We start from the raw sequence: 144179 nt of genomic DNA, 5'->3' as shown, positions 1-144179 counted from the left end.
CACTGGTTGAACAGCGCTGCCAGGCGCCAGCGCAATTTCTCGGTCCCACACTTTAACAATTCTACTGCAATGTTACCAGGACCTGGTGACCGTCCATTTTTCATTTTTTGAGACTTAGATGTACTTCTCTTTCGCTGATTGTTAAAAGTGCCCGCAAGGTTGTCTTCCTCTTCTGCAGATTGGAATTCTGGTCGGTTTTCTGTTAGTAATTCTGCATAGTAGTTGCGCCATTTTCCTATATCAATTTTATTCAAGAGCTTGTCCGTTTGATTGGTTTTCATTTGTCGGATTGTTCGCCAGACCTCAATACTCCGTGCGCCCCCTAGTAGACTTTCCACTTGCTGACATCTTCTTTCCCACATATCCGTTTTTCCTACCTTAATAGCGGCTCGTACCTCTCTGTTTTTTTGCTTGTAATGACCCCAGTTAGTCTCTGTTCTGTGTGAGAGCCATTTTTGATAGAATTTTTGTTTTTCATTTATTAAGGTCTTTATGTTGTCAGTTATCCAGGCTGGTTCATCCCTTTTCAAAAAAAAAGAAAAGAAAAGGGATTTTTTTATCTGAAAAAATAAAAAGTTATAGGGGTGAGTCACTTTAGAGATGCACCCGGTATATATTCTTCTACTATTTCTAGTGTTGTGTTATTTATTAGAATGTATTTTGTCAAATTCATTTTGAGACCTACTTTATTGCTGGCTGTATTTAGTTCGTTAATTTCTGCTTGTGGTTCTTCAGGACTATTGGTAATAAGACTATGTCATCAGCGAAGCTTAGATGGTAATATCCAGTCCATGTATTTTTAATCCTTTGTTGGTCCATGCCAGTGGACGGAAGCTTTGATTTTTTTTTAAATTTATTTTCTGTAAGTTCCCCAGTTATTTTTTTATTAATACCAAAAGTTCAAATTCAAACGCAAATTAATTTCTTTATGTCCTTTATTCTTTTTCATATTTTTTTCTTAATTTAAATAAATATAAACTTATTATTTGTCTTTGTTTAAAATTAACATATCTTAAGTTACATTAAAAAAGATGTCTTAATACTAAAACAGGTGATATAAAATATGTTGTCAGTCTAGACCAGCGTGGTGCATTTGCATATGTTGAACAAATTACCACGACTTACAACAAAATTAGACGATATATAAGCAAAAAGAAACTATACCCAATGCGTGCATTAAAATTACATACGGAGATACCGCTCGACACAAAGAGTATCCTTGAGGGAACACGGTGTGATATTTGTTATTTCAAATTCAAATGCAAGTATCATTAGGCTTTGCATACATCCACCTGATAAACCCAACAGATAAAATGAAAATTGGCGCGTTTTTCCTGTACCCGTCTGTGTTCGTTATATTTTTATTCGTTTTTTTTTCTGTAGATTTAACCCCGCAGATATTTTTTCCTGTTGTTTGAGAACAAAAAAAAATCAAAGGAAATGCTTTATGTATTTTTTTCTGTTAAATTACCAGGCTAATTAGGCTTGAATATCGTTGAAGGCAATTTTAACTATCTCAGTGTGATTATAGTTGTCGTATAATTTAATTTATTTAATTGGTTTAAAGTAAAAAAGTATTGTTTCTTTTTTTTTTCATTTTGCGTGTCTGTGTACACTACTGGGAATAAGTTTGAGACCTCAGAGATATAAATAAATTTAAATAATTAATAATTATAAAACAGTTTTTGTTAAATGTATTCATCCAAGTCAAAAATATTTAAGACGTTGTTTCCTTTGAAATATTGGTGCGAAATATTAAAAACATCTTCTGTTTGGTGTCGTAAATAAATTTTCTTTTGTGCTCCTTAACAGAGCCACGTAAATCACCGAACCCGAATGCGTGGAAGTGGCGAAAAAATCAGCTTTTAAATATTCCCCTTTTTGAGGAACGAATAAAATATAGACTTAACGCATGAGGGATAAAGGCAGGACCTTTTTTCGGGATTTATAGTGTTCCAGGATGCAAAATACAGATGCACTAAATAAAATCAGTTTAGAATTGATATATTATAATTTATTTCTGAAATACATTTTTTTTTCAATTTTTAGCCAACCATACCAATAGGTATGGTAGGCTATTAAGATCGGCAAAAAAAAGTTTTTTTTTAATTTCACTCAAAATTAGTTATTTGGGTCGTAGATGATCTAAATACAAAATATTTTCATGGTGTCTGTCTGTCTGTCCGTCTGTAACACGATAACTTAAAAGCCGCTAAACCGATTTTAATCAAATTTGGCACAAAAATACTGAGAATCTGGCCATTAGTTTTTGGTGGGTGTGGGGGGTTGGTAAGGGGGTATGGGAGGGGGTTAAAAATTTTAAAATATCGTAACTTCAAAATTAGAGTAGTAGCGAAACACGGTTTTCAATTTAAGATTAGGAATAATATCTGCAACAAAATTTGTAATGACATCAAAATCAGTAAAAGTCGCAGTTTTTGAGATAAAATAATTTGGAAAAATTCCTTTACTTTGAAACTAAAAGAACTGCCTACCAACTTTTTATTAACATATTTTAGTATGGGCGGCTATACGTGCCTCCCGGCGCCAATTTTTTAGTTCTAATAAAAGTAAATTGTTCATCTGACAATCTGACCAACGAATCAGGGAAGAACATCGTCAGATGACAGCCAATCAATGACAGACTATACAATTTATCTGTGAATTGAAATGACAGACAATTCCCACTGTCAGATATCCGTGTACACTCTCGTTTCGTTAGGCAATTTTTACATACCTAAATAAATGCATAATAAATAATAATTATTCATTTATTTAGAAAATATTTGTTTTCGGCAAAGTCCGTAATTTTTCCGGATTTTAGAGCTCGCTTGTCTGGAATGTCCAAAAACTTGCATGATGGTTCAAATTGATTTTTTGATCATGTGTATCTTATTGATTTAATGAAAATAACGGAGCCGTCCAGGTTTGGGAAAAAAAGGATAAAAAATATCGACAAGCGGAATGAATAACTGTTGGACAAAATATTTCAAACGTGGCCAGGCAGAACGCATAAATTTTTCAGGGCGATTTATTTGTCGACACCTTCGACGACAAGCGTAAATCCAGAAAGGGTTGCAGCTGAAATAATTTGCATAATATTCGAATCTAGTAGTAATTCATTTACAGCATTTTTGCGTATGTGTTTGTGTAACAATTAAAACGCGCAGTCAGACCGTTAGTTTGTTCCGCTACTTATTTCAGCTTTTATACGAAATCAAAAATTACAACTCTGGACAAATCCAGAAACAAAAGTAGTTAGGGTTAATTTAAATAACAATTGCTTCCTTAATGTCTTTTAGTAGTCTTTTAAAAATAGGTTGATGTATAGCAAGCTTTATTAACAAAAAACTAACTTAAAATAATTAATTGGTTTATTTTTTAAACTAGGAGTTAATTTCTGAAACACTCAATTACAATTATAACACTACATTTAAGAAAACGGTCCTGCCTGTATTTACAGTAGTTTTGCTATTTTGGCAATATAAAAACCTATACTGTCGATACGTAACTTTATGTTATTTAGTTTTTTGCGGGTAGAACCGTATATTTTTCAGGAATTTTATCAGTCAGAAAAATACTGCGTCTTTGGTATTATTCTCATGTTCTTCTACACATCCCTAGTGGGGTTTAAACGTATTTTATAGTGGTCGAGTTAATTAAACAATTAGTGTTTAGTGTTTTAGAAGTACATGCATTGGAATGAACTTTCTGATATACCATGTTCCGTTACGTAACATCCAAGAATATGGACTAAAAAGGTCAGTTTTTGAACATATTGCAGTGTTTTCATGTAGGACATTTTTGTAAACTGGATACTTAATGCTAGATAAAATTAGTGAGACAATATCATTTAATTAAAAAAAAGTTCCATATTTTTATCTCTGTACAGGGTGATACCATCCATAGAGCAAAGTTAATTTTCTTATTTAATTTAGTAATTATAAAAAAAATAAATAAGATATTTTAAGCGATTTTATTTTTATCATACACAATTCAAAATTATCTTTGAGTTTATGTACCAGGGCTATAAATAATTGTGATGTTGTAGCATTTTAGTTAATTTAACTTCCTAAAATTCTATAACATTGTAATTATAATCATAAGGCTCATCGCAAAACTGAGCTCAAAAAATATCTACCGATGCTCAATATTGGGCTCAAGATACTTTATGGATAGCAGGTAGACATTCACTTTTGGCATAGGTATTTAATTTGCTTGATTGTTGGAAGTACCGAGCGTATCAAGTAGTAATAGTAATGAGTAATGAGTGTATAAAACAATTTATTTGTCTAAGCTTTACGTAATGAAAATTGCGGTACTACGCAAGATATTAAAAACAACCAGTGAAGAAGTCTGACCTAGTTTGCACATGCAGCGATGCAGATGTGCAATCAATAATCCCAGTTTGTTTATAGTAAGGGAGCATGGCTCCCAGTGGCGTATGATCTTGAGCGCCACAAGGACATTTTTTTTTCGTGTATTTGCAATTTATTAAATATAACTCTGTTCCATAAACAGTATTGATTTTTGATTACAATATTACCATGCTTTATTTTTCTTATTATTTCAAGAAGCCACTAGTATCACTAGATTTTTTATTATAGGAAATTATCGCCTAAATAATAACGCCACTGCTTACTTTGCATCTGTTTGAATCTTTAACACTTTCCTTTTGTTTAGGTTACTTGTACACGTACAGGTTTTTTTAAACACACGTGTCCCCGAATTAGGCAAAACTTATTCTGTAAACTTTGATTAAACTTTATTTATTATTCTTTTCCAATGGCTTTATTTTCTCTTCGTAAGAAAACGAGATTAAGTTTAGCATTTTTTTTATATCAATGCCAATTCTACATACATGCTTATGATAATACCGTGTGATCGAAAAAAAAACGGCGTCAAAATGGCTTGGGAATGGCAATCGATGATAATTTTGGCGAGGTCAATTTACATTAAATTTAACACTAATTATAAAAAGATATATATAAATAAATAAAATATGATCGAAAAAAAAACGGCGTTAGCGATAGCTATGAAATGAAGATGGCTGTCATCGAGAAAAAAATATGGGGAATGTCATCGATCATCATTTCCACGGTAACTGGACGACTTTTTTTTCGATCATACGGTATTTTTTCTTGAATTTTGTTAAACTATGCCATTTAAAAATCATTTTTACTTCATATAAAAATAAATTACAGCCTCCTAGGCCACCTGGCAGTAAGCGCCATTAAAAAATAAAGAGTACGAGCTCAGTAAATAACGTCTACGGCTTGACCTCGCCAAAATTGTCATTAACGAGGAAACAATTTCATTAATCATCATATAATGTGATCAATAAAAACTTTTTTTATAATTTTATGAGTTTTTTTTTATTTTACATAGTTTTCTTGTGTCTATAAACCATCATCTCGCTTTTGATATATAGCACTTTGTAGCCATAAATAAACAATTTGACACCTTGAAATGCAAGTGACACGCAAAAATAACATATTGATATGTATCTCTTGTATATAACAGATAGTATGAAGTTTATGAGCTTAAAGACATTAGACATTGTATTCTGTCATCTTACGAGAAAGAAAACAACAATGTTGTACAATAATTATTCAGTGTGCATACATAATTTTAACAACTATACATGATATGTGATCAGTAAGGTTGTAAGTAAATTTATTTGCAATCCACAAATCTTTTCATAAGCAATAGATTCTTTTATAACTGGTGCATCTTTATGCGATTGTAAAATTTATTAAGTATATTTCCTGGAAACCGACTTCCGAAAGGGTTTCATTTGATTTTCTGAAATTTATGTTTTAAACTTAGAAAAGTCATAAACTTGTGTGTCTAAATGTTTTAGCTATTAGCATTTTTTTATTATTATTTTTGGCGCAGCGAATGTAAATGGCGTAAGGTAAATCGTCTTCGGCTGTTTAGCATAATCATAAAAGTTTTCCAGAATGAAATGAGTAGAAGGGGCCGTGGTTTTTATAGTTCTTTTTTATTTTCGCGAATTAATATTCAGGAAAACGTTAAGGCTCAACGATCAAATGTCATTACAGATAATGCTTAAGAGACTCTTGCGGGAGCAGAATTAGCATTTTTCGGAGTTAGGTTTTATAGATGACAGGGAGTCTTATTCAGGGGTGTAAATAAATTGAAAACATACAAAAGGCTTTACCTAGATGTTAAAAAGTTTGTTTCTATAGAGAACTAGTGCGTGAAATGGCGTGATGAATGTCTTGCTTACAAATATTTAAACGTTTAGGGTACCTCCAAGTATAAATTAAACCGTTACTAGAAGTCCCATCGTTTTGAATGATGTGTTCTATTGTGGCAGTGCACAAAGTAGGCACTACCTACCGCAAGTTAGAGTTACCGAAAAGGCACATGGATATTAGTTGGTCGTAAAACGTCACAAACACATTAGGCACGCATTTCTTTCGGCACTTTGCCCAAAAATAATATATCTTTCTTCAAAAAAGGCAAACTTAGAACGCTATAAAAGGCTATACAATAAGATAAGTCTCATTTTTTGTTATTTTAGCAAAATTATACTTTACATGACGTCAAACCGATAATGAGTCTGAATACACATACGATCGTGAAAAAAACCGTGTTAAAGACGGCTGGGGAGTGACAATCGTTGATAATTTTGGCGAGGTCAAACCCTAGACGTCATTTACAGCGCTTTCAGATGGAGCTGACCGTCCGCGACGGAGCGTCCGCCACTTTGAACAAGTACTATGAGTTTATATGGAACAAATTCACATGGGCGCGTATGCTCCGTCCGACGGAGTTTGTTCGACGGCTATCTTGAAAAAACATGACGGACGGTCCTCCGTCGCATGTGAAAACGCTGTTACTTGTCCCGTACTCTTCTTTATTTTTATTATGGAGCTTATAGCCAGTTGGACTTAAGAAGGTTCTAATTATTTTTATATTGAGAAAAATGCTTCTCAAATGGTGTAGTTTAAAATTCCAGAAAAAAATATTTTTTTGGAAATATATTTGTATGTCTGGAAACGTTCTATCCTTTTTTAATCTTCCTTAATTAGTGTTAATTTAGACTAGATCTAATCTAGACCTCTCTAAAATTATCATCGATTCCCAGTATAGTTAAATTTTAATGCAGTCTCAGCCATGCAGTCACATACCCTGTATATACCTTCTAATCTATCTGGAGGAAAAGATCCAAGGGAACAGAAAAAGAGTGTTTTTGGCAGATTAATAAAGCAAATGTAGCAAACAACAGATAAATGTATCCCCAAAGTTTGAATAAAAAAAAGGAAAAAGGAAGTCAAGTAATCGGAAAAAGCTCAGGCAAGGGCGTTTTTCAAACTGACCACTTGGGTGCAGATACGCTTAAACTAAAAGGGCATAAATTTTAAAAACATGACCGAACATAAAGTATTGCAAATGACATGAGGGAAAATAAATTGCCTATATTTATTTCCATGTTTTCAACAAAAAATATAATATATTTATTTTTTCTTATTTTAAATTATATTAAAAATGTAAGTTTTTGGATGCGTTTTGTAATATGTTTACTGATTTTTTAGGGGGCGTCCATTAATGGTGTGATCTTGGAGAGGGGGGAGGAGGGTCAAGCCGAAACTCTCTAAATTATACATGGGAATGAGGGGGCTTCGGTAAATAACACGTAATTTTTTTCGGGCCAAAAATAGTGTAAAAATGTCAGATTATATTCTGATTAATTTAAAGCAAAGCAGTTTAAATCTGGCGAAATCTGACATAATATTTCTATATATTACAGTCTTTGAATAGACGATTACGATCGAAACAATCTCAAATACTAGTCTTTACTAGTCGTAATAAAAATAATAAAGAGCAAATTCTGTTTTTTAAAATAAATTCAACGTATTTGTATTCAACATTCAATTTTTGAAAGATCTCACATGATATTAGGGGGGTAGGGACGAAGAAGGTTGGACAAATCACACACCAGGAGGGGAAGTAATAATAAAAAAATCCTCGAAATCGTCATTTTACATTTCAAGAGACGCCCCTTTAAAATATTTTGATTTTTTTAACCAAAAAATATAATTTAAAAAAGAAAAATTTAAAGAAAAATATTTCGGCTTGTCATGTTTTAAAGAATTTATATGTATCATAAACAACCAATAATGAATACAAATTCTTTGTCATCTAGAAATTCGAAACTCTTTTTTACAAATGACAACATAAAGGGGCTCTCTGAATAGAGTTAATGATACCTTATTATAACAATTTGGTATAGACGGTATGTGATTTAAGTGTTTAAAGTACGGTGGGCTCCTTTCATTACAAAATTTAATCCTTATAAAAAATGCTCTATTCAATCTTTTGAAAGCGTCTAAACAGATAAGCATCTTGAGGCTACATTTTTTGATTGATAATACAATTTACTCCTTAAATATTATAAGTTTATTCAGCGGAGAATTAACATTATAGAGTGGCCGTATATCGAGTTTCACAGTGATTAAGATGAATCTATCTTTTTTTCTTCTCTTTCTAAAGGTTTGTTAGGCTTGACAGGTACCCCAAGGATTAGTACCACTTTGGAAAATGTTTGATCACTTCACATAGACAGATATGATAGAATTCTTTCTAAAATAGAACAATTTGTGGCGTATTTCAAATAAATAATAAATGCATTTTTAATAAAATGTAAAAAATCTAAGATGCTAGCCAGAATGAGCAGTATTTACATTGTATATTGTAAAAAAAAACTTTTGCATAAGTAGCGTAACAATTAAAAATAACTAATTATAATCGTTATGTTGGCCTGAAGAAAAACGTGTTCATAAAACCTTGTATTGCATCAAGTATGACAACAAATAATACGCAACATTTATATTATTCTATGTGGTTTGCACCGTTGCAATCAGATAAGATAAAACGCCACCGAGAAATCATATTTCTTGAAGTTTATTGCACAGATTTACCGTCTGGCTTTTTAAAAATAAGAATAAAAAACTATTATAAAAACAACTAGTTCTCAAGAAATAACTACGCATTTTTTCTAAACAAAACTTCATAAATAAACATTACCTTATCAAATGACGAGTCGCAATTTGTCAAAGATAAATACTGTGCGTTACAACTAGTCTCATCTCGTTTAATTATAATATCGTTATCGCACAAGGTCAATACATATTGATACGCCTTATTTCAATTGAATAGGAAGATTGCAAGTTTAAAAATAAACACGTTGAAACTAATCAACACCACGCCTTCGAAAGAAAAATCGGGTAGGTACCTGGGGTAAATAAACCATCAGGGTGGTCCAAAAATGCTAGAGAAAATCTATATTTATGCTACCTTCAAAGTGCAGTCGGTAAACACAAATAAGTTTCTTTTTTCAAGTCAGAAACATGTATCATTATTTCCTAAAGTGCAGACAGAAATGCATGACTAATGTGTTTATGGCATTTTATGACCAATATACAAAGATTTTGGCTTTTGGTAACCTTCAATTGTGGTAGGTAGGACCTACCTTTATAATTCCCTTAATTTCTCTATGCACCAAGCAAAAAAAGACACATTGAAATCAGGATACTTATTAGTAACGGTCCGATTTTTAGTCATGGCACTACTTTTTCCTTTTTTCTAGTACTGCCAATGTAAAAACCATTTTTTATGTTATCGTTTTTAGAAAAAATGTGTAGTAGTTTTTTATCAAGTGACACAGAAATGTTACTTTAACATTTAAGGATGCACAATTTTTAGTGGTGTCTGAGCAAAAATACATACCTTTATAATTCTCTTAATTTTTTAAAGCAAACAAAAAACTCATTCAAATCGGGATACTTACTAGCCACGGTTCGATTTTTGTCATAACGCTACTTTTTTCTATTTTCTGGTACTGTCTTTTTCAAAAACTATTTTTCCATTTTCCCAAAATATGTAGTTGTTTTTATCAAGTGACATAAAAAGGTTTCTTTAAAATTTTAGTGATGCACAATTTTTAGTGCATTCTTTGGAACAAACATTTCTGATAAAAATAGTGATTACGAAGCTTTTTGTTTACCCCTTGTATTTATATAAAACCTGTACTTCTTGATGATATTTTAAATGATATTTCGTTAATTAACTGAACGTTAAACGACCTATTAATTGACCAATGGGGCAAGTGGAGTTGCAAAATTGAAACAATAAATATACAGGTCTATTGGTTTTATTAGTAATATATTAGCAGATGATCTGTTGATCATGATAAATGCTCTGGTGGCAAAGCAATAAACTTAAACTGCGATTAAAGTTATGTATGACTACCTTTAATAATCGTGCAGTTAATCACCACTCGATTACATTGCCAGAACTAAAAAGCCCGCAGATAGAGTGGAAATGCAGGGGCGAGACAGCATTCAACGGGGATGCAATATATTTGCAATTTTATGCAAATATTGCAATAAACGCTCGCATATTCGTGTTAAATCACGGTATAATATAAGCATGTATGGCATAATTCGCAATTTAACATTTTGATTAAATACCGCCATTTATTCGAATTTCTATTGATATTTTACATCAATTATTCAAATTTTATAATCAATTTTTCACTCTTTGTTCTCCGCTATTTTCCATAATTAATTTTACCTGCACACAATATACGCTAAAACGATATTATAGTACACCACATAAACCGATTAAACCTTAGACCAATCAAACAAACTAGATACATATACTTTTCATCAGGGCAAAACACACACGTTATATAAAGGAAAAAATAGCACAAATAATGCCGGGATCCCATTAGGCCACACGCCACGCGACGCCACGCTATCCCATGTGGGTCCACGTCAGCCCACGCAAACCCACATGTTGCGACGTGGGAAAGGGTGTACGCATGAGATCTGGGACAGACGACACACGTGTGATAGCGTGGGATGGCGTGGAATGGCGTGACGTGGGGTGGCGTGTTGCCTAGTATGTACGCAATACATGTAATTAAATGGAAAAGGAAAAACATACGCACAGATCTTCATGCCGTGGGGTGGCATGGCGTCCCGTAACGTGGCGTGGCGTGTGGCGTAATGGGGTCTCGGCTTAATTATAGTATTAGATGTTTTTCTTCTGTTATAGCGTTAATCTCCATCTACACATTATTTACTGGACCTCTTACCTGTTCAGTCAAATAAAACTACACTTATAGACCCTCATTTTGTCCACACTGAGAAAATATAAGTAAATTTACATCTTCAACAAAAAGTCGCGTACTTTTAAAAATCTAATATTTTGCATAAATTCACAAATATGATATAATCTTACAAAATTGTTTACATGTATTTAATGATTAATATTTAATTTAATTTTATTTTTTTAATTAATTGCCTAACCGATAGTACTACTTTCACAATTAGCTTTACGTGTTTATGAATGAAATTTAAAGCCCAAATACAAATTTGTAGTAAAATTCCAAATGTTTTCTTTTCAATGTTATAATTCATAAACGTAATGCATCCTCCATGATCTTTACTAAAAACTAAACTTTCAGTGTGTTAGTTAATATTTAATCTGTCTTACTTGACCTGGTGAAACGTTATGTCTAGATGGAACTGCAGTCAGTTCTCTAGATGGTCGTCCGTTTTAACTGACAGGCAAAACATACGGTAAAACGTTATGTGTAGACGAGGCTTTAAACACAATTTTGTTTAAATTATAAAGTACGTTTACTAAAACACTGATCTTTTTGGACTAATTTTTTGTCAGACAGAACTATTTTTGTTTATTTTTTAGGATGCTCAATTTTTTTTAAATCATCTGGAAATATATTTTTTGCCTGTGTTGGTTGTCGTACTAATGATACGTATAGGATTTCATGCAAGAAAAACAAGTGTACGCAAGAACCTTCCACTATTTAATTTTAGTTAACCTGAGGGCCTTCATTATGCCGCATATATAACAGGTATCAAAACAGGAGTATCTCGTAATTTATAACCATAGGAGTCCTCCCCTAAGACTAATATGAATTTTACCTTCTGCAGGGCACAAAAATGTTTGTTCAACATATAAATATAAGTCCATAACTTTACATAATTGGGTATATTTTTGATTTATATGTATCCTTGCGTTGTATGCTAGCCCTTGCATTATTATACTTTCATTTTTGTTTTTGAAGGCCGCTTATGTTAATTTGTTTTTATTTCTTTTTGTTTCAATAGAGTATTTTAAATGTAAAAAGTTCCTGGTTTAGAAATTTATAGAGACAAAATTTTCAGCTGTTTTTTACTTGTAAATAGTCTAGTTCTGCTTAAGCCAGTCCTACACGATGCGTTCAACGTTCGTTACAAGGTTGCAACCAACATATGGCACAGGTTTCGACAAAATTTCAATTGACAAGCGTATCTCCTACACGATGTGGCAAATGTTCTTGTGTCCAGGTTGGAAGGTGTTGACAAACATAACCAAACCAAGTAGAATTATAATAATCATCTTACTAGATTTTTTTATGAGATTATATCTCCATTTATCTCTTTGGATATTTAACTCAATGTTTCCATAGTTCACTGACATACAATTTAAAGTAAACTAACTTTAGTGTTTAATTACTATATTAAATTTTGACGTTTTATTTTTAACGATACGCCACTGCCCAAGGTCATTAAAAATTTGCGGGAGTTCACTCTGCGCCCAGCGTTCCACTTTTCCTAATTGTTTACTACAAAACTTAAATATTTATATAACAATTTTCTAAAAAATTAATAAATACAGCCAGATGTCTGTAAAAGGAAACTGTGTTAACTTCAATAAATTATTACATTTTCAGATTTAAATTAATTTATATTGTTTGCAATGTTTCATATTTAGTTTTAATTTTTGATTTATAATTTAATCTGCAAGGAGAACATTAATATTTAATAGTCTAAAATAAACGATAGTTTGTATTGAAAAGAACTCAATCAGAATCAATTATTGTTAATAAAGAGATTATATTTGATGATATCATGAAGAAAATGAAACAAAGGAGCTGAAAGGAAGTTGAAAAAGTCATATAAATCTTTCATGACGTTGCAATTTAATCAGGCAATATTAAAATTACTTAAATAGTCTTATTGTTTGATTTTAATGTATATAGAGGGTGTCTTAAATAAGTGTAAATATGTTCAGGGCTGGTAGATTTCGATAAAAAAATATTTTCTCTTTGTTAATTATTTCATTAATTATTAAAATTCTTAAATAAATCACCAGAAATATTATATTACTATTAATAAAATAGTTGTTTGGGCGTATGCAAGTAAGGTATACATACGTTTTAATACAATATTCCCTAAGTCTGGTTTCAATTGTATACAATATTATTATTATTGAGGTACTCAATACGATATTGAAAACTTATTTTCCGAACAAAAAGATCATTATTTTAGAGACAATATCTTTATATTTTATTTTCACGCTTAAGTAGAATATAAAATGATTCACGATCATTGTCAAAAACTTTAGCAATCAACTTATTCTGAATACAATAGATATATTCCAGTACAAAATGCGTACCAATATATTAAATGGTTTTATTATAAATATTTAATTATTCCATATATACAATTTCATTTGCTGCAAGACAATTTAATAATAAATTATTGTTTGTTATTGAACCGTCCTTTTAAAGGACTGTAGTTAACTTCTTGTTTTTTGAGTTATTTAGGTTCTGGTTTTAATTAAAACTAATTCATTTTTCTTGCCGTTTCGCCTATATATTTCTGCCAACTTCAGAAGTCTGTACGTATATAATTAAGACAGTAAATATAACATATACAATGGCACAAGATAATAAGAGATATCAGATAATAGATAAAGTTAATAAAAAATAAAAAAGATATTTGCATAGTAACCACATCTAAAACACATCAAAATAAAAATACATACAAAAATACTCACAGCTGGTTGTCAAAACAATATAAAAGTTTAAATTCAGATACACAACACATTATCGTTTATTACCTTTTGCCATCCTATTTGTTATATTTGCTGTTTTAATTATACTTAAAGGCTTCTGATGTCAGAAATATATTGGCGAAACGTCAAAAAACATTAATTAGTTTTAATTAAACCTAGAACCTCAATAACCCAAGAAACAAAAAGTTAACTAAAATATTTTAATACTAAAAGCTACGAAAAACTGGCTTCCGTATTACCGTCGCTCGTACCGCATCTCCCTCCCATGCTACGCTACTGGATGCGCTGCACGGAGCATTTACTAATATACAATAAGAAAACAAGTACTATATGCAGGAGCTCGTAAAACTGTCCTTGATCTGTGGGTTGCGTAGTACAGCCTGGACCGAATCTAACGAACACGTGGCCGCGTACAGTACCCCGCCGCCTCCTCCCGCCCCCCGTACCATGACCTGGCGCAGTGACGTCACTGACATCACGCCACACACCCGCCCCCGCGCCCAGATGCAGTACCTCAGGTCCGATTAAATGCGCAGATATACAGGCTGCAACGCGGCTTGAAATCTGGCAACCGAGTGCTGGTCCGGCACGACCTTACGGAAAGCGACTGCTGGTTTGACCGAGCGCTTTTTAGTATTTTCGTTCTGAAGCTAACTGGCCAATTGAAGTCCAAAAAGAGTATTTTTTGGTCGTCTTTCATTTCAGTTTTTGGATTCCTAAATTGTCTTGTAAATCCAGAGATATAGAGGCGAGCATGAACGTGCGCAGAAGGAATGATTATAACTTTCTTGAAGACAATCTTTAGTTCATTTTAAAAATATCGCTAATAATAATTAGACCTCTATAGTATAGAACATAGTAAATATTACAAAATTAAACAGTAATTGAAGTCTATTTTTTTCTTACTTCAGCGCACTGGGCAGGTGTAAATGTATATTTTTTACTTTCAGTTTTTTAATTAATTATTTGTTATTTTTTTATTTTAACTCGCCATTATTATTTAAATTTTAGAGTAGTAGTAGTTTTACTTTATGTTTTATATATATTTTTACTTTTTACTTATCATACTTTAAAGGCTTCGGTCATTTCGTCATTTTCAGAATCCAGGATTCCATTTCATATAGCCTAGTTGACACGGTCAAATATACGTGGATGAAATCAGGGGCGGATACAGAAATTTATTTTAGGGGGGGCCCAAATAAAAAATAATGCCAAATATGCCTTTTAGGGCGCCATTTTTAACCCAAAAGCCTAATATTTAACCCAATTGACAGATTTTAGGGGGGGCCCCGGCCCCATGGGCACCCCCCCTGTATCCGCCACTGGATGAAATACACGTGGACAATGCGTGCGTCTTACTTGGACATCACTTGGATCGAATCAACCGATTTTAAATCAATTGGTACGATCCAAAAAACGTCCAAGTTAGGTGCCCCCAGCCTCCAAGTGTATTTGATCCAAGTACACTTTGGTCGTGTCATTAAATCAGTCGGTTTTAAATATGACATCTTCCGATGCCCAATCGCCATTGCTCCCTATCTAGCCGAAGGTCGTCATGGAGCTCTCGTTCATTTAGCTTCTTGTCTGTTCCTTTTCTCCAGCTCTTGCGTGGTTTACCCCCTTTTCGTCGTCCCGCTGGTGTCCAGTTGAGGATCAGTTTTGGAAGCCTGGATCTTTGTGGCCATGCTATATTAGTGGTTTCGTTATTATGTCATTAGCTATTGTATGATTGACCCCGAAAAAATTACGCGCACGCGGTATTTGATGTTTGTTTTATTTAGAGATGATACTATCTCACAATACGCCGTTTAACGAGATTGACTTTCTTCCCTGAGCGTTTCTGTCTCTAATGGCTTTATCCAGAGTGCCATCATTTGAAATTTTGTCCTTGTCAATTAACCTTGGCAATTTAAAACTGGTCTTGTTTGATATTTTTCAAAGTTTGGTCCAGCTTTCTTTAGTTTATCCCTATTTGGTAAAAAAGTTAATAAGAAAAGATCGCAATGGTCGCAGTGCGTTTTCGTAAGCGTCCGGTGTGTATATCTTGGTCTTGTCCTAGGGATTTGTGACGATCGGAGGTGCGGAGGAGTGAGGGACGTGGCGCGACTCGCGAGTACACGCTCCGTGGCCCCCTCGAGTCCCCGCACCGCCCCCACAGAAGGATACGCTGCAGGTGTCAGCTGAGGCAAACACGATTTGAGGCGGCTCGGCGCGCCGTTGCCACGTCTTGCGAGGTTATGGACCGCGTACCGCCGAGGCCCGGTACTGATTACAATTGCCACGCTCTGGCCCGTGAACCAGGGATGGGTCCCGTAGGAAATGCACCATTGATTACCGTAGGAAATTTATGTTTCTTACCCTTAAGTCTTACTCTTAAGCCCACTTCGTTATGCATAGATCTTTTATGAAAAACGAAGGACTCTTATCTGGAATTGTCCAGTGATCTTAAGCTTCTTATGAAGTTTATGATCGATCATTTGGAGTCTAACTCACTTCACCTCACTAGGCTTGAAATTTACTTTAATTGGGTTTAAGAAGACTCTTCGAACATTCTGCAACAGTTACACACAAAAGTACCCTTCTTGCTGATTTTGCTGCAATTTGACTGGGGAATGACGATAATTGATAATAATTTTTGGTTAGGTTAGGTTAGGTACCTAGTAGTCTTAGTAGACTTAGTACCTAGTTCGGAGGTCTTTAAGATGCCCTGGGTCTTATCTCTTTAAGTTGATATAAGCTTTTTAGTTTTTTCGAAAAAAGTCTTATTAAATTTTTATTTTGTTTTTGGCCTGCGATGCTTCTCAGTAGGTTTCTTTTTCTAATTGGCATTCGTCATTCCAAAAGCCACGAAAAGTTTGTGTACCTACATGGATTCAAAAAATATCTAGGGCTTTGCTATCTAACCACAGATATACTGGGTATATTGGTATGACGATATTTTTTGGTGTTTCCCAAAAATTTATTTGATTTAGAGGGAACCAAGATTACAATATTATCGACCTTTTTAAAAATAGTTTAGGTTGGGTTAACTCTATCGTTTAAAAAATAATATTTGGTCTATGAATGTCACTGATCAAAATGATTCTTTAGGTAGAATCCTTATTAGAGTATGTCATATACAGGGTGTCCAAATACCTACTCGATTTTTCGAATCAATTAGTATTAGCTTTCTAATAAAACTACAATTTACTTAGTAATTGATATATGACATTATAATATCTATAATCTTTGCTTGGTGAATGTGTTTGTGTAAGATTTATGTATATTGTGATTTTGGTTCGCCGTATATAAGTCGAAAAATTTTTGTACAAAAGATAGCCTTTAATTTTATTTATTTATACAGTGCAATAAATGGATTGATTGTGTAGTAAACATACTAGAGTGGAGAGGTGTGACGTTTACCCATCCCTGGCGTGAACCTACTGCCCGTCCACCTCATTTACCATTATTATTGCGGCTACTGTTTATTAAATCCTTTTAAATGTCGACGCCGTCCAGGTAGAGAGTAGACGTGGCAACGGTCGGCCAGAGGTGGTTGACCACGACAATACAGATATAAACACGTACCCCCTTCTAACGAAATCTCCGCATACAACAGGAGTAGCAGTACACATCGTACGACCCGAGCCTATCTGATCGACTTTGAACATTCGACCATCACCGTATCGTAATTTATTAAAGTCGATAAACAGGTTGTTGCCCAAGGCGATTTGACAAGCGTACGGTTTTCCTCCTTCGGGTACCAGTACCACCATTAAATCTACTACGTTTTATAATTAGCGTTTTATTTACGAACCTGTTTCGATATTTTTAGAAGGTTTCAGACACAAAAAAATCATTTTTATCTCGAAAGGCACACGTTGACTCTCTCAGAACAGCTTATTATTCGCTCTATTCGTATAAACTTAATAAATTCTCTATCAATGATCATTTTTGTTGTAACTAAAAAAAATATTTTTTTTGTAACCTGTTATACTGGTAAAGGGCGTTCAAAAATTATGTGATTACGTGTCCTCCCTTAGTGATATGTCGTGGTATTTGTCTCAACCTTTTCCCTCCACCCTTGATCCCTCGTGAGATTTTTTAAAATTTTTATTTTGATTATAAATGCATTGGGTTTATTTAAAAAACACAATTTGCTTTATTATTGTTATTATTAAGACTATTAAAGGTTAGTATTTGAAATTGTTTAGATCGGTATTAAAAGTTTAAAAATAAAAAGTAATAACAACTTAGTAAGAATTTAATTATAAAAAAATAAAGAATAACATTCCCAACAAGTGGTGATACGAGTCAAATAGAGAACTACAACATTTGGTGGCAGCGACTACAAGATTGGTGACGACGATGGTCCAATCCAGGATCACGACACCACATTTTCGATAATAATACTAAATAATATAATAATACTAAATAAATAATAATAATACTAATAATACTAATAATTCAAATAATACTAAATATAATAATAATACTAATAATTCGAATAATACTAAATAACTTTACGTTTATTCATGGATTTTAATATACAGAAGTGGGTGTCAGATTCCGATATATTTTAGTCTAAAAACATGTTTGACTGTAGATAATCAGATTTTTTCACAGTTTTATACTATTTTTTGGCCGAAAAAAATTACGTGACTCAGCTTGACTCGTCCCCCTCGATTCCCTCATGCAATTAATGGACACCTCTTATACAAAAACACTTATCTTTTTTAGGGGTATTTCTATATTTTTATCCCTATATTTTTTTTTTGAAAAATTAATTTTTTTTATACAGACTGGTGCTAGCAAGGTGACTTCAAGTTTTTAGAATAAAGTGTCTGAAAAATCCCAATATGTTGGAGCGAAACGTCGCATAAAAAAATTTCCATCTTTCAATTTATTAAAAATCCTGATACCCAAGAAAAGGAAAAAAATATATGGATATAATCTAAATCTAAAGGTTTAAGAAAAAAGAAACAATTAAACTCTTTATTTTTAGTGATATTGCATATTCAAATATCCTTATATAAACGCTATTATAAATCTCAGGCTTCTATTAAGTGAGAGTTCTTTTATGGTAGATTGCAAGTTGGTACCCTGCAGGCTGTAGGTAAATTGTGATTTCGTATTTTTTCGAAAATGCGTACTACGTACTGTCGTTTTTTTCATTTTACCATATCGGATGTTATCAATAGAAGTTTCTCTATTACCTTTTTGATTGTGAAAGGCGCAACCTTACGCAATAACTGGCATCATCTAACCTATTATATACAAATGTACGTTGTGGAAGCTTCACACCTATGTATTATTTAAACATACAAAGGCACAAGATGATTACGAATACAATAAGCCTTACCAAAAGGACACCGAAAAATCAAACGCAGTTAGCATTTTCCCCGTCTCTTTTGAATAGATCAAAATTTGCATAATTTTTATAGGTCACTCAAAATCCTCTCTCGGAGATAGACTTTCTTGTAGTTTCGATTTTTTTGGAGGATTTACCATCGATTGACCTGAATTTTAAAATTATTATATTAGATACTAGATAGAAATAAAAACTGTGTGATATACAGGGTGTAACAAAATAGTGTACCAGTGGGTGTTACTACAGATTAAGATAAATCAGACAGCTCTTATGAACATATGCCCTAAAATGCTTTCTCAGTAAATTACAGCTTTTGAGAAAGATCAAAATAATATACCTGTTTTAGTATATTTTTAAGAACATTGGTAAACAATTTTTCCTTCAAATGTGGTATTCTTACAAATAGTTTAATGCCAAAGCGAATGTCGATGGTGTAAAAATCCGTACTTGCCATTAGGGTTAGGTTGTTAAAATAGTTGCGAAATATATGAGAACTTAAAAAAGTAGAAGACGAAGAGTAAAATTAACCCGACGCGGCTAATAAAATTTTGAATAAGTTTTTATTAAAAAGTTTTGTGAGAAATTACAGTAATTTGTAATGTAAAAAGCTAGGATTGTTTTACGTAAAAAGGTGCTTGTTTTTCATTTAGTTCGAAAAGTAATCTGTTTTTAAGATATTTGTGTATGAGAGTTAAGGTGCGTTCACACCAGCTGTGCCGCTCCGCGCAAGTCATTTTTTAACATATATTTTTGTGCGCGTTAAAAAAATACACTTCAAAAGTACATGTTAAAAAAATGTTTTGCGAGGAGCGGCGCAACCGTGGTAAACGCACCTTTACAATACGTCGATTTTAGTATTAGCCAAATTATGGGATGTAAGGAAATTTTTCAAAAGTAATTAGTAGGAATTTGAATCTAGTGTATCAATACAATTATCAATGTAGTGACATACAAGATAATATGGCAATATATATTACTAGAGAGGTCTGTAAAGGCTTTTAAGGGCTGTGGCTCTCCCAGGAAGCATTTTAGGGTATATTCATGTCATTAGGAACTTTTTCGTTTATTTTAATCAGTACTGTCACCCACTGAAGTTTGGTAGGTACACTATATTTTTATTTCCTGGATACAGGGTGAATCATAACTACGTGTTGTCTATCTCTCTCGTGTATCAAAAATGGTTATATATTATACAGGGTGTCCCAGAAATAAGTATTTTAAGGGGTGGTAGATCTCGATAAAAGAAATATATTTTCTCTTTATCGTTGTCCCTTAAACTACTACATATAATAAACACTACTTTTAGCAAAAAAAAATGATTTTTTGCTAAAATTTTGAGAACCATTGGATCTTTTCTGGATTTTCTTTCTTGTAAATTTAATCTATTACCTATGTTGCCATATTATCAAGAAATTATGTTTTTTAACTAAAAACTAAAAAAATTTCGAATTTTCAATATTTTTTTTTCGCGAAAAAAACCTTATAGGCTTGTTTCTGGGGTTGAACTATACTACCAGTTAAAATACTTGCATTTATTTCTGGGACACTTTGTATGGACAAAAAAACCGTTACAGCGGCGCATTACTGGACTGAAATAAGAACGCTGAGTAATTATGAAAAAAAAACGAGTTTTTATAGGACGCTATACATAAATTTCGCAGATGATGGTACAAGTGTAAAAGCCGAGGGTGCTAGAGACGCTGAAGATGTCGAAACGTGAATTAATCTATCCCGACCCTTTTGAAATCCCTCCGGTTGCAGAGGCAGGTAGGGCTGCTTGCACCTGTTGTTCCCCCTCATATTCCATTTTCTATTTCCTAACGAATTTACGCTCTCTAAAAAATAAACGCTGCACATGTTCTCAGTACTTTGTGCCGAGCAAGACAAGTGTACCAGGTCACAAACCGATTTACGAACCTGAGAGATATTTATGGAAATAATAGTATTAGGCTCTGTTCATAGGGCGGCTTTTCATTTTTAAGCTGATATTGTCCAGACAAAATCACATTTCGGCATTGGTGCGGTTTATTTAAATCAAGGGGATTTTCAGAACTTATATTTTTATATTTTTTTTTAAACAAGGCAACTAAAATACAACTTTTTTGTCACAACATATGCCTATCTAAAACTGTTTTCCAAAAAAAAAATAAAAACAAATAAAACCAATTCATGGCAGGTCTGTGGACCCATTAAAATATTTTTAATAAGAGTAAAGCCGTTCTCTCCAAAAAATAACTATTTTTTTAACTATGGTGCTTTTTCCATTTATAAATTTTATCTTAGACGCCACTGAGATGAATATTTATTTTTAAATTATTGTTTATTTTCCTTATTATTGGCTACTTAAATAAAAACACTTAATTAACCGTTGTGCAGTCAACTTACGTAATACATATTTGTATTCTGTATTTCTAATTACCTGTTTGTTCAAGCGAACATCTGTGCTACACTACACACAAGCTTAGAAAAACAATGCTCCTTTTATTTATCTGCCTCATTCACTTTTTTTGAACAAATATTTTTTTACTACTATATTTACTATTTTTTATACAGTATGTAAATAAATGTATGCCATACAATCCTAGGGATATAATTTGCTGAAAATTGGGGTTAAAATACAACATTTTTGTTTATTTGTTCGTGTTAAAAGCGTTGCTTATTATAAAATGTATATAAAAAGGCATTAATACAAAATTAAAGAGGCTATAGTAAATTTTATTTTAATAAAATATAGATATATAATTTCTCAAGTTATTTGAATTATTTACCATATTTTTTTGTTCTGGAAAAAGGAAAAGTTTTTTAAAACAAGCTTTGAAACTCGGTGCAGTATATTTTTAGCATGTTTACAACTTGTAGAAAGGCAGAAAAAAAGGTCGTTTAAATAGGAAAACCACGTTGCAATACAGTGGCTCTGGGAGCGTAAAATGTCATACAAAGCAATTAATCTATTTTAAGGCAACCTGCTAGCTCTCTTAACACGTGTGTTCCAGCTATATTTATACTTCTTACTTACGTGATTTAACGGATATTAAAACGTTGGAAAATTACATGAGCAATACTATAAGCGAGCCCAATGATAAATATAGACTAGCTATTTATTTGGTCTTGGCCTGATGTATTAGAGCGTTGCAATAATTTCTTAACACCTATTTTAATGTTTGCTCGCCGACACTAGGTTCGCTCTGGGGCACTCCTTCCGAAATATTTGCTTTTCGAATTTATGTTGTCTCTAAGATTGTCTATGGACGTATTTGGTTATACAGGCATTCGCCGAATGATGTCCCACCTTTATTTGTACAGCTTTTATCCAGAAACATTCGAAAATCTTATTAATTTTTCAGAAAAATTAAACAAAAGATTTTTCAATTTTATGTTATAGTAGCTGATAAATTATTATACAGCACCCTGCAGAGCTGCAACAAGTCAGTTTCGAAGACCTTTAAGTCAAGTTATTTTCGTAAAGGCGTAAATCAATATAATGTAATTTAAGTCATTTTTTGAATGTTATTTTTCAAAACCTTCACTGACTCGTTGGCAAGACTTTAGCTCATGTTATTCAACGGGTAAAATGGTTTGGAAGTTGATATTTGAAGACCCCTGTTAATGATAATCATCATAATATACAATTAATCAGTCTTTAAGTACTGTTCATATTAATTAATATAAAATGTATTTCTTTTTGAACACATATTTATTATAGTTAAATTGGCGGGTAGTGAGGATGGCTGATAAACAATAGAGTTAAAAAGATAAACAATATAGTTTATCTATTTTTACAATTAGTAAAGAACGACATAACTTTAACTGGCACTGAACATATTTATGCATGTCGGTTCGTACATGTGTAGATGCTATCTTATTTAGTTAAAGCACAGCACTAAAACTTTATTATTGTATTAAATAAATTCGCATCGTAGATATTTATTAAGCTGTGCGGAAATGGCTCAAAACAGTTACATAAATGAACCAAACTGACAAGTTTAATGGGTTTTATTGGTTAGAATAATTGATATTTTGTTACAATTTTATCTTCAAGTCGTTACGAAAATGGAGGTTGATAGACAGTTATTTCTTTTCATGAATTCTTTTTTAAATCTTTAGTTTTTAGAACTTTTAATATAAAATTTAATCTCCTTTAGAGATCGATATTATCACTAGACCTGATATGATACATATATGAGATGAAAATTCAATGAGATAGAAAGAGAAGGAATTAAAATTGTTGAGTTTTAATTTTTCGCAATTATTTTTATCTTAAAGATTAACCTGCTCAGACTTTTTACCATTCTATTTAATAATATTTCTTGTGCTAATTAGCACTGATTGACTACTATAAATATAAATTAATTGGTAATTATCGTTTAGTACTCAAAATGTGGCATTAAAAGGCTCTGCTAAACTCTATACTAAAATAAGTATAATTATCTTTTATACACCCGTACGATAATCATTTAATCCATATAACCGTAATAAAAACAAGGCCAAAGTTCTGTGCAATTTATTAGTCTATCTAGTTCTAAAACTTTAAATTGGTGTTAATTATTAATTAATGCTTCGCATCATTTAAAGGGGGATAAAAAATAAAGACACAACTAATTTAAGTGGATTTGAGCAAATCATATAGTTTAATTTGTGCGCTCGAAGAGTTAACAGCTTGTTTTTGTTTAGTTCTTATGCTGTGAGGCCTTTTATATTTGCAATAATAATGGTTGCAGTTTATATTATCTCTCTTGCTAAAAGAAAATCAAGTCCAAGGTTATTATATTCACAGTAAATTACGTAACATTGATGTGCAGCATCTTTAGAGTTTTAATTGTATAGGGTTGGCTTTTATCAGTCAGTTGATTAGTCTACCAACTAGTTAGATCTGTCTACCAAAAATTATATTTAATTTTGCCTTAAAGTTACATTTTCTTTTTGTTTTTAATAAAAATAATGAGCATAAAAATTAGAGGAATTAATTAATTATAATTAACTTAACCCCCTAAGTTAAATTCAAATTGTTTTTGTATATCAGAAAACTATATAGGTAAGAAAGATCGTCATTTCCAAGCCAACTCTGATGTTGGTTTTTGATATATACGGTATATATGATAAATATGAACAATATACGGTATATATGATAAATATGAACAAACGAATTTGTAGTCACCTAGTCACCAAGATGATAAAATCATTTTTAAATTCCTTCCTATTCCTTTATATACTCCCTAGGATGTTTCAAACTTTCACCAAAATATCAACATTTTGTTTTCCCTCGTATAGTTGAGAGAGGGAAACATTTATTTTTAACTTAGAAAGAGGTCAAATAAAAATCAGGAATAAGGAATAAGTCAAATAAAAATCAAAATTAGTCCACTAGAACACAATATATACAATTTTAAAATACATAAAAATTTTAAGGTGCTCATTTTTCGTGCCGGTTTGTGGATAACATGGGATATTGTGTGTTATATTAGGACAAACAAAAATGTTTATTATATATGACTGAAAGCTTTCCTAGTGTGTATATAGCTTTTCCAATTACCTATAGACCGATACTGTCAATAATAGAGGCCCTCAAGGCAAACGATTCTTAATGCATAATTTATATGTTAAAATTTATTTATACAACACAATAGTATTGCAACACTTCGAATTTCAAGGCGAAGCCTGTCCCCTATATCTGCCTCCCCGTCAGGTTAAAGAATAATTAATTGGTAATGTCAGTGACTGTTGTAATCACGTTAAAAAACGATAAAATGGTAGCCTTCGTTGCTCGGACGCGTTATATAACAATAATTTTGCAAAAACAAACGCTAAATCAGCCTTCAAATGCGTTTTTAATTTATTTTACGGCATCGTAAGCCGTAATAAGCGTTAGACATCTTTCGGATTGTTTTAAACAAGATTATATTCAACAGATCAAACAAGTTACGTATATCTCTCATCAAGTGGAAGATATAGTTAATTTCAAAGAATTTAAAAAATCACTTGAACTTTTATTACTACTCCAAATTTTTTTTATCCGGTATTAGAACATTCTTATTTGAGAGTTACATACATTCTTTCCAGAAAAAAAATCTGGTGGATTGGACAACGCTAACTGAAAATTTCGTGTATAAATAAAATTAAGTACCTGTATTTTTGTTGTCGAAAAAAAAAATGTTCAGGAATGAACATGCACTGTGAAATTTGTACACGGCGATTCCAAACCCAGTTGCGTATTGCAAAAATAAATATTTTTATATTCTGTTTTAGTGGACAAATCCATAGTCGTTTATGCAGGGTGAATCTTAAATAAGTGCAAATATTTTTAAGGGTCGTATATTTCGACCCCAGAAACACGATTATGAGATTTTTTCGCGAAAAAAAAATTGAAAATTTGAGATGTTTTGAATTTTTTTTTAGTTTTTAGTTAAAAAACATAATTTGTTGATAATATGGCAACATAAGTAGTAGATTAAATTTACATGAAAGAAAATAAAAAAAATTAGCGGTTCTCAAAATTTTAGCAAAAAATCATTTTTTTTTGTAAATTTTCAAAGTAAAATTACTGGGTTATTTTGGATTTATTTGAAAAACGGTAAAGAGAAAATATGTCTCTTTCATTGAAATCTACCAACCCTGAAAATATTTCACTTATTTAAGACTCGCCCTGTATAGTTATATTTCGGGCCTTTTCTATTTCTGAATAAGTTTCAATTATGATTTAAAAAGTTCTCAACTGTATAGAGTGTTTTTATTTATTTTTTTATACAGAGGGAGAGTCTTAAAAATAAGTGCACATATATTTTCAGGCCTGGGAGATCTCTATAGCTGAATTATTTTATTTTGAAAATTAAAAAAAATTATGTAACACTGGATTTTTTCTCTGTTTTCGTTCATTATAAATATATCTAATCTACTCCCTATATTGCCAAATTATCGAGATATCATGTTATCAAAAAAAAAATAATAAAAATATATTATTTTTTCCTGAAAATACCTCATTGACGTGTTCTTGGAATCGAAATATACCACCCCTAAAAATATTGACTCACCCTGTATAGACTATTAATTACATGAGGTATTTTTGAAGATTTTTTTACTCACGCCCCCTTGGTGAGACGACGAGAGATTTGTCTTGACGCCCCCTTAGTAAAAAAATACAACTTTTTTTATTGGCTAAATATATATTTATTGATAATATATTTATTTAGAAATAATGATTACAAATTTAATGTTTGTTTACGATCGTTTTCCAGAATATTTTTATAATAAACGGAGGAATAATGAGCCTCATAATTATCTGCACTGAGACTGTTACGGAACTTAATATATGTATAAGTATATAAAAAAAATGAGGGGGAAGAGCAAATCAGAAAACAGTACTAGCTTACGCCGTACGGTACTTTTCTGAAAGCCACCGTATAGCATCTACGCCGTACCACTGAGTATAATCCAACTTCATCTTTGTTCGGTTTTTTATTTTTCTTTATTTGTGCCAGCTCCCGGTGTTGGACTGCCTGTGTTTGCCCGAGGCGATTTTGAAACAGCCATCATTTATAAGTGTAGCGATACGAAGAACTTGATTCTGAGGCTCGCCTTGCCTTAAGATGTTGATGACCTTATACGTACGAATCCTCAGATTTAAGTCGGAGAGACTAATTTTTAAATCTATTTCGTTTTGACCGATATTATTGCACTTTTTTTTTATTAATCTCAGTTTTAGTTAAAATAACTTTAATTAACTATTTCTATAATTTTTACCATAATTACTTAAACTACATAATCACAATATAAACAATAAATATTAGTGTCATTTCTTAGTTCTTGTAATTTCAAAAATGTTTCGTACACTATATTAATTTATTTTAGTTAATTAAAATAATTTCCTTAACAATTACGATCTATTACTGAGCTTCATTAAAAGGAAAATTATCAAAAAAATGAAATTTCTCATTTGCGATTTTATTAATCATATCTGATAATGTATATTAAAATACGCATTAATTAGCATTATCTAATATCAGTAATTATGCTTACATTAATATATTTCATGTAAGAAGAAGTAACTTATATGTCTTCTGGAAAAAAAAATAATTCCATTTAAACACTTTGAATCAGTAACGAAAAATGATATTGTTTTCCTTACGTACTAAATCAATTTTACGTCTTTGAAATGACGTATAACCTTTGAAATAACACAACTTGATACTTTTGATTAACTTGTTCGATACTAATATAGAACGATAAGAAACAGAATACCATAACCTGCGCGCTTTACTTTTTTCGGACTTTTTTATTTCTGTATTCTTAAACAAATTTATGTATTCAAGCTTCTTTTTTTTGTTACAGAAAAGATTAATATGTCTTCAATGCAAAAGGGTAAGTGTTATACAGTGTGTCAATTTTAAAACTTCCCACCCTTAATATCTTTCTTCCAGTTAAAAATATAAAAAATCGGAAAGACGTCAATTTTATTTGTAAGGGGGACACTTTAAATTAATATTTTTAGCCTTTTTCTTTTAACCCCCTAGGAAGGGGAGATGTCACCCTTACAATCTTAAATGGGAATGGGGGTCAAGTGGCACATCGTTTTAAAGGGCGTTTAATTATCTTTTCAGTGGTATCCTACTTTGTTGCTTTTTGTCTAGTGGTTTCCGAATAATCACGTTTCAAAATTGCAGACAATATTAAACATGCCTGCATTGAGATTTTGGTTTTCAGTCTAGTGTTTACACAAAAATTATTGCAATGGATCTCCTTATAGTACAAATGATTAGAAGATCACATTACACCACTTACGCCCTATCTTATAAGTTGTTCAGAATGTTGTCCATTTTCCTGTTAACATTAATAAAGTGTGTTTTCAAACTCCTCCCTAACATTTCGGAAAACTTCACTGGGAATTGACCGGCATTCTGCTGTAATTCGTCTTTTAAGATCATCAATATCAGTAGGTTGTGTTCTATAAACAATGGATTTAAGATGTCCCCAAAGAAAGAAATCTAAGGGTGATAAATCCGGTGATCTTGGAAGCCATTCAATTGGTCCCCCTCTGCCAATCCATGTACCACAATCCAAATCCATGTACATGTAAGTCTCTCGTTTAACCACTGTCGGATCGGAAGAAAATAATGAGGTGGAGCCACCGTTCTGCTGGAATGTTAACAAATCCTCCTGTATAACTGATTAGAGGTTGCCACTCTTTCGAATTTATGAAAAGAAACGTTAATGTTTATGATGTTTTCTGTTTATTAGTATTTCGACCCCCCTATAGAAAAATATAATCGCTACGTCCATGTTTCCACCTAATCTTGTCATTATTTGTATTACAAAAAAGATCCATTGCAATATTTTTTATAAACACTAGCCTGAAAACCATAATCTCAATGCAGGCATGTTTAATTGTTTCTGCAAGTTTGAAACGCGATTATTCGGAAACCTCTGGACAAAAAGCAACAAAGTAGGATACCACTGAAAAGAGAATTAAACGTCTTTTAAAACGATGTGCCACTTGACACCCATTCCCATTTAAAATTGTAAGGGTGACATCTACCCCTCCTAGGGGGTTAAAAGAAAAAGACTAAAAATATTTATTTAAAGTGTCCCCCTTACAACTAAAATTGACTTGCCTTTCCGATTTTTCATATTTTTAACTGCAAGAAAGATATGGGTGGGAAGTTTTTAAATTGACACACTGTATGTATCGGTTAAAAATAATTTATTTTTATTTCTCAGAAATGACAATAAAAAATATCTACAAATAGAAATCTTAATAAAATTTCTATAATACAGTATGTAACAATCCGAAAATATAAAAAATATATTGGGGGCTCTTGCAAGAAAAAGTGAGGGATTTCTAAAAAATTTATTTTTGTTCAGCTAAAATAAAATAATAAATAATAAATAACGAAATCCCACATAATGGATGCAGGCTATCAGTCTACTCGATTTAGTATATATTGAATTAGTTTTTCGTCATTTAATATAATTTGAAACTAATTAAAATTTAAACAGTGCGCGTTTAAAATAATTAGTTATTTTATACAATTGAGCGTAGAGAAATAAATGCTTGTTGGTCGATACAATAGCAAAAACAATTCATTTTGTTTGCGCAGAGACAAGAATTAATGAAAATGAGGTAAATAGAAAACATTAGTTATTGTCGTTGGCAGAGATATATTTACCATCCAGATTAATGTGATTATTATCTGTTTTATGCGAGTTTGAAGTTAATAAAAATTGTTTAGCGTTCATTAATTCACATTCAAAATTTGAAAAAATATTTTTTATAATTTTTTTTTCTGGACTATACATGACCATTTTCAGCTTATTCAGCCATTTCCAATTATGGTGTAGCCTCCCTCTGTTTCTAATAATACTCTGTTTGTTGTTGGGCCCATTGCAGTCTATTGTTGGCTATGGGGGCTCAAGATATCTCTGCTAATTTCCTAATATCTTGGTCCCATCTCAGCTTCGGCCTTCCTCTAGGTCTCTTAATACCTTGTGGGTACCATGCTGTAATTTTTGTGGTCCATCTATTGTCCGTTCTTCTTGCCAGGTGTCCTGCCCATTGCTATTTGAGGGATTTGACTCTGTGGATGACATCTATTTTCTGGGTCTTTTGGGTCACTCTATTCTTTTACGGTCTCTTTTGGTTATTCCCAGCATATATCGTTCCATTGAGCGTTGTGCGACCTGCAGTTTCCTTATGATGTCCAGGTTTCGCATGCATAGGTCATGACTGGTAGTACACATTGGTCGAATGTGTTGTTCTTTAAACAGAGTCGCTTTCTAGATTTGAATATGATTGAATTTCTTCCATAAGTACTCCACGCTAACTTAATTCTTCAGTTGATTCTGGTAGTAGAGATCCCGAGATGTGTATTAGTTGTCCTAAATATAAATATTCTTCTACTACCGTATGAATAAAAACGGCGTCCAGTTGGCTGGGAAATGACGATCGATGACATTTCCCATATAAATTTACATACAAAATGACAGCGATCTTCATTTCATAGCCATCGCTGACGCCGTTTTTTCTCGATCATACGGTATTTCCAGTGTTATGTTATGTATTCGAATGCCTTCTTTCTACTAGTTATTACTTTAATTTGAGTTAAATTCGTTTTGAGACCTACTTTACTGCTGGCTGTATTTAGTTCGTTAATTTGTATTTGTAGTTCTTAAGGACTATTGGCTATTAAGACTATGTCATCAGCGAATCTTAGATGGGTAAGATATTCTTCAGTTCTCGTGGTTGCAGTCTCTAGCGTGTTTTGTATATTGTTGTTTATTATTTTTGTGAATATCTTGGTATGTTACATGTAGTAGGCTTATTGGTTTATAGTTTCTGATGTCTTCTTTGATGTCTTTCTTATGAATTAGAATTATATTGGCGCTAGTCCAGTCTTGCGGTATATATTTTTTTTCTTAAATAGCTGGTGTATATATTTGCTAGGATTTTCCAAGTTCTCCTACCAGCGTACTTAAGTATTTCAGCTGTTATTCCGTCGTTCCCTGCTGCTTTTCCATTTTACATATCTGGAAGCGCCTTTCGTCTTGTGGTAGGTGCAGTCTTGTGTTGTGGGGCTTTATATAGGTCGCTGTAGAACCTTGTTAACAGGCTTATTATTTCGTTTTTGTCTGTTATTTTGATGATGTTGTGAGCTAATGCGATTAGCTGCTTTTTTCGATCGTAAGGGATTTCTGAGCGTTCTTTTGGCTTTTTCTGTTTTCGATTGCAGTTTGTACAAGTTTTTCATTGTAGTTTTTGATGTCTTTTAATGAAACTAAGCAGTCATTAAAATACAGTTGTGGCCAACCAAACAAGTTCAATGTCAATGTCGAAGTCAATGCCAATCAATGCCAATGACATGGTCAAAGTTAACGTCAATGCCACACTCACAGTTGGGGTCATAGTTAAAGACAATGCCACACTCCAATCACGGGCCGAACCTACCTAAATCACATCAATGTCCTATCAAGGCCAAAGCCAGTCATGCCAACCTCCAGGCAATGTTAAGTCAGTCAATGTCTCAGTCAAAATCAACTTAGGATTTTTAGAAAGGGTGTCATCGTGTTAGCTGTAAACTTGCCGTTCGAATATTTGACAAGGTGTCGTGTCGTTAGATCGCGTCAAAAATTTCGAATTTAAGCAATGTTTTGTTTTAAACTTGCCGGGATGACACTTATCGAAGAAATAATTAACGCACTGATCGATATTATGATTACAATGGATATAGCGGAATTTTTGACAAGGTGTCGTCTCGTTACGATCGCGTAGAAAATTCCGAATTTAAGCAATGTTTCGTTGTAAACTTGCCCGGATGACACTTATCGAAGAACTAATTAACGCACTGATCGATATTCTGATTACAATGGCTTTAGAGGAATTTTAGAAAAGGTGTTATCTTGTTAGGATTGCGTCGAAGATTTAGAATTTACGCAATTTTCTGCCATTAACTTGCCGGGATGACACTTATTGAAGAAATAATTAACGCACTGATCAATATTATGATTACAATGGTTATAGGAATTTTAGAAAAGTTTTCATCTTGTTATAATTTCGAATTTAGGCAATGTTTTGCTATAAACTTGCTGGGATGACATTTATCGAAGAAATAATTAACAAACCAATCGATATTATGATTACAATGGTATTAGGAATATCAGAAAAGTTGTTAACTTGTTAGGATCGCGTCGAAACTTCGGAATTTAAGCAATGAAGGCTGTGAACTTGCCGGGATGACACTTATCGAAGAAATAACTAACGCACCTATCAATGTTACGATTACAATGTTTATAGGAATTTTAGAATAGATATCATCTTGTTAGGGCTGCGTTGAAGATTCGGAATTTAGGCTTTCGGATTTCGGAAATGGTAGTGAACTTGCCGGGATGGCACTTATTGAATAAATAACTAACGCACTGGTAGATATTGTGATTACAATGGTTATAGGAATTTTAGAAAAGGTGTCGTCTTGTTAGGATGGCGTCTAAAATTCGATATTTAAGCAACGTTTTGTTGTAAACTTGCCGGGATGACACTTATCGAAGAAATACTTAACCCACTGATCGATATTATGATTACAATGGTTATAGGAATTTCATAAAAGGTGTCATCCTGTTAGGATTTCGTTAAAGATCCGGAATTTAGAAAATTTTTGTCATTTATCGAAGAAATAATTAAGGCGCCCATCGATATTATGATTAAATAATGTTTATAGGATTTTAGTAAAGGCATCGTCTTTTTCAGTTGGCGACGAAGATTCGACATTTAGGCAATGTATTACTGTAAACTTGCCGGGATGATATATATGATATGATTATAATGGTTATAGGAAAATTTGTCGCCTTGTTAGGATCGCGCCTCGAAGCGAATGTTTTGCTGTAAACTTGCCGGAATGACACTTATCGAACAAATAATTATCGCACCGACCGATATTATGAATACAATTGTTATATAAATTTTAGAAAAGATTAGGTTAGGTTAGGATCTTGTTAGAATCCCGTCGAAAATTCGGAATTTAAGCAATGTTTTGCTGTAAACTTGCCAGGATGACATTATAGAAGATATAATATTAACACGCCGATTGATATTACTATTATACATATAGACATATAATGTTATAAATAATGGTTATAGGATTTTAGAAAAGGCGTAGAATCTTTTTTTGTTGGCGATGAAGATTCGAAATTTAGGCAATGTATTGCTGTAAAGTTGCTGGGATAACATGATATGATTATAATGGTTAGTTGTCGTCTTATTAGGATCCCACGTCGAAGGGAATGTTTTGCTGTAAACTTGCCCGGATGACACCGAACTTATAAATAATGTACCGCCACGTTTATTCGCCACTTTGACTGTGGAGTACTAACTGCGACTTGTTATGGAACAGCGGCGCGACTGTGTCTGCGGCGTGAGCTGCGACAGTGACTAATGGAAAATGGCAACCCGCGATACCCACTGGTTTCGGGTCTGGTGTTGCTGCGACTTAGACAGATTCGTACTGCTGCGAGTATGACTGAGACTGAGACTAAGACTCATACTGCAGTTTGACTGCTCATAGAGTAATGTAGTCGCCGCCGCTGGCTAATCGTCTTCTCTGGAAATAATCCAAAATCTACTGACAACTACAGCCAATTAATTTCTTGCAGTTACAATCTATTATCAGAATGAGACGAAGAAGATGTTTGAAAATATATTTTTCTATGATGAGGAGTGAGTAGTTGAGGAGATTCGAAGGAAACATTTGGTGGCGTATACAGATTTAGTCATGTTTACTACTTTGTCAGAAGAACTTGGAGTTGTTACAATATTAGTTTTTAGTGGTGTAATTTTCTCGGAAGTACCTTTGCTATAATTTGAAAGCCTTTTTTTTGTTTCATATATTACTTTTCTCCTCGTTCTTATGTTCTTCGTTACCGTTGTCGTTGTTGTTTTCGTTGTCGGTATTTCGAAATGCAGCAAATAACCATTCTTTCACAAAAAAATGTATACCTCCTAATTTGGAGCCACACATTACGAAGCTGATCAAGTAAAATATGCATATTTTTTATTCAGTGCTTTATTTCAGAGGTCTTTTATGTTCTTGATTAATTTTTTTTTTATTTTGATCAAGAACATAAAAGTGCGATGAATTTATACATATTAGATTTTGATCAAGAACATAAAAGTGCGATGAGTTTATACATATTAGAAATTACATGAATTGATAGATGATGGGATTAAAAAAAACAAAAAAAAATTGACCAATAAATTGTAGCTTAGCTAAAAATATTTAAAATTAAATAATCCTTATTGTTATAATTAATAATATACCTGAGGAACAAGTGAATAATATAGCTGAATTAACTCACGGGTTTGTTTGTCTAGCACAATTAAATAAAATTACAATTTTATTTAATTGTACGATTTTAAGTGATTACGTAAATTGTAAACTAAAACTTCTTTAACTGTTGCTTCTTGTAAAAATTAATCTATATATTTTCATGAGAGCGATTTTATTTGCTTTTTGGTGTTGATTTTGACGTTATTTTTTGTGATATTATTGATTGTGACCTAGTGTATTTCTTGGGTATTTTTTTCAGAATAGGGGAACTCGGCGGTGGCAAATGACCTCGTATGAGTTCTTCACGTCGAAAGAATGAGGAGCTCTGCGGTGGCAAACGACCTCGCATGAGCTCCTCACGTCGGAAGAACGAGGAACTCTGCGGTGGCAAACGACCTCGTATGAGTTCCTCACGACGAAAGATTGAGGAGCTTTGCGGTGGCAAACGACCTCGTATGAGCTCCTCACGCCGAATGAATGAGGAACTCTGCGGTGGCAAACGACCTCGTATGGGTTCCTCACGCCGAAAGATTGAGGAGCTTTGCGGTGGCAAACGACCTCGCATGAGCTTCTCACGCCGAAAGAATGAGGAACTCTGCGGTGGCAAACGACCTCGTATGAGTTTCTCACGCCGCAAGATTGAGGAGCTTTACGGTGGCAAACGACCTCGCATGAGCTCCTCACACCGAAAGAATGAGGAACTCTGCGGTGGTAAACGACCTCGTATGGGTTCCTCACGCCGAAAGATCATCGCCACCATCAGCGTCAATGACACAACTATCCTTTAATAATCTAGAATATACGTAACTATTCCCATCCTTATTCCTTTCCTGGCAGAGATTGTCCCGCCTCCACGTGGCCTCTGCTGGACTGCAACATTTTTCTATATGACACAGTTTCCATTAAATTAAGAGATTCTTAACAGATAAGAGATTCTTAACAGATATGGATAATGTGAAAACTAATTAAATTTTTAATAAAACTTACTTATAAACATCTTAGAAAAATGTTGTTGACCAAGTTGGACAAAATTTATGTTGAATATTGAATTAAACTAATAATATTGTTATTAGATATACAGTTAATTTCTACAATTTATTGGTCAAAATTATCACTTTTTGTATAATAATTAAATGAGAATCCAACCATGAGAGTCAATTTACACAGTATACATGTCTTTAAAATGTGTTTTTTGGCGTTTTCAATATATTGAATGCTATTATACTTGTTGAATGTGTATCTGTCACTATCCTACTAGTAATCAGGGATTATTTATGTTTACCTTATATAAAATTATAATTTTTAGATAGCATGTTATGTAACTGAGGGAGATTCGAAAGACAGATTACCCAATAGGTATTATAATATATAATACCCAATGCATCTGTCTGTAGATATGGTAAGCATAATCTATAGATTTAGTTATGTTTACTATTTTGTCAGAAGCACTTGGTTTAATATTAAAAGGCAAATAATTATGAGCACAATGGTTGTTCTAGTAACATAACATGAATTAACAATTTTAGTTTTCTGTTGCCGTTATTTTCTCAAAAATATTCTATTCATAATAATTCATTTCTACGTACCTAGTCAAATGAACAAAATTTATTGGTCAAGCACTGCTTTGAAAAAACACCCTTTTATTATTTTCAGTTTTTATTTCTAGACTTTTATTCAAAATTTTAATTAATCATTCTAAATTAATCTAATCTAGTTTTTTAAAACTAAATAAGACAATAAAATATATTTTATCTTGATCGTAAATATTTTTAACGGGGCACTTAAAAAAAATATTTACTTTCTTATTTATATTAAATATTAGCAGAAGGTGTAAGGAACCTACATATAAAGCGTACTATTTTATTTACTACAATTGGCTCTATTAAGTTAAAAAAAGTCTATAATAAAAGGTAATTAAAGTTACAATCTTCTTTTAAATACAGTATAATTAGATTAAATCGTACGTTACATACAAATATGTTAATATATATTTGTATATACCGTGCTTTTATTTTAACTGTGAACATAAGGCTTAACACATTGTATGCAATGCTATTTTGCTAAATATGTTCATTTTTAAAGCGTAACAGTCAATGCACTGGATTTGAGTGTACAGTATGCAACCATAGACTTAAAATAAAATTTGATTTTAAGTCCATGTATGCAACCAATACTCACACAACAAATATTTTTTGTTTTAAAATATTTTTTTTCTTTAGCAAAAAATAGCTCAAAAAATTGCAAAAAATCCAAAATTTCGATGAAAAAAAATATTTTAAATTCTATTTCATGTCTATTAATTTTTCGGCGAAAAAACAGTATTGCCTGTCGGTATTTCATCAATGTTAATTATAATAAAAGGTTGGTTATGGAATGACAACAGGGGAGTGATTTACAAATTACAGTGATTCACGCCTATGTTCACAGTTAAAATAAAAGTACTGTATGTAATATTGTATTAATATGAGAATCCAAACACCGGACCTATATTTCTGGTTATTTAAAATCACTCGTACATACACGGAATGGATATATCGGTATATATTCCTATATAAAACGTAAAGATATAAGTCCTGAAATAAAAAGCACATCAGCTGGAAATTTAAAACCGGTTCTGATGTATAGTGCTCTTCTTTTCTTTTTCTAGTAGTACTACAACTACTGCTACTACGTAGTAGATTTGATGAGTCTTCAAGTTCTTCAAGCGGTACGATAGTCGGGGCGTTATTTTCTATTCGGCGACTTTATTGAATTCCATTCTACATTATAAACACGCCTCGATTTAATGTTTTAACACACTAAACATACATTCTAATGTACTTATCTATCGCTTAATTATCTATATATACATTTAATAAAAACATATTTATTGAATTGTTAAAAAATTAATTTTACTTATAGTCCATTTAAAACTTTAGAAAGAGTTAAACTGTCAGTATCAAGAACTTCAGCGATGTACATAATGAAACTCATACTGAAATATCTCTACATTCCTTCAATCGCACGATAGATATTTGTTTAAGCCATTAAAAAATTAATATTTGTTCCACCCAACATTTAAAGCGTTGCGCCCTTTTATTTAATTCTAAGCACACGATATGTTATTTCCATTAATAGTTAAAAATCCTAACAAGTTCACATAAGCCATTTTTTTTATTTTTCAATAAGTATACAAATTTTTTAAAGCTAAATAATTTAAAATCGTTTTATATATTATTTTACAGTTTTTTTACATTTAAAACACTTAATATTTTAGAAGCACTATAATTGGTCTTATATTAAATGATAAAAACCACAAGAGTAATAATAGTAGTTATAAATTAGAGATCTTACTGGTTTCAGTCAATTTATATCGTATTATATTTTAATATACTTTTATTCTATTCTAATATATTTTATTCATTTAATATCAATCAAGCGAAGGAAAATAAATAGTGTTTTGTTATAGAACATTTATTTCTTTTTCTAAAAATATTAGTTTCTAATACATTAATGTTACTTAAAAAGTTCACTTAACTTTAATGCCAGATGCCAGTATAGATTTACCTTACTTTTTTTTATAGATTTTTAATATAATGGTTTTTATCTACTAAGACAGGTATTGAATTAAAACACAGATTTAAATTATAATTTTATTTGTTTTACTAATAACATAACTATATAACAAAAATTATATTATATTTTGTTTAATTCTGTAACTGGTTCTCGGTACTGATGGTTGGACGGCCCATAATGGTAGTGGCTGAAAAAAAAATAGAGGCGTAAATATAACAATATGTACGTGTTTACCCTTATAGAATATGCCTATACATACATATTACATGCATGCGTCTCCATGAACATCCTATAGACATAAGTCTCTTAGACGTTGGCCTATTATAGACATACATATATTAAAAAAGTAAGTCTCTTAGACGTTAGCCTATAATATGGACATACATCTTTATAGATAATATGTCTATAGAGACATACGTCCCTATACACATGTCTATAAAGACCTACGTCTCTAAGGGTACAAACATAGTGGGGCATCTCGATGCGATGCTCCCCGCGATGCATCCTACGCCAACGTTTTAAGCTGTTTTAAAACGGCGAGTAAGTGCGCGTATGTATCGCGGCGAGCATCGCGTCGAGATGCCTCACTATGTATGTACCTGAAGAGATACTTTACCCTATATATTATATATACATACCACATCTTCATAGATAATATGTCTATATAGACGTACGTCTCTATAGACGCTAGTCTATATAGGCATATGTATTTATAGACAATATATCTATACATATAGATTTACATCTTTATAGTCGTAGTATCTCTACAAACTCTAAATAAATGTATTTCTTATATGTTAGCCATATAGGCTAACATATAAGAAATACTATAGTATATATGTCTATATAAGACAGTATGTCTATATAAGACATACATCAAAGTAGTATGTCTATATAAGACATACATCAAAAACCCTTAAATATAACATAAGGATTGAACCGGACGCTCTTTTTGTTAACTTAAGGAATATAAAAAAAATACATTTTTTTAATACTTTTGGCCACAAAGTAAAAATTTCGAAGTAGTGCTCCCTCTGGTGGAAGAATGCTGAACTAAAATTGCCAAAATTGCGCCATCTGGTGGTAAAATGCAGAACTAAAATTTCACAAATGGCGCCCTCTGGTGGTAAAATGCTGAACTAAAATTGCGCCCCCTGGTGGTAAAATGCTGAACTAAAATTTCGAAAGTGGCTCCCTCTGGTGGAAAAATGCTGAACTAAAAATTTTAGCGTGGCGCCCTCTGGTGTTAAAATGCTGAACTAAAATTTCGAAAATTGCGCCCCCTGGTGGTAAAATGTTGAACTAAAATTGTGCCCTCTGGTGGTAAAATGCTGAACTAAAATTTCGAAAGTGGCTCCCTCTGGTGGTAAAATGCTGAACTAAAATTTCGAAAATTGCGCCCCCTGGTGGTAAAATGCTGAACTAAAATTGCCCCCTCTGGTGGTAAAATGCTGAACTAAAATTTCGAGTGTGGCGCCCTCTGGTGGTAAAATGCTGAACTAAAAATTCTGTGCATGGCGCCCCCTGGTGGTAAAATGCATAACTAAAATTTCGAAAATGGCGCCCTCTGGTGGGAATACCCTGAACTGAAAATTCTCGTGGCGCCATCTATTAGAGGGCAAATGAACTAAAAACACTTCAAATATAAAAACACAAATTCACATTTTTTAAGTAGCTCTCCCTGGTGGGAAAACGCAGAACTAAAATTTCGACTGTGGCGCCCTATGGTAAAAATCTTTATCAATTACTGTTTGCCACCAGAGGGCGCCAGAATGGTTCAAAATAAAAAATAAAAAATTTCTAAAATTTTATTATATTCTTTAAGTTAACAAAAAGAGTGTACAGTTCAAGTCTTATATAAGCTATAAACTAGAGAGAGATTTATTTAAGGGTTTTAGCGTCTGTATATAGACATGTCTATAGAAACCCTATATACACAGAATGTTTAGGAGACATGTCTATACAGACATTGTCATGTCATATAGACATGTTCTATATAGACTTATCGTCTATGGAAACTATGTCTTGTAGCGCTTTCAAATGGAGCGGACCGTCTGCGACTTCGAGCAAGTACCATGAGTTTATATGAACAATTTCACATGGGTCCCGTATGCTCCGTTCGAATGATTTCGTCCGACGGCTATCTTGAAAAAACACACGGACGAACAGCGCGGACGGGGCCGCTCCATCTGAATATTACGCTGTTATATACAGAATATAATATACTGCGCTGTTATATACAGCATGAAGCTTTATACGATATATTGGGTTACAAAACAATATTTCCTAAAAATGTTATGATTTCTATGATACAGTGAAAATAGAAAAGATTGGATTTTAATTTTTAAAGCTTTTAGGAAAATTATGAAGTAAACGAAAATGAAAAATATTTAATTTAAAAGGGGTAGGGGCTATATCATTGTTCAACCCCAGCCTAACGCATCGCAAGCCAAGCGCGCTCTTATCTCGAGCTGTTAGAAGGACTAAGTTGGTGTCCTTGAACGATCGCGCGTAGAAGTTCAACTTGCACTTTCTTTGCATCGTAAATGCACGAGGTTCGTAACGAACCTCGTAAGTAACATGTAACATTGTTGCCCGTCTGGTTAGTGGTTATACCTTTCTCAGTTCTACTGAACCCCTTAAAAAAATTACATTAGTTGAAATAATACACTGATAGAATGTATGGTTTTCGATGGTAAATTTTTATATGAGTTTATTTCTTTTCAGGTCTAGTTCAAGCAACAAATAAACATGAGGGACAAGCGGAATTAACGGCAGAAAGTGAACAACGAAAGATGGCAACTATGGGTAACGACCAGTTACCAACCCATCTTCGGTCAAGAGTAGAAAAGCTGTGCGCGGTTGCTAGATGGTCTTAGTGGAACGGTTGTACCATCGCAGACCCTAGTCTCGATCATCCTTGCCGAGCTGCCGTGCAACGCGACAGACATGGAGTAGGCGGAGACAGAAAGAGTTGTTGACCTTAGGTCAACGCAGATCAGTGTTGTTTCCACATCTACTTATCATGATTTATTTTAATGCCTGGCCAATCCCTCAAAATTATAGCACGAACATTATAATAGACATCAGTTGAAATCCAAAAGTATCACAAAATTTTAATTAACTTTTATTTTAATTTGAAAACGTTTTTTTTATTTGTGTAAATAAATCTTTGTGGTGATGTTCTTATAATTTATTAAAAAAATGTTTTGTTTTAAGTAGTTGTAGGATAGTTTGTTATAATTGTTATTTAACCTAATACCAGAAGTAAACAAAACTAATGTTCTATTGAGAGGTACTATACATGTTTTTTTTATTTAATTTTAATCTCGAAACTGTGTATGACGCCTTAATTATACTTAGACTCAAATTATTTCTAAAACATACTTATAGCTGTGTAAAATATAAAGATGATTTTATGTTATAAAATTTAAGTTTAAAAATATAAGATATACTGCATTAATTATTTTTTTAACCTTCATTAGTTTTTATTTATGGCCGATCTAAAGCAAAATTTATAACATGTTACTGAGATTATTAAACAATATAATTTAGATTTTCCAATACCATAAACATACATTTATTATTAAATGATTGAAGAACTGGTATACGTATACATACATTTAGTAGTATTAGGAAATGTTAATTATTTTAATTAGATTTAGTAATTGTTAAGAGAAATACGTTCCAAAGTATACACATGTAAATATTTTAAAATTATTAATAAACTTTTTGAAATGAAATGTGTTATTCATTTTTTATACCAAAACTGAAAAAAAAAAACAATTAATTAAGAAGCAATTAAAATAAATGTCTATAAAGCCATAAAACAAACATTAAAAGGACCTGCTTTCTAGAACACTAATTCAGTAGCAGTTTTTTAGTTACTATCTAACGCACTAAAAGTTAATAGTAAACACGACACGTGAAATAGTACGCATAGTGGCGCAACATATACTCACAAGAACCCACTGCATGGCTATTAATTACATTAAACCAGACTCGGAACCTAAGTGTACCATCTTGTAATTACGCTCTGGGCAGACATAGCCGTTTAAATTGGATCAAAGCATATCAACTTATAAAAGTATCGTAGGGGGATAAATAATCTGGTTTATAATTGAAGGGTCCAGGGGAAAACATGATAAGCGCCATTTCACCGATTTTACAGGAGAGCACCGAACGGCTAATAGTTTTCAGGTACTTGCCGTGTATTCTATATTTTTATAGGCATATATCATGCAGAGTTTATACATTTTGTAGGGACCAGTTAGACCTACTATAATAATGTAAAATCCTAAAATTAAGAAATTAGCGCTTATGAAGTTTTTCCCCTGAACCCTTCAATTTATTTAGTTAGCAAAATAAAGCACTAATTCACCACAATACACCAATACAAACGATGGTTAAAACTAACTTTTTTTAAATATATGGTACATGGAAGGATTACTTACTGATATAATTACTCAACAGACTCGAATTAACCCTACTGAGTTAGCCATTTCTCTAATGTTATGTCACGACTATGTCACGAGCCCCACTCAGTAGACTAGACAATGTATAGCTGCAAAGACATTGAACAAAAATTAAATTCAAAACGTTATTCATGTTTTTGTTAATTCTTTTTATATTTTAACACTTTCGATGGAAAAACTCTAAGTATTACAAATAATTTTCTGGTATTCTTGTTCTTCTTTTATTTATCTTTGTATTATTTGTAAACATTGAAAATTGTTTAAATAGGTGATATATAAAACTATTTAATTGTTGGTTACAGTTTAGCCATTCATTTAAAAATAACAGAAATTTATAAAATATAAACAAATTTAACTAAACATAAATAAATATGTAATAATATTATTTTTGTTCTTTAATTTTACATGCCTTAGATTACTTAATCATTTTATTAAAAAAATAAATTATTCATTAAATTTTAAATATTATATATAAAATAAATTGGATATTGGTAAATATTATAAAAAATAGTTGGTATTTGCCCATTGACCATTGACCCATTGGATTGGTCCACTGTGCGACGCGTGGTCGGCACAGGTGGTCAACTGGTTGTCTAGAACAAGAAAGTCTTACAATAAGCCTAAGGAGGGCTAAAGTTGGAGAAGCACATGCTGAACTGCATAATGCGGGTATTGCCATTTCTGACGTCTTGTTCGCTTTAAATTGCTTATTGTTCTAAATAGATCAACTTCCTCAGTTTAATTACGTTTATACCTTACATAAATATGCATGAGCATCGACATGCTGTCAATACAGAAATTGAAATTATTCATTCATAACGTTTAAGAGATAAGACGCAAATGTGAGCTTTTTGTCATCATGCGACGCCTTCTGAAAGCTCTATATATTTATTTAAATCCTTTATTATAGTGTAACATAGTAGTTTTTTAACAACTTGTTTTAACAACTAGCAAAGGCTAAAGTATAAAGCTGTATTTTTAAATCCATATTCATTTATGCCGTACAATAAAAATAAAAATTTTAAATTAAGGCAAAAAAGGTAGGCCACCAAATCACGATGTAACAAAGCCAGGTTTCACTGGCGTTATCACGTTGGCGTACCTCTTCCACAGGTCCGGACTAAAATACAACTCTCCGAAAAAAAAACACGTTTGTTTTATTTAATACTACACCTCTCTCGTGACCTCTCTTTTACCTATAGCCCGAAATATTTCTATATGATATAAATTAGAAAATAATACCAAAAATTATAATATATAAAATCTTTTGTAGATATTCTGATTTATTGAATAAAAGGCAATTCTAAAAAAAATTCTACTAAATGTTGATTACCTGTTAAAGAATTTCTTTTTAAATAACACTATTAGTAGATCGAAATAACAAAAATGTAGAATGTTCTACTTGACAAAATAGATTCAAAGCAAATAAAACAAAGAACTGTTAAATGTTTAAGGTAAAAACCTGAATTTAACTACACTATTTAGTGTTTTTAATGTTTCGTGTAGGTAAGAAGTACGTTAACTTCTCACCACATAAGATGATGGATAGTGGTTGTTGCTTTCAGTACATTAAAAATATACGAGGTGTTTATTTATTTTCAATTTGTATTGTTTAAGATAAAATATATTTAGATTTGTGTACCCAATAGATTTATCATCATTTTCACATTACATGTGTGGAAAACCCGAACGAGGGTGTCCCTTAATCATGAATAGTGGTGAGAAGAGTAAAGGAGTGAATCTTATCGCTTTATTTGAAAAGTATAAAACTTTAAATTTTGCTAGCTAAAAAACTATTTCAAATGTACTAAGGGTTGTGAAGGAGTGGAGTTAATAAGTCTTATCAAGTGTTAGTTATCAAGTGAGTATATATATATATATATATATATATATATATATATATATATATATATATATATATATAACTTTATCTGAAGAGTTAATTAAATCTCATGGTAGTAATGCTTATCAATCACACAAAAATAAATTTTGTTTCTGATGCAAGCAGTTCCTTATAAATTTTTAAGTTTTTGAAATATTTTACAATTATTATATTGTTATTGGCATTACTAGACAATTGTGCTTAAACCGGAGAATATTTTATATATAATTAAGTTGAGATCTAATATAATCCTGTCTACGTTTATAATGTTCTCTGATGTAAGAGAGTCCGGACCTGTAGACACAAACAAAGCGGTAAGACGGGGTATAGGGACAAGATCAAGTTGCTACCGTGCACAGCAAACGTAAAGAATAAGAACACCTGGACACCTGGCCGTAGCTATCGAGGTAGCTATATAGATTCGACCTGTAGACTTCCCTTAATTACAATTATTAACCAGTAGCGTGTATTTTATAGTTTGTGTTTTGCTTATTTTCTTTTGTTATATACTCGCCAAGATGGGCTGGTTTTATTTTGATTAAACGTTGATACGCATGAAAGGGATTTTTAATCACGTTTCTTTAGGAATATATTCCGCAACAGTAGGAACAATTTCGTATTACGATAATTACTGTCACGTTTTTGTTCATTTTTCGCATCGTTTTTTTAAACAGGCCTAATAGCCGCACTTTCTTTTGCTTTTGTATTACACATCGTTAACAGTTAACTTAATTACCGCATTTCTGAATTATCGCGCAGAGATAATAAGATGACTACTTTTGGAAACTCAACTTAACGATCCAGTTAGCCTTGGAGAAAAAAAGGCAATTAATACTACTTAATAGCATTTAACGTGTTTTAAATTGAACTTATTAATCGCGCACATTTAGAAAAGATACTATTGTAAACAAAACTTTCTAATGCCACCGCATCACCTTCAGAATGTTTATTTTTAAAAGTCGTTAGAGAAGAAGCATATCTACATTCAAGGGAATAAGATCATAATGTATAAAAGCACAGTAAAATTTTGATACACTTGAATAGTCAAGTGTAAGAAAATTTTACTTACACTAGATCACGTGCTTGATGGCTCTGGAAAAATAGTATTTTAGGAAATATCCTGTATATTTATTTAACTTGGGGAGTTTTAGAACTTTTAAGTTATCAATTAATTTACATTGCATAATAGGCTGAATATATCACATTAAAATGACTACTAATTTTCTGTTGCTATTATAATTCTAATTTTTCATAACGATACAATGTATATCACACACACCTTTCTATTACCTTAATCTAAATCCGCAGCCTACAGCTTAAAACGTTTAATACCTATTTGTAATCTTCTTATTAACAACCTTTTTGCATGAAAGTTATTATCATCCGAGCACAACCGTAACGTAAATTGAAGCAGTACAGTAAAGACGTTTTTATTTTATTTTTCTTTATAGTAATGAACTGTTCTTAGAACACGAGATGATTGGTACCTGACTCGAAAAATTGCCCAACCAACACCCAAATTTACGCTAATAAATAACGCTACATACAATTCGTTTCCTCAAATCACTGACATAGTTTACACGAAAAAAATTCTGTTCTAAAAAGGGACTGGATATTTTCCAGTCAAAAGTAAGCCTTTGTTTTTATTTAAAATGATCTGTCTACCTGCGGAAAACTCAGCCCAGAATTCTGCAGGACTTAGATAATGCCATTTACCGAACTAAATAGGAGTAGGTGCGACGAGGACTACGTTCAAATTTATTTTTATTTTTTTTTGTAACACAAAATGCGATTTTATTTCTTTAAAATAAATCTTCGCTATCATGTTACCGATCATTTTGTTTTTAGCGTAAAGCAATCCATATTTGGCAGTTTTGATCGAAGGCTGTAATTGTGTCTCGACTATCTTTTATTGTATGTATCAAATTTCTCTCTAACGGACTACAAAACTTTGAACACGGATTGCTTCATGTAAAACAAAATCTAATTAAATTAAAATTAAAAGTTTGAATGATATATCTCCGTTAGAACTGTATGCAACATCAGAACATGGATGTAGGTCCATGAAGCTTGATATAACTCCGGACCCGAGTCTTATCTACCCATCTCTATACTGAACAACTGACTAATAACTATGACTTTTTCCAATTTGAAGTCGTTTTTACTAATTAAAGTAATTAAAAATATTATTATAAATATCTCTTATTAAGGATTATTTAAAGTATATATCAATAATTATTAATTAGACGATACTCTAAGGAGTTATCTCTCTTTAGATAAATATAATTATCTATCTACATTAACAATTTAAATGTACTAATTACAATTTGTATGGTTTACGACTGACATTATTGGAATTGTTACTCTTATTTTTTATTTCATAGTGTATAATAGTATGAAGACTATAATGAGGAATAAGTGAAATAACAGTAAAGTTAAGCGGTGTAAACAAGCTTCTTTTTGTGCATTAATATGGCAACCTAAGATGCCTCTCAGGCGTAAGTAGATTGCGCTTGTTAACTGACCTTCCACTGTCCGTTATTTTTGGTTATAATTTACTTTTTACTTGCAACGTACGCGATTCCAGGCACAACAAACAATTTTTTTATTGCTACTGTAACTGTCACATTTAGATCATCGTCAATTCGATTATCTCGTGATTTTTGATAGGTGACATTTTAAACAGAACTTACTATAGGCTAAAATATTTTAATTCGACAAAAAACGTATATGTATTGTATATATCTAAAACAGTCTTAGACATCTACCAGAATAAAGCATAATTATATCTGGTAATAATTTGACCGAAAACTGTCATTATCGCTGACCGTACTTTATCTAGATTCAACGAAATTGCATAACGGAAATCTAATAAATCTACCTAGTAATATCAGCGAAATCTTAAATATTTTAATTAAACAATATTGTTGCGCCGCTATGAAAACAAATATATTACCAGGTGTTTCGATCATGCACAAAGGCGGTAGTTAACAATTTTCTACACAAGAATAAATCAGTTTATAGAGATTATTGATCGCATACGAATATTATAAGCTACCCTTATTCAATAAGACTATGAACTGTATAGGTATTTATTTTGTACCCAGAAATAGTAACTTTTCAACATAATAGGTATTTGTAACCAAATTGACAAAAATTAAAACCGGTATAACCATTTTTTGTGTTTATATAAACCGAGAGAAAAAAAATGACACACAAAAACGATGATGACAGTGCACCATTAAGGCGATTTTATCGTAACACCTGTTAGGTGTTCGGTGTGCTACCTACTTGCATTGTATTTCCCTATTCGCTAATCCCATAGCCTGTCTGAATTGAAAATAAATCTATGCACACCTGACTTTTTCACCGCAGAAGATTCACAAGGGTGAAAGGGTAACTTTTTGTACTAAACGGCAGAAAAAAAATATGATTTGAATAACGTTTTAGAAAAAGTCGTTATTTGGTTAAGAAAATTATATATATATATATATATATATATATATATATATATATATATATATATATATATATATATATATATATATATATATATATATATATATATATATATATATATATATATATATATATATATATATATATATATATATATATATATATATATATATATATATATATATATATATATATATATATAAAATCGTTTGGATTCAACAAAAAATAATGCAAAACTTATATAACTATAGAGACTTTTGCCTTTTTTAGTGTTTATTGAACATTTAGTAGCAATTTGTGATAATTTGCTATTTCAGTCTACGCCGTTCATGGATATTTTTCAATCCGTCTAAAGTAGCTATATGGAAAATATACTTATTACTTACTAGGCAATTTATTTTCACAAACTGCTGGATAATGAGTGTTCTAATGAAGCATTAAAAGCTCACTTGTCTTAATGTTCAACCATTAATCCTGATTTAATTATAGTGTGAATCCTCTTGAAAATTAGGTAATATGTTTCAGCGAAGATCTATACTCTAGATAGATACTTAAGCGTTAATATGAATATAAGTTTATATAACAGAAATTAAGAGTTGAACTGAGTTGTTAATATTCCAAAAGCAAAATTTTACAGTTCTAAAAGTGTAATAAATTTTAAAGAATTAAAATTGTCCGCTGGTCAGATACAAAGTCTAAAAATAAATAAATCGGAAATAATAGCGTGGTATGACTTCTTTTTTAAAGTTGATGATATAAATCTGTTGAAATTCAACAAGTTGCGACTTCTTATTAAATTAGCTGATCAGGAAATGACCCGAAGGAGATGAAAGAGACAGAGAGACGAAATAAAAAAGAAAAAGTTGAAAATTATTAAAACGATGCGCAATTCTAAGAGTTCGTTAATGTCCGTCGTTGGTAAAACTGATTTCTAGTACATAAAACAAGCTTGTTGCCCGGGGCAAGTCGGCCAAGTGGCGCCTACCCAGGCAGTTTGTTTGGACGAAAGTAGTACTACTTCACTCAGTTGTATATGCTCAACGGTTAGTTTAAATGTATTATCTAATAAGCATTTGTATCTGGACATATACAACCGAACTGAATTAATTAAACAAAGATCTTTAATCAGAGAGTATAAGCCCTTAACTTATTTTTTTCTGTACTAATAGATAATGTATTTATTTACCGACACGAAAAACGTGCGCCTTAAAATGTATGTCATGTACCTCGAAATTTAATATATTTTTTTCTATAGGGCTAATTTTTATAATTTTTAAAACAGTGTGTAGAAAAATTATTTTACTTTTTAGATATTTTCTAAATCTAGAATAATAAGTTCCAATTTCTCTATAAAAAGCATTTGAGGACACAAATTTATACGAACGTTTTTACTTATTTTTATTTGTAGAATATGCTGCTGAAGTTTCCCGAATAAAAGTCGGATCACCCTGTACAGGGAGGTTTAAAAAACGTATAAAAGTATTTTAGAGTTCTATTAAATACTTAAAAAGTATTTAAAAAAATATTTTTTAGACCGTGAATATTACTGACCTTTAATATTATACCAATCCTTGAATCAAAGAAGAGAAAAATAATAATTTGTTGAAGTCAACACACATCGAATAAAAATTAAAATGCAAGTACTACAGTAACATAATAACCCCAAAATTTCTGTTATAAAAATAAGTCATTCGTCCCTAGATTTGACCTGCTATAAATTTTATAGTTTATTAGCATTATAGAGCAATGCTGATCTGATAATACGTTTATGTTAGAATAAACTTCACACTACCTAATTTGTTCGGTTTTTGATTAGCATAGTTTTCCCATTTTTCCGAAAAAAGGTCGTTTTTTTAATAGAATAAATTAAACAGTGTCATAATAAATCATCCGCTTCCTGTTGCTCCAACTATTTTTATATGTTTTAGGTAAATATCGTTAGTGAATATCAGGTGTGAAAAGCTTAGTTTTCAATTAACCTTAAGATCGTATCTCACGTTCGTTTTCAATTTATAACATCGCACTTCACAGTCTGTTAAGCAATATTAATATTTAAAAAAAGTACGGTACAAAGTAAACGTACTTGCTGGGAATTCCTTTGCTACCATTATTAATGAAATAATAGGGCCAGTTTGTATGATACGTAAGTGTAATTGACTCTTAAAATCTTCAAATTATATGCAACACATGAGGTGGACATGCAATTATGTCTTATTTTATGGTTTAGTAATTAAGCCACCGTTGGTCATTTATTTTCCCACGGTGTATATCCGTAATTTTTTCAAACAAAATTTCGAAGACAATAATCTTTACTGTAAATCTTCATCGTAGCAAATAGTCAGGATAATTATTGGTTCATGAAATGTTTTAAATCATACTGTACTCAGAGCTTACTCCAAGATAACTAAGTAAGAAAACAATACTTTATAGGAAAATATCTGTTTTTAAATTCAAAATTTATATATTTAACTTAATAACAAACTATAAAGATCTAATTTTTACCGGTTTTCCTTATATTTTTTCGTCGACTATAAAGCATTCGTAGAAACAGATCCATAAAAGATAGGCGTTTTATGTGTGGAATTTTAAACGATTGATAATTAAAACCGGAGGCGGAAAGAGTCGTTTAAATCGCGAGCTGACAATGCAATCTGTGCCAGAGATTCGATCTGCAATAAAAAAAAAACTAAAGCCCACAGTATTTGAAATTTGGACGGTGCACCATAAACCATAACAAACAGGGACGGGTAGACGTCATATTATTTTGTTACGTTTACTACAAGTTACAACAAGCTTACTCTTAAATACCGATATCTCAAAAATTAATAGTACGATTTAAGACTTTGTTATAAGACTGCAAAGAGAAAGCAACGCACTTTTGTAGGATGTGCTATGATGTGCTGTATATAAAAATATGATCGTATATGCTTTGGATTTGTGATAAAATAGATTTTCTGAACTATTGTTTAAAAAATTTTCTAATGATGGTTAAAAAATCGTCTATATCTACTAGAATGCTCCTAAGGATGCAATGACCTATATTTTCGTATTCTACGACTTCTAATACTAATTTTATTTACTAAACAACAGTAATTTTTCCAAATCTCACCCTCCGAGGTGAGATTATGTAACAATTACCAGATTATGCAGGATGAGTCTTAAATAAGTGCAAATATTTTTAGGGGTAATATATTTGGACCCTAGAAATACGCCTAAGTTTCTTTCGCGATTTTTTTTTAAATTTGGAAATTTTTGAAAAAATGTTTGGAAATTCTTTTAATTTTTACTTAAAAAACATATTATCTTCATAATATGGCAACATAGGATTACAATAATGAAAATCCAGAAAAGATCCAGCAGTTCTCAACATTTATGCAAAAACTCATTTTTTTAATTTTCAATGTAAACTATCTGGGTTATTTTTGACTTATTTGAAAAACGAGAAAATATGTTTCTTTTATCGAGTTACCAGCCGTGAAATTATTTGCACTTATTTAGGACTCATCCTGTATATTATTAAAGAAGCTTTCTTTTATCTAAAATCACAGTATTTGGAGCAATCAAGTATGAAAATTAAAACGTATTTAATAAAAAAATACGTATCAAAAAAAGCTAAAGGTCTTTACTAAAAGGCGAAAAATATCAATGTGAATAAAATATTAACTTAATCCAAAGCATTATTAGAACCGATAGGTGTTTTATAAATTTGTCATAATTTAAGAATTTTTGCACGAGTTGTAATCAAGTGTTAATTTGCTACGGATCCAACCCTGATCGAATCCCCGATCGGGGGCCAAAGCATTATTAGAACAAGTCGAAATATCGGCTGGTGTTTTATGACGAGCGCCCGAATGCCTAGACTGTTCCGCATTTCAAATTTAAATCAAGTCCATAAAGTTTGCGGCTCCCTAGCAAGATTTAGAGCGAATTTAGAGGTGCCCCGCTTTCCTGAATATAATTTAGGGGCCCCCGCTATCAGATTTGGCCGCGCTTACTTCCAACCAAAGTACGTTCCTAATTGCTTATGACAAATAGTCAGCCTGATCGTTTTCCATAAAGTGGATTGCGCTCGCTGTACGAAATTTCCTCGTTATCGTTTGACCGAAAATGAGCATATAAAAGTTTTACACCTCTACGTTTTTATCTCTTTGTTTTCAGAGATAGAAATAAGGCCCTTAGCAATCAAGGAGCTAATAAATCTAAACTTGTTCAAACATCACTTAATTATTAATTATGTCATTTGAGTTGTTTGTTGATTCTGCGAAAAATATGCCTAATAAAAGATTTTAAAAACTTCTTAGCTTTTTTTAATCACTTCTTTTCTAGAATTATTATTTCAAGCAATAGTACTACTCGACACATGCGTTTACATCAATAATAAACAAATTAAGTCTAGAACTGGAAAGAAAAAACTGGCGTCAAAGACGGCTGGAGAAGGATAGTCCAATTATAATTTTGGTCAGGTCAAGCCCTAGATGTCATTTACTTGGCCTGTTTGTATTCTCCTTTATTTTTTAATGGCGCTTACTGCCAGTAGGCCTTGTAGATTGAATGTGGAATAAGTGAAAATACCCTTGAGGTGGAGACTGGAGGATCTACCTAGGATATATATCTCTTTCCCTATTGCCTCCTTGGATTTGAGTTCAATTCTTATTGTGGGGACCTGACCATGGCCCTCCTCCTTCCAGTTGATGACTCGCCGATCCTTACTGGAGTTCTGGTAAAGCTGGTGATACACCCCATGGGTTAGTCGGTCCACTTCTACAAAGCCCCGCATGTAGAAGTAAAGGAGACGAGAATACAATGGGATGCCTTCTGGTGTCCCAAGGTTGACACCAGTAGAGGCTAGACTTCTATCTAGCCACGCATTCCTTTACCAAACACCAACTTATTATTATTTAATTATATACAGGGTGGTCCGAACTGTATTCCGGAAACTTCGGCAGCATATTCTGCAGATAAAAATAAGTAAAAAAGTTCGTATAAATGTATGTCCTAAAATGCTTAGTTTTGGAAATACAGGGTGTAGAAGTTTCATTTATATTTCGATTTTTTCCAAATAATTTTTGAATTAACGTCAATATTTGTATGAAAATTGGCGTCTGGGAGTTTTTTGACATGAAAAATTTGATTTTGATGTCGATATGAATCCTATTTGTAGGGGGCGCCACCTACATTTGTTTTAATTGTTTGAAGAGTAATAACTTTTCATCCGTACCTGTATAAAACTACTGAGTAAAAAAATATACATTTCCGTGTATTTTTACGTAAAAAATATCTCTTGGTAAAATCGCTACGAGCAACCGTTCTGAAGATATTTAGAATGGAAATAGTCAATACATGTCATTATTGACAAAAAATAAACACGTTGAGTAGATAGTTAATTGACTGAAATAATAAATTTGGGAAATTTTTATTTTTTTAAATTAATTATAAATTTTTCTTCGAAAAAATGACGATAAAACAGTTTCTGTTGAACTTTTGTCACAAAAACATTACAAATTTATGATTTCAGTCTAATAACTATTTAGTCAACGTGTTTAATTTATGTCAATGATGACAGGTATTGATGATTTCCGTTGCAAATATCTCGAGAACCATTTCTCGTAGCGATTTTTACCAAGAGACCTTTTTTACGTAAAAAGAGATGTATATTTTTTCACTCAGTAGTTTTATGGAGGTACAGATGGAAAGTTATTACTCTTCAAAACAGTTAAAAGGCATGTAGGCGGCGCCCCCTAGAAATAGGAGTCATATTGACATCAAAATCCAAATTTCTCATGTAAAAAACTCACAGATACCAATTTTCTTCGAAATATTGAGGTTACTTCAAAAATGATTTAGAAAAAATCGAAATAAAAATGAACTTCTACACCCTGTATCTCCGAAACTAAGCATTTTAGGACATACATTTATACGAACTTTTTTACTTATTTTTATCTGCAGAATATGCTGCCGAAGTTTCCGGAATGCAATTCGGACCACCCTGTATATTACAAAATGAACAATAATTACAAAAAATTAAAACTTAAATTATTTTTAATATTTCAAAAAATTAAGTTACTTAACTTTCTAAAATTAGATGTGGATCCCATGCCCAGAACCAAATTTACAAGCCGCCGCTGTATTATAATATGAGCACGCATTATGAAACACTCTGTATATGTGGCTATTACCGCAAGATTAGAACGAGGGCATCGTAAAGTTAACTTTGGCGCAGATTTGTAACGAGGCAGTGAAAAGGTTTATCACTCTATAAACAACGGCCGTAGTAGCAACTGGCAAATCCCTCATACAGAAGCGCGGTCAATATAATTGGCCGATCCATATAAACCAAATTCCACTTTATGGTGAGTTGACGATTTGTCATAAGCAATTAGAAACGCGCTTTGTCTGCGACTAAGCGCGGTCAGACAGAATTTCGGTGGGAAGGGGAGTATTTTAAATTATATCCATGGGCATCCAGGAATTTATTGTAGGAATTGCCCGAAGTTTATGGCAGTGCCGCTTAATCTTGAACTCTTCATAAATCAGAAGCTTCTATTTTATTAGTTTTTACAGTAAGTCTATTTGGATTGGTTTGGGTGGAAAGGGTGTTTTGCTAGTTAATTGTAAAGTCCGGGTTTATTATACTTACTTTAAGGAAATAAGTTAGAGTGAGTTCATTGTTGCCAATAATGGGGAAATTACAATTTCAGCTAAACAATGGTTCATTATTATTTCATTATATTACATTTGTTTTCTTTAAATCAACAAGGTAATTAAAGGGACAACATTTTGATTATTCATGTTAGCTAGTTACCAATTTACTTTCTTATTTTAAAATTGATTTCAAAAATAAAAAAGGGAAGATCTGAAATACATATCGTAAATGGTTTTCAAATTGCCACATTACATAGGGTGGTCCGAATTGCATTCAGGAAACTTCGGCAGCATATTCAGTAGATAAAAAAAGCAAGAAAAGGGCGTTTACATATTTTTATGTATTTATCTGCAGATGATGCAGCAGAAGTTTCCCGAATATAATTCATACCACACTGTATAACATAGAGATACAGTGCGCAAAAATGATTATTTAATTTTTAGATTCGTTTAGAAACTGAAAATTTCTGGTAAAATGCAGGAAAAAGGTTGAAGTTTCTCTCATTTTCTTATAACAGTTTCTACATTTTTTACATTGCAGAGATCCAGTCAAAATTCATATATATATATATATATATATATATATATATATATATATATATATATATATATATATATATATATATATATATATATATATTGTATACAAGAAATGATCTAATACTTTCTAACACAAAAAAAAAATTCTACAAAATGTTATTTAGTATGAAATTTACATATATGATTTAAAGCCACAAACATAGCACACAACACGAATATTAAATTTTTAATTTTGAGTTGTTTATGATAAAACATCCTGTATATTCTCTACTGGATTTTAGAGCTTCCCTTTTTTCAGTCCTTTACATCTCCGTCATTTCCCTGTAAATACACTTGCCATTTGAAAACTGGAAACGGGCAAGGAACTTTTATTTTAAATCCCAATTTACTACTGCTGGAAATACTTGAAAGTCTGTCCTTTAATGTGTGCCACTTTCAGCGTCCTTTGATAAAACCTCCACTTTATGTTCTTTTTTATTAAAGTACTCTAATGTCCAGTGTTCGTATGTCATGTGGTTAAAAAGGACAGAAGTTGAATTATAATCAATTTTTCTTTTTTTTAATTTATCAAACTTAGATATTTTTTATTCCAGAAAAATATACTAAATTAAAATGCCGTTTATCTAATAAAGAATACAAATTAAATGAATTATTATTATATTACTACCCATTACTACATAGATTAGTTCTTTAAACAACTTCACATTTGCTACTCTTTATTGCCTTAATGGAACAAATTTATTGAAGCATAAAATTTCCTTCTATATCTAAGATAAAATCGTAGTATACTTAAGTTTACACTAATAAATCACAAACAAAACGTAAAAAACAAGTTAATGTAGTTTGTCTGTCATGGTGTTAATAAAATCGTACAATAATGGCGTGGAGATCAGTCCTGAACCAGATAAGATTATAACTAAGCTTTTATCAAGCACCATTATTTGCATTCTCGAGTATTTTAAGACTGAATGAAATATCTTAAGAACACGTGCCTTAAATATATTTTAGATATTATATTATGCTAAAAATTAATCATATAATATGATACGTAGTCATACGCACAGTAATTTGTTTAACTCCAGTTAAAATGAACTTGAGTAAATATTTTTTTCAGTTGTAGAAAAGTCACGTTCTTCGTTCTTTATAAAGAAAAGTACAAGTACATGTTTTTAGTTAAAGGTTTTAATTAAATAGTAGTTAAAGGATTTCTCCACTCTGAATCATATAGTCTGAACTTTTTTTCAACCCTAACACTTTTACACCACCTAAAAAAGATTCGATCAGCCACCTATACACTGTATTTAATCAAGCAGTAGGATTTCACTGCAGGGTGTAACTTGGATGATTGCCTCCTTAATTATAGTGGTACCAGCACCCCAATTTTAGATACTGCAGCAGGTATATAGATCACAACGATAAAAATCGTACGCTCGAGTCATTAAAAATATGTATAATTTATCATTATTAGTTTTTTTTCGGGTACCGATTGATTTAGAGTTAATAAATGATAAACAGAATGCTGAAAACAATATTTGTTTTCGGTTCTTGAATGAAGCGTACCTCAAATTAATCTCATTCCGAAATCATAATCTTAACTGATGCCCGGCACACTACCAACTAGGTCTATAGGGGTCCTCTGCGTATTTCGTATTTATCAGCATATATCTGATACTGTTAAGCTATTAATTCTCAGTGTCAAGTCAAAATAGTGTACAGGTTATATCCCCCCACAATAGTTAATGTAATATGTCATGTTGTCATTCAGTGAAGAATAATTACGGAACATTGTTGTTGTATTACCTATCGACAGATGCTACATATCGGTTGAAAGTCTCTAGAGGGCATCCCTGTCGTTACAGTTTAAATGAGTTGAACTCCCCTGTAAAAATAGAAAAAGTCCACTACGGTAGGGTCACGCTATCGTTTTAAATGACTTCAAACATAACTTGATCAATTAATTGTTAAACTTAACAAAGCTTTTTTTATAAATACCGTATGATAAAAAAAACGGCGACAATGATGGCCTGGGAATGATAATCGATTAATAATTTTGGAGCGGTAAATCTCTAGAATTTATTAAAAACTGACATAGAACTTTAACAAAAAAATTAACAAAAATTAACAATAATTACATAAACGATTAAAAAAGGATAAAACGTTTCCAGACACACAAATCTATTCCCAAAAAAATATTTTTTCTCGAATTATAAACTACACCATTTAAAAATTATTTTACTCAATATAAAAATATTATAACCTTAAGGCCAGCTGGCAGGTACGGGTCAAGTTAATGGAGTCTAGAGCTTGACCTCGCCAAAATTTTTATCGACTGTCATTCCCCAGCCGTCTTCGACGCTGTTTTTTTTTTCGAGGGCACTAAGATTAAAAGAAAGTAGACTATATAGATTTAAGAATCATAAGGAACATAAGAAGTTGGAGGTCACTTAACAATTTATAGATTAATGACAAGAGATGACATTATAAAAAATCTTTGAATTGATATTATAATATTTAATAGTGAGTTCATTCGTTTTGAAAAGAAAATAACTAATTATATTTTCTAAAAGTATAGGTTTAATAAATGCATAGTCATAAAAATCTGTTACCTAAGCAAATGGATGATGCGTTCAGTTCAAACTGTAAAAAAATCGAACTAAATAAAAGTAGGGTGGTGAAAGTGAAAAGGGGAAAAAACTGTCGCGACTGTACACACATGCACCTGTGTGAAATGATCCATGTAACCCCGTGTGTAGACCCCTGCGGTGTCTTTCAAAAACATCCCGACTATCCTTTTGTGTAAACGGGTAAAACCATAATGATGGTTTTTTCCTTGGTGCAGTTGCTTTGTCATCGTTTCAGTTTGCCCATCGGACTATTGTTTAAAGTTTCAGCGGATTTCAGCGAGTTAAGGGCTGCGTAATGATAGTTTCATTATAATTATGTTAGTTACGGTTGGTGACCTTTTTGTGATAATAGATTATTTAGTTCGGCTTTTTGATTTTCTAGTGTCCGTCGCCTAGCAGGTGCCCTTAGACATTATTAGTACAAATCCACACTTCCCTTTTTTGATGGTCGTATACTCGGTAATATCCTCACCACTAATTAAATACATCCCTTTTTTAATTCGTAATTCAACAGACTGTTTCTTAATATATTAATGATGTTCTAACCAAACACATTAGATTTATAAAAATATATAAGGTTATAATTAATTTTCCACTAAAAATCCTGCACAAACAGGGTGTAAAAAATAGCATACCAGGCAAATATCATGAAAACTGTTCCAAATAAAGAACACTACTAAATTAAGAACACTCTCCTTATATCTTCAAATTACTCTATTTTATTAACAAAAAAAGTTTTGCAAGAAACTACCCTTTACTTTAACGTAAGGTTTCTCTTTAGAACTGATTTTTATACCACCCCACTCGTCTTGGTATTAAAATGTATGTAAGAATAGAAAATTTCTTTGACGATGAGTCATCAATATTTTTAATAATAAATAAAATATACCCATTCCTTTTTCTACCTCTTCAAGAGCTGTAACTTCCTTAGGAGTAAGTTCTATTTTTACACTCTGTATAATCATATTTTGTTAACTGTTGTAATTTTGAGACAAAAAAACAAGCCATTTAAGCATAACCGAAAAGCTCCCAGATGAAATCAAAACCACTATAAATTATCAGTTTAAGGTAATTGCAGCCTATCTAAATACAGTGTATTAACGATTTCATTGAAAAATTATTATTCACACTAATTGCGGCCATTCACGGTTATGCAAGCATAAACTATTTCGACGAGAAGTGAAGCCTCGATAAATTAGATTACCTAGTTATTTGTTTTGGTTCAGAACCACCACCGTTTGACGTTAGCAATTTACCATTTAAACGTTCTCGAGATTTCGCGTCTTTTTTTCAACCCAGGTACAATAAAATTAATGTTTGTGCAACGCCGAAGGTTTCACGTTGCATTTTTGCCGGGATATTTGTCTCCGATTACTTTGAAATCAATACTAATCGTTTAAATGTCACACGCTGCGAGATTGGGCTAAACATATGTCAGAATTGGTCAATTTCGTACAATTACCGATGAAAAAAGGGGATTATTATGAAGAAACACGACACTATATTATTAGAAACATATGTTGGCGTATCGAATTTTAATGTTTTAAGACGATTTCAAGCAGTGGGGTCCCCGTATCATAAAATGACACCATTAAAGTAACTATTATTCAAATAAAAAATTAACAAAAGTTCCTTATATCACACAAAATTACACACGCACAAAAAAAAGGACTGGTCTATTTTTGGATTCATCACTTAATAAATCCAGTTCTTTGTTTTTATGTTATCCGACCAAATACGGTAGCAAACTTCTGGGAAACCTCTGTATGCAATGAACCTTTTGGTATGATGTTTTATGCAAAATATATAAAAGCGTAGCATATGTGAGATGTGTATGTAGGAACGACATGCGATATGTAAATGTCTGAAAGATCATTTTAATAAATGAAAATAGGGGGCGCTACGATGCTACGGCGCTGCACGTGTGACCCACCGACCATATCCTTTTTTTTCCTATCCTGATTAAAACAAATATCTGCATATTAGCTTGGACATATGGTCAAACTCGCCAGTGTGAGGACAAAATATTGACCAAACCTCGTTTGAACCTGATATAAGTTATATGCACCTGTACTCTTAGATCGAGAGATTTGCTAGACATATAATTGTCAACGGAATGAAGGAGAACATTCTGGTTTAATCTGAATAATTTTAACAGGGCCCTAATCTACCTTATTCAGTAATATGTAAATGAGGACCTGATATATTTTAACACAGGTGTACAATAAGATGTTTACTAAAAGGGAAGGGTTATATCTACTGTTAAATCGGTGAGAAGTTATCAGACACTACTAAACAAGAACAATTAAAAAATAAACTTCCTATAATTCAGAGAAAAAATAGAGGATTGCTAAGAATTAAGATATTAATGAACTAGAAATAAACCTACAAATATCATCATCCTCGAAACATATACAGTTATTGTCTCTAAAATACCTGGACTAGACATTGAAATGAAAAAAAATAATACCATACAGGCTATCATCTCGAATAAATTATAGCTGAACCGTTAAACCTGATCTTTGGGTAACACAAGTAGCACCTAAGAAATGAGTTCATAAAAAGTAGCGGCGATCATATACGTCTCTGGCGTAGCGAGATGATTTTAAAACGAAGAAATAAGAATATCTGGTTTAAAGCTGTTATTATTTTCTTGTTTTCTGATCGATTATTCGAATAAGCACAATAAAATAAGATTTTTTATATTTAGAATAGAATATAACTAACAGAAGAAAAATTAATAAAATAGTTTATATAAGAAAATATAATTTTATATTTTTATAACCATTTAATTTTGTGTCACTGCTATAAGTGATATTTTTTAACGGTATACACTGATAACCTTTGATGAAATATACTATATAAATATCGAACTTTCAAAAAAGCAACTCATTCAATTATTCGAATAAGTATAATAAAATAAAGTTTTATTTTATATAGAATAGACTATGGACTACTACGGAGAAAAATAAATAAAACAGTCCAAGAAAATTTAATTTTAGCTTTAATATTCATTTAATTTTGTCTGTCACCACTATAAGTGACATTTTTAAGGGCTAGACTGATAATCTTTAGTAAAAAAGGCTCTATCGAGCTTTTCAAAAACGCAACTCACGATGTACCCATATACCATATACGAAATCCTGAAATGCTGAAAATATGTCGGTTGGTGCAAGTCATTCTTTTGATGGAAGACTTCCACAATGGTTTGTGACTTTTCTCTAATTGGATTTGAGCCGTACACTGCTAAATCTCAACGAAATGAATTAATTAAGGGAGACAAAATGAGAAAATTGAATTGAGGCTACATGCAAATGATATATTGCTTTCCTCCGTATTGTATAAGATCCAATTAACTTAAGATTTAACTTGGGCTCTATTTTTTAACAATTATTAAGTTAAATTTACTCTCAAATTTGGTTATGAGATCGTTTCTTAACAAAATAAAAAATTGCCATTTATAGGTTTAGAAATAGAAACATTTTACCAGTAAAAGTGGTCCATAAAGAGAAAATAAAAAATTATACAAAACGTATTTTTTTAAATTTAGGTATAAAGCAGAATAAACTGTAAGCCAATGTAGTTTTTTTTCTTGTATTTCTCTTACAAAAACCACGTAATATTTCTTAAATTACTCTGTACATCTACAGAACGTAAAAGAAGGAATAAAAATTAACCAGTCGACTTCTTGAGCTTTTGTTCGTGCAACACACGTTACTAAATTAACCCAGTAGCATTAGTCTAATAGCCAAGACAGATTTTATTCCTCGATAACCTAAGACAATAAGGACATCGAATTTATCTTTCTTGAAGATGGATTTAAAATTTAAACAGAGTCAGCCTTTTACTAACGGTCGGTACAGAAGAATTAACAGCTAGGGATGTGAGAACATATCGATAATTCAAAATATCGATTCAGAAGTTTTTAAAAAACTACAATATCTAATATCTAATATTAAGTTATTTTTGAAAATAAATATATTTAAAATCTTTCGAGCAAAACTATATAACTGATAAGTATAATATTTCTCTTATTTAATTAAATGTTCAGGTATCGATATTGTGTTTTTGGAAACTACATTCTTAGTAAAAGCACTCGACCAAGAGAAGAGAGAATGTTCTGTGTACGGAGTTTATCTTTATGTTTTGACACCTAGACCATTGCCTTTTATCTCTTACGAAAAACTAATTATAATATTAACTTGTCAATGTTTATCTAATGCCTGGCTTGTATAGAGAACCTATCTATCTATCTATTGAATAAATTTCCGATAATCGATTTTAAAAACCAAACCTCGTTCGCTCGTTGCCTGTTCATATCAGTGCATTTTAGATTTCAACTAATTATTTTTTATTTGTTATTTTATTTAGTCCATAAATGAATTTCCTAATAGACGGTTGTTATACCGCAAGATCCCTCTTTTTGAACTGGAGGGATCCCAAACCCTCTAGTCTGCGTGCTAAGCACTTTTTTTCTGTAACTTTATACGGGCATGACATACATCTACGTGTATTATGCAGGTGTTTTCTCTACAGTGGCAGGTACCTTACACAAAGCGAAGGGTACAGGGTTGAAGATGCTTAAATCTCTGTCCATTTTTATGTCTAGTTTTTTGTGCTCTATGAATATGTCAATGATCCAACCCTAAGTCCTATTTTTAACCCTTAGTTTTTAAATTGTTGTCGGTTAGTATTTTTTATTTTTATATTTAGCTATTAGAGATTTAACTATTACGTCTGTTCTTCGTACTGTCAAAATTAGTGATCTTGCCAAATAACCATTAATGAATTTTTAATCAAGAGTTTAGGTTCCTATTTTTTTTTAAATTTTAATTCGTTTCATTTTGTCTATTTGTTATTTTCATTTTGTAAATATTTTATTTTTTTTTCTTTAATAAATGTATTTTAAACCATTTCATATGGTATATTTTATTTACAGCATACCAAAGAATATTATAGTTGTAGAATTATTTTGACCATACCTATGATCAATACATACTTTAATAGTGTAAGGTATTAAGGAGGCGTTCATAAATTACGTGATGAACGCCTCCTAGGTTTAAAAATATACAGAGAGTTCCATAATCAAGTAATTATACAGAATATAGATTTATTTCTTTTAAAAGTCAACTTTTTTTTATAATTTACGATAAAAATCTGTGATATTTTAATACAAATACTAACTCTACCAATGCGAAAAAAAGCAAATAATTTCCTGCTCGTATCTAGCAAGTTAAAACTTGTGGTATTACGTTTCTTGATATAATCATATAAAAATTCTATCGACAACAAAATGATCGTGACAAATCTGAATAATTTACCAACCAGTCCTGTAATTTTAATAAACAGAACGTTACTACTGTAAACTAACTTTATGATGAATATTATTTCGTTATATTACTCTAATACCAAAATAACATGATTTATAGAATCTCCTATAGAATAATTATTAATATATTAAAATGACAATTAGTTTAAAAAATAACTATTTCTATATACTAATTATACCTAACAAATAAGCTTTTACAAAAAACTCTGTTCACCTCATAACATTAAGAAGAGCAAACTTAAAAAGAACTCTAAAAGAATTTGTTTAAATATAGGTATAGATAAAATATGTAGTATCATCCCATTGTTTAAGGTGTTATTTTTGAATGTATTTCGTACTTTTTATCGGTCGAAAAACCAAAATGAATGAAATAGAATCTTTTAGTTTGTTGTTGGTAAGTTTAGAATGAAATGTATATTTTCTTTTCGTTATCATCTGTTGCTATATTGCACGTGTCTAATACCGAGACTCACGATTTGACAGTAACCAGATTAACAGCGTTGTTTTTTTTTTCACCACGGGCAAGCATATTGCCGATTGATATTTTAAGCCTTGATATCTTATAGAACATGTGCCACACGGACATTCCTATAATCTTAATGGTTTAAAATTAGTATGTCATCGGCTAGATTTCCTTATATACCCATATAACGGTAGTAATTTTAAGGAAAACAAAGCAGTCATAATAAACACTATCAGCATTTTTCAATTTATGCCAGTTCATATTCTTAATGCGTTTTCGCTTCAATTTTCTCACAAAAGCTTAACGGCATTTAAGTGACCTAATTTTTTAAAAACAGTAGATAACGCATTAAAATATTTTATTGATAAGTAAACGCGATTTTATGCGTAGTTTTCAATACGGTTCTGGAGAGAAAGACAACTTAAAATGATTTTAAGTGTTGTTCTTTCAAAGTGGTCCTTATCTCGCAAGAAAACAGCTACTTTTGAAGTTATTAAACCAAAAACGAAAATCATTTCCGTTTATAATAAATTAAACAATAATAACTAATTAACTATTAACAATAATAAATAATTTTTTAGAATATTTTTATAATAATTGTATTTCAAAATCTCTCATGCTAGTCCTGTGCTCCAAAATTACAACAAAAATTTCAAATTACACTTATTATTAATAGATTATAAAAATACCATACGATCGAAAAAAAAAACAGGGTTACAGGAGCCTTTGCAAGAAAAATTAATGATAATTTAAAATAAAAAAAAAATATAATGAAAACAACTTTCGGCCTGACAATTTTTCCCCTTTTTAAGTAAAACATTAAATTTTGAAAACACTTAACACAATTTTTAGAGTAGATACTGAGTAATTAATTTAAAGGAATATTTTATGACAATATGACTTTTTTTTTAAAGTAATATGTGGAAAGTTATAAAATAAATTTTGCGCACTTCAGATTTTTATAACAGTCATATTTTAAGAGATCCCGATATTATTTAATGGGAAATTTTACTGTATCCGACAGATATGAATTTTATTACGAAAGCGAAGATTTTCCGTTAAAAATAACGATTTATTTGAGGCGTACACCCTCGAGCAATAAAAAGTAGGAAGTGATCTGATTAAAAGTTGGAAAATATCTCGTTTTGATCGGAAACCATTTCCCGTTTCCACCTGATAAATCAATTACTTTTTATCCAATTATCCATGGTAGGCCATAAAGCCCTCTCTCTATCTCTAATGTGCGTGCATTTTTATAGTGGCCAGTGGCGAACAGCAGTAGGAAACATAACAGACTTCGGCTCTATCGCTCCACTATTTAGGGTTATAAAAGGTAAATGAAGCATTTCCAAGGGTTATCAAGCCACTCTGGGCACCATTTACATTTTGTAACATTGTAGATGGTCATCTGCGTGTAATTTAAATGAAATATGACTCTTGGATGTCTTTTTTAGGGAGGACTAACCCACTTGCTGCGGACTTTGCGGTCCCGAGTGCTTTTTAAAGCGCTCTCATGTTTAAAAACTCCATATAAATCATATGGCGGTCACGAAGTAGGGCCCACAATTTATTCAGGGTATCGAACAGCGAATTATTCAGACCATCGTTTGGTCATTTGTCTATATTTTTATGCAATTTTTGGACATCAGTTCTGACCGATTAATTTTCAAAGAGGTCTCCCAAACTTTTTACGGAATATATTACATTCCCTTCTATTTCCTTAAAATATAATGGATATACATATGTATATACAGAGTGTAATCTCTTTTTACAAAATATGCAAGCCCTAATTGAGTATACTTTAAACATATTATTGTCAATATACAGAGTGGTTGCAACAAAAATGTAGAATGAGTAAGTAGGTACAAACGAATAGTAAATATAATGTGGTAAGTGCCAAAATCATTATTTCGAGATAAACATTTTTTGTCTTAAAAAAGGCAAATATTTTCGGGACTGGTAGATCTCGATAAAATAAACCTCTTTTCTCTTTACCGTTTTTCAAATAAGTCCAAAATAGTCCGAGATATTTTACTTTGAAAAATTAAAAAAAAAATGATTTTTGGCTTAAATTTTGAGAACCGATCCAGTAGGTTCTCAAAATTTAAAAAAAAAATAATAAAAAAAGAGATAAATTTTTCTGGGTTTTTCTTTCTTGTAAATTGAATCCACTATTTATGTTGCCATATTATCTCCATATTTATGATATTATGTTTTTTTAACTAAAAATTCTTTTTAAAATTTTTAGTTAAATTTTTAATTATTCCATTTTTTTTTTAATTTTCATATTCATTATACAGGGTGGTCCGAACTGTATTCCGGAAACTTCGGCAGTATATTCTGCAGATAAAAATAAGTAAAACAGTTCGTATAAATGTATGTCCTAAAATGCTTAGTTTCGGAGATACAGGGTGTAGAAGTTTCATTTTTATTTCGATTTTTTCAAAATAATCTCTGAAGTAATGTCAATATTTGGATGAAAATTGGTGACTCGGAGTTTTTTAACGTGAGAAATTTAATTTTGATGTCAATAAGACTCCTACTAGTAGAGGGCGTCACCTACGTGTGTTTAAACTGTTTTGAAGCGTAATAACTTTTTGTCCGTACCTGGAAAATATATTATTCAACATTTTTTTAGAAAATGTTTAAATTTTCAGTTAAAAAACATAATATCTTGATAATATCGTCGGCTTTATGACGAAAAGGCGTATCTCGATTTTTGCTACTTTTCAGGAGAGCAATTTAAAGAAAATCGCTTACTTTATTTTGCCAATAAATGTAAAGTCTTTAATTTCTTAATAGTGTTTTTGTATTAACACTTAAACGGAGACATTGAGGAAACGTTCTGAAGATAAATTGAGCGTAAATTCTAATAAATAATTTATTTTTAGTTGTTTAATTGAGATAGGCCTTTTTGTTATAATAACAATAAATGTATTTCTGAACGAATAGTATACATACGCCCATGTAAAATAAATTTAAAAATGATGGTAAAGTGTTCTTAATAAGGAAAAAAATAATACAGTATTCACATTATGGAATACATACAAGAACATACAATACATACATACAAGAAAAAATCTGAAAATCACCAAAAAATCAGAAACAAATATTTTTAAATACTTTTATTCGCGTTGGATTAGATCAACTGAAAACAAAGACAATTTTCATTCCAGAAGCAAAGATAGTAATCAATTAAAATACTCTTATCTAGCTTATTTTAATAATATTGTTTTTTATACAAAAATACATTTTTTAACTAATATATTTTTAGTTAATTGAGGGCATTAATACAGGGCATTTAAACACACGGTCCATATAATAAAAACGAAACTAAACAAAAACAAAACATGTTTCTTCATTCGTGCCTTTTTGATAGAAATAACTGTGGAGTAACAGTTTCTGTTTTCCCTGTTCAATGATAACAAATTCGACTTCCATTCTACGTGTTTATGCTGGATGATGATAGGCACAATAAATAAAATATTCCAAAAATTCCCAAGGGCCTGACAATGATAATGAGATGAAAATTATTGTATTTTTCACGCAAGTTGTTGGTTCGCTAAAATGTTCTTAAGCAAATTATGATTTTGGGAAATTTTCCATTAGTTCAATTTTCGTTTCGTTGTTTTACTTTCGATCAAATTTCCTTCGTCCATTTATTCTCGGACAATATTTTGCCTACCCGATACTGCTATGTGCAGAGTCTAGCTCATTCTAACAATGTATTTTGGCAAAAAACAGACTCAAAATCACACTGTAAAAGAGAGCTGCTGCCACGATAGAAGTATTATTTTGTCCCAAGCAACCATCAGAAAATAATTAGGTAGAATGGTGTGACTTTCTCTCGCATGCATTTTCATAACTTAAAACAAAAGGACCTATCTGAAATTCCATCTGTCTTGTAGTATAACAATTGGTATAACAACTGATATAACAAAGAGCCCTCTCTCAACATACGTCTCTTCGTCATAACGAAGAATTGTAGAATTTGAGATGGGACAAATTTATAAACGAATATAAAATGAAAAAGGTACAATATTGAGATGCGCAAATTCGCTATATTAAAATATGACCCATTGGGCATGTCATGACGTTGATATCTCAAAATCGCCAAAAATCGAGATACGCCTTTTCGTCATAAAGCCGACGATATGGCAACATTGACAGTAGAATAAATTTACAGAAGGAAAGAAAAAATCCAGTGGTTTTAAAAATTTAAGGAAAAAATATTATTATCAATTTTCAAAATAAAATAACTGAGATATTTTGGACTTATTTAACTTCTGAAAATATATGGCACGAAATGCCCTGTAAATTTTTTAAGTGGAATTCTATATATTTTTCACTCACTGGATTTGACATAAAATTCCCTTTCCAAAAACAGCGGGAATGAGTAAAAACTGAAGTAAAACTTATAGACCAAAAAATAACAAAAAAAAAACGATACTGAGAAATATAAAAATAAAATAATACACTGGCTAGAATTTTTGGAAATCAATTTATTAAACAAACTAAGTATTTTGTGTGGTTTTATCAGACTTAAACCGTTTAAATAGATGCGTGCAGGCTTTTATCAACAGCACGCAAGTATTATCAAGTTTAAACGCCACTACTAACTGAAATGGGCTATTGAGACCGTTGTTGTTCGAAAAAAAGGCCGTAAGAAATAAGGCGCAATGAAATTTAAAACCGAAGATTAAAGCTTAACGGACAAATAGTCACGATCGAAATTACGACTTCTTGAACCGCGCCGGTACTTACTTCGCGCAGCTTTATATCAGTCCTGAACAATACAAGTGGTGATAATAAATACGAGATTGACACTAAATACTTAACATTTCGACGAATCGGTTTTCATTTTAAACGAGAAAACCCCGAGAATTATGTCAGTAATTACAACGGCAGATTAAAAAAAAGAATACAGAAGTGTTATTATAATTTTTTTAGAACCAATGAGATGTCTAGTGCATTTTATACTGGATTTTTCATAACAAATGAACTAAAAAAGTCACAGCGGCAATTCATTTTTTTTTTAAATTCTCCCGTATCTTCAGAAGAACTTTAGAAGTAAGACCAAAGATAGCATCATTACTTATTTAAAAGTTTGATTTCGACCGCTAGAAAGTAAAAAATGTAACAAAAAATTATTTTTAATTATTGTTACCGATTACCGACTCCCGAAAGTACCGAAAGAACTGGGAATTAATAATTTCGAGTTTTTTTTGATGTCTTAAAAGAATCGGGATTTCCCGGTTCTGAACTCTAGTCTTTACAGAAGGTGTACTTTGAAATAAAAAAAAATTAAAAGAAATAAAATTGACAGAATATGCAAAATGATTATGATTCCATGGTACGTGGTAGAGAGAAGTTAAAATATTATTATTAAATAAATAGATAAAAATGATAAGTAGGCTATTAAGAATTAGATATAGGGCTAATAGAATTGATTAATACCGTGATTAAAATTAATCTGCCATAAAAATTCAAAAGCCTTACAAGGAGCGCGTTTTGCGTCTTGGCAAAGTTGGGCGATATTTCAGTCGCTAGAGAAATTAGAAATATCAGAGAACTAAATGATAATAAAGGGAGGAAAACTGTCACATTATCGAGCACAGGAAGAAAAAATGCCGTAAATAGGAGAGCATCGGGTCCTGGCCCGAAATTTATGTCGTAATTAATGCTTCCTTCCCGAAGATATTACTCTGGAGGACGATATATTCCTGTATCGGTGGCGTATTATTTATAGGGCAATATAACGTCCAGGCAGCGGACGAAATCGTAGAAACAAAGAAGTCGGGAGGAGAAACAGCAATAGTAATCAATGGTCTGGCTGTTGTTGCTTAAATCAACTGCTGCATTATGAAACGAACTGCTCGCTGGGGGCATTTATGGCCTATCATCTCACATGTGTCCGAGGTAAAAGTGACCCGGCCCTATATACGTCGATATAATAAAGCAATCTCCGAAAATTTCAGTCGTCGCTCTTGCCGTCGCAATAAACATAACCATAATTCAGTTCCTCGCTTGGCATTTACTTCGCCAGATAAAAACCACCAAATAAAATAAATTCCCTTTCCGTTTTATCTTCCGCACTCATATTTTCTCATGCGTCTTATCCAATTTTTCGAAAAATATTACCTCATACAGGGTTGCAATTTCAAAACTAGCTACCAGGAAGATCTCAACTGATGTTCTAGGATTGGACGGTACTTGAGACTTCATACTTAGCTACTTTATTATTAAAAAATTATAAAATTGGATCTATTAGTACAAAATATATTAAACTCTAGAAGACATAACAAATTTTAAGGTCTATTTTTAGTCTAAGAAATAGCTACTCTTTGAATTTTCCCCCTGTATGCTACAGGGCTCTTACTATAAAATTGTCACTTGGTTTTTACTTGCTTAGATAAAAACTCCAAATATTAGAGTTGAGAGGTTGGAACCTTTGGTGTTACACAGTAAAATAAAACATTAAATCACCACAATACACCAAAACACTTTAACTTTTACACTGGACGCGCGTTTCGCTAACCATGCTAGTTTTAATCATCTGATGATAATGCTAACATGGTTAGCGAAACGCGCGGTCAGTGTAAAAGTAAGTATGTAAAGTGTTTTAGTGTATTGTGGTGATTTAGTGTTTTATTATGGTAAAAAACCCAAACAAAATTATATTTTTCACGAAATATTGAAAATTATTATAACATGTATGTTTTCTATAAAAAAGAGTTTACATTTAATAATTATTGTCATTTAAAAAGTAAACTGTTCGTAGCTTTATAAAATAGAGGTGTAATAATAAAATTAAATTTGATTTTATCTTCACCAGTCCTATTTGTCAACATAGGCATTCACCACCCTATACTGTTAATTTTTATAATTTATCTTCGAATATAATGCCCTGTGAATTGGGTAATATACAATATACTGTAAATACCTCTGATATATTTTTCTTTTCAAAGCCATTATTCCTCGTAAACCTGATTAAATTATAATATATAAATTGAGAACTCTCTTCATTTGCTTGTATTTATTACGTTCCTTTTTTATCCGAAGCAGATGCACGGGACTAACAAATATAAGCTCCTGATACGAGAGACAGGTCTCCCTAGGGAGGACAATTCCCTGTTGTAAAACATAATCTTCAGAAAATCCTCTTCGCCACACTTTTTTAACTTACCGTTAGTAAAATTATATTATACCTTTCGCATATAGGTAAGTACTGATAAAGCCCTACTATATACAGCTTTTTAATTTATGTTCCAGCATATACAGGGTAAGTCTTAAATAAGTGCATTTTTAGGGGAACACATTTTAAAAATTAGTATTTTTTGGAATAATTGTATTTAGTTTTCATTTAAAGAACATATAATTAGGTAGTAGATTAAATTTTGAGAAACAAAAACCCAAAAAAAATCCATTGGTTGTGTAACTCAAGACCACTATTATGAACTTATTTGAAAAACGGTAAAGGGAATCTTATACCATCTCAGAAAATATGTGCAGTTATCTAAGACTCACCCTGTATATACAGGGTCCTGTTATATATGGAAACGGTCGATTATTAGGTAAAATATAGGAGGTACCACAAAAAGTTAAATATAAAAATTATAGGGTTTATAAATATCTATTGGCGGGTAACAAATTTAAGTATACAGGGTCGGTCATAAAGTCGTTGCGCATCAAAGTTTCATTTTCTTTAAATGGAACCCCCTGTATATTATTGCATATTTCTGTTCTTTAGGTAGCATGCAGTATTTTAAATACTCTAGTTGTTAATGTGTTATAGAAAGTTGTGTTTTCTTTAACTATTAGGCATACACTTCTATTATAAATTAATAATTTTATTTAATATAATAGGTGTTATTGTTATAATAAATAATAGATTTGTGTATGGCACTTGTTGAAACAATACTTTGCGATATATTTTTGCAGTTTAGGTAGTGTGCAGTATTTTATTTATTTCAAAAACTAAAGTTCTAGAGAATATTTTTTCTAACAGAATAATTTGATATTGATAACAAGAACAATGTAAATGAAGTTATTCAGAAAATAGAAAATGCGTATCATATGCTAATCAATTATGAATAAACATACTTATGCATGACCACTTGTTTTAAGAGCTACAAGAGTATCACTTGTTGTAATGATATTATGTACACAAAAATTGAAATAAATTACTTAGGTTAGGTAGAAAGCAGTATCTAAATACTCTAGTTGTTAATATGTTAGGTCGGAAACGGTTGGTTTGAAGTACATTGTGTGTATTTCGATTTTTGCTTGGAATTGAAGGAAGAATTGAAATATGTAATAATATACAGGGGGTTCTAATTAAAAAATGAAACTTTGATGTGCCACGACTTTATGAACGACCCTGTATTGTTAAATTTATTACTCGCTAATAGATATTTAAAAATCCTATAAGTTTTGTTTTTAACTTTTTGCGGTACCTCCTATATTTTACCTAATAATCGATCGTTCCATAAATACAAGCGACCCTGTTTATTTTTTATTTCCTTTCTACGGACATCCTAAATGATCTGACAACTGTAGTTTAGTTATTGTAAAGTATCCTTAAAACCTTATTTACTCTTAATTTAAATCATTATATAACTACATTTTTAATAATTATTAAAATAAAAAGTGACATAAATCTTGTCAAAAATTGACACTACTTATAGGAATAATAAAAAAAGATAGAAAGTTTCCAGAAAAACAAAAGCCAACTGTCAGTAAACACCATTAAAAATAAAAAAGAGTACAGGCCAAGGAAATGACGTTTATGGTTTGACCTCACTAAAGTTATCATAGATTGTCATTCCCCAGCAGTCTTTCGCGCCATTTTTTTTTCGATCGTTATTTTTTTTTCGTTGATCGTTATTTCGAAATTTAAGATATAATATCTAGAGAACATTAAAAAAAGATTAAAAAATAAGACTGTAAGATTTATTTAACATGATATTTTTTGAATGAGTAAGCATCATCATGAGAAATCTAAATGCTGGAGTTTACGCAAACCCTTTACGAAGAAAATCACTCATGATCACGCCATTTTTTTTCGATCGTATGAAATTTAAGGTATAATATCTAGCGAACATTAAAAAAAGATTAAAAAGTAGGACTGTAAGGTTTATTTAACATGATATTTTTTGAATGAGTAAACATTATCATGAGAAATCTAAATACTGGAGTTTACGCAAACCCTTTACGAAGAAAATCACTCTGTATATATCGGGACACGGCTTAATAACTGGTTTAAAATTTTTCTTTGGGGATAAATAACCAGGCGTTCACCCCTGTCTGTGTAATTAGGGGCAGCCAGGAAGTCATATTTTCTTTTTTATGGATCAATTGTGCTACATAGTCGAAATTAATAGGACTGTCATTGGGGTTTTCGTTAATTCGCACCGCATACTATTATTAAAAGAATATTACACTAATTCGATCATTTGTCATTTTCGAAATTCGTTATAATTGGCTTTTTAGCGCAGCTTGTTTTCCTAAAGTATCACTGGTTTGATTAATTGGCTATAATTTATTATTCTACTCGATTGTTTTGTGAGTTTGATTTCATTTCAACCACAAACACCAGAAACTAATTACCATAGAATAGTATTGTGGTCAGAAGAAGCTAGAAATGAATAGAAAGTAACTCAGATTCCCGATTGAGAAAGAGAAACTTTTGTCTACCGTTTCTAGATGATCTTGTCAGTAGAAGCGATGGATCCATTAGCACTGCTGGATATAAAAAACCCACACATACGGGACAATATTTAAATTCTTCAGTCGAACCATTCTGAAGCAACCAAAAGACGTATAGTTAAAGCATTATGTCATGGAGTCACTATATGCAGTGATCAGGAATCTCGTGAGTCGTATATTGCAGAGACAAAACGTCGTCTACATAAAAAAAAACATACGCAACGAGGTGAAACAATAAAGTCGGATATTGCAGATCATGTGTGGTCCAAGCACCACAACATAAAATGGTCGGAAGCCCGGGCTGTCCACAAAGAACCCCATGGGAAAAAGCGCAAATTTACAGAGGCCGTATTCATATCTAGCTATAATAAAAATTTTAACAATCCAAGTATGGAAATTTCAACAATATGGCAACCACTGATAAAACGCATCATATTTCCAGAAATATTATTCACCTTTGTACAATTTTTTCTTTCTCTAACCACAAGAATCAGACCACTTATTTAAGAGATGCTTTTTGAAAAAGATAAACAAAAGTATTTGTCTGAAAAACCACTTCCGCTGTTTAAAAAATAATTAATATTTATTATTCAGATATAAATAATATAAAAGAGATACTAATTTTTTTAATTAGCAACAAAATTCCATTTGTTGTACGCGGCACTGCATAGTATGAAAGTTTTCTGTAAAATCAATAACCCAGGAAGTTTCTATCTGATAGAAGTCGTCTTTTTTGGAAACAAAGCAACTCTAAACTTTAAGTAAATTATTTTCTACGATAACAAGAACTTTTAAAACATATGGGAAATAAGTTAGCGTAATTTACTGTTCTTAAAATATAAATGAAAATTATTTGAGGGAAATAACATTCTAGGAAATATCGTTTTCTTTAAAATCAAGAGAGAAGTAGTGTTGAAGAGCTACAGTCACAATAATAGGTATTTTCTACGTAATAAATATTATGTTACATGGGACTATGTCATACGAAATGCGTCATATTTTATATAAAAAAATGTGTAAATATATTTAAGAATATTTAGTATGGATAGAGTAAGAATAATTTATTTAGTTGGTAGAATTTTATACAAAAATTTAATTTCTGATATATATATAACCTTAATAAAACTATCAATCTCGTGTTTTAATATGCACATGTCGTAGCATTAGAAAGTTTTCTAAAAGTATCTTTTCAATGGCAAAAAATATAAGGCTGTCTATATGTTAGTGAGTCCATAGTGGCCGGACATGCCGACAGTATGACTCATTGGACAAAGGGTAGCTATAGTTTTAAACGTGTTCTGGAGTTGACCTCTCAAATCGCCAAATCATTACAGGCTATTATTGAGAAGTTCGTCAAAGTTAATTGCGTTTAGAGACACCCGATTAGGAAATATTATTTTGTAAATATACCCAATAGTAAATACAAGTACATATATCAATAAAATCAACAAAATAAAATAACCAGAAAATAAGGTACCTACATACAATAAACTTCGTATAAAAATTAGATTAAAGGCATATATATAATAGAAGAAGACTGGCTATTACAAAATACCCAATTAATTTCTGGTTTATTATAGATAAAAGATATTATAGATATATACTATAAGGTTATTCGATATATACCGCCCTTACTCTATATAATATGTTATTCATGTAAGACCTCTCTGGCCATAGGGAAAGTACTTTTTACTACTTTTTCTATGGCCCTGATATATTCATATTAGTATTTTAAAAATAAAGTTAAAAAAAATAAAAGACAGATAATATTTGATGTGCAAAATTTCCAAAATATGTCAGTTCCGAACATAAACTCAGATCATAAAAATAGGTTCGAACTACTTACAATTTAATAATATCCTATAAAGATGCCTGGCATTGCCTGCTGATTAATCATGAGATTCAGTTCGATATCTTCTCCATTTCTTGTTAAAATTGTCCAGTTTTGAACCTGTAAAAGAGGAAACAAATGTTCAAAGACTTTTAGATAACCCTTTTGGTACTAAATTTTCTCCAATAAAAAGAAGTTTTATTTAACTTTTACGTCGATTTCAATAAATCAGAGCAAACCAATTAAAAGTAGCCCTGGCATATGTCTATCGCGAGAAAAAATAAATGAGACAAGACTTGCCGGACTGAAGGTTTTTAAACCAAAAAAAAAGACAGCTTAAAGGGTATTTACCATACGTAAATATGCATCAGCTGGCAAGGCGCAAAATGATGAATATCTTTAGGTGCACACACATCGGTTGACGTGCTATTGTTAACAAACTGTTAATACTGTTAATGGTCGATGACAGTGTGTTTGCACACGGTGGTTATTAATGATAGGGCAGTTCCTTATAATTGCACCATCTCTCGCACATTGTCAGATGTGCCACCTTAATCGTATTCAAAATCTCGTGGGCTCGAAAAACGGGACTTTTTAGCTCGGAGGGCCGGCAAAAATGACCGGTTCGGCCCTTATTCCATTGTCACCGTCACAATATAGCCGTCACCGTTCACTTAAGCTCACCTCTCTGACATCTAATCATTTTATTTGAATGATTCGCCCAGTCAAAGTTTAAGTACGTTAATTAATAACAGCCCTGTGGCATGGGAATTTTTATGAGGTAAATTGGGCGTTAAGCCTGGTCACAATACCGATGCGTTTAAGAGCTAACATATATTATTTTGATTCGGTATCTATTATGGCAGAAGAAAAATTAATATGAATTTATCACCCTATATTAAATAATCCATGGAAACTAGACATGCTTATTAATAACTAACCTCAAAACGTTACTGAGAAGGAATTTTACAAAAAAAAACAAACAATACGAGCATTTTCTAAATAAGAGGCACAACTAGGGGGACACTTTATAATTTCTATTATTTCTAAATATAAAAATATGTAGAAAGAACAAAAATTATAGTAGAGCAAGTCAAAATATGTTCAATCCATTTCTTTAAACTCGCAACTATTGACAAAATTTGCAGCTGTTAAACGTTGTAAATATTTTATCTGGATCAATATATACTTATACATTGACGTGCAGGGTAAATCCACTGTTCAGAAATAGCTTTTTATCAAAAAGTTTGCTATTTGATATATTAATTTATTTATTTTCTCCATTAATTCGGTCAATATTGTAGAAATATCAAAAATATTTTAATATATCGGGCGATTCATAATTATCAAGCTACTTATTTCATTGAGAAAAAGGTACTTAATTTAATTTATTTATTATTTTATTAATAGCTAGCTAACCTTATTAGTCGGTAATCCATGTTATTAATTAAAAAAGCCATATAAATAATAATATAATAAAATCAAACACAGATACACACCAAAACACTCAATAAAATAAGGCTGTACAGGCTGTTGATACAAGCCGCTATATCAACGAAAAACAATTCATTCTGGTATGTTTTCAGATGTATCTGCGAACGAAATTTACAAAAAAAAAACATTAACAGTATTTGGTGACATTTTCCCTTTTTTTTAGCAAAATATACTGGCAATAGTGGTGATAAATTTTTTATTAAAATATTTAAAAAAATAAGTATTTTATTCAGAGACCAAATAGGCATGCTTAAATTAATAGTTAACTACCTACCTAAAGAGTACGTAATCCACGTCGTACTATATTTTCAAATATCAGTATCGATCGACATGGAAATGAAAAATGGATAAACTGGAGAAAAAAAAGTCTGAAGAAAAATTATTGAATAATATTGCAAATGGCAAAATCGGATCCCCTTGATTTAGACAAATAACCAGGCATGCATTAGGGCTCGTCTGCATATAAATGGATGGCTGACTTTTTGGCCAAGACAAATGGTATTATCGGCGAATTAGGTAGATGGTGGCGACCCGTTTTTCCAGATATTCTGACCGGAAAAGTAAATAAACGTTGGAAAATCTAACAAACCAAGATTAATGGTCCAAGCTAGTAGCTTGGAAAAATGTCTGTGCAGTTTCATAGAGCCGTGGCAGCGAGCGTTACCGCTCCATTGTGCATCAGATACACAGGGATGAACATGCATTATGTGAAATTGTACATAAAAAAGTCATTTGCGGGAAATTGTAGCAGTCAATATGATGACGTTTATTGATGGCGGGGCCATTTTTATTTTGCTAGGGGCTAGGCCATGAATTGTATCGATAGTAGCTGTTTATACTGTTTTTTTTATAAAATTAAACAAAACTTACAGGGACTATAAGATAATATTTTTTAAAAAGTATTTGTTAGAAAATAAGAATTATTTTTAATTTGCCTTTATACCCAGGCTATTAATATAAAAACTAGTGAGTTTTACATAAGTACAAATATTTTCAGGGCTGGTAGATCTTTTTGAGGCGAAAAAAAATATTTTTCCTTAAATTTTGAAAACCACAGGATTCTTTTCTGTATTTTAGTTGCTCTAAATTTAATCTACTAGCTATGCTGTCAATGGTGTCATATTATGAATATGCTATTATGAAAATTAAAAAAGCTTTTAAAAAGAAATTTTGAAAAACTGTGCTGAAACATATTTTTGCAAAAAGCCCAATGGGATCGAAATATACCACCACTAAAAATATGTGCACTTTTTTAAGACTCGCCTTGTATATAACTATATATATATATCAAAAGTATTTCAGCTCTCATTGACAGACATATCTGTTTAACCGTTGTCATCTTCAAAGACTTTTAAGAAGTATTTTTTTTTACGTATTTTGTAGAAAATAGAGCAAGGACTTGAGAAAATGGTATTGCAGAATCTAAGTAAACAGTACAAACAGTGGTGTTTTATGAGGTATTAAGTGTTAATATAAAGTCAACGATCAAGACTGAATATCTTTTAAATCAGTAAAGTTGTAATGACCGAAAATTAATGCGTATATAACGAATAAAGCCTTATTTTAATGAGCGGGTTGTTACAAGACGCCATCAAAAGGGGAGCAAAAGCGAATAATTCCAGTTTTACAACTTTCTGAAGAAGGTTTATATCTACTTATAATGTTCTGTATTAGACTTTAAAATGCTCATTTTACTACATTATTTTATAAACATTGCCCCGCGGCTGTTAAACGCAAACTTGGAAAACGCCATATATTTTTATGGTTATTGAACGGCGGATCCAATTTTTGGGGCTATTTAAAACCGTTCGGGCTAGTCCAGGAGGAGAATATGCAGAGTGACATTTATTACTCCGGCAAAATCACTGCGTTTTATGTACGCTACCCGATCGTCATTTTTATATCTAAATTTCTTTAAGTATATACCTTCACATGCATTCAATAGGACCTCTGCTTATCCCTACCACTCGTAAAAATCCTAACTCGTTTATTTTTATACGGTTTCGCTTGCTATTAAAATCTTTATGTCCTATAAATATTTTACAAATACTTAAAAATTTGCTCTAAAAGATTTATTTTTCTCCATTGTTGTCCTATCTTCCTAGCTACGTATCATACACAGGGTGTACAACAGGTATACAACAACAAAGGCTCCTATAATAAATAACTTATAGATTTCGATCTATATTTTATAGAAAAATCTAAAAACGAGGAGAAAGAAGTAATAAAATTGGGCTTGTATATAAAGAGTGAGTATTAATTAAAAAAAAAGTGCTGGTAGATCTCAATAAACGTATTTTCTATTTTTCTAACGCATTTTTTCAAATAAATCCAAAATAGCACAGTAATTTTACCTAGAAAATTAAAAAAATATGTTTTTTAAATTTTGACAACCACTGGATTTTTCCATTTTCGTTCCTCTAAATTTAATCTACAACCTATGTTGCCATATTTTCAATATATTATGTTCATTTAACTGAAAATTTAAAAATTATTTTGAAATATTTCTTACAAAAAGAAAATATTTATAAGCATGTTCCTGGGATACCACCCCAAATATATCCATTTATTGATTAAGTTTTATTATAATTATAAGGCAAAATAAAAAAGTCGGGAGTTCCGTGCGTCGAATAATAGAAAAAAAAAGACACGAATCAATAACAAAATATATGTAATGATTACTTAACTGCGGTATTAAATACGCGTGACGTATAAGCAAAGACCACTAATTATTACGACGTCAGTTGTGGGATAATGGTCTTGTTAAAAGGTTTTTTTGTACAATTGGGGGTGTCAACGTCAAACAATACCTCTGCGGTATATAGGGTTGACGAGGAAAAAATTACAATTAACCGGTATATGTAATCCCGTTAATTACATGAGTCGGGCAATTGTAAATCGACTTGCAGCTAATATAGCTGTACAACAATCGAGCTCTAGTTCAATTTATTGCTTTTAGCGGAATTACGAGCAGATAACAATGCTTTATGCGCCTCGGCGATTATTACTTCGTTACGCAAAGTCCAAATTTGTCTAGGTTGTTATCTTGAAGTTGTTATAAGTAGAATTTCTATACGTCCGGATGTTTAAAGTATCCGGGATGGTCCAGCTGGAATTTTTAAAAATATCCCGGAAATCTGTAAAAACAACTTAACTTTGATGAACATTTTACTCGTTACGATGTCATCGACGTCCCCTGCTATAATATTTTCCTGCCTCAGCCACTGAAGGTATTTGTTATATTCCTTTTGGTAACGAAGAGCACACGGGAAAACGATAAACATCCATTTTTTGCCAATTTGGTTTTAATACATAATATTTTCCGTCGTATTGTAATTACGACAAAGATATTTAAACTCAGAGTTTAAATATCTTTGATTATACCAAACCTTATCGATTTTTTTTAACTTTTACTTTTTAACCCAAAGGTGAAAGCAAAGACAAAAGAGACCGTGATAAAATTTTTAATGATGTCCTTACAAAAACGAAAGTTTCTAATGCTAGGCCATGGCAAGGATTTTTTTTTCTGTCTCTTCTCATTTCCAAGCTTGAATGTCCTTCACAATTTTGGATGTTTATCTTAAAGAGAGGTAAAAAAGTTGAAACAGGTAAAGAAGTTACAGCTTTGTTTGTAAAGGCATAGAGTTCCATATAATTATGTATATATTTTTTACTAGAGTATTAAATTAAAATATACACAAATTTATAAATTATACAGGGTAAAACTTCAATAAGTGCAAATATTATTAGGGGTAGTATATTTCCAGAAAACACGTCTATGAGTTTTTTTCGCGAAAAAAAAATTGAAAATTTGGATTTTTTTTTTGGTTTTTAATTAAAAGCACAATTTCTTGATAATATGGCAATATTAACTTTTCACCTCAAAATACGTGTAGATATATATATACGTGTAGATATATATACTAATACAAATATTATATATATTATATATAGATATATATATACGTGTAGATATATATACTAATACAAATAGTGTGTAATTAAAAAAATATATCTACACTTTTTTCTTGATTAGGTAAATTTATATATGCCTAATATAAGGAGCCAATAAAAAGTTAAAATAATATATAATTGATTATAGATCTTTTGATTCTAAATCATAAAACTAATTATCTAGATTTTTAATCGAGAAGTTCTCCATTACATTGGGAATATACAAGTAGGTATACATTTAAATTACTCATATATTTATTGCTTCTTATTTATTTTTACTCTAGTTCCAGAAAATATTGGAAAAAAAATATGACAAGGAGACTTTTAAAAATCGCCGATAAAGTTTTCATAAAATGCAGTCCATGACATAAGAGGACTTACGAGATTATTTCAATACTTCAGCAAGATTGAAATATAAAAAGGTCTTTCCTGATAGAATCTCTAATGACTCTCCTACAAAAGAACGCCTAAAGATCGAAATGTCGGGCGCTCGGCGATAGTTTTTCTTTTTATTTTATTCCAGCCTCATTTGCAAGACTGAAATCCTTCATAATTTCGGATATTTACCCCTATATAGACAATAAAACGTCAAAAAAAGGAAGGGCTCCATTCACCTGCCTTTGCTCGGGACGGAAAGTCTGAAAAAAACGAAGACAGCGAAGACGAGCGGCCTCATAGATGACGAGTCTGCGGGAAAACTTGATGAATACAAGGGCCTGCATATTTCAGTAGGTTTTCATCTCCGGGAGTTCACCGCGCCAATTGTTTTGGAGATATGAAGTGGAACGTTCTTGAGACTTGAAAACTCAATGCTATCTAGATTTCTGGCTCTCTTTTCGTATTCAAAATAGGACGAAGCTTGCCCGAAATTTCCTTCCTTCAAGCCGGAATTTTCTCCGAGAACAAGAAAATGCGTCTGCAATGTTTTTTTTTCGATCGCTCGATTTAACATTTAACTAATATATAATTATTTATAATCTGTTTTGATATTAGTCAGTTTTATTATTTTAATCACATTGGCTAAATTACTACCGGCGGTATAGAAAAATGTTAGACGGTTTTACATATGTATTTATTAACATGAATACTGCCGAACAACGAGGTAATTTTTTCAAGCACGGCGGTTGTTGCTAAATATATAAAGTATACCGCCCAACGGCGGTATATTTTTATAAAAAAATACGAAATATCGCCCATGTTTTACTATATATAATTATTTATAATCTGTTTTGATATTAGTTAGGTTTATTATTTTAATGATATTGGTTAAATTACTGCCGGCGGTATAGAAAAATTACTAAAGGAAAATCGTCGTTAGATGATTTTACATATTTATTAACATGAATACCGCCGAACAACGAAGTAAATTTTTCAAATACGGCGGTTGTTGCGAAATATATAAAGTATACCGCCCAACGGCGGTATATTTTTATAAAAAATAAAAAGAAATATCGCCTTTGTTTTACTAAATTTTATGAGTTATTAACGGCCTTCTTTTTGCGATTCCCATTTTTTTAATTTTAGGTGATACTAATTTTATTGTTTTGAATGTCTCTATCGATCGGCTTTGATAGTAATTTCCTGATAGTAAGTTACCGTCGGCGACTAAAAGTTAGTTGGTTTCGGCGGTATTTGATGTTTAAATTACTCTACTCATAATATGTATACATATACACTAATAATACCGCCGACGGTTATTTAGTTAATGTGTATTTTAACTTAATAAAAAAATAACAACTTACGATTACGTGAGAAGATTTTGTATCAATTGAAGCCCGGAAGAATAATAAAAACAAGGAAAATAACTGTTACAGGAAGAAAAATATATGTCCTCTACCGTTATGTCCCTGTCTGCGTCCCTAACTGCGATAAAAGTATGATTAAACGTCTGTTCCTCACTCGAGGGGACATATTTCACTAGTCGCATTTCTTTCTGGGTGAGGATTGAACCGCTACAAATAAATATGATGGCTTCTCACACCCCAATATTATGCGGGAGAACAATGCTGGAGTGGTTCTCTCCACATCTCCACGCATCCTTATCTATAAAGCGAGATAGCGACGCTCGTTTTTATTTACAGAAAATAGAGACTTTTATTAGATTCGGTTTCGCGTGGGACACGTTGATTATATTTAAAATTCAAATCGATCTCTCGAATCTTTTGTCAATACTGTTTAAGATTTCTTTGTTAGATTTCCTTTGATGCAATTTCGTCTGTAACCTTCTGTGGTTGCTACAATTCTAGCTCACTTCAATTTCTCTAGGGTAGTCTATATTTACCACTTAATGTAGAATATGAAATGTAACAAAATATCGAGAATTTTCTACTGAAAAATCGATTTTAATAATGAACACAAAAAAGAAGAAGAATACAGGGTGCTACAAATTCGGAATACGAGCATAAGTATCTCGGAAACCGTAATAGATAAGAACATGATTAAATTGGGGAAAATTTGCGCCTTGGGGTGTTCACAAAATCATCAAAAAAGATTCAAATATTTCAAGAATTGCTGAGTTATTTTCAAAAAAACGATTTTTTTGAAAGTCAATTTTATTTTTTTCTGGTGTTACTTTTTAGAAAATTCTAAATCTAATACCACATTCTCATGGCCACTTTATCAAGGCTACCTGATAGTATCTTTACATTTTTAAAATAGCTGATAATTTGTGAGATACATAGGCCAACTTAATGTTTTTACCTACAGACTTGCATTATTTACTTCATGTTTTGAAAAAATTCATTCGATCTCCTGAGTACAACGATATGCTACACTTAATATTATTATTTTGTTTCTGGCACTTAAACACAATATTTATTTAAAGTAATTTTGTCCGGTAAAACAATTTTTTTACTCAACCTGTAGGTATATTTATCATTAAAAATACTTATTACAAGTTAATAAAAATAAACTGAAACATACTCAGATATATCAGGCTCCCTACAAACACTATCTAGACTATAACACTCAATCTCTAGCCTCCTAATAACAAAAATGTACTCTCTATCACACCACGAAACTACTTGATTTCCGAAGCAAATAGAAGCATATAAGCAATAAAGTTTAAGCCTGACTGGGGCGAACAGGAAAAAAACTAAAATAAAACTCAAGATAGTGACGATTGTATAAGGGGAAGCCCGCATAACAATATAAAAACAAAAATATGGAGACTTGTCTGGAATCAGAGTTCCATTTATATTTCCTTTATTAAATTCTGCTCGTTCCAAACGAGGAAGATTGAAAAACGGGTCGCTAAAAAACAACAGTGTAAATTGCATTGGCTTTGAGCAAAATAGGTCTCGTAACAGTATTTCTTTTCATGTGTGCCTATCTGTGCGTGCGCCTGTGTTAAAGCGTGTACGGTTGATATGGTAATGAAGCACAGCCACATCATCGCGTTATGTCATTCGGATAGTGGCTTGTGCAAAAAAAAGGAAAGCACAGTTACGAATGGGCTCTGGCATATAAAAATATGACATTTTGAAAATAAACACCTCAAACTCGATATTACGAAATGCGACATCTCTAACTTGGTATAAATTCAGTAAACCCTAATTTTCCGATAACGGCTCTTTTTAGCTATACCGGGTGCGTCTCAAAAGTGGCTCACCCCTATAACTTTTTTATTTTTTCAGATAAAAAAACGAAATTTGGTATGTTCGTATGTGACATAAATTAGAATTGATTGACGTTTTTGTTTTTGTTTTGTCGATTGTTTGTTAGTTCCTGTTTCACCGGAAATGAGTACAATTTTTGATATTTAAATGGCACCCTCGGTATTTTTTGACTTTATTCGATAGAAAATAACACTCTGAATAGAATAACATACCATATGTCAACTTTCGTCATTGTCGCTTGAAAAAAAAATTGTATTTTAAATTTCAATTTAGAGTGCCATAGTGTTAAAAACACTATTTTTTAATCAAGGAGCCTTGGAAAAATATATCTGATCGTTTAATGTTATTAGTGTCTTGCCCTGGCCGGTTAAAAGATGCACAAATCGTATTTTTAATCATATCTCAATTTTTTCAAATGGAACGATGGTGGCTCATTGCCACACGAGCATATTTGGAAAAACACTTGGTATTTCAAGTTAAATTGTCGTTATGAACCTCATGTTACAATTTGAAATAAACCATATGCGAAAATGTCAAAAGTTAACATATCAGTGTTAAAATGTCAAAAGTTAATACGAGTGTCATTTTCTATCGAATAAAGTAAAAAAATACTGAGGGTGCCATTTAAAATATAGGAAGTGACCGAAAACAAATGAATACGTCAATCAATCTTAATTTATGTCATATACTAACATAACAAGTTTCGTTTTTTTTATCTAAAAAATAAAAAAGTTCTAGGGGTGAGCCACTTTTGAGACGCACCCGGTATACAGGTATTATATTACTCCCGAGAATAACCTAAACAAAAAATATAATAATATATTAATAAAGTATAAAACAATTTCAAAGATAATTTAATTTTGCATCTGATGCTTGCAAAATATACAATGTGTTCAATTTAAGCTAAACAAGTTATTACCGTTTACAGCTAGTAATTATTTAAAGTTAATTTAACTCTAAGTGAAATAGCGCGAGCAACTCTGTATATATTGTTTTAAACAATTCCAAATAATTGTATACCTAGTAGACTCGAGAAAAATTCCACATCCTACATTGATCCTCCGATGTAGAACAATTTAAAAGCTAATTTTTCAAACGGCTGATAGCTTAAATCAGAGTTTCGAAAAGACAATCAAAATAATTTGAATTAACTAGACAGTTAATTATCCCGACTAACTAAAGGAGTTAAGGGTGATAGATGATATGTTGCCAAGTCGCGTGGCTCGAACCTAACCCTTAATTTAGACAGCCCTAAAAATGGAAAAGGGTTTAAATTCTTCTTACGCAAACTTTACGGTAATCTCACCCAAGAGAAAATAAAAATAAAATTTATTTATCTAGAAAACTCAGATAAATTAGTCATTCTTTAGAATTTCTGGTGTTATATAAATATAAAAAGAATGATAGATCAAGATTGGTATCTAAGCCACTAATTTGGTTAATCATAAGCAAGGAATTCGAGGAATGCTAGATGTAAAGAATTTATTGAGCGGTTGATTCGCGTGCCAGGAAGTATTTGAAGAAAAAAATCGTTACATTCCGTATGACACCATTAGCGTGAAATCAATACATTCTTTTCTCTTGTTACAGTAAGCTGAAACAATTCGAACCCCTTTTTCCTTCGCAAAGAATGAATGTGTAATTTTACGAGGGCTAATAAGAAACTTTTTATAAATATTTTACTTAAAATCGACCATAAAATGCATATGAAATCCCGCCGAACGAACTAATTTAATTTACCTTTTAGCTAACATTTTAATTTAATTTTTATTTAATGAACAGAGTACATTTATTTATTTTTACTTGGTTTATTATGTTATCTTAATATACTTATAAATAACGTAATTTACTGGAAATCTCTCATGCGAAATTTATTATAGCGTTAATATTTCCGAGCTACAGGTAATTCAATTTTATTAAAAATTTTGCTTCTGAGTAGGCATTTGAGAAAGCAATTTTCTCTGGCGAATGTTACTTTGACACGAGGAAATGGTTGATTCGTTTTTGCTTTTAGGTCCATTTAATTTAGTCGAAATTAAATTAGGAGTTCGTTTAAAACCAGCATATTAAAAAGTGATACTTTAAAACTGTGTTATTGAATTAATTTGATTTTAATACGATTAATTTATTTAAAAAAGGCCATTTTTAAAAACAAATTCATATAATTTTAGTTAAATTATAAGCTTTGAAAAATCTGCTGTTAAGACCTTAGTATTATAGTAAACGCATAGTTATTAAACTATGAAGGTTTCAGAATTTGTAGGAAATTTTATGTAGATTCAGAATATATATATGAGAAAATTTATTTTTTGGACCCTTGTTTTTCAGCTAGTTTTGATAAAGGATAAAATGTCCCCTATATCTATTACTGTTCTCGTAGGACTACTATGTGTTCATACAATATGTTCATATTGTTTTGAATTTTTTTTTTGAAAATCGATGACATGACGAAAATCGCCTGTTTTCATGACTACGTGTATGAAAAAAAGTCGACAAAATTGCAATTTTTTACACGTTTTCAAAGACCTTAGAAATATAGTCATAAAATTACGAAATTTCAGCATTTGTAGGAAATATGATGTACATTCAGAATATATACCTTGTTGAAGGGTTCGGTATATTAGATTTGCAAGAAAATAAATTTTTTGGACCCCTGTTTTACAGCTATTTTTGTTAAAAGTTAAAACGCCCCCTATATCTATTACTGTTCTTGTAAGACTACAATGGCCTATATTTTCTTATTCTACACCTTTTAGTTAGTAAATAACAGCAGTTTTAAGAAAATCGATGATATATACATAGCCAGTAAATTGATGATTTTGGTTAAGTCACCGATTTTGGAAAAACTTCTGTTATTCGCTAATAAAAAGGTATAGAATACAAAAAATATAATCATATTTGGCTTTGCGAGTATGGTACTAGATGAACGCAAATTTTCAGCACTGAAAATCTGATGTTTTAAAAATAATGTTATATTTTAATATTTATTTATAAATTTACTGGCAGTAAATATAATATTGTGTTTTTACACTGCCTTTAGCACAGAAAATTGTTTTCATTTTGATACTTTGATTTTTATAAATGACCCTAAGCAATATCAATTACAAACTCCGAAAATTAATTGTTAAGAATGGTAATAGCCGTAATAAAAGGGTACTAATAGCGTGATTGGAAACAAGTATCTCAGTATAACGCTAAAAAGAGGGACCAGAGTCAATTCCCATGCGTCCTTCATTTTGAACCATGGCTTTTTTCCGGTTTTTTTTATTAAAAATTACATAGCGCACCCCCAACTGGACGGCATAAAGCACATAAAAGAGCGTTACAGGGAAGAGGACGTAACTATAATATTCAAAAATTATTGCCAATCCCTCATTAAAAGTAATTATTTCTCCCTACATGCATTAGCATTATTTAACATCCCCTATGATAGTAATTACGGTGAGGTATCTGTGTTTTTTTGTAAAAATAAGTAAAAAAAACGACCTTTTGTGACGGACGAGCCGGATTTCATGCTTTATGACTTAATAAAAATAAGTGCCCAAGGGTCTACCCCAGCCAGGGCTGGGTCTATAGTAATCTAACAATTTATTACAGTAAAAAATACTTTTTTGATACAACCTAACATTTATAATGGAGTAAATCATTATATTTCGCATATTTTATAGTTCTAATTAACTACAACAGGCCATTAACAGAATAAAATGAAAGTTACATCACAAAAGAACTTTTAGCTGAAGATAGTCTTGACAAAGACGAAGATACACGTAATTTTTTTATTTCCTGGTTCTAAACCTGCGAACGCCATTTCATTTCCAATTATGGTGTAGCCAGTGTAGCCTCCCTCATATTTAGATACTCTCTTTGCAGTTGGGTCCATTCCTGGTAATGTTTTGCTAATTGCAAATTTCCTACTATCATCTCAGGTTCGATCTTTTTCTAGGTCTGTTAATTCCTCTTGAGTACTATGCTGTAATTTTTGTGGTCCATCTGTTGTCCGTCCTTGTTGCCAGGTGTCCTGCAAATTGCCGCTTGAGGGATTTAATTCTGTGGATGATATCTATTACCTGTCTTTTGTCGTATCCATTCTATTCTTTTACAGTCTCTCTTAGATATTCCCAGCATATTCCATTGAGCGTTGTGCGACCTGCAGTTTCCTTATAATGTCCGTTTTAAGTATCCAGATTTCGCATGAATAGGTCATGACTGGTTGTACACAATGATCGAATGTTTTCTTCTTTAGATAAAGTGGCATTCTAGGTTTGAATATGATTGAGTTTCTTCTCTAAATACTCCACGCTAACTTAATTCTTTTGTTGATTTCTGGTAGTAGAGATCGCGAGTTTTGTATTAGTTGTCCCAAATATACAGATTGTTAACTGGACAGTTACTTATAGGGGAACAGAATGGCAACACTGCCTATTGAGAACGCATGAACTTATAGGGTTTTCTGCCGACTCGTCCCGTCTATCGACGAGCGGGCCGAGGTTGCCATATTTCAACTATAAAGCCCTGGCCGCCAGTAATAAACAAATTAACAACCTGTATATATTCTTATACTATTTCCAGTGTTGTGTTATTTATAAGAATGCCTCCTCTGTCCAGTAGTTTGTTGTACTATACTTTAGTTTTTGCTAAATTCATTTTGAGACCCACTTTATTGCTGGCTGTTTTCTTCTTAGTTTATAAATACGAATCATTAGGTTAAAAATCTCAGTGTAGTATTATGTAACAGAAATTTAACAATTTTCACATTTACCCATCCTTGTTCGTGGCTCTTGACCACACATCAAATACTTTTATCGGGAAAAGTGAAACTATATTTTCCTCCGACTTGGTGATTTACTTTGGGGGGCATCCGGAAACCCAAGAAAAACGAAAAACAACACTTATGCAGATGGACCCTCTTTTTTCTCCAGTTATTACGCCAATTTTTCACGAGCTGGTCATAAACTTTATATGGCTAAATCGTGTCAAAACATTTCGGCAAGGTTTTACATAATGCGTTTTATTTGTCAAGTCATAAAAGTTGTTTTGTCAGAAAATTTGCCTGCAGAAGGCATAAAACCTAAGGAAAAATGAGCTAGGAAAATCATCGTCCAGGTTTTATGAAGTGGCGATATATTTAGGAAATAAATAGTGCATACTATTATGTATTCTGTACCTTTTCTATGTAGAAAATTCAGGTTTTTTATTCTACATAATTTATGGAGTTCAAAGTATTCACTAATATCGAAATCTTTGGTTAGACTCATTCCTAATTGTATTTTTTTATAGTAGGGGGCTTAATAATTCCCAAATGGCTGAAAAATGAGATGTGGGGCATACTTTTTGGCTTCCACAGCTTTCAATGCTTGTTTACAAAAAAAATGAGTGCGGTAAATTTACTTGAAGAAAATAAAATTTATTGCATAACATAGACCGGCTTTTCAGCTTTTGGAAATTACATTTGAGTTAGGTACCAAATACGATTTTTTTCTACAAACAAATAGATTCGAAAAAAAAATGGGGAAATGACAATCGGTAGTAATTTTAGCCAGGTCAATCTCTAGACGTCATTTTACGAGTAGAAAGATTAAATAAGGATAGAACAATGTGTTTCCAGACACAAATATATTTCCAAAAAAAATATTTATTCCGAATTACACTACACCATATAGAAATAATTATTACTCAATATAAAAATAAATTATTACGACACTCATTAAAGAATAAAGAGTACGGATCAAGTAATTGGCGTCTAGGGCTTGACCTCGTCAAAATTATTACCGATTGTCATTTCCCAGCCGTTTTTGATGCCGCTTGTTTTTTAATCGAATTATTTGGTATTATATTATAGCAAACCACTAGACAAAGCAATCTTCTTGCCAGTTATAAATTCTGAATTAGTAATTAATATTTACAATTAATTTTTCCTATCAAAAGCAGGAATTCTTAAATTCCTGTGAGTGAAATTTCAATCTTCGCTACAGGAATATTTCTACGACTAAAACTATCTTTCGTATAGATATAAGTTCAAAAATATTTCTCCACTCAAAACCAACAAAAAAATAAAGACCTAAAGTTTGTTTTGCTTTCGAACATCCACGGTTTTCTGTTTGGGTCGTCAAAATCAAGAAAAATTACGTATAATGGTGCCAGTTTTATGAATTTTATCGCCGAGCCCGTAAAAAACTGATATTTCCGCTTGACTGGACGGCAAGCAGCCCAGTCGTGTCCCAAAGTAACTTACTTCAACCATTTCTTTGTTGAGGCTCTCGTGTAGCTAATCTCTTTAACTTTTTTCCTTATTTTCCGTAGCGAATGAAAAAATCGATAGAATTATACAAATCTCCACTTTAATGCCAGTGGAACAATTTTAAAACGGGAAATAAAAAAGCAAACGCGCCATTTTCCAGGTCCGCTGTTACTAAATCGCTCATAAAAATATCGAGTACAAAAAATATTTATTTTCATACACGTAAAAGTCCGTTTTCGACACTGTCCATTGTAAATATTCATGGCCAATTAATACGCAGCATCTATTATTTCATTTTAACAGAGGTTTTTCGCACTGGGCCATACAAAAATTATGCTTTTACGCACGTTTTTGTTAAAGTGCACGCTCGTTTTGATTTCAATTTGAAAATGGGGCTTTGTTTATTTAACATATTTATTTTTATGATAAAAGGAATAGTTTTCAAAGGTTTGCTAACCATTTTTTATTAAATTTCTAATGATTAAAACAAATTAGCTGAAAAAAGAACGTTAGAACCAAAAATATCTCATAGATACTTCATAAAATCCAGTGGTAGTATCCCAGCAAGTATCTTATTTTGACAGCGATTAGCTGATGAATAAGTTTCGAAATTTTTATGAGCCGACTGGAATACCGCGATCCCTTCAACCGAACACGGTGACGTAACAATTTCGAACCAACCCCTTTGCTAATCCTTTCTCCCATCTTTTGACTAGATCGCTAATTACTCAGAGGCAACGGGCTTAAATTGACTGGTGGATATGTCGAAGCATGGACGTACCAAAAAACCCTTATTAGCCTCCACCGCAGTTTAAGAGAGTAATTTAAAAACAGTCATTAAAGGCCACAGCGCCAAAAGTTATGCAATGAACTAACGTACTTTGAAAAATAAAAACAGATTTTTTTCATGGATTTAACAAACAAGGTTATTTAGAAATATACAGGGTGCTACAAATTCGAGGTACGCGCATTGGTATCTCGGAAACCGTAATAGATACGAAGTTAAATTGGGGCAAAGCTGCCCCGTCTTGGGATGTTCACCAAGATGCCATCAAGAAAGTTTTAAAAATTTCAAGGATTGCTGAGTTTTTTGGGAAAAACGGATTTTTTTCAAAAACAATTTTATTTTTTCCTGTCATTACTTTTTAGAAGATCAAAAAACTAATTACACATTCTCATACCCACTTTATTAGGGCTATCTGATAGCATTTTAGATTTTTAAATTATCTGATAATTTGTGGGATACAGAGGCCAACTTGATTTTTTTAAATACGGACCTGCATTTTTTATTTCAGATTTTGAAAGAATTCGGTCTCCTGAGTACAATGCCACACTTATTTTTTTTTGTTTCGGTCATTTAAACACAATTTATTTAAGCTAATTTCAAGTACGGCTCTGTTTTTTTTTAATATTTAATCTATTTATTGTTACAATATTGAAAAGCTTTAAAACTTAACAATGACGTGAGATAAAACATTGAATACGGAAAATCAAATACAATAAAATAAAAAAATAATATAAAATAAATAATATAAATATAATACATTTTTCGGGTAAATGATTTGATTGTTTATATTATATTATATTTATATTATTTATTTTATATTATTTTTTATTGCATTTGATTTTCCGTATTCAATGTTTTAAGCCACGTAATTGTTAAGTTTGAAGGCTTATCAATATTGTAACGATGAATAGATATTAATATTTAAAAAAAAACAGAGCCGGACTTGAAATTAGTTTAAATAAATTGTGTTCAAATGTCCGAAACAAAAGAAAGTATCAAGTGTGGCATATCATTGTACTCAAGAGACCGAGTTCTTTCAAAAACTGGCATAAAAAATGCAGGTCCGTATTTAAAAAAATTAAGTCGGCCTCTGTATCTCACAAATTATCAGCTAATTTGAAAATCTAAAAATACTATCAGATAGCCCTAATAAAGTGGCTATGAGAATGTGCAATTAGTTTTTTTATTTTCTAAAAAGTAACGACAGGAAAAATTAAAATTGATTTTCAAACAAATCCGTTTTTTCCAAAAAACTCAGCAATCCTTAACATTTTTTAAACTTTTTTGATGGAATCTTGGTGAACATCCCAGAGCGCAACTTTGCCCCAATTTAACCATGTTCGTATCTATTACGGTTACCGAGATACTAATGCTCGTACCTCGAAATTGTAGCACCCTGTATAAATACATGGTGTAAAAAAAACTTCAATCAAAATTTAAGGAAAAAACATTTGTTTTAATGTTTTAAGTACCAGCCCTGGAAATATTTGCCCTTATGTAAGAGTTACCCTATATCCATAGATATTTTAAACAGGTAGTTTGTCTTTATTGTCGAAAAAGGAGAGATATACATACAGGGTGTAAAATTACTGTATCAATTAATATAAAAAAGAGTTGTGAGAAACTACCCTCTACCCTACTAGAAGGTACACTTTTAGAACTGTTACGAAGTTTTACACTATCGCCATTTGCTTTGGCATGAAAATGTATGAAAAAATACCAAATTTCATGTTTTTTTGTAATTAAAATAGACCAATACACGCCGAGACAACCTGAGACAAGCCGAAACGAGACAAAGTTAGGCAAGATGAGACAAAGTTAGGCGAGATGAGGCAAAGTTAGGCCAGACCACCTTGACCAGCTTTGAGGTGTTTTCCGCATAGTGTTCTTATCAATTAGAGGGTGATCTTATTTCATTTAAAAATAAAATTTATTAGATTACATAAGAAAAATAACTTTCCAAATTAAATATTTTCAAAATATAATTTAAAACAAAATATATGACCTGAAATATACTTTCTACGTCATAATAGAAAATAAAACTCCCCGATAAAACAAAATAAAATATAGTCCCACTCAATTTTCGAAAAAAAAAGAAGATAAAATACGGACTGCAATATCTTTCTGAAGATTACCTATATGCAAATTTCAATTTACCCGCAATATAGCGAGTTTTCTGATAAATTACCGCAATTCACTCTGTTATTCCTAGTTTCACCACCAAATGACGGATGTCGTTCCTTTTTGAATTGCAAATCGCTGGATACGGAGGAATATTTTATTTCGGTAATATAACTATAAAGCCGTAACATTTCCCAGTTTTATAGTGTAAAATGACAAAATCAAGAGAAAAATAGCGTGACCTAAAAAGATAATAAAAGGCAATAAAAAATCCAGGAATTTTTGCACCGTTAAATAAACAAAATCTATTTCAACACAAACATATTAAACGATAGTTTATATTATTTTGTTTCATCACTATGACTTTTTTTGCTATAAGTAAATTAATAATATCTAATACACCCATTAGAAATCTGATTTGCGTTAAACAAACAGACTTTGTGAGGATTATTTCTTTTTATCTGCACATGACAAAAGACGACTACCACCTTTAATTAAATTAGTAACACTTAGTTCACATTAATTAGGGATTCAGTTGTGATCAGTCAGGTACAAAATTAAAAGTCAAAGCCACACGTTAATTGTTCCCCTTTATTGGATATCTTAATTAAATCATTTACTCCTTAAATAAACCTAAAAGGTTTTAATAGAATTTGCCAAGGAATAGCCTGGGGAATCTTTGAAAGATTCAAGCCTAAATTTATTCCCAAAGAAAACACATTTTTTCTGCCTTGTATAGCAGATTCACATTATACAGATTACTTGAATAACTATTTATAGAACTGATTAACTTATTATGAAGAATTCAATTTATTAAATACCTTATTAAAAATTAATTGACGGAATTAGTATATTGAGATTAAAGATAAAAATCTTTAAGAGAGAAAGTAAATAATTTGAAAAATATGCTTTTTATTTTTCTGGCATTTTTTAAAATATTTTTTAATGTAGGAAAATCTGTTACGTTCTAAACTATTGGAGAGATATATTATACAGGGTGAGTCTTTAATAAGTGCAAATATTTTTAGGGGTAGTATATTTCGACCCAAGAAACGCAATTATGAGGAAAAATTTGAAAATTTGGAAGTTTTGAAAAGAAAATTGGAAAATTTTTTAGTTTTTAGTTAATTAAAAACATAATTTGTTGATAATATAGCAACATAGGTAGTAGATTAAATTTACAAGAAAGAAATTCCAAAAAAGATCCAGTGGTTTTCAAAATTTTAGCAAAAAATATTTTTTTTTGGAAATTTTCAAAGTAGAATAACTCGGTTGTTTTGGATTTATTTGAAAAACGGTAAAGAGAAAATATGTTTCTTTTATCGAGATCTACCATCCCTGAAAATATTTCCACTTATTTAAGACTCACCTCGTATAGAGGTATATATTTGATAAATATCACATGAGATTAGGGGAGGGGGAGACATATCTCACGGTCAAAAAATCATCAATCACGCTTCTTGCAATTAGTGGACGCTCATAGTTAAAATATCTTGACAACGTTTTATTATTAGCTGAAAAGAACATAGAAAATCAGGTAGAGATATTAACATCTCTCTTGTATCGTATTTTAAATATGCGTTAGATGCATAGATACAACGTTATCCTTGACCATTTGGTCCGATCTTCTCCGCGAGAAGTTGCCAAATTTATCTGAAATTATGAAAAAAATCCGGACTACCCGTGCGATTTTTTCTGAGCAGAATCGCGAATCGCGAGTGCTGAACCGTGATGATGGCGCAACAGTCAACGACACCGATTTTTGGCGGTTCGCTGGCAAAGAGTTGCGCTAATTAATAATCCAACTAATTATTGGCAACGTCGATCGTGAGTCACTGGCCACTGGTCTGCCTATGTCTACCATTCGTCTGGCCGATTAAGATGAGTCACCGACCATGGTCAGATCTCCAGGTAGATTTTATATTGATGCCAAATAGGAAAGCGCTTTTTTCAGTGCAATTGCCGATGACCGTTGTTGTTTGCTTGGTCGGAGCATTTTTACAATTTTCGCCGTGACTAACGTACCGGCAAGATGTTTTACTCAACTGGAACGCTAGTCCTGCCGCCAAGAAAAATTTATTTAGATTAAATCTTAGAAACAATGCGTTCAAATTAATTTATCATTATAGTATACTAATAGACTTTAGTTTTGGAAATACTGACAATAGGGTTACCGGAACCGGAGCTGTTTTTCGGTACAAAGCCTCTAAGGAAGCGGGATTCGTGGTTTTCCCGGTACTTTTGGAACTAGCTAATTTTTGTTCACTGATGGTGCAGTTTGCCTGATTGGGAAGTAAAGGTTTTCAAAAGCAATATCAATAAAAATTATTTTTTTTTAATGAAAATAGGAACTTTAAAAAAAAAATATAGGGTGCGAGCAGTGGCGGATACGGTGGGGAGGGACATGGGGCCCGCCCCCCCCCTAAAACCTATAAATTGGGTTAAATATTAGCCTTTTGGGTAAAAAATGGCACCCTAAAAAGCATATTCTATATTACTTTTTATTTGGCCCCCCCCCTAAAATAAATTCCTCTATCCGCCCCTGAGTGCGAGTCTTAAAACATAATTTCTCTTTACCCTTTTTCAAATAAGTCCTAAATAGCTAATTAAATAATAATGTTTTTCTTAAATTCTGAGAACCACTGTTTTTTTTGTTCCTCTAACTTTAATATACTATCTATCTTGCCATATTATCAAAGTACAATATTTTTTAACCAAAAATTTTAAAAATTTACGTGTTTCTGGGGTCCATATAACCGGAGAAATATTTACGCTTATTTAAAAATCACCCTGTATAGGGGAGCTTACAGAGAAGTTTTAAACGACTAACTATTATATTAAAATAATAGATTTTTGTGTTAGTGATAATAAACACACCAAAATACTAAAGAAAGACTTTTTAAATAAGTTTTTAACTTGATATCAAGTAAAAATGTTTAAATGATCTCACATTCTCTTTTTAAAGTGTAGATGACGATAACTGTGTACTACAATATTTAGGAAAATATTGTGTGTGACATTCATTTTTAATAAATATGGAGCATAAACATAATAAATATATTTAGATTTTTGTTTTAACGGAATAAAAATGCAGGTAAAAATTAAAATACGTTAAATACATAGTATACAGATCGTTTCCTGGTAAAATATAAGCTGTCTTTATTACTACCCGCATATTGCATTCTAGTGAATCATCTAAAAATGATTCACAAACTACGTGCTGTTACTTTTCACAAAGTGAAATGGATATACGTTATTGAACCGTCTTTCTTTTATAACGTTTATGTAAATTGTATACTGTTGTTGTTTGGGTTCCATTGCCGTAAAAAATAATAATAAAGCAAAATTTAATAAACCAGCCGCGCAACTATTAAATTAACAATTAAAATTAACGCGCTACTATTTGTTTTTGTAATAATTTCGCTTTATCAGCTATCAAACCGGCGAAAATTCCATTGTTCAACGATGTATCTTTTTTATGTATACGCCAATATATTCAAAGCGAACAGTATATATAGAAAAATCCCATTAAATCGAGATGAAAACAAGCAAAAATACACAAATCCCTCGGTAAGTAAGTATATATACAGGTTTTTGTGTTCGGTAATACCCCGCTAATAAAAACTTTCATCAATACGTCCGATAGCATTGAAATTTAAAATTCAATGTAAAATCCGAATTAAAAAAATCCGTTAGGCTCTGACACGATGTACAGACTGTCACGTATAATCGGATTTAAAAATTAGGCTCGGTTTACATTTAAAACAAAACCGGTTTTAAGAAATCAAAACAATTTTCCAACTCTCGTCTTTGTGAACGTATGCCCTTTGTTTTGTATAGAAAATCGAAAAAAAAATTAAACAAAAAACTACTTTTGCAGGGTTAATAAAATCTGAACTGAAACAAAACTAGCTGAGTATTTGTTTTGCCTCAATTCGAAGTACAGAAAATTTAAAATATTTTTTCAATTAAAAAAATAAATTTCAGTGTACCTATATATTTCACGAAGTCGTAAATGGGGTTTTTAAAGGTCTGCCTAGGGAATGCAATCCCGCACCAAAATCTCAATCCCGCAAACCCGCGGGATTAAAGCAATCAATCCCGCGTATCCGCAAAATTGCGGGATTCTTTTCTCTCTTTGATTTTGGGATGCGGTTTGGACCAGGTTTTAGACGCATCTACTGTGATTAAGATGCTATGTGGTTTTCGAAAATATATTTAGCGAATTCTCGTATACAGGGTGTTTTATAATAGTGTACAAATTTGATCAAGATTTTTTTTACCGCAAATTTACAATTTTTGAAAAATCAAAATTTTAACTATGTACGACTAATCTGTATTGAAATTAGAAAAAACAATTTGGTGTTTTTTTTCAATTTTTTGTTTTAAGATTAATACGAGTTTTTTTTCGAAAAATATGCATTTATAGTCCTAAATAATACATTTGGTCCTAAATGGTACAAAAGGCATTGTACATTTTGCATATAGGTCCACAATATACTGATACAGCGTGTATCTTCTAGCTATACAGAAATTTGGACCGATGTATACAGGGTGTTCAAAAAATATATTTAATATTAAATAAACTTAAATTTTATTATAATTTATCTACTTATTTTATAAATAAAAATATTATTCTGATGTTGAAGATCTTTTTCAACTTGTGTTAGTTATCTGCTTTTAGATACACTCTATATTAATAATTTTTTGGTATATGCAGAATGCACAAAGCTTTTTGTACCATTTAGGACCATCGTATGACTTCAAATGCATATTTTTCGAAAAAACGTCGTATTTTCCTTAACATAAAAAAAAATAAAAACCCGATCAAATCGTTTTTTCTAATTTCAATACAGATTAGTCGTACTTGGTAAAAATTTCGATTTTTTAAAAATAATTAATAATATAATAAATAATTTTTTGTAAAAAAGATTCTTGACGAAATTTTCACACTCTTATAAAACACCCTGTATACGAGAATTCGCTAAATATATTTTCGAAAACCACATAGTATCTTAATCACAATAGATGCATCTAAAACCTTGCCCAACCCCATCCCAAAATCTTTTTTAGTTCAAGAGATATTCAACTTTAAATTTACCCTAAAATTTTGCTTGTCCCGATAATTATGTCCGACAGCTTATTTGATGAAATTGTCCACACAAGTACTAGTTAAACGCTTTTCTTCCCTTACGCACACCAGAAAGAAATCTAACAACTAACCTGTTTGTTTCACTTATTTTCAATGGCCAAGCCGTAAGGGGAATCCCCTGGTGTCGATCCCGCAGATCCAGCACGGTAAATCCCGCAAATTCGATCCCGCGAAATCATAGAGGGATCCCGCATTTGCGGGATTTAGTAATAAGAATGAATAGTTTTGCATAGTCACTGTAATGGCCAAGTATTTTATGTCAAAGTATTCTATTTATTTCATTATTGAAAAACAGAATCAAAATTGCAGTTTAAGTCTAAAAAATTAATGATAATTTTCCCTAGTAATAAAACCAAACAGACAAGTCACTACAATACACAACAGACACCTATCCTGTATACCCAATTTAAAAATAAACCAATTTTAAAGTTCAAAGACCACTCTGAAAGCTGGAGCAGCAAGAGAAAGTTTTTAATTTCAGCTATCTGATTATCTAATAATATGTTGCTGGTTTTTCAATTATTTCACCCTAAAAAAGGACCTGCTGCTTCTAAATCAAACAGGTTCTTTGGTTCAGCCCGAACCGGTAAAATATCGGTTCCTCAAAGTCCAAAGCGGAACACTGGGCTCGATTTTGTCATATTTATTAATTTATAAACGAGTTTTAATTCTGTCACTCGAGTAATTCGTGCTCCTTTGAAGCACTGTAACCCTTCGGGTTAAATTGAATTTAAAAGGAACACTCTGTATACAAAATTGGCAATTTATGTACCTACACAAATAAAATAAAATGCATGCTATAGCAAAGACCTGACGTGAAAAGGTGTACAGTGGCGTAACAAATTTATCTCCATCAGAAAATGAAAAAAAAACTCAGTTTGTCTACCTGCACACAGCACGAATTAGTTTGGATTGTTTTGACCTGGGTTTTGTTCTTCTTTTTGAAAGACTGTAGTTTTTGCTTGAAAGGAGTAACATAATTTGAAAGAGTTGATATATTTTAATAAAAAAAGCTTTGATTTGAAGACGCAAAAAAAATAATGTGCAGCAAGAAAAACTAAATAATATAATAACACAATTCAGTTGAAATTCAATTTTAAACAGATTTATTGATGACAACTATAACTATATAAAAAATAACTAAAATATTATATCGCAGTTATAGAGTAGAGAGAGAATCACTAATATATTCTTTAATTCTATTAATTAATTAATAAGAGGTGATTAAGTAAATATGCTTTAAATCGAGATTTAAAAGAATAAGGTTGTATTTTTAAAGAAAAATTGTAGGGTTTTTTTTTGTAACGCCACTGGAAAGGTCCTTACGTATCAGGTGTGCGTGCCTGCAAGAGCGTATGTGTGTGTGTGTTGTGTGTCTTTGCTTTAGCAAGCCATCGTGTCTGGTTTTTACAGCCCATCTCCAAGAACTTTGTGGCCATTTCTTGGAACCGAAGCCTACTCAGGGCAAGTTTAGTAAACGGGACAGACGGCATCTTAAATCCTTAACAGTCTCCGTTTTAATGCTTGTTTTGATTATATAGTACCACATGTGGTACCTGTTATATATATACATAGGATAACGTAATGTGCAGAGTAAAGATAGACAGCCGCGTGATATTATTAGATCAAATTTAGACAACATAATAATAGTTAGTTACCTCAATTAGATTTTAAATAATAATTTGATAATAAATATTAAAAAACCCTGACAATTTCTAAATTTATTAAAAGCCATAAACATTTGTTTTGACCTATATATAAGCAAAATGAACAGAAAAAAGTGTTAAATAAATAAATATCTATTTAAGAATACATAAATGACTTGATATCATAAAATATAATAGATATCTACAGAAAATTCTGGGAGTAGAACAGTATATAATATCATACCGTATACCGTATGATCGAAAAAAAATCGTGTCCAGTTGGCTTGGAAATAACGATCGATGATATTCCTCATCTAGAAATCTTTAAATAAAATAAAGGTAAATAAATCTTTATAATTTAGGGAAAAAGATGATCTATTGAGTGATTTAACAACCAACTCAGTGTTTTGGATAACAGATGAAGATACAAAGATAAAGATATAAATAAAAGAATAATGATATAAACGAAAGAAAGTCAGAGATAGTATTTTGGTCACCCAATACAGTATTTTCATAAGAAAAATATTGGGTTTCATGAAGCTGACAAGTTGAGTCGTGAAAAGCAGGTACATTGTCCCTATTTTACATGAGAAAAACGCGTAGTTTTGGAAGCAAAGACGGTTGCACACTTGCCAAACATTAACAAAAGACCTGGAAGGGCAAAAAAAGGTCTAAATTACAAAACGGGCTGCTGTTTACCGAGCTCAAAATGTGGCGCAGTAGTTCGTCTCAAGGGTTGGTGTTCCGTTTTTATAACCAGCTAGATAGATTCTGCTAAAAACATGGTGTGCCTCTTTTTTTTTCTGTTTTGCCTGCTCTCTGTCTCCCGGACCAGCCAAGGTCAACCTTTGTTCATTTCTTCCCGCATTAGACGTAGTCAATTTGGTTTTATGACACAATTTAACTCTGTAGGCCACTCTCTAAACAGTTTTTTTCACCCATAATCGGCTGTAAAAAGAATTCTTAAGCGCAATGATACTGTCCAGCTGCAGTTGTAAAATAATAAATAACTATCATTTAAACTGATTTACAAAAGTAGATAATGGTGGTACCGAAAGAAAATTAAGAGACATAAGCAAAAAATATAAAGATTGAATTTGATAAAAACACTAAATCACCATTGTTTATTGGTTCTTTAATGACAGCTTTGTTTATTAATATATTTAATCTAAGTAAAATTATGAGATGACAGATAAAATATAAAAAGCTGACAATGCTTTTTTCATAAACATAAACAAATTTGTGAAATCGTCCCAGGAAAAAAGCACATATCAAAATTTTGATAACGTTTCTGAAGGCCGTGGGAATAAAAATAAAAATGAATTGGTACGCACTTAATTATACAATAGTAGGTATGACAGAATAATAAAAAGACAATTGATTTTGGTACATCACCACTGTTATTCGCAGTTCATAAATTATTTTTGTCTTTATAAGTCAACATAGATAAAGAAATAAAAATCTGAAAAAAGATACTATGAATTAGCTCATGGCAGTTCCTTGTACAAATCAGGGCTTTTATATCTATAGAAATTTATATGTCATATTATCATATTAAAAACTAATCGAAATAAAATTGTAAAATAATCCAATAATTATAGACACAGGCCAACAACCTTAAAACAGTTTGCAAATCATTGGAAATGTGTAGTTTAACGAAACTAATATATACAGAATGTCCCAGAAATAAGTGCAAGTATTTTAAGGGGTCGTAGATCTCGATAAAAGAAACATACATATATTCTCTTTATCGTTTTTCAAATAAGTCTAAAATAACGGAGTTATTTTTCAAAAAAAAATGATTTTTGCTAAAATTTTGTCTTGTAAATTTAATCTACTACATATGTATGTTGCCATATTATCAAGAAATTGTTTTTTTTAAATAAAAACTAAAAAATTTTCCAAAAAAAATTCAAAAAATTCCGAATTTTCAAAAAAAAAATTTCGCGAGAAACCTCTAGGCGTGTTTCTGGGGTTGAACTATACTACCAGTTAAATTACTTGCACTTATTTCTGGGACACCCTGTATATAATATGTATTTGAGATGTTCTTGTCAGTATTTTTGTTACTCTGTCACAAATTACCTATAACAGTTGCGAAAGAAAGCGACTGCATCGGAAACCGCTCGGCAAACCCCACACGCCTATTGAGTGGTGTAAATACACCAGTCGTTTAGTCCGGAAACCTATGCTGTGTCGTATTCGCTTGCTGGAATGACATAGTGCGTGGTTATATGTTTCTTTTTAAAAACGGGTGTAGGATTTTTGTTGAACTTTTGAACTGTTATTTCTAAGTTTTGGTAATTTGTATATCTTATTTAAAATGGGATACAAATGTGTTTATTTATAAGGTATAAAAATATTATATATAGATATATATAGATATATATATATTTTCACCCAAACACATAATAACACAAACTATACATTGATGCGGATTGTCTATGAACTCTTTCTGAAGGTCACAGAAACCTGAACGCGTAATTCGGTGTTCTTTCGCATCTGTGACTCTGTATCACCACATATCACTTTGTAGTATTAATAAATAAATCATAGCTAACCGAATTTGATATATTTTCAAATAATGGTAAAATTCAACCAAGGACACCCTGTAAATACTAAACACATTAAATTATACAATGGCATAATAAAAAGATCGACGATAGTATCGATAAAATACTACGGTTCGCATTTTACAAAGTCCTCAGAACGTCCGAAATAAAATTACGAATTCGAAATACGTCTTGCAAAGACGTTGTAAACTATAAGCATTCCACTGGCGTATGTATAATCGAAAAGTGTAAAACTTGTGTATATTAAGCATAAAATAAATAAGTTTGGAAGCGATAAAGGCGAAATTTATTTGTCATCGAGGAACATTTGACAGTCAAAGTTAATACAGGACTGCTTTCTTCCTATGGCAACGTTCCAAAACTCGAAATCATACAAGACCGTATAGCAATCTAGCCGAGAGAGAGTACGAAATTTTGCAATATTTATTTTTAAAGCGATCGCATTACTGCGACTTTATAGTTCTTTGTTCGCGAAAGCATTTGAACTTAACTTAATAGTACATTACTGATTTATTTTCTATAATATCTAGCCCAAGGTCAACTAATATAGCCGTTTGATAACATATTCTCCGCGCACCTTTGTTTAAGCAATAGACACATACGTATCCGCGGTATTAAATAAATAATATGTCCACGGTCGAATTATTGAACTAAAATTTATTGAACAGTTATCAAGACATTTTTTATTCGAAAACAAATAGGCATGCAGTAATTAAAATATCACTTACCCCAGAATCTAAGCTGCACCTGATGTCGTAACAACTAACTGAAAATAAAACATATCGTCAGTTATATCAAATGAAATTATTAAAGTTACTTTTTATTTTAAAAAGAAATAGAACTGCATCACTCACCTTAAGTGTGTGAATAGTTACGAAGATAGCTGGTAGATGCACATATCTGCATTCATGAATGTAGGATGCACATGCAAAAGTCCTAATATTTTACATACAACTACTGAAAATAAAATAAATTGTCGGTTATATCAAATTAAAAATTCCAAGTTACTTATTTTTTTTTAAAGAAATAGACAAACATCACTCACCTCAGTATGTTAGTACTAGTTATAATAGTAGCTGTGGATGCACATAACATAACCGCTATGAATGTAAGTGGTGGATGCACATGCACAAGTCCTTTTTTCAAGTCCAACATTTTAAATGCAAGTACTGAAAATAAAGTGAATTGTCAGTTATATCAAATTAAATATTCCAAGTTACTTGTTTATTGTAAAAAGAAATAGACATGTATCACTCACCTCGGTATGTTAGTAGGTAGTTAAGGTAACTGGTGGATTCACCTATCTGCAGCTATGAATGCAGGTACACAGGTCCTAATATTTTAAATGCAACCACTAAAAATAAAATAAATTATCAGTTATATCAAGTTAAGTATTCTAAGTTACTTATTGTTTAAAGAAATAGACTTACATCACTCACCTCAGTATGTTAGTAGTTATGAAAGTAGCTGTGGATGCACAAAATTGCTTACAGATTCTATGTTACAACTGAAAACAAACAAAAATAAATAAATAAACATTTTTACATATATTTTTATATCCGTAATTCAAGTATTGCTACAAAATAAACCATTATTTTTAATTAAAAAATATAGTTTCTGTTAGTGTTGTCACAAATTGCGTCTTATTTTTATTTTCCTGACAATTTAGAAGGTTTATATCTTTTGGGGTTGAATATTTTATTTTATCACATTAATGTCAAAGGCAGGTAGAAGGTTTTAATCGTCTTATCATTGTGCTACCTTTGTCACCAAACCCATCGAAAACCCAACAGACCTTTCTTAAAGTGGAGTCTAAATGGTGCTAAACTATTGGATATTTTGAATAGAAATAAAGAACTTTACCCTGCAATAAAAAAAACTTGCCTAGTTGTAGTTGTAGTTATTTTACGAAGTAGATTAGCACTAAAACGTCTTTTTAAGGCTAATATTAAAGCATAAATTACACATTCAAGCTAACATATACGTTAAATATATTCCACAAACTTATTGAGCAAAATCTTTCATTCTGAGAGAAATAAACATGCCTAAATTAAGAGCTAACTAACCTCAACAGTCGGTTAATCCATGTAGTAGATTATAATAAACCATTTTAATAATAATATAACAAAATATAACACATATAAGCCACTAAATACAAAACTTCGTACACCACCAACGTCGATAAAACTACTAAAATCTGACCTCCAAAAGATTTTATTTGTTAGCTACGTAACGCCAAATTCTTGAGGTATGTTTTTTAAACAAAAAATATCTCCGAACTCAATTTACAAAAAAAATGAGTAATACGGACTAAATTTCCGATTATTCATAAAATACAGATTTATATACAGAGTGATATGAGAATATTTTATTTTTATATTAAACATCTAATAGAAAACTTTAGAACTCAAAACTTTCACTAATTTTTTTACAAAATATAACGGGCGATGGTAGGCAAGCAGCATTTTAGAAAATGCTTATTAATATATAGGGCGATTAAAAGTTACTTCACACTAAAATTATAATGTTTTAAATTCAATAGTATATATTTTTACGTCAGTGGATTTGCTAAAAAATATTAATCGATGCTGTTAATATACAGGGTTAAAAAATAGATATTTAATGTTTGTCAGCTGCATTTTCTATAAAGAAAACGAAGGTATTATTAAACTTAATACCTAGTATAAGAAATTTCTGTTCTCGGAAAATAAAATCTTATTTAAAACCGATTTTAATTAAAGGAATTACAAAGTAAAAGGTGTAATAGGAAAAAAAAATGTTTTAGTATTACATAAAAAAAATAGAGAGCCTTCCATTTGAAATAAATGAAAATATACGATGATTAATTTAAATAACAGCATTATGCAGCTTCCAGCCAAGAAAAAAAATAATGTGAGTTTTTAAGATTTTTAAGAAATCTTATTCAAATAATAAAAGTTGAGCCAAAATATTGAGTAATTAAAAACGAATAAAACAGGAGTTTTTAAACAACTCTACTACTTCTTCAAAATATTTAAAAATAAGACAAGACAGTCGCAATCCATTTTACTACGCACCGACATAAACAATTATGCAATCTGAATTATTTACACACCGAATGCACAGGTTGTGAGCCGTAATTTAATTCAGGAAAAAAATCAATTTATTAAACTGCTCATAAATTGCCGGGCAAATTGAACTTAATTCGCCGATATTTATTGTAGTGCACATTTGCATTTCATATAAAATCGTATGCATCAAAATTGCATTTATAATTAAGCGCTAATTATTACGTGCCCATGCGATATCGGCCTTTAAATCTGTGGTCGCAGCCAATAAATAGTTAAGTGTAATGTTTTAGGGCAACTAAAATGGGACCTAATATATTTTTTTTCTAAACATTTATACAGCATGTTTAAGAATTCATCAAGGAAGTTCCTAAGTTACTTTACTCGAACACATTTTTTAACTAACAAAAAAAGCTTAAGGTTTCTTGCCTATGCTTTTGTTGTTATCTCTTTTCTTATGGAAGCAACCTTTTGTGTTAAGTGAAGAGCTACCCAGAAATATGTCTTCAGAAGTCCCAAATAAGGTTTTTTTACATAAAAAAATATATTTTGTTATCTACATATTATTTTCATGAATTTCTAAAAATGCATTTAATTTGAAAGTGTCAGCTAGAAATAATACCAGCGTTTAAATTCACATTTCTTTGAGAGTTATAAAATGAGAAGGTCAAATAAAGGTCAGAGTGTGGTATCTCCCTTGAGGAGTTAACCCTTGTCCTACACCCACGCCAGTCAAAAAATTGCATTTGCTGGAGAATATAAAAAGAAGGTCCACCACAATCGAGCGGTCACTGCCTGAAAAGAGATGAAAAGTAGTACGTAACACCTGCGAAGTTGGAGTAAAACAATCACAAGAGTTAGGACAGGTTTCGACCTGTCTAGGTCCGTCGTGAACGCTACGTCGACGCCGAGAAAGCTGCGGACATGGACTCACAGCACCAACAAAGTACCTTTGGTAGCTTTCAGGGACCATAATCGCAATAATGTTGCCTGTAATACTGCCAACCGACACAGAAAATAACAAAAACTCATTCTTATTATAAAAAATATGAAATTTAAGGGCCTCCACAGACGGTAAATTATTTAGCACAGGGGGTCTCGGCAGGCCAGTTTGTGCAGTTTAACTACTAAATTTTATTTTTTTTAAAGATTTTCTTTAGTTCTTTAATATAGCTACCTGCACAAACCAGATTTGCACAGGCTGCCTGAGCGATAAAACTGAGAGTGTGTGGGGGCCTTAAAGAATAATATAGTTAACACAAAATAAACCATAGGCGCCGTGTCAAATTTAAATAATATGGTGTCATGATGTCTTTAATTATTGTTGTTTGTAAATCATTATTTTTGTGGTTAAGCGTATTTTAAATAAACATCGCTATTTTATTATTTTAACGCGTACTATAGTGAAATTCATTTTAAGTGTCAAAATGACTTTACTTTTAGCAAATAATTTGCCGAAATTACTTATGAAATCAGAAATAGTACAGATTCGGTGATATATCATGAGTTTATTATCAATTGTCTCTAAAACGATGACAAATAATTACAAACTGCAAAGAAAATTTATTAAAATACCAAAACGTAATAGAAAAATTCAAATAAAAAGGAGGAGAACACACAATAATTTTTAAAATATAATATGACTAAAATTATAACATGATTCAGTGACGTATCACATGATTATTTAGTAACGTATCTAATAATAAAACAAATAATTGTAACCTAAAACGATTAAAATAGTTTAAAAAACAAGCTTCGAATGCTTTAAAAATGAGAGGCGTTATGGTGCAGACGGAATATAAAGAGGACCCAATAAATTAGGATTTCCCCTCTTGTTTCTAACGACTATTTAAAGTGAGAGAGAATGTATATTACGAAAAGAACCTGTTCCTAACTGAACCCTATATTTAAAAAGTACCTAATTAAAAACCTATATTGATTTGCGCATTAACAAACCTTGTAAATTTTCACTTATTAGTCATTCTGCAAAATCAAAACAGAACGTAAACGATGATTAATATCAATTGTTATTATTAAAAGATAATCGTTTTATTAAAAAAAACCTTGATCCCATTGTTTTGACTTCGATTCATTATTATTGATGAGAAAAGGTAATATATCATTTATATTTCAGCTGATTTTAAGTATAGGCATTGATTCTAAGTCACTTTCATTTCAAAAGGTGGCTAATATTTTTTAGGGTTTCCAATTAATTGGCATAATAGGTACTGTATTACTTAGCATCTTCATAGAAAAAATAATGTTTAACCAGAGTTGGTTGAATATTATTCAGTAAACTTTGGTTAAACTTTATAATTCAACAATCAATTGCACAATATAAGAGCTTGCGCATAGTTCTGATATTTCTAGTTCATATGTTATGTATTCCTTTTTCAGTCTACAAAAATAGTAATCTATTCTTCTATACTAATATATAAAATCCTTAAGTGACTGACATACTGATTAATCACGATCCTGCTCAAACCACTCAACGTAAGAAGCTCAATTTTGGCATACAGGTTGATTCTAAGGTGTAGAGGTTCGATAAGAAAGAAACCACCCCTCAAATATTACAATATTTTTTATTTAAAAAACGGTCAAGTTTCTGAAAAAACGCTTAAACACGTATATTTTGTTTTATTTTTTTACATATTTTAAGATTTTTTAAAAATGTATACAGGGTGTTTCGAAAAATCCGGTCATTGATTAATCACGATCCTGCTTAAAGCGCTAGACGTAGAAAGCTGATTTTTGGAAAACAGATTGACTTTAGGGTGTAGAGGTTCGATAAGAAGAGATTTTTCGAAACTCGAATTCTAAGGGGGTGAAACTCTCCCTCAAATATTAAAATATGTTTTATTTAAAAACCGGTGAGTTTTTCGGAAAAAACTCTTAAACACGTTTATTTTATTCTGTTGTTTTACGTATTTTAAGATTTTTTATAAATTTATACAGGGTGTTTCATAAAATATGACCGTTGAGTAATCACGATTCTGCTTAAACTGCTTAACGTTTAAAACTGATTTTTGGCAAACGGATTGACTGTGGGGTGTAGAGGTTCGATAAGGAGGAGTTTCTCGAATCTCAAATTCCAAGAGGGTGAAAACGCCCCTCAAATATTACAATATTTGTTATTTAAAAAACGGTTAGTCTTTCGGGAAAACGTTTGGACAAGCATAATTTATTTGGTTTTTTACATATTTTGAAATATTTTAAAAAATCGTACAGGATGTTCGAAAAAGTTGGGTAATTTCTTAACCACGATTCTGCTTAAACTGCTTGACGTAAAAAGCTTATTTTTGGCAAACGGATTTTTCGAAAGTCAAATTCCAACGAGATGAAACTACCCCTCAAATATTACCAAGTTATATAATAATATCGCCATATTGTTTTTATCATACTGACATAAATGTGAGAAAATTTTATCCAGTTTGTATGTTAATGGAAATTCTTGCTTTGCTTTATCATCACCATTACAAATGATTAATTCGACGTGAACGAAGTCGCTGGTACACGCTAGTACAATATACACATAACGATATATATACAAATATGCACATAATATTTAGAAATAATCTATCATCTCTAATTAGTATTACTTTTAATTATTTATAAAATCTTTACTGAATTTTATACGATAAGGAATATGCAGGTAGAATAAATATATGAGATATCACAAGCAAAAAAAAGGTTATATCTAAGCAGTAAAGAAATAGGGTGTATATCATCTTCGTCCAGAAGAAGAAAAATATAAGAAGAAAAATAATAAGTACATATTAAAAATTAGTAAATCAAACTATAGCTATAGGCATAGATATTTTAAATACCCTTTCTTTTTGTTTTTTTTTACACTGGCCCCCCTGTATGCCAGTAATTTATTTTGTTTTTAAGAAAATATATTCATATATATTTATCTAGGTTTTTAATAATTAATTTACTTGTCTTTCAATTACTTACATTCAATCACTTGAGAGTCTTGAGAGCTTATTACAGAAATATAAATATTATGAAATATTATTCCTTAAGAATGTAATTGTCTATATTAAGTAAATTGTGTATTTAGAAGCATCTTCATATTGCGCATAAATCTTGAGAACAAATACTAGATTTAACCTGTTTTTTCCATTCTTCAACAAATGGCTCATTATCATCACAAATATGTCAACACTCTAGTGTTTTAGTTATTGTATTGAGTATTTATCTTAAGTTATTGTCTTATACTTAATTACACATTACTTCAATTACTATTTTAAAATTTGAACTATACAAAAAAATATAATATATAAAAATATATGAATGCTTATTAGTAGGTACCTAAGCGTGCTACGTAACATATTACATGGATCATCGCAGGAAAAGAAAGGTTATACATACAATTTTTCTGTTTGAGAGCATTTTTGTACGTGCAGATCTTCCGAAATGTCAAGGCCATCACGAAGTCCTATTATGTGCTGAAAAAGGCGGTTTTTTCTACATCCAATAAGCAGCTTTTTCTCTGCAATCTTCAAGCGAAAATGTCGCTTTGTTTCGCAAGCCAAGTCGTTGAAAAATATATATCTGAACTAGGCCAAGGACAATCTAATAATTAGCGCATAGCTTTTCCAGGGATATCACTTCCTTGACAAGGTTTTTCTTTTTAAATTGAATGATTTCATTTCGCCTTTTAAACTTTTATATAAATGTTTTAGAGCAATTAATTGTTATCGCAATCTTGTCGCACGAAGGTTCTCAGTTTTAATCGTAGTGCCCCTGTTAAATATAAAACCAAATAAATTTATATAATCAGATTAACGTTTCAAGAACAGTATACAGTTATACACAAAAATTATTACTGTTATATGTGCATTAAAAAAAATTAAGGCGTAAATATAAGATAGACACAAGAGTTAATTAATTGATTAGTTCAATTTCAGAATCAACAGACTGAAAAGAAATCCCCTTAAAGGTTTTCATAGGATGCATAACATCCAACCTTATTTATGCCTGTGCTGATAATTGAAAGTCAAAATCAGGGTTTAAAGCATTATAGAGGTTGATGCCCCCAATGAATTGGGTCCACACCTGATGCTTTTTATACAGGGTCTATCGTGCATGTTTTTCAGCAGGGACACTTTCTCAGATCTTAACCACTATACCTAATAAATACAATGTAAATCTTCTTTGTTAAAAGATATATATGTATATTCTAGTGGTTTACAATTTTTTTTCTCTGACTAATATTATTTTTTTTTGAAATGTGTCCAAATTAAGTTATCATATATAAAATAACCTTCCTTAATCATCAGGTTGTCGTTTCTAGGTATTGTGCAAAAATTTCACCTTAATCAGAAGTACTGATACATTACCGATTAGACGTCACTAGCATTTTGTTTAAACTCAGCTTAAGTAAACAAAGATCTTAAAAGATGTCACTTGAGGGTGACATCACTTAATATATTAACACAGTTACAAAACAGTTGATAAATATTATAATTAGAGACATCATCGAATCTAAAATGTACAATACTTTAAATTATTGAAAATTTAAATATTTACCAATTTTTTGGAACACTACAGTGACAGCCCTGAATTTTTTTATGTTGTATGGGACAACCCGTTGTATTCTCGTCTCCCTTACTTCTACATGCGGAGTTCTGTACAAGTCGACCGACTAACCCTTGCGGTGTATCACCAGCTTTGTCAGAACTTCAATGTAAATATGTGTTGGCGAGTCATAATCTCGAGGGAGAAAGGCCATGGTCAGGTCCTCACATTTGAAATTGATTTCAAATCCAAGGAAGCAATAGAAAAAGAGAGATATATCCTCTATTATAGATCCGGAACAACACATTATCAGGTCTAAGGAGAGACCAAATTAAAGAGGTGGAGAAAATGGAGACAGGTCCTCCAGCCTCTACCTCAAGGGTACCTGAGACGGAGATAAGGTCCTCCACTGTGAAGGGCATGGAAATCTAAACCCCAACCGTGGAAAGTTGTATACCCTCGTAGGAGGTAGATGTCTACTCAGTACAACAGTTCTTGTCAGAGGAAAATGGAAGATAGCCTGTCCCCGCTACAACAGGAAGATCCGCATGTATGATGAGTTATAAAGCAAGAAACCTCATCCTACATCTCCACTCATTCTACATTCTAGGTACAAGAAGGATACAAGTTAGGGCCTTTGAGTTTTGTTTTGTTTACATTTTTAGGTTTCATTTTAGATGTATTTTTTCTGAAAGGTATATGCTTGGACGATGCGTGTTTATCTTTTTTTATCAAACTGCGATGGAACATTACACTATGACTTTATATGTTTGGTTAAAAAAATCAATATACATTGGTTAGTATATCTTTTGTTGTTAGAAAAGTGTTGTATTTCGTTAAATTTCAAGAACAAATTGGTAAAGTACATTACACAATATTGTACAAGGCTAAAATAAACATGGGGCTTGATATCTGTATTTATATTATCGATAGCAATAATATAGTTAATAAATAAATGACATTTTTATACGCCACTGTTTGTACCTGGTTCAGGGACCTTGAAAACTATATCAGAAAATTCTTATCTGGCGACATACAGTCTAAGGATCATATTTCGCGAAAATACCATATTATCAAATATTATGATATACTTAAAAATAAATATTGCGCCAACAAATAAATTCTGATCTCAGTCACGTCGTTTGTGTTTCGAGTGCTTAAAATATTGATTTAAAACAGTAAATCTTTTCAAAATATTTCATTACTCTATCATAGGGGCTTAAAATAATATCTATACTAAACTTCAACACTTCAACAAATACAATCATAAATATTGGTTGAAACAACTTAAAATATTACAGTTGAGTGTTGAAACCTTTGGTGTTAGAACAAAACAAAACATTAATTCACCACAATACACCAAAACACTTTACCTTTGCACTGGACGCGCATTTTCATTCAGCAGATCATTAAAACTTAATAGAGAGTTAATCAACTTTTTCCATACACAGGGTCATAAAAATTGGCGATTTTGATCAAGTTACCGATTTTGAAAAAACTACTGTTATTTGCTAATAAAAGGGTACAAAATAGGAAAATATATGGTAGTCATTTTCGCCCTTACGAGTAGGGTACTAGATGTATACAAATTTTAACCATGGTAGGGTTATTTTCAAGATAATTTATTATTACCTATAACTATTTAAAAAGTTTAGAATAATACAATATATTAGTAATTTTTGGTTTTAATTGGATTAATCTCAGGACAGATATTAACCCTCATCAAAAATAGATCAGAAGCAAGTACATACAATTTTCCACATATTTTGCAGTTTTTATAATTTTTATTCAACTTTAATCTTAGAAATATATAAATAAATGTTCTTTACATCGCTTTACTTATGCCCTTACCCTTTGCTTACGCTGATATTTTAAATATCCATAAACAGCTAATATTTAAAGCAAACTTATACTTTTTCTAGAATACTGAAAGTCAACAATGGTATAAAAGTGCTGTTTTATTTGAATTATGTAACAAACAAGCATACATGCAATCTTTATATTAATAGTCGGTTTCAATAAAACCTACATCAAGCCAGACAAGCTGGTGCCAATGACTGATATAGATATGCATATAGTCTGTTTAATGTGAAACTAAATTTATTTAGCATAATATTATTTTTCTCGTAAAGTTAATAATTTATTATACGACTTTTTTATATTCCGTCTAAATTCTTAATATAGAAGACATATTTTTATCTATATTTTGTAGTTTTTTTTGTGTGCAGAGTCATGCATTTCATAAAGATGCCCTATTACTAATAGCGGGTGAATGTCAAAGTCACTACCAATTGTTGGAACAAACACAAAGCATAGGTAAATCATTCACCCTAGAGTATAGCCACCCACGAGAGCAACAGAGATACAAATACCAGCGTAACACTTGGTGTTTGTACCTTGATGATTCACTTCCAATGAATCAGTATCAGGAAGAAGTTTCGTAACACTTATGTGACCATTTTGTGTGCTTTCTTTTGGTTTATTTTTTCATGGGTTCGCTCACCCAGTTTGAGTATAGAGCTCGTTATTTTTATAACGCACAGTTCGAGCCTTTGGCGTAACAAGACGAGTTTTGTGATTCACTTTACCTTGCTGAATTAGTTGTTTTACGATTAATTCAATGTCTTACAAATAAAAGTAGTGTGATAAAAAAAAAGGTGGTGTAAAAATTACACATTTTTCAATACTTTTAGTTTTTCTTTCTTAGATACCACCATTTAAAAAAAAGGTATTTGGTGGCAACAAAAATTTTCAAAAGATAAAATATACTAAAAGTACCCCTAAAAACGGCTGCTTGCAGAAAGGAGTGTTTCATAATATTTACCATTAAAAGTCTAAAAATAAGAAATACTGGATTAAATATAAGAAAGTCACAAAAGGCACCTTTAAAGGCCCTGCATTCATTTATATTAAATGGAGTAAATATCAGACTAGAACGATGGCATTTAAACAGAGAAATTAATTGTCTGTTTTTTTACATTTTTTTGTTAATTTTGAGTTGTAACTAAAATTGCAAAAGATAAAATATACTAAAAGGTCCTACACGTTTAAAGGTCCTTCTTTCATTTACATATATTAAATGCAGTCAATTATGAGACAAGAACGATGGCAATTAAGCAGAGAAATGTATATTTTTCTGTTTAATTGTTGTTTTTTTGCATTTTTTTTTGTTAATTTTGAGTTGTAACTAAAATTTAAAAATATATAACTATTAAGTTTCCTCATATTTAGTCATACCTTTGACTCATTATTTTTTTAAAGATTCAACAAACTATGGGGATGATCTTTTAAAAATTATTGTTAAATGTTCGTAAGAAGAAAAATAACTGAAGATAAGATTTCATTAGTTTTATTTGATTGTCTCATTTATAACCCCTAAATATGGCATTTTTTACACCATATCTCATTTTTACACCAGTTAACCCTATTACTGAATATTAAGATTATATCTGATGAAGAGTGAAGGTAATCAAATTGAGCACTTGTAAATTAAAAGTTAATTTTTAATATCATAAAAATTTAAACAAAAATATTTTTTTAAACTTTTTTTTAAAATTTATCAAGTTATAGATATTAATTCTATCACAATCGATAATAGTGTGATTCAAAATTCTTATCTTACATTAAAATAATTTATTTGTGCGTCACAATAACAACGATATGTGAAACGTATTTACTAGTGTGTGGATAGTAAAGTGAAATAAACAAATATGCGGTGATTAAACGAGAATTAAGTTAAAATAGAACCAAAACCACTGAGTGAGAGATAATCCGTTATCAAATTTTCTAAACAACACCCACACCACAACAGTTAAAAAACTATTGCGTGTTAATATTTGGATTTAATTTAAACAAATATTAGTGCATCGTGAGCCATTTGACTTTTTATGAAATATCGCGTAAGGTGTATACACAGTCAAATATAAATAGAAGCTAAGAATAACATCTTTAGGTGAATGTCTTGGCTATATGATTAAGTCTCAGCGATTGGCACAAATACAGAGAGGCTGTGACACATTTTCAAAAAAACTGGGTTTATGATATAATTTGAATTAAAAAAACGTTTTTTCATTTTAAAGTGTTTAAAATAAAAATAAATCTAAAAAATAGGTCATTGAAAACATTAGAATATTTAATAATATGGAATAAAATAATATCTCATAACTGTTATTAATAAAGTACAATGGAAAAATAAAAATATTTCTTTAAAAACAAATATGCACAATAATTATTCTAAAATTATGTAGGTAGGTATACTAAAAATATTTTTTTTTGTATTCCTTTCATTTGTATCTAAAAAATAATATATTCTTCAACAAGTAAGGCAGAAGGAAAAATATACCTACTTCTAGAAAAACAAAATAAGAGTTTTCCAAAATTAAAGTATTTTCTGTTTTTTTTTATTTCTTAAAATAATTTTATTTACATTTTACACTACTTACACTTACTACTTACGACTAAAATTGTATTACCAAAAAATACAAAAAAAAATCTAAATATATTTTATTTAAAAAAATTAAACGTAAGCTTTTTTAATTAAAAAAAAATATGTTTATAATTTTCATCAAAAAAAAATATTTTTTTAAATGATAAAATAATAAAAATAGGTTTATCTCAATGGCGTATATCTAAAAAATAGGTCATTGAAAACAGAATATTTAATAATATGGAATTTTATAGAGGCTTTAAATATTAAAAAATAGTATCTCATAACTATTATTAATAAAATACGATGAAAAAATAATAAATAAATATTTCTTTAAAAACAAATACATATGCACAATTATTCTAAAATTATATAGGTAGGTATACTTCAAATAGTTTTTTAATTTTTTAACCCAGTCTTTCATTTTTGTATCTAAATAATAATATATTCTTCAACAAGTAACGCAGAAGGAAGAATATTATACCTACTTCTAGAAAAATAAAATAGAGTTTTCGAAAATTAAAGTATTTTCTGTTTTTTTTTTATTTCTTAAAATAATTTTATTTTGATTTTTTACACTACCTGCTTACACTAAAAAATACAAAAAAATCTAAATATGTTTTATTTAAAAAAATTAAACATAATCTTTTTTTAACGAAAAAAAGTATGTTTTTAATTTTCACCAAAAAAAAATATATTTTTTTAATTATAAATAACTTCTATTTTTTAATATAAAATATATGTATAAAAAAATATTTTTGGAAAAATATACTTGGTACAATATTAACCTAGGAATATCTTTGGAAATATTTTCTTAAATAAACAAAATCACACAAATTTTTTTTTTCTGAAAATCAGTAAAAATAAAAAAATAATGTTTTTTTCTGAAAAATGAGCAGTGAGCAGTGTATTGAAAAGATATTTTTTGTAAATAATAGTAAATATGTAAATTCTAAAAAATACGAAATCTCTTTTGAAATAAAGGTATCGAAATAATAAAAAAGTGGTAGCTTTCAAGCAACAAAAACTACATTCGGTAAGTGGAAAAAAAGTTTTTAAAATAAAGCTAGTACCTATATGTTTGGAAATGTAATAACAAAAAAAAATCACTACGATAAATAATATTTTTTTTTTAATTACTAAAATTATTATAAATGGCTTATTATAAAAAAATATAAATATTCTGAAAAATCTTTGAAATTCAAAGTTTAAAAAAAATAATATTTTTTTAATATAAAATATATAAAAAAAATATTTTTGGAAAAATATACTTGGTACAATATTAATCTAGGAATGTCTTTGGAAATATTTTCGTAAATAAAAAAATATCACACAAAAAATATTTTTTTTTGAAAATCAGTAAAAATAAAAAAAAATTCTGAAAAATGAGCAGTGTATTGAAATGATATTTTTTGTAAAGATGTAATTTCTAAAAAATTACAAAATCTCTTTTGAAATAAAGGTAGGTAGGTATCAAAATAATAAAAAAGTGGTAACTTTCCAGCAACAAAAACTACATTCAGTAAGTGAAAAAAAAACGAAAATGTGATACTCCAGTTCAAGTTCTCGACCCGGGGCCCAGTAAAATATCTATCTTAGCTGTTAACTAACAACAAAGGTATAGTATATCTAAATATATTTGGCCAATATTTTGCCGGGTTTTTGGTGGACACGCCCCCGGAGCGTTCCCATTGGCGCTCGCGCCAAAAACACGCTTCACCCTTATGCATCGCTACCGAAAAGCGCATATCGTGCGATAGAGTGACGCGGGGTGAACGCTAGGTAAACCTGCGAGAGTCACAAACGCTGCGGCTCGCCTCGGTTGCTCGGCACAAGCCACGATCAAACCTCGTTCAGATCCCGCTCCGAACGGACGTGCCACGCTCCAAGGCGCTCAAGACGCGTGACCATCGCGAGTTCGAACTCTCTTGTGATTGCGAGTGATTTTTTTTTATTTTTAAGTGATTCAGTTCGCGACCATGGCAGTGCCATTCACCATGCCAGACGATCAAAACGAGGTTGAGGTCCTCCTCATCCAGCTTCAGGCGCTTCTGACCAAGCTTCAGATTGCGGCGAGGAAACATAGGCTCAGATCTCAACAGGCTCAATCTAATGGTTCTGCGGCTGTGGCAACGTTGACGACCACAGCTCCTCTCAGAGGTAAGTGCTAGATAGTAATTGGCGGGAAAAATTAGTGCCGGACCTGTTGCTCTTCGGGGGAGTTATTTTGGACGCGAAAAAAATGATGCAACCAGCGAAAGGTGCAGTGCGTTTTGAAGGAGCTTCAAGGCTAAAAAATCGTTGACTTTTATACACAGCGATAGCAGGCCAGAAATTCAGTTCCGAACATTTGGCGCCCAACGGCAAGAGCCTAATCCCGCGCCTTCAAGGTCAATAACTTTTTGTGAACAGCACATAATCTCTTCCACCGTTCCAAAGTGTTATCGAAGTTATTTTTGTTCTTCTTCGACAAGTGCCGACTTGTCGACAGTTTCATTTTCGAAAATTAATTAATACAAAATATTCCCAAAAATTATCTTCGATTATATAAAAAAAATTAAAGGACCATTTTCTATAATTAAGGTTAAAATATTAGAAAGAAAAATAAATTAAATTCATTTTGTAAAAATTAAATTAAATGAATTTGGGTAAGAAACTTATGCTAATAAATATTAATATAATTTCTTGGCAATTAAACACCCAATTAAATGTAAATAAAGTGACATTTTATCACCAGATTGTAACATTTTTCCTTTTAAATTAAAAAGACCTGATAAAAGCTGTTCCATTCGTGATTTTAAATTTAACCTTGAGCTGTGTCTCGGTTGGGGTTAGTAACGTATAAGATATTTTTGCAGATATACTTTCTAAAAATATGTTCTTATTAAATCCCGATCTCCTATACATATACTCTCTTTTGTGTGAAAATTGTTGCCTTCTATAACCGCTTGAATTTTCTTAAAATTCTCTTTTTATCTTTTTAAAGAAATTTTAATTAGATTATTTAAGTTAATAATAATCTTAATATTATTTTAAAAGAATTCTTTAAATTAAAAGCTTTATAAAACATGGATAAAGAGTTTTTAAAACATATTTTTGTGTTAAAAATTTAAATAAAATATAATTTAACAAAAATAAATTTTTGAAAAATAAGAAATAAACAGAGATTATGATTTTTAAGTACCTCAAGAAGCATGGTCTATGTGTTTATATAATTTGTTAGAAAATATAAAAAAAATAATTGTGAGAAAAAAATTTTGACAATATTTTTAAGAAATTCATTCAGGTATGAATTTAACGAAGTATTATTAATGTGTTGTGAAAAAAAAATTAAAAAGAACAAATTTAGAAAAATAAAAAGATGAGGATATATATAAAAAAGAGATAAAAAAAGTTGAGGAATATTTGATATGAAAACGAATATTGTTTTCAGTGCGAGGTTCGTCGATAAACAGACAAAGAAGCGAGAGCTCCGAAACAGCAGCATCGCCCGCACAAACTACGAACGCGATACCAGATCTCATCTCAAATTTGTCATGGTTGGCCTCGTCTCACAACGAGACCCAGGCTGCCTCCGCTTTGACTGCCATGCCCGTACGATCTCCAAGACGAAGACGAACCAATTCCGAATCTTCGAATTGCGACAAAACTACAAAAACCACAACCACCGACCTCTCTCAAGATTGGAATAAGGTTAGTCTCTTCGGCGATTTGCATGTTTTTTCGAGTGGGTGTGAATTTGTTAGCTTGTTTTGCGACGCCCACCCTTTTATTATTCTACAAAATATTCTTATGGTGATATTTTTTACTTGGCCACCAAAAAGATATTTTCGTTTGTTCGAAAGCATTAGGAGATAAAATTTTAACAGGCCTCCAATGCAGATTTTTTACCTTAAAACGCGAAATGAAACCTGTTGTATGTCCTACATACACGATTTTCCTTGTAAGTTGTAATTTAGAATTTGTTGCATGCGGATTTTAAATGCAATTAAATTAATTACGCTCGCACATTTAACGGCTGAAATTACTTTAAGTTTTAAGACTTTTCTTCAAAGATAATTATGTATAATTAAAATATTTCGGATATTATTTGCATATTTAGTACGCGAAAATCAAAGTGACTAATTAAAGCGTTGACATTTCGAAAAGCGAACAAGAAAATTTAATTTTCAGGGCGCGAAAATCTTTGTATTAAAGAACTAAACTTCAAACACCCGTCGGAACGATATAAAAAATCGCTATATTTATTAGAGCCAAACGACGTAATTATATGCAGAAATTATAAGAGTTAATTGCACTGTACGTGCTAGAAACACAAAGCTAATTGAAGGAGAATTCGCCATCTGTTCGCGCAATTACTGGTAGTAAAGAATCTAAATAATTTAAATATATCACTGGCTCGATTGAAACGAAATGAGCACGTAAAGAGCGCGTTTTATACGCCGCGTTAGGTATGCAACCAAGCATACGCCGAGCTCATAACTCTTAGGATAATTTGGCATTCACTTCGTGTGCATTGTCTTTCAATCGACGCCGTTGCCGGGTTTCTATTAAAAATGTTTATTTAACAAAGAAATGACGACTTGACAACGCCAGCTCATATATGCATGTATATATACATATTCTTCTCGAGATAGATATTGCGAAATACTGTTTAGTTCTTATCCTACTGCGTCGTAGTATTTATTACTATAAAGGACAATCTCTTACAATATGCATTTTTAACCTTGACTACCGTTTTACAGATAATTATAATGTAATTATATTTATTCCATTGTTTATATTACACGTTCATGATGTTTTCTTTGTTGTAAGAACGATGTTATCTAACGATATTTCGAATTCAATTCAGACATGTTTAACACAGCTTAATTATTCTTGGACATCTAATAAAACAAAATGCGTACAAGATTGTTTTTTTTTCTTCACAATTAGACAAAAAGATTTATAGATATGCGTTTTTTACGAGCAGAATTTTAAGATAATTGTAAACACCTGCAAGAGAATACAATAGTTTAAAAATAGCTAATGAAGATAAAATGGAAAATTATTACTAGAACATTTTAATTTAGTTATATAGTATTACACCATACTTATTTTTGTTTTTTGCTTAACTATTTCGAATAAGCTGTAATATACTGACTCTAAAAAATATATACATCTTAAATATATATACTATAATAGTACCTATATTACAGTTCACAACACGCATATCGTAATATGTATATAAAATATGTACATAGTTATATTACATGTAAATATTTGTCTGGGGGTGTCATATCATCAATGCGTCTTACGCAACATTTTTCCCCAGTCCCCAGATAAAGAAAAGACATAAATTCATAGGGATGTATGTATATATACAGGGTGAGTCTTAAATAAGCGCAAATATTTTCAGGGCTGGTAGATAAAAGAAACCTATTTTCTCTTTACCGTTTTTCAAATAAATCCAAAATAACCGATATATTTTGATTTGAAAATTTAAAAAAAAAAGATTTTGAAAACTGGAACTGAACTGGATCTTTTCTCGATATTCTTTCTTGTAAATTTAATCTATTACCCTATGTTGCCATATTATGAAGATATTATGGTTTTTACCTAAAAATGTCTAAAGACGTGTTTCTCGTGTCAAAATATACTACCCCTAAAAATATTTGCACTTAGTTAAGACTCACCCTCTATATACAAATAAAATCATAATTTGTAAATTTATGATACGCATTTCATAATAGCGAACTTAAAAATACTTTTGATATACTAAGAACGTATTTTTTAATATAGGAGTATAATTGTTAGGATATAAAATAAATAAATGATTGATATTCTATTATGTTGTTTCAGGTTAATTGTGATGACGACGGAGATGATGAAGGCGGTTCGTCCGACGGATTGCTGTCAAAAATAATGCCAGCAACTGTATCCTCCTGCTCATTCATGACTGCAATGATCTGTTTTGTCGGATGGCACATATTTTGTGGTCGGTAAATCTCGCTCAAAAACATTTTGAGGAGCCATTTACAATTCACCCAAAGCATAAGTGATTAAAATCATAGTTAAGAATTCGCATATATATTATGTTTTTTTTGCTTTATGTTGTTTTTTTTTTCATTATACTTTCGGTGTGTTCTTTATTATTTCATTTATATAATATTCTATATATAAATATACTGAGTGTTAGGTTAAATTTAAGGGTTTATATAAAGTAAATATTTTCCAAGTAAATAAGAATAATCTTGTGATTAGGTGTGGTAACTTTAACCGCACACGTTGTTATCTATGTCTAAATAATTAGATTTTATATTTCTTGGAAATTGTTTGAAGATGGATTATGATGTGGTACGCAGGTCATTTGTCAATATTATAAGCTTGTCGGTAAAGTACTGTGCGTGCTATTAAAATAGTTCTCTATTAAATTTGTTCGTAATTATTTTAGTTTAAACTAAATGTTATTATTAATTGAAATATATTAGGAAGACAATCAAGGTTATTCATTACTTTTTGGAAACTTTACTTTACCGATTGGCATAGTAAGATTACTGTGTTGGTTCCAAAGAAAGAAAAATAAATCAAAGCGTTTGATCTCATTGATTTAGGCCCAGGCCGTATATAAAGGCAGGTCTACACTCAGGAATTTTTATATTTGTAATTAAGTGGAAATTTCAGTTTGCCTTCGCGAAACGAGATTCGAAATTATTGGCTCCCATGGAGCCATTTTTCAAGTTTTTTTGACTGATTTCGTTTGAATTTTCGATTTAGTTATAATTAATTAACTTGATAATGTAAGGAAAAAGTCAATTTGTATATAATTTTTGAAAAAAATCTCGTTTTTTTGAAGCTTGTAATTATTTGTATATAACGATTTCATTTTTGTTTCCAAATGGTTAGATTCAGCAGAGCCAAAGAAAGACATGGAAGTGCCAAACGGCTATAGTTTTATTTGATAAATATAACAGTAACATCTACTTCAAATTCAGATAATCCGAAATTTTCTCACTTTTTTGATTTGACGAGTTTTATGAATGCGATCTGTGTCGAGAAACAATTGCTCAAAGATCGATTGGTTAACTTTTGCTACCAATGAGTCTGACTATCTACTGTGTGTATAAAATGGTGCGGCAAGGGATGCTTTGCCGCTAAAAGGTTTTCAAATGATCTCCGTAGGTAGAATAGAGGTGCTGTCATTGAGCTGAAATTACCAGCTCGCACCTACGAGATAATTTAAAGCAGAGCACCAATATTTTATGAAAATTTTATCGTACTTTCTAAAAGAATTTAATATGTTGATACCTGATAAATAAATAAAGTAAAAAGAAATAAATATTCTAATCTAGTTTGATATTGATATATAAAATTTAACTGTATTTTAAAAGTTAAAGGGACGTGCTCTGTTTGTAAATTATCCCGTTAACTTGTAAATATTGTGAGGCCAGGCCAAGACAATTTGAATTAAACTCGCTGGCACAGCCTCAGCCATGCATGCATATAGCTTTCTACTTTTTTACGATGTAAGATATATAAAGTTGTATATTGAATGCGGATATTTTTAAATAAATAAAGCATTTATGTAAGATTAAGGTTTAGTTCTAAGTTCTTTTATATATAGCTCCCCGCTGGAAGCTATACGCTAGAATTAGCTCTTCAAAGCGCCTCTGTGATTTAAGCCTTAAACAGGCGAATACACCGTGTAAAAGAGACTTCCCAATTTTTTGGGCCTTTTACATAAAATCCTGGTTCCATTGATCTCTGAATACATTTTGACAAAATGTTAATTTTGTAGTTTATACTCCTAGTCAGTATAGTCGTTGTTTTTACATAGCGTTGGCTAGGTTCTCTAATTATTTCTAAGTTTATGTAGTAGTGTTATTGTTTACTTATTTTGTTATCATCGCTATAGATATAGATGTATTTTGCCGATTGCCATATGATTTCCGTTGCTACTATAGATACTCTGTGCTAATTGAAACTTGTACAGCTGCCGGACGAAGCTGACCATTCGATGAAAAACTTGCCAAGCTTGTCCGGCTGCCTATATATTTTTCTTGTCTACCTTGTTCATATCTTAAATGCACGTGGTTCTCTAGCACGTGTCTTTAAGACCCGTCGAAAAAACAAATGTTGTTTACCTGACTTGGACCAACATTGATCATTTGGGCCCGTGATAATAACCCAACGTGGTCTATATAACCAGTTCAGATTTTTTTTCAAAATAGCTTATATTATTTCCGATATAATAAATGTCATAAGTTTTATACATGTTTAATACATATATCTATATATTATATTTTTGTGATGTGTGGAAGAAATACTATACGATTTTTTAGTCGTTTTAGTTTATTTTTGCTGCAGGTGGTGTAACATTATTTGTGCAGCTATGGATTTATGCCATACATACACATCTCTTACCAACGTCTTTCACCATGTACTTTTTTCACTTTTATATAGTTGATTTGGAATATATGTAAACATGCCGAAAGAAATCACTGTAGTTTTATTTTCCCCCTATAACCTCTTTTTAAAGAACAACACCTAAACCATTTGATGTAATAACATATAATTAAATACTAATCTCAATATAATAACGTAATACAGTTTCAATCAGAAAGTCAACGGTTTAATACAAAAAATAACTAATTTTAGCCCTGTTAAATATTTTTGGGATACTAAATACAAAATATAACGACAGAGAAAAAGACAAGCAAACTTTTGTAAATTGTAAAACTAAATTGTACAATTTAACTAATTCTATATATCTGGCTATATTATAAACATGTATTTTAATTAAATACATAGAAAGAACTAAATATCATCTGTAGTGTTAAAATTGTAGCTGTTCACCTGATGGTCTTGAAAGTTGCGTGCCAACTATGTGAATCTATGATCAAGATAATTGAACCGTTTCTTTTTAGTTTCACTTAAAGTGAACCTCGCGGCGAATTTGAATAGTAGTACCTTTGGCGATAAACATCAGGTGTGCCATTTACAAGTACTTTTTACACTTTTTGCTTTTAGCAACTTTAAGCACTGCTCGCATTCATTATCAAACAGCCTATTACATAATCTTTTTTTTTCTCTTAAACCTGTAGCTCTTTGACTTTCATTCTTATTCGTCAAAAACAACATCCCAAGACAATAATCAAATTTCATTTGGTATGGTTAGATGTGTTATAGAAAATAATCAATCCAATGTGCAAACAATTATACGAAGGTGTTGACGACCCTTGGAAGAATTCGGGGTGAATGAAACAAAACAGACCCTTTTTCCAAGAATTATTTTGTTAGTGAAACGTGCCCCTTCTAATTTATGTGTCTCTAGCCTGCTTGGAGATAAACGATATTTTTTTTTATTTTGTTTACCTTTTAGGTATTTTAACTGTCATCACGTCATCCAGCAACATCTTCGATAAAAAATAAGACACCTCGTTATCGCGTGATTAAATATGTAAACCAATGTTTGTGATAAATATATACAAATAAAGATCACTGTATATCATCATTCTTTTAACAATTTAAATAAGACTAACCCTACCTAGTAAAGACCTGTCACAGGTCTAGATATTATTAAAAAATGGTCACAAAAAAGGACAAACATATATAAAACATATACGCCAAATAAACGATGTTGTTTCATGGTTTGTTCAAATAACTGTTAAATGCAATCTGTTCTTTAATTAAAATATATGTATAAATATAAATAAAATTGAAATAGGTTTCTACCATTAAAAATATATTTCTGGAAATATTTTCAATAGAATGAGTAAAATGATCAAAGCTTTTTTTTATTAACCTAGCACATTAGTTATTATTGAATTTTACTACAAAAGAATGAGATACATTTTTACTATAATTATTTAAATGTCATATTATAATTCAAACGTAACGTTTGGCGCAGACTTAAAAAAAATAAATAAATCATTTGACATTTACGCCATATAAAAAAAGCTGAGTATTATCGGGTTTATTGCAATTATCATCTGTATTACGAAACAATTACTTTACTACGCTTTACTACAAAATCAGCACATCTGGCATCATAATAATCCCGTAATAAATTGCAATTAATGTCGTGGTGTTAATGACTTTTTATGAGAAAAAGATTGTATATGGATAGATATTCATAAGCATAATGGATCTTTAAACATAAAAATGTAATAAAGCACGAGCGATAGTAATATAAAATCATAATAAAAAAATGCAACCGTTCCCAATGCCAAAGCTGTACCAAGTACTAACCAATTTATTAGATTTGTTTTTTTAAAGTGGAAAAAATATTACACAAATAAATGAAGGAAACCCCCGAGCTGCCACTGGTTTAAGTAACAAATATCGTTGAAAATTTCGACTTTATTAGATTCTATGTAGTCCAAGGGTCATTGAAAGGTCTACACCTGATCTCGATCTCCATGCCTCCCCCTTTAACTTTAAATTGAAAGAACTCTGTCAATTTCACCGTAATGCCCACAAACCAATAACATGTTGACGTGACCAATAACCTTAAACCAGCTTACTGGAGAACAAATAATATATAAAAGAGGGTCGACCAGATAATATAGGATTCCCTTATATATTTTTTTATTATTTTCACTCACACATCGGTCAATTGGGTAGAAAATTGAATTTTTGACTTTAACATAGACATTACAGTAATTGTCAACATTTTTCTGTATATATTCTTTTTAATCAAAGAAATATTAGTTTTTTTTTTAAATATAATCCGTACTATGAACATCAACCATTTAAATATGACGTATTATTATTATAATAAAATTTTCACCAATTGACTTTATTGAAGTAACACAGCCCACATATTAAATCACTTTATATGTATTAGTAAAATAGATAGCTTAAATTATAGTGGCACTAACATCGTGATAACTGCTAATGATGGTGACCCAAATAAAAAGATTTTTATGAGTAATCTTCAACCAGCCACTTGGCTACCGTAAAGCTACAAGTTAATTACAGCAAACTGTACAGGGCGTTAACAAATAAAATGTTTATTCTTAATTGTAAGAATTAAATCAATGATTTTTTTATTTTTGTTATGTCAAGATTAGGCATTATATTAGGGGAACAATAAACGTATTATTTATTTATTTATTTAGATACCGGCTTTTTTCAAAGCCCTGAGACAGTATGATGAGTTATATTTCAAGAAAGGGTTACAAAAAAGTCAAGGTGATTAACCCTCTTTCCATACATTCTACATTGGTTGGGTTTCATATTTCATAAAATAACCTGCTAGTTTAAACACATTTAAACACTCGAATATTCATGTTTAACACGACAAAAGCTTACATGTACCGATGTAATTTGGTTGTGATGCAAAAATCCTGACTGGGATCGATGGCTTAAAGCCGCAACAATGCCAAAAGGGCGCTAATACGAAAATAAAACACAATGCCAGCCAATATCGAATTAATTTTGTCATCGGATTAGCGAGATGAGATCTGCGATCCGCATAATGTAAATGAAACCGAAACCGTGGTGGTGTCAATTCTAAAACATTATCACACTTCGCGCCCCTCCGATTTAGGGGGTTGAAAAGTTCAACCCAGCGCTTTTTGTCGCCCCCTCTAACCCCCATTCTGTCAACTGACTGAAAAAAGTACGGACTTCTCTGACTGATTACTTTCCCGAGCTTTATGTCAATATCACGGTCCAAATTGTGGACGGTCTTAACTTATCCATTGCTGATCAGCTCGAACCAGAGACGGATTTTAAAAAAAGTAAGTATTTTTTGGTCTCAATTAATGTCAAAATAATGAGAGCACTGATAGCAGCTAAAAGAAAAATAAAAGAGCTTTGTCTAATTCAATCTAAAATATTATTCTAAAATGAGACAAAAAAATAATGCAAGAATTCAAATTAAACTTTTTATAATAATTATTTTTTTATTTTCTCACACCAGAGTAGATGAAAATTATTTTTATAAAAATAAAAAGAAAAACTCAATGATACCAAGCTATTATTTCAACTTTTAATTTAAAAAGAACCTGGACTACGTACGTGAGAATCGAGAAAGTATCACTACAAACACATTTATTATGTTTTATAGAAATTTCAATTCCCTTTTAATTTATAAAATAGTCTAGAAAATTCTCTAAACGTATCTTGAAATGGTCATTCTCCCTGACGTTTATTAACCACAATTTTCCTTAGCGACTGGAAAATAGGAAAATATGGTTCGTAGGAGGGTGCGGACTTGGATTGCTATCGTAGAAAACAAAAGTCTTGAAAGAAAACCAAGAACATATATTTATTTAGGAAAAAATGAATCAATTTTTATGTGTCAATTAATAAAAATCAAAATTCTGCCACTAAAAGTTCTCTATTTAGAAAAAATAAATTAAAATAAAATACGGTACTGTTCTAATCCAACAAAAGGGTTAAAGGGTTAACTAATCGCCATTCGGAAAGTCATTAATCAAAATTAAGATAATCTAAATACAGATAAATGAACTTGCCTACCAGAAACCAGAACTGTCATTAATCCTGATGCGCTGAATTCATTTCTGTTAATCCCTGCGAAATTATGCATTTTAAGAAATCATCCAGAGGCATTCAATAAGAAAAAAGCATATTGAACGCATAAGTTGCTACGAGATAAACAGAAAACAGTATTTTTTAAGGAAAAAATCAGAGTATTATTTTTATTTTAACGGGAAATTTTTTCTGGTTTCTATTTCATCCAAAAGTACCTGTGCTAGAAAAAGGTGATCCCCTTTACCCCCCTATGAGCGCCACTGTTTAAATGGAGCATCGAAAAGCAACCATAACAAATGGACGTTATTTATTGTTGCTGTTTGGAGTGATTACTCATTTTTTGTTAGCGCTCGGTCGTGCAGCGGTCATAAAAACCCAGATCGCCGCCAGATGTTCCTACTCATCCTCTGACCAAAAAGGAACATAATACCACTCGATAACTTCTAAAGCGTTTTAACAAATTCAGCAGAAACCTAGGCCCAGACAGCTTGACGCCGGCGATGTTTTAACGGCCAAGGACAACATTTTTATCTCGAATAGTACTTCGGGAAGGGAACCATCGAGATTTGGGTACCTTTCTGACACAATCCTAAGGCAAATTAGGCGAGGGCAAGGGTATTTTCTGTACCTAAACACTCTACCTGTTTTTACATTTATACACATTTTTAAATATGGTCTATATGTAATATTTCACTTTTACTTAAGAAGAGTTCATTCCACTAGTTCGAAAAAGTAGCAAAATAAGCGTTTATCATTTAACGTGTTATGTAAAAGTGGCTAGACATTTTTACACAAATGAAGAAGGAAATTAAAGATAAAGGATTAATACCATATCCGTATTGTAGCACATTTTTAGAGAACTTCGTTATTTTTAAGATTTTGATGGTCAAACATCAACAAAATATTCCTTATGTTTGGACTAAATTTTCTCGAAAATAATGACATAATTTAAAATTCCGTTACAGTACAGAAATAGATTGAAGTTTTGTGATTACAGTGATATATAATTTATATGGTTTTGTAAAAAAATGCTCGCTATGTTATGGCAAATGCTGAAGCTCTGCAAACCTTAATCAAGCCTTAATCAAAGCACGTGTGTTTGGAATTTTGGATGTGGCTTAACACGACAGGATGCCTCTGAGATTAGGCCCAAAAAGTGAGCTCTGAAATCCGGACTTCGTCGTAAATTAAATTATGAATTTTTTGATGTAAAGTTTGTCTGACGAGAAAATACCTGACAGTGACAGTTGTCATTTTAATTTACAACTAAATTGTAATTTTTTCCTTGTCGACTGGTTGGGTAGAGGGACAGACATTACTTTAAAAGAAATTGAAAAAATATTTTAATTATACACTTTTTACTTTCGAGCAATATCGGTTTAGTAGATACGTGATATTGGAACGATTAATATATTCCACAAAGTTAAGTTATTTTTACGTTTATATTTCCCGGACATTTTTTAAAATTTCGGTCGTACCACCCCGGACACCTCAAAAGCCCGAATATACTTTTAATACTTTTACTGATTGTTGAGATAATTATGATTTGAAGCTTGGCAAAGACAAAATTGACTAATTTTGTTTTGTATCCGTGAATAACACTACGCCATGCGACAAATTGCACTGCCCTATTCCGAGCGGTTGAAATATCGCCCGAGAAACAAAAGCAAAATCTAATTAAAGTTAAAGGGATAATCATTTAAGCTATCGAAGAAGAAGTAATCCTTTCGGATGACCCTCACCATGCTTCGGAGAACAATTGGTCCTTACACGAAAATTCCATAAAGAAAATGAATCCACCTCTCGATTTACCCCCGGCTTGACCATCGGAGTGAATCGCCAAAGAAAATAAAAAGATTAAGAGATGAGTAAGTTAGAATAAAATGATTGTTCGCGCCACACTTGCCCCTAGGCACGTGTCAAATACAGGAAAGGAGGGGACGACATCACACAAACTTAAGTAAAAAAACAATTACTTTTATGTTTGACTTATTTATTCTTTTTTATTGATCAATCTGGATCGGAATTATCAGCAAGAATTGATGTTGGTCTTTTGTTAACTGTTATAAGTGTTATATTAAATAAATGAATCATTAAAATATTGCCATAAGCCCCGTTCACACGCTACGTTTTACGTTATATCTTATTCGTTCAGTCAAAAAAGTGTCAAGTAAATTCTTGTATGTGGGCGAAAAAAACTCAATAATTTTACTGACAGGATAAATTCATTATTACAACAAAACTGTTGTTATGCCTATATTAAAAAACAGTATTCTGTTTTAACTGAGAGCTGTCCAATACGCTAATATACGGGGTGTTCAATGAAAAAAAATAGTTTATACCAATAACTGCGACAAAAATTTGTTTGAAATTTCCTGAAAGCGCTCCACATAAAAATCTCTTCATTTTTACGATGGCTTTGTTAAAGTGCAACCATATATTAATGCGAACCCAAGTAAAAATAAAGGTACATGCATTCAGAGCAAGCTTCTACACCCTATTTTTGTTAATCACCTCGCTCCATTGTGCTTCCTAATTAATAAAAGAAAAGAAAAACGAAACCAATGACCCAAATTGCAAAAAGTGCGCTGAAATACCGCAAGTACATAAAGTAATCACGGTTTTACTGACCTACATTACACCCCTCGCTCTGGAGAGTTCATAAAGGAGTATGTGCGTTTTACATTTAAAACCCTAGGGAGGATTTTTTCCCTACTCTATCTTAACGGGGGCCCCGGTGCATCTTTTGTTTCCATCTAAGTGTCCATCAAAGGCTGCATATAAATCTCCTTAGCTAAGCTTTTTGTCGATGGCATAAATAACGAGGATACGAATAATTGCGGGAGTGCATTACGAAATATCTATAAAGATATTTACACCATCATCGAATGTTGATTTTTTTTTAGAATGAGTAGGAGGGGGGATAATCACTGCAACCTTACAGATATACTGTGCCCCCCTTTCTTGATTTATAACTCATCATACAGTCCCAGGGCTTTGACAAAAGCCAGTATGTTGGACGGTTTTATAGAGGGTAGTTCTCCATCTCCAATAACAGTCGTACCAAAGTTCATGGCATGAATGGTTGTCGTCTCGGCGCACTCAGTGATGAGGTGTACTGGTGTTTCCCCATTTTCCCCACAGAATCTGCATTCGCCGTTTCTTCTTAGTTTCAAACTACTGAGGTGTTCATTGAGGAGACAGTGTCCTGTTAAAAACCCCGTGATAATTCGAAGATTGTTCTTACTTAAACCCAGGAAGATCTTTGATTTTTCTTGATCGTAAGCCATCAGAAACTTCTTCGAGTGTCTTAGACCGTTGCAAGATTCCCATTCCAGGTTGCGGATGGAGTCTTCCAAGTTCTTGAGTTCCGCCTTGAGTTGACTGTTGATATTTTTATTGAAAAAGGCTTTATATTGGTAGATTTCTTATCATAATCATCATTTTCAGCTTATTCTAGCTATTACTATGGAGTAGCCTCCCTCACATATTTAGATAATGTCTTTGTAATTGGGTTCATTTTTGTCGGCCCAAGTTATCCCTGCTGATTTCCTAATACCATGATCTCATCTCAGGCTTGGACTTCTTGTAGACCTCTTAATTCCATGCAGTAATTTTTGTGTTCCATCTATTGTCCGTTCTTCTTGACAGGTCTCATGCCCATTGCCACTTATTACACATCTATTACCTGATATAAGAAGAATCCATATATCCAGTTCCTCTTGGGTACCATGCTGTAATTTTGCCACTTGCCCATTGCCACTTAAAGGAATTAATTTTCGAGATGACATCTATTACCTGAGTCTTTTGTCGTATCCACCATATTTTTTCGCAATTTTTCTTGGTTATTCCCAGCATATTTCGTTGAATTATTTCGCACTTTCCGTATAATTTCCGTTTTAAGTGTCCTGTTTTCGCATGCATAAGTCATGCCTGGTGGTACACATTGGTCGAATGTTTTTCTCTTTGGATAAAGTGGCATTCTAGTTTTAAATTTGATTGAGTTTCTTCCATGCAATCTAAATTCTTCTGTTGACTTCTGATAGGAGAGATCCTAATCTGTGTTATTAGCTGTCCTAAGTATATATGCTCTTCTATTTCAAGTGGTGTGTTATTTATTAGAATGTCATTATTGTCTACTAGTTCGTTATACATACATTACTTTATTAGTAGATTTCTCATATATACATATACATTCGATATCCTAAAGAATTAAAGAGATAACTTCCCCGCGAAATCGTTAAATCTTCACGCCACTTGAAAATTCTTGTAAGCGAAGCCTCTTGATATGATAATGTAATTTTCGATTTCAATTCCAGGCCGTAATTATTGTCTTTTTTCGCTGGCAAATTGATGGCACAATAGGGCAAGCGAGGGTGCCATATTATACGTTCCAGAAAAGTCCTGGAAAGTTGACATGCGACGAGCAAGGCCCCTCCACGTCACCGACAAATTCCCACTTGGAATAAATTTAACCTTCGGATTGTTATTTTCTTGTCAGGGCGTTCGACTGAGATATCGGTTTACATTTTGATTATTTACAAAATATGATGTGGAAAGAACAAAAAAAAAAGAAAAATGTTTTTAAATTATTATAGATCTACCTGTGTATTCCATCTGTGGGCATCTTTCTGACAATAAAGACGTATTTTCTGGATAATTTCCCTGTATATAAGTATTTTCTCAAGATGTTGCCTAGTTATCATGTGGATATTTTCATGAACTGTAGCTGTGCTTCTTTTCATCTCATGCCTAAAAATTAAAATAAAATACCAATAAATTAATATTGTCTCTACACAGGTCTGTCCCAGAAATAAGTGCAAGTATTTTAACTGGTTCAACCCCAGAAACACGCCTAAGATTTTTTTTTCGCGAAATTTTTTTTTGAACATTCGAATTTTTTTTTTTTTTTAGTTTGTAGTTGAAAAACATAATTTCTTGATAATATGGCAACATAGGTATTAGATTAAATATACAAAAAAGAAAATCCAGAAAAGATCCAGTGGTTCTCAAAATTTTAGCAAAAAAACATTTTTTTTTGGAAATTTTCAAAGTAAAATATCTCCGTTATTTTGGACTTATTTCAAAAACGGTGAAGAGAAAATATGTCTCTTTCAGCGAGATCTACTAAAAAAAAAAAAATACTTAAAATACTTGCACTTATTTCTGGGACACCCTGTATATTAGATATATACAGAAAATTATAAGCTTGACATTAATAACTGGATTAGAAGCTATGGGAGGGAATCAAGGGGGAATGAGGCCAAACTGAATTAGAGAGAGGGGGTTTCGGCAAATATCACGTAATTTTTTTCGGGCAAAAAACAGTGCAAGAATGTGAGGAAATCCTGTTAATTTAAAGTAAAATATGTTTCTTGACTAAAATATGTTGATATCTGACACAATGCTTCTGGTACATTAAAATCCATGAATAGATATGAAGTTAGTTTAGTAATAATATATCGAAAATGTGGTCTCCGTTTCCGTATTGATTAAAAAATTATACAGTTTCAATTTCACAAGACGAACTACTGAACTTCGGTGCGCACCCCCTTGAATTTCTTGTAAAAATTGGTAGACAAAAAAGGTAATTTTTAAAAATTATTTTCAATTTTCGTTTTCAGAAATAGAATATCTACAGATGTGTGTATTTAACTGCGAAATCGCAAGTGGGACTTCTCACTACGGCTACGATTCGTTTTCTTCAATTATCTTTCTTGCGCAATAATAAGGATTCGAAGTGGTGATTACCGGTAAACTGGTTACAGCACTGGATCAAGTGTGTCATATTTTTTCCCCGACCGAGGTTATATCAGCACGCAAGTTATGGCCTGAATGCAACCTGTTATTTCAGGAGACTTTTTGTTTTCGGCCTTATCCGACTGATTAGTTTTGTGCGGTTGGAGTCGAGTGCGACTTTGGAGTACGCTCTGCAATTTTCGCCAACAAAACATATGTTAGATTCAAAATTTTAAATAATTATAAGCAACAGTTTAATCGGTACGGGAGGCTGTTACGCAATTTCGTCAAGTATTATATTAACAGGTTTTAAAAAAATTAATTAACGGTTGTCGAATTAACTAACGTATAATTTTTCGCGTATCGGGTTGTTTAATAGAAATCTAGCAACACTCAGTAAAATGCCGAAAGTTCTATTGCATAATATTGTACAATAATGATACGATATATTTCATGAAAGTGTAGCTATATTGCATATACAGGGTTGTCCGAATTGTATTCGGGAAACTTCGACAGCATATTCTACATATAAAAAGAAGTAAAAAAGTTCGTATAAATGTATGTCCTAAAATGCTGCGTTTCGGAGATACAGGGTGTAGAAATTTGATTTTTATTTTGATTTTCTTCAAATGATTTTTGAATTATTTCCAAAGATTGACATTAGTTCTGAAATCCTTCCACTCATTCTACATTCTATACAGGGTGTCCCAGAAATAAGTGCAATTATTTTAACTGGTAGTATAGTTCAACCTCAGAAACACTTGTTAATTTTGAAAATTCAAAATTTAAAAAATTTTTTTTTTAGTTTTTAGTTAAAAAAACATAATTTCTTGATAATATGGCAATATATGTAGGTATTAGATTAAATTTACAAGAAAGAAAATCCAGAAAAAATCCAGTAGTTCGCAAAATTTGAGCAAAAAATCATTTTTTTTGGAAATTTTTAAAATAAAATAACTCCGTTATTTTGGACTTATTTGAAAAACTATAAAGAGAAAATATGTTGCATTTATCGAGATCTACCACCCTTTAAAATACTTGCACTTATCTCTGGGACACCCTGTATAGGTAATACATAAGCAGCAATCTAGCATTTCTCTGTTTATATCTGGTAATATCTTGGTTTGGTTTGGTTAGCTTCGTTTTGTATGTGTATAATTTGACCCCAACAGAGAGATATAAGAAAGAACGTATTAAACTAAAATGTACATAAATAGTCAAAGATAGCTATAAAATATCAGAATAAAAAATCACAAATCTGCCCTGTGAGTCAGAAATGAGGCTTCTTTAATTCGACACCCGGCGATCTAAGCCGCACCAAATAATTTACAGGCGAAAATCTTATTCAATCTAATCATTTTGATTCGCAGAAGAAAATAATGGTGACGGGGAATCGCCACGTGCCTCTGGGCCCCCCTTTTGTTTGGCAGAGCCGTGAATGGGACGTTTGATATTTGACACATCGGTCGCGTGGCCCTGTTTTCCTTTCATTCGTTTTCTGCCGCAAAAACCGGCGTTATTATTGTGAGGATGCGATTTTAGGTTTGTCGAGACGCCTTCGTAAACATTGTCAATATTTAAATAGGCAAGCATGCGTTTAGAAACGCTTCAGTAACTTGAGAGATAATCTCTATTGCTTTGTTATTACCATAAAGCTGTGGTCATACCGAAAACACAGATTTTTAAATGGCAATTCAGTTGTTTTAAGTTACGTCAACTACAAGGAAAACACAGTATAGGATCAATAAGTGGTATAAAAATGAGACACTCCATATTTAAGTAAAAAAATGAGACATTCAAATAAAACTACTGAAAACTTATATTCAGCAGTATTCTTGTTAGGAAAATTTAACAATAACAGATTTAAATGTGCATTTTGTGACTGTCTTATTATTTAACCCAGCATATCACATTTTTAAAGTTTTTATGGATTAAATATGAGACAATCTTTTCTGCATACTGACTTTTTAGGGGTTACTTTTGGTATATTTTACACATATAAGAGTTCTTTTACCACCAAATGCTTTTAAAGAAAAAAAAATTGGCGCTGGGAGGCACGTATAGCCGCCCATACTTGATATTTTTTTTATCTTAAAAACTGCGACTTTGACTGATTTTGATGTTATTACAAATTTTGTTGCAAATATTATTCCTAATCTTAAATTGAAAACCGCGTTTCGCTAGCTACTGTTATTTTGGAGTTATGATTTTTTTAAATGTTTAACCCCCTCCCATACCCCCTTAGCAACCCCCCTCCCCCACCAAGAACTAATGCCCAGATTCTCGGGTGCCACAGTATTTTTGTGCCAAATTTGGTTAAAATCGGTTTAGCGGTTTTTGAGTTATCTTGTTACTGACGGACAGACAGACGGACAGACAGACGGACAGACAGACGGACAGACAGACGGACAGACAGACGGACAGACAGACGGACAGACAGACGGACAGACAGACGGACAGACAGACGGACGGACAGACAGACGGACAGACAAACGAGACAGACGGACAGACAGACGGACAGACAGACAGACGGACAGATACACGGACAGACAGACGGACAAACAGACGGGCAGACAGACGGACAGACAGACGGACAGACAGACAGACGGACAGACAGGCAGACGGACAAACAAACAGACGGACAGACGGGACACGGACGGACAGACGGACGGAGACGGACAGACGGACAGACGGACAGACGGACAGACGGACAGACGGACAGACGGACAGACGGACAGACGGACAGACGGACAGACGGACAGACGGACAGACGGACAGACGGACAGACGGACAGACGGACAGACGGACAGACGGACAGACGGACAGACGGACAGACGGACAGACGGACAGACGGACAGACGGACAGACGGACAGACGGACAGACGGACAGACGGACAGACGGACAGACGGAGAGACGGACAGACAGACGGACAGACAGAGGGACAGACGGACGGACAGACAGACAGACACCATGAATTTATGACCCAAATAACTTATTTTGAGTGAAATTAAAAAAACTTTTTTTTTGCCGATCTTAATAGCCTACCATACCTGTTGGTATGGTCGGCTAAAAATACTTTTGTATTAAATGGCTGTGACTAAGAAAAGATCTAAAAGTTTTTATAAATGTCTCATTTTTACACCATTTAAACCTATTAAAATCTAACAATAAGGAAAATACTGTACAAAGATGGGTTCTTGTGAACTGGATGGTATGTGTCCATCAGCAGTGGACCAATACCTGAAGAAATATGATATTGAGTTGGAAATAAATGCATTATCAAAAAAGATTATTCTCACAAAAAATATTTAAAATACATATAAGCATATAAAATAAGAGTATATAACGCTGTTTCAAAAAAAAAAACATATAGAAAAGTAAGTACTTAAAATATTTGAAAAATAATTTATATCTACTGTATAAATATATTATTTAAGTATTTCAAAGGAAATGGATTTTTCACGTATGATATACGAGAATGGTCTTCCAGATTTATAATTCTATATAATTGGACAAACGTATTGTACTCCTTCAACACTTAATTATGTAATACAAAAGATATTTCGGAGATTTATTCTCTGGTTGGAAAAAAATAATTTATTGCTGTACTATATTAATGTGAACATAGAAATATAAGATACCTCGCACAGAAGAGTCTCTTAGCAAATAACAAAAACCACCATAAATAAGGAACACAGTTCTATACATACTCAAGACATATTTTCCTCTATTTTTCTTAGGGTTTTTCTTTTAGTCTACTGTAACATTTCCTGCACCATCTTTGTAATTCTACTTGCTGCAAATATGTAGGGCGACTCTATGTCTTTTTTGTATGATCTATTTTTTGCCGGGTAAATCGTGGGTGTTGAAAGAAACACAGCTAGATTTATGTGTTCAAAGGGTTTTTGTATTTGTAAAGCAAGCAGTCTTCTAGTAAATTTATGTTGCTTTGTAGCAATATAACCTAAGAATACTCTTATGTCTAGTAGACGTTACATTTTGTTTATAATGAAAATAATATATAAAATCAAGTTTAGGTAACCATAATCCAAAATGTACAAAATTAACATTCAGGTATGGAAATTTAGGATGTGTAGTTAATTAGAGGGCTTGTCTTCTGTTTGCAGCTTTATTAAAATCATGTTTGGATTCCACACCCCTTAAAACTTTTCCTATAGACTCCAGGAGTCCTCCCTGTTTCTAGCATACATTAAAATTTAATCATTGATTTCCTAATTGCCTTGTGTTTAGTTTTGTTCGAACTTTAACCTTAGGGAAATAATTATATGCATATAGTATTCATGATAAAATTGCAATAGATCAAATACAGTGTATTGAAGAAATTTGGACAAATTTGAGAAAAAATAAATTAGGTTGCCAGAAATTCTTGGTAAAACTCTCTGCATTTGTTGCGATGGAATAGCTGTTTGATAAGGATATCTAGCCATCAGTTCAAAGATGGACGGAGCATTTTTAAGACACTTTAGTGTATAATAAAGATCAATATCAAAAATATCAATGAATACTGTAATCTCCATTGGTAGTAAACGTATCATATTAGATTATTATATGGTACTAAAGTCGCTGATATCATTTCAAGAAACGCTGAACACAATCGCCATATCAACAGTCATAAACAATAAAATGCCTTGTGACTCCATAAACAATTGATAAAGGGAATAAATGCAGTTAGTTTATTTATGCAAAAGACTAATTTGCATAAGGCATCGTAGCTTAGTTGGTTAAAGCGCCTGTCTAGTAAACAGGAGATCGGGGGTTCGAATCCCTCCGGTGCCTTGAAAAAGTTTTTCCTCTTTTTCGAAAAATGAAAATGTATCTCAAAAATATATATTTTCATAGGTTGTAACTAATTAAAATTTAACATTATCACATGATCATGTTGAAATGTTGAAACTTAACATATCGGTAAAGGGATTCAAGAAAATTGCATATAATATAGGTACCTCTTTCAATTTCTACTAACTAACTACTTTTAACTAACCAGGTAGTTAAAATTTGTTCATATCCAAAACTGTATTTAGACCAGAGGCGTCTATATTTTCATAATCTATATTTTCTATTTCATGGCTGTATATGTATGGAAAATCGTCCAGAAAGATAGTAAACATATTGATAAAATTATGAAAATTTCATGATTTGTAAGAAATTTTATCTAGATTTGGAATATCTCCACGATTAATTTAAATTTATCTCCAGTAGAAAAAAATATTCAGTACGTTGAAAATTTGCAATAATTGTAACATGGTGCTCTATAATATTTTAATTTATATTTGTATCAATCCTAGAATAAGAAATAAAACTGCTGGTGTTTTTCGCGTTGTACAAACCACGACTATTTAATTATTACTACCCCTCTATCCTCTATGGAAGCTTGTCAAAAAAAAACATCAAGTCCCAAGTAAACTGTCAGAAACTGTGACATTCTTAGTGACGACGCTTTACTCGGCTTGTTAGCCTTGGCAAACCGTGAAATAAATGGTAATTATGAGCGGAATGAACTGTCATTTGGAGGGTTTTCGATTGCGTTAAAAGGGCGTGTTTTCTTTTTCGACAACGACGTCTATTATGTTCCATGATTGTATGTTATACGCCACACAACCAAAAATTGAACAGAGGGATAGGGAAGATAGACGACTGGTGATTTTTCCTTGTTTTTGTACGATATTTCTGTGGTCAGAATTTTTTAGTATGTAGTTAATTCTTCCTCAAACATTTAGCCAATTTTAAAGAAATTAACAATTGAAGCAATACAAATTAAGTAAGACATTTATTTTTCACATAGTAAAGAATTTCCTTGAACACTACACACACAAAAAAACAAATTCCAATTTTTCCAAATTTCCAAAGGTTTCAGAAAGATAGCTAAAAAATTGCTAAAACTTTAAAAATTCAGTATTTGTAGAAAATTTTATGTAGATTCAGAATATAAAATATACATCGCAAAAGGCTTAGATACCTTAGTTTTGTGGAAAAAATATATTATTGGACCTTTGTTTGACCCTGGCTATTTTTGATGATGGTTATAACGTCCTTTACATCCATTACTGTTTCAGTAAGACTGCAATGGCCTATATTTTCTTGTTCTGTGCCTTTTAATTAGTAAATAGCAATCTTATCAAAATCCGTAACATAACGAAAATCGTCAATTTTTGTGACTATGTATGGAAAAAAGTCGAAAAAACTCCCATTTTTGACTAATTTTTAACCATTTTCAAAGGTATTAGAAAAATAGTAAACATGATCCTAAAATTATAAAAATATCCGTTTGTAGGAAATTTTATTCAGATTGAGAATATATAAACCTTCGAAAACTTCCTTCTAGCTACCTTCGTTTGGCTAGAAAATTAATTTACTGAACCCTTGTATTTGGGCTATCTATATATTTATCTGTTCGTTCTAATATAATCGGTTGTAAATAATTTTATTAATAATTGAAAAAATTACAGACAGCTTAAATGTGTCCTTAAACAAATACAGATTTCTTTAATGTCTGTCAACTGTGGCCGATACCGACCATAGATAGGGAACAATAGTTGGCCGGGGCGGTGTCATCACGTGACGCCGTAATTAATTGTTTGCAATTAGCAAATAGTGTGCGGTTGACTGATACAAAATGCCGGTTTCAATCATCTAATTATTCTTGCTTAGTGCGCGATAACCCTTTGAAACCCTGTGTTTGATAGATATGTAAATACGGTGTTCAAGATGACTGTTTTGCGTGGCCGATTAGTTACACACATCGAACGCTTGCCCTTAACGTTTCATTCTTTAAGTGGCGAAAGGGTTGAGCTGAGCCTCTCCGTGCTGTTAGATAAAGTTTCGAATTTTTCAAACGTCAACCACAGTGTTTATGTAAAGTGTCTGTATATAGAACCTTACTAAAAAAATCGGATTTATATACAGGGTGTCCCAGAAATAAGTGCAAGTATTTTAAGGGGTGGTAGATCTCGATAAAAGAAACATATTTTCTCTTTACCGTTTTTCAAATAAGTCCAAAATAACGGAGTTATTTTACTCTGAAATTTAAAAAAAATGATTTTTTGCTCAAATTTTGGATCTTTTCTGGATTTTTTTTCTTGTAAATTTAATCTACTACCTATGTTGCCATATTATCAAGAAATTAAGTTTTTTAACTAAAAACTAAAAAAAAATCCAAAAAATTTTTCAAAAAATTCCGAATTTTTAAAAAAAAATTTTCTCGAGAAAAACCTTACAGGCGTGTTTCTGGGGTTGAACTGTACTACCAGTTAAAATACTTGCACTTATTTCTGGGACACCTTGTATAAATAAAAAAAAATACATGTTGCACTCTATTTAATTTCAAGTCCTGAAATAAAATCTGTACTTAAAACCTTCATTAAAAACAGGGTAATTGTAAATTGTACAGAATGTTCAAAATTTATTGAAAATAATTTTTCATTACGATTTTTTTGTATATACAGTGCTTCGTTCGACATTTTCGTTGCATCAAATCAGAGCGAGTCTTATGTAACTGCACCAATTTTTAGGGCTGGTAGACTTTCCTCCCTACGGTTTTTCAAATAAGTCCAAAATAACCTTGTTATTTTACATTGAAAATTTAGAAACGATACATAATTCATTATTAATCACTTAATCTAGAAATATTTAACTACTCCAAAAATGTACCTCAATCATAGTTTTCCTATATTTCTCATATACGTTCTATGTTAAATGAGAATTTATCGAATGCGGAATAATATATGTGGAAATAATAATTAGCTCCTTTGACATATTTGAACGTTGGCGCCGATATTAATGAAATGTCATTTTTCATTAGGGAGGAACTCACGTGTGAATAAAACAGAGCGCTTTATATGCGGGATCCATACGGTGTGTGGCTTCTGCATATTTCTCTATAAAACGGAATTAATTAAATTTTAAAAGTCAACGCATTACATAACAAGGCGGTGTGAAAAACAAAAGGGGAGCCTAAAAGGAATTCGCAGGACTGTTTGATGGGCTGCGGACAGGGATGGGTGCGTAGCAAATTGTCAATTTTTTACGCACACTTATTTCTTAATTCCAATATAGTTCTAATATTAAAATGTTTTCGAAATTACTTCCGAATATATATTTCGAAATAAAGGTATTTCTCTGATTTCATTTTTACTTTTTGCTGACTATATTCGAAATAATATGACAATACATATTTCATATTCCGATTGCAATTTGAAAACACCCTCTACACTATGCTCGAAATGTTTCACGAAATTTTTCTGGAAATATTTAAATATTAAACAGTGCATTTCGAAAAGAGTTACACATGGGAGATTAAATTAGCTATTCCTCTAAGGTTATACAAGAATATTTAGTTTTAACCATTGTTTAATATTATTAAATGCGATATAGTAAAAAAAATATTTCCAAACTTAAAATCGTAAAACTGCAGGGCAACAGTGATCCACGGTGTTAAACTATTTAAAATATCGCCCAATTATTTCTTATTTTTGAATTGATTTATATCAAACCATGCTGGGTGCTAACAAAAGTATCCTTTACAGTTTTCTATTAAAAACAATAAGAGAACATTGCTTTTAAAAAATGTCCGTGGACCATATTTTTGTTGACATCGTGTCAATCAATTATTCACCCAGTCAGCTCGACATTTGATGATGTTACCTCATTACATCATTACCGTATTGCTCATCAAGCAATACTACTGTTATATTAATCAATTTAAGGCCGTAAACAAATATAACATATAAACGCACTTTTTTTGACTTAATATGAATATATTTACTATGAATTTTACTCATCCCTGAAAGCAGAACAGCAGATCGGCGGTATAGGGTTAGGGATTTTCGATTTAAAACGGAGAATTAATATCAAAGGTTTCTCTATAATTAAAAAGCGGGAAGTGGTAATTCATCGGCATGGCGCAGAGAGGCGCAAAGGCCCAAATGAACGTAATAATAAGTAACAGATGACAAAAGATTTCTTTGACAGTGGCGAACTTCAAAGTGCCAGCGACACGTTCAGATCCACCCCCAGATTTCCGCTCATCCCTTAATACTATACAAATCCGCTCAGAGGGCTCAGGGCTTACCGCCAAGTTTTTTGTTATTGTTCTTTTCGCAAATCGAATGGGCTCAGGGCATCCAGAATTCATATCACTTTGTTCGCCTAAATGCCTTTTTATAAGCTCGGCGGTATAATATACAGGTATATTCGCCCTATCCTATAAGCAATTTCACATATCGCTGCCTTCATCTCTATAACTTTCAATATCTCCAATATGATTCGATCAGCAACAAGGATAAAAAAATCACTTTAATACGTATATGAAAATATCAGTAAAATTAGAGTGTCAAATAATTAAAGTGATGTCAAAAATCAGCAGTTACAAAAGATACACTGAACTTCAGTATATTTTATTCTAATGAGCCGTTGTTTTAGATTTTTAAGCAATTTGTAGCTATATTATTTGACTTTTAGGTATCTTTTTAAATTAATAATTAATGTATCCATTATACGAGGGAAAACAAAATGTTCCTCTATTCATCCTGTAGAGTGATTTAACAAAGTAATGAATTTAGAAACCACTTTTTCTTCAAGAAGCGTTTTTTCTCGATGGTTGATAGTTATCTTTTTTGTCGGTATTATAAGAGCAGAGATGGTATACTCCAGAACTTATTCTTATACAGGGTGGTCCGAACTGTATTCCGGAAACTTCGGCAACATATTCTGCAGATAAAACAAATGTCCTAAAATGCTTAGTTTCAGAGATACAGGGTGTAGAAGTTTCATTTTTATTTCGATATTTTCTAAATAATTTCTGAAGTAACCTCAATATTTGGATGAAAATTGGTGTCTGGGAGTTTTTTGACATGAGAAATTTGATTTTGATGTCAATATCACTCCTACTAGTAGAGGACGCCACCTACATGTATTTAACTGTTTGAAGCATAATAACTTTTTGGCCACACCTGTATAAAACTACCGAGTGAAAAAAATATACATCTCTGTGACTTTTTACGTAAAAAATATCTCTTTGTAAAAATCGTTACGAGCAACCGTTCTTAAGATATTTAGAATGGAAATAGTCAGTACATGTCATTATTGACGAAAAATAAACAGGTTGAGTAGATAGTTATTTCACTGAAATAATAAATTTGGGAAATTTTTATTTTTTTAAATTAATCATAAATTTTTCTGCAAAATATGATAATAAAACAGTTTCTGTTGAACTTTTGTCACAAAAACATTTCAAATTTATGATTTCCGTCTAATAACTATTTAGTCAACATGTTAAATTTATGTCAATCATGACAGGTTTTGATAATTTCGATTCCAAATATCTCGAAAACCAATACTCGTAGCGATTTTTACCAAGAGACATTTTTTCGTAAAAAACGTCGCAAATGTATATTTTTTTATTCAGTAGTTTTATACAGGTACGGACGAAAAGTTATTACTCTTCAAACCAGTTAAAAAACATGTAGGTGGCGCCCTGTCAATTGGGAAAACCAATTCTATTACGCATAATTCTATATAGACAAATCAGCTTTTATATTTGGCAAATGAAAGTATTCAAATAAAAATTATAAATTCGCAAATGTCGGCGTGGGCTATCTTCTTCACCTACCTTAACTTTCTTAAGTGAAATTTTATAGGAACTTTTCAGATTTATCCAACATTTACTCCTAAACTTCTGAACAGATCGGTTATACGTTTATCAAAATGTATTTAAAATTAAGTCTGATATGTATGTTTAGTGTAACTCTTATTAGTGAGGGTGTAACAATATCCAATGTTAATTCTACAGATAATGA

The 144179-nt window shown here is 31.4% G+C and overlaps 2 protein-coding genes, 2 long non-coding RNA genes and 1 other non-coding gene across 5 annotated transcripts in view; 3 read left to right on the top strand and 2 right to left on the bottom strand.

Moving 5' to 3' along the window:
• Nucleotides 1-37739: 37739 nt before the first annotated feature.
• On the bottom strand, nt 37740-103095 carry LOC115882431. Its single transcript, XR_004050192.1, has 4 exons — nt 103001-103095; nt 102875-102912; nt 74580-74684; nt 37740-37798 (listed from the first exon to the last, which is right to left on the bottom strand). It is a non-coding gene; the product is annotated as an uncharacterized LOC115882431 (long non-coding RNA).
• Nucleotides 103096-103197: 102 nt separating this feature from the next.
• LOC115882201 lies at nt 103198-103653 on the bottom strand. The gene is made up of 3 exons (XR_004050163.1): nt 103586-103653; nt 103405-103500; nt 103198-103315 (listed from the first exon to the last, which is right to left on the bottom strand). It is a non-coding gene; the product is annotated as an uncharacterized LOC115882201 (long non-coding RNA).
• A 13265-nt stretch (nt 103654-116918) lies between these two features.
• Nucleotides 116919-123607, top strand: LOC115882198. Its single transcript, XM_030900101.1, has 3 exons — nt 116919-117302; nt 118576-118835; nt 120984-123607. Exons 1-3 carry the CDS (start codon nt 117122-117124, stop codon nt 121125-121127), a joined length of 585 nt encoding a protein of 194 aa, XP_030755961.1. The 5' UTR covers nt 116919-117121; the 3' UTR covers nt 121128-123607.
• Nucleotides 123608-138088: 14481 nt separating this feature from the next.
• Trnat-agu lies at nt 138089-138162 on the top strand. The gene has a single exon. It is a non-coding gene; the product is annotated as a tRNA-Thr (tRNA).
• Nucleotides 138163-143978: 5816 nt separating this feature from the next.
• The window catches only part of LOC115882197, a 2066-nt gene continuing 1865 nt past the window's right edge, over nt 143979-144179 (top strand). The window contains exon 1 of the mRNA XM_030900100.1: nt 143979-144179. This exon is cut by the window's right edge and continues 18 nt beyond it. Coding sequence (XP_030755960.1) covers nt 144088-144179 — 92 coding nt within the window. The 5' untranslated portion in view covers nt 143979-144087.

The sequence above is a fragment of the Sitophilus oryzae genome, unplaced genomic scaffold (genome assembly GCF_002938485.1).
Source record: "Sitophilus oryzae breed Bouriz unplaced genomic scaffold, Soryzae_2.0 scaffold_177_pilon_pilon, whole genome shotgun sequence".
Classification (NCBI taxonomy): domain Eukaryota; kingdom Metazoa; phylum Arthropoda; class Insecta; order Coleoptera; family Curculionidae; genus Sitophilus; species Sitophilus oryzae.
This window is presented reverse-complemented; position numbering and strand designations above follow the sequence as displayed.

Excerpts from the sequence above, each read along its gene's own strand:
- LOC115882198 (XM_030900101.1), top strand. The coding sequence starts at position 117,122 with ATGGCAGTGCCATTCACCATGCCAGACGATCAAAACGAGGTTGAGGTC. Across the intron at positions 117,303-118,575 it reads GACCACAGCTCCTCTCAGAG|TGCGAGGTTCGTCGATAAAC; the intron begins GTAAGTGCTAGA and ends TATTGTTTTCAG. Across the intron at positions 118,836-120,983 it reads TCTCTCAAGATTGGAATAAG|GTTAATTGTGATGACGACGG; the intron begins GTTAGTCTCTTC and ends ATGTTGTTTCAG.